The sequence below is a fragment of the Strix uralensis genome, chromosome 12, assembly GCF_047716275.1.
Source record: "Strix uralensis isolate ZFMK-TIS-50842 chromosome 12, bStrUra1, whole genome shotgun sequence".
Lineage (NCBI taxonomy): Eukaryota > Metazoa > Chordata > Aves > Strigiformes > Strigidae > Strix > Strix uralensis.
The window spans coordinates 4,986,211-5,106,178 of record NC_133983.1 but is presented as its reverse complement, the minus strand read 5'-3'; the positions used below and the strand labels follow the sequence as shown (position 1 = coordinate 5,106,178).

Genomic DNA, 119,968 nt, shown 5'->3' with positions numbered 1-119,968 from the left:
GGTTTGCACAAGACCTAGTGATTTCCTATTTGCAATTATCATTTCAATTAGACAATCACAAAATTATTTTGAGGAATTATTCCAGAAATTATTATTCAGGGAGCACATCATAAACGGTAATTTCCATTCCTGATAGGATATTATCCTAGGCAAGATGCTGTTTCAGAAATAGATGTAAAATTCCTACAAAGTCTAAATTCTTTGCCAAATCTTGGCTGATCAAGCAGTACTGAGGGAAATGCCTTTGGGAATGGTACAGTAGATTTAGCCCTTAAAATCTGTATCTCATCTCAGTGATATTAGTGCTACTGAAAAGATTTTTTTATCTCCCTTGCAGTTTTGTTACAGGGTCTTTTACTTAACAGGCCCAAGGATTCCACAGATAAGGTATGAAAGCGTTCCAAACTCAACAGCTCTGGCCTTTGGTCAGCAACACGCACCTGCTGAGAGAGAAGAGGAGCAGCGATCACGCAGTGATCTCCTCCTCGCCCTGCCCAGGGGAACGGGGGCACTTTGGGATTAGCCTGGTCATTAGAGTGCACGCCCTGACCGATCACCTGCACCAGTTTTTTATCTGTCAATAGAGCAGAAAGGGCTGGCTACAGCGCCAGTAGCTGAATGCAAAGTAATTATATCTGAGTTTCACTAAAAATAGCTCAAGCAGTTTGGAAGCTGTTCCACATGTTTTCTAGTATGATTACCCAGTATATAATTAGCATATACCAGCACTAGTAATAATCCATGGATTGACTGCGTATACTTTACTGTCAATTCAGATGCAAATGGGCTGAAGGCTGATTCACTGGGTTTGCTGGGACAGGGAGGAGAGGATATGCAGTCAGGCCAGGGCGTTCCCAGCTGAGCAGGGTTAACCCTGGGCACTCACACCGACCCCCGGGGCTGTTGTACTGCAGGGCACACACTCCATTCCAGGCAGCGTGGAAACAGCACCACTACCCTGCAGAACGCTCTTTTGTAATTTCAGGTAATCGGAGAGAAGGAATGGCTTGTGAAAGTCAGTTCCTTTAGAAGAGTAATCAGAAGTTTCTGTTCAGTTAGGACCCGAACCCAAACGAAGTGCTGTCAGAAAAATCAAGGTCTTAATTCTCTTATTGCAGCTAGTATTTCCTTACAATATTCCACAGCATCACTTGTGCTATCTGCTTCCCTCTGCTTGTTTTTCCAGACTGCCAGCCCTCTCCCTGCCATCTCTCCCAGCCTAACTCAAAATACCACTGTATGCTCTGAACCCAGTGCTTACTCCACTGTAGTGAAAGTTGAGATCTCTTCCAGATGGTGTGTCCCCTCCCTTTTTTTTCCCCCCTTAGCTTTAATGAATTTACAAGAATAATATTCAGAAACTAGCCCCTGCTATAGCGATTAAAGTGTTAAGGTATGTGAGCATACTCAGTCCAACATGGAAAAGAAAAAGGTTTTCTAATGTATTTAAATTCATGCATAGTTTTGCATACAGACTTCTCTGGTAATGGCAGTTAACACTGAACTTTATTCTGCATACTAAAAAGGTTAAGTTGATCAGTCATTCTTAACACACAAAAAGCATTGTCATTTGCTGAGATTCTCTAAGAAATGAATTATTTTACAATAACCTACTGTTACCTTTGTTAACAGTAACATCTGCTACATGTAAAAGAGAACAGAAGGGAAAAAAGTAACCAGACTTTAAGATAAAGAAGCAATAAAAATAGTACTTGCTTTGCAAAGCCTTGTATGTACCATGAATTTTGTTTTAGAGAAGATTGTTCTGCTAGCAAAGTCACGCTATACAAGTTCTCCAAGCTGTTTCTGCAAATTTAGAGTGAAGTTTTTGTTGGATTATTATTATCATCTTTAAATATTGCCTGGAGACTGAAAAAAACCCACAACTTATCCCTTCCTTACTGTCATTGTTGTGACATCTGCTGGCAAGAGCTGGAAGAGTGTTTGTAGCCTGTGCTTGTGCCCATTACAAGGGCTCTCCCTCCAGAAAAGAGTCATCTCTCATTTGACACCTTTATTCATAAAAACACCTGGTTACTGGTGCAATTGATGTATATCACAGAGAAATGCATACAGTCATAGATACAAAAACCCTTCAATAGCTCCTGCCTAAATAAGACAAACAGAAGTCACATCAAGCTGACGGTGCACAGCTTAGTCTGTTAGCAACCTAGGTTAACTTCTGTGCACATTGAATAATTTAGTCCTGGCCTCTTAATACACTGCAGAAAGAGTTAAACCTTCCATAAAGAAACACTTGGAACAGCTCTCAGAAACCCAATCACATATATTCGGTGATAATGAAATGCAAGCATTTATGAGAATAATAAAACTGGGCGGGGCAAATAAGCAACAAACAAAACAATCTTAGAGTCACTGTTTTTTTTCAGCAAGGCCATGTTTTGGTGCAAGATCATTCATTAACCAACCCAATCTTGTTAAAAGTCATTTTTGTGACATCTAGAAAACACACATATATATTTTTCTCAAATCAGCGATTTGATGCCCAGGGGCCTCAGCCCTTGCAGATTTATTTCAAAAGACAATGTTGCCATTCAACTTTTCTTACAGAAAGATTCACCACGACAAAGCAAATAAAAGAGACCAATGTATCGATGATAAATACTTCTCCATGTAGGAGCTGTGTTATCCATAAAGATAAAAGGAAACGAATGAAAGCATGAAAAGTTGGGTCTGGAAGAAATCAAAAAGGTGTACAGCACGGAAAATTCCTGAAGGCTGGACAGACTGATTCTCTAGGGAAGAGGGTGGGGAGCATGGGCTAAAGGGCCTGAAAGTGATATAGGCAAGACAGTCTGAAAATAATAAAGAGCAGTTCTGATCAGAGAGGTCCTTCCCCTCGCACCAAGATCAATGCCAACAACATATTGCAAATAACTGACAGTGAGTATTTGAACCCCAGACGCTGTTTGTTGGGTGTTTGCTTTTGGGGTTTTTTCTACCAGTGTAATAATCAGACTCCACTATTGTTTCTAGTATCAGTGCAGTTCCAGCTGCTCATGCACTCATACTCTCCTATCCACCCCACCTCTAGTGTATGAGAAAACCTACTTGTCAGTCTGTTCTTTTCTGTAGCTTTTGATTGTGTCAGAATTTTCAAAGAAAAGTGATGCACCTAAAAAGGGTTCAGACATGAAAATATTGCTTGGGAATGCAGGGTTGGACATTGAGTGATATCACATGAAATAAGTTGGAGGGAAAAGGGAGCAACTACTTTTAGAGGTTCCTGTGTCAGTGAGATGAGAAATGACTGATGACTTGGAAAGGTCCTACCTTTTATTCAAAGCAGAGAGGACAAGGAAGCGGACTGTTGAAAATCCTGACAGTTGGGAAGGCAAATGTTTATAGAAAACAGGTAGTGTTAAAAAACAATAAGCACCTCTACACCTCAACAGCTGTAGCATCTAGTACCAAACATACAATCTCTAAGCCAGACTTGTTAACATACTAGACATTCTGCGAGTAGCAAGAGTGAAGCCAGCAGAGCACTGGCTTTAAAGCTAACATCAGCTTTCAGGATTTTATCTGGCATCAAGCATTTTTTAGGACAAGGCATGACAGGTCAGGATTGCCTTTCTAAATTTAATAGAGCTTGGTATAAAAGGTGCAGTGGACTCTCTCTGCCAAGGCAGCATCAACACTGCAACAAAACATACACAGCACAGAATAGCTGAGCGTTCTCCTGGTTCTCTTACATGCACCATGAATTTTTTCCTCACTGTAATAATAGGATCTGTTTGTAAATATTCCATGAGCTCCCTGGTGTATCCACCAGCCAAGTCTTTCTTACAATGCGTTGGAAAAGGACAAGACAAACTTAGAAGTGAGTATGTCACTGTTTTCAAGTAGGAAATTCTGTGAGTATGACGTAAGAACAGATTTTTCCAGTCTTCTGTCATTTGAACATGTGCCTTCAAAGCTGCTGCACACCCTGCTCCAAAGAACTGGTTTTCTATGATTTAAGGAATTACGTTTTAGTTTTAAGGTCTGGCACTGCAAGAAATGCATCATAAAAAGGTGGAACCATTTACAAATCAGAAACAGTTTCAGTTCACAGCATATGTTCAGATTTCCAGTTGAACTGCCATTCATTCAAGAGGTACGCTGTGTGCGTTTCGTGCAGTGTCTCCCTGCCTACTGCCTGCTCATCACAAGTAACTGCCTGTTACTTGTAACAGTTCCTGTTGAGGTCTGTGCTGTGTGATTGTCTTAACTTCTTGTAGTAATTGTTCCTGTCTCTAGCTGCACTAGTTGGCACACTTACTGTTTTGCTGATACATGTATTTGCATAATTCCATGTTCCCACCACTTCTTCCCTTACCAGGAATAAAAGTTTGCTTATAAAATCTCCAAGAGAAAGCAAATATGAGAGGTCATGGATAACTTTATTCAAGTAACAGCAAATACCACCCTGTGACATTTGCCTGGCTGTAGCCACAGTAGCTGGATGAGGAGTACAAGTCATCAAGCCAATAGGACAAATAAGGCAATACTGAAACTGAATTAAGTGCTACTATGGGATTATTTTTTCTAAGGATATGAAAAAGAGAAGCTATGCCAAGAATGTCATCATTGCCATCTGACCTCACCACTGACAGAAGTTCTAATGGAAAAGTTGCACAAACAATGAAGGAAACAAGCAATCCAACACTGGCCAAACGTTGGACTGAATGACATCGTGGTTTGGAGAGACAGAGACAGACATACATTTTGTGGCTGTCAGCAGAGTTTCACTGAGTCTAAAATGCTGATTGTCTGAGCCTAAACCCTTTGGAACTAATCCAGCTGCTAAAATGACACTGGAGACCAATAAGGTTTCCTTAGCTAGAAAGAGGAATACAAAACATAACAGAAAAAGAAGAAGAAAAAAAAAAAAAAAGAAAAAAATATTTTGGTTACTGAGCAGGTCTGTCTCCAACTGCAGCCTTCCACTACTACAAAAGGTTAACCTCAACTCCTACTTCATAGCAGAAATTAGAAAAATCTTCCACAAAGTTCTTAGAAATACTTTTTAGGTGGCAGTTAAGCTGATAAAACATATCACTGCCTGAGCAGGGCATGTTCTAGTGTTTATGGTTCAACTTTTTTGTGTCTCCCTCCTGGATCCCCCCTGCAGCGACTGTGCCTTCAATGCTTTATATCACTTGCACATATATGACACTATGCTCAAGATTTTTTCTAACAGTACACGAACTCTAAGCAGTTCAAACAACATTCGAACTAACTGAGTAAAACAGAATTCCATCAGTTGTAACAGAAAAATCCCATCTGATTGGAAGGACACAGCCTAAAAACAGTACAGTACTGAGTGACATTAGATGCTTAAACAGTGACTAAGTCTTTCATAAACAAAGTACTGAAAATGAAAGTGGCAATTAAATTCTATATGTCCACTCAGCTTGTAAGATAGTTTTTAAGCTACATGGTGTTTCTTTCATCCAAAATACACTCGGGTAGCTTATGCACCGCTGAAGGCCATTTTGCAGACAGCAGAGATCTGCTGCAGATGGGCCTAAGCAAGCAGAATCAGAACTGGATATCATGCAACATAAAAAATGCTCAGTGGTGATGTTAAAAAAAAAAAAAAAAAAAAAATCACATTATGGAGATACGTGGAGCTCACTTGTTCAGCTGTTCTGGAAGCGTTTCTCAAGCTCTCAAATTTGTTTAAAACAAGCAAGAACCTTCAAATCTTCATTTGGTATTGCTGGCACTCTACTGAGTCAGAAAATACAATCAAAGTTTCTACTCTCGACAGCATACTGACTTTTTTAGGATTACATTCTTTTTAGAAGGCAAACTGCAGCTGCGGGGGCAGGAGCAGGGTTGCTACGACATTTAATCAACGTAGAGATCCCATCTTTATGCCTGCTGTTCTAATGCCCCCCCAAGAAAAGACAGGGGTAAGAAAAAAGTTCACAAACAATTAGACAGAACTCATCTTTTGGAGGAGTCTTCAGGACACTTCTCTGTCTCTTTTGTCTAGCAAATGAGGTGCGAGTGCTCAGGAAACACACACCTGAATCCAGCTTATACTTTGTGAGCTTCCCAAAGGCACAGACACTGGGCACAAGTGAGAAGCTAGCGGCACACCAGCTTTAGCTTTCTATTTGCAACTGAGAGGGAGGTTTAGGATCACATGTAATTTGAATTATTTCTCCCCATTGTACATTTTGAGTCACTTTATTCTCAGTACAACTCCCACAAAATAAGCATAAGCAAGCAGGAAGAGGAGGTGAAATCTCACAAGCAGAAAGGTCACTGAGGAAAACCGCTTTGGCCCACCTGCCCTGAACCAGAGCTGATCAGGAGGTTCACAACTTCTGTAGCATCCCTCTGTACCAAGCTCCTGTGAAGCCACTGCTGCTGCTGCTAATTAACTAAGGACTGGACTATCTTCTACCTTTTGCTGACCATAAAGAGCAACAGAAAATAGCCTTTCCCAGAAGACGCTAATGGAATGACAGCTAACCAAGATACAAGGTCTCCGACTGAAAGCAAAATCCGAATTTCTGGTATCACTGCTAACACGGCAGTCACATACACTTAATGACAGGGCTGAGGAGAACAAAGCAGAAGAGTTCAGTGGAGACTTGCTTTTAAAATGAGAAAGTGCTAGGAAGCCTACCAAGAGGAAAAAGTCGGAAATCTGCTACTCCTGAGTGGTGGGTAGCATCTGGTCTCTATTAAGAGCCAGTAAGAATCTGGCCGCTTTCCTGTACAGGCTGGTAGGGAGCACAGGGCCTCAGTGACACTGTGTTCTGCAAGCAAGGGGCAGGATCCTGCAAAGGGAGAGGAGAGAATTTAACACCTCACTGAGTCAAAAACTAAGCAGTTTAGTGAAAGAACTGATGCTTAATATGTGGAAACATTTACATTCATATGGAAGGTAAAACAGCCTTTATTCTAACTAAGAGGGTGGCCTGTCTCCTACTCAAGAAAAGAATAGGATCTGGAAGGGGGCCAGCAGGAGACATTAAACTGGTATGAATCCTCTAGAAGACCTGAAAGGGAATAAAGGCTGTAAAAGCTAAAGATGCCCCACCAAAAAGGAGGAAGACACAAAGGCTAAACCCTTAAGTAGCTCTTATCAGAAGGGGAAAGAGCAAAGCTCTTTATTGCACAAAAAGAGAGCTTTCTCACATAGTATAAATGCAACTAGACTAAACATGGGGCTGTCTGTTTATTTCTACTCCTATGTCTTTTATTAAAAAAACCAAACAAACAACAACAAACCTGCTTGCTCTGAGCATTATGATTAAACACAGTATTCACAATCTAAATCCCACTTAACTCATGCTAGTTAAAGTAATGTGGGTAACAGCAAGGCATTCCTTACCCTAACACGTGGTGACTCTATAAACCACGACTTCAGGACAATTGAGCAAGTGACCCTGCTACGCAATACTTCATCCACTCGACTGAAGTAGTTGCAGAATGAGTTCCCAATTCAAGAGGCATGGCTCAGGGAAGAGCCGACAGCCCATGTGCCAGAGGAGCAAAAATAACTTCTAGTAACTGTTGGCCATACTGGAGGCTCTCTGCTGGTTATTGGGTTAATCAGTTATTGGGTACATACCGGAACCCCAATGCTCATGGAGGGGCAGAACATCACAGCATCGAATAAGCTTTGGTAGAATGGATAAAGATGTCTTAGGATGTACTCATTTTCCAGTATCACTGTATCATAGACAATTTGTGCTATAATTTTGGTTTTAACCCACTTTCCTTTATGAGATATTTCAAATAAATAAATAAAAAAAAAAAAATCATGTTAGTCACCAAGGAGACAACCTCCACTCAGGTGGAATGCAGCAAGTGTTTAATATTAGGAAGTCGAGAAACTAAGAAATATCATAGCTAGAGGAAATACAGATGAGTTTCAAGTAGGTATTACATAATTATCTGAGTTTGTGCAGGCTACTAAGGTAAATGTTTTCTGAAGCAATCATTACTTGAATTCCATCAAGTTATTTTCCACTATGTCCCACAGAGATAATATAAAATCTCTGTTAAGTACTGCGATCCCCCGTTCCCAGAACTCAATATATGTTTTGGTTGAAATTTCAGGTCATGTGTAAGCATTTTAGAGCCTTATTGGTTATGATGTGCACCTTTTAGTCTCAGTATTTGCCAACATACCACATATTGATCATGAATTGTTCCATCACCGATCTTTCCCGCAACTCAAACTTTCAACCATTCACAGCTTTATCAGTGATATCCCTCCCTGCCCCCAGACAGATTCACCATTTAAAGTCAGTCCCAAACCAAAGAAAATTTGCGGTGCTAATGGAAGAATAATTGCTTCTTTCCCCCCTCCATGCCACTTAGTGAATCTATATCGGATTCCACTTGGGAGTAGAGAAGGACCAGTGATACAGATCCTCCCAGTTTAGGAGCCCTAATTCAAAAGCCAGGATTAGGCAGGTTCAGATGCTGCACTCAGCAGGTACCCCGCTCTCGCTGTACTCATGAAGGAAGCAAGCTGCTAAACAGCAAGTGTGTGGGGAGGGGGCAGGAGAGTGCTATTCAAGTGCTTATATTATCTGCAACATACATCTGCAATGGCAGTAATGCCTCCCGCCAGCTCTTCGGTTAGAGAGGGTCATCTCACTCCATTCTGTGGCTATTATTCCATATTTACAGTCCTCCTTTTCAGCTCCAAAACTCTGCTGTTACTGAAAGATACTCAGGTTCACCTAACACTTTATTTATGCCCCAACATCAAATCCACTTAAGTAACAGGTGGTGGCTGATGAACCCTAGAAAATTTTAACATGTGCTTCTCTTCTCAGTTTCATTAATTTAAAAGTAATCAATAATTTATATATAAACAATTAATTCAATGTCCCTCTCTTGTTCCTACAACAGTACAGAACCATCCAAACCACATGAAACAATTGCCTCAAACACCAGCCATGCTAAACAACTATTCAGAAAGTCTTCAGTCCTCCCCTGCCACAAAAGGCACTACCTAAAAGATGGTATTACACAACTGGTTGTTTCCACAAAACAAACGCACAGCTAAAGAAAAGGACACATGAAGGTGTATTTATGGAAAGCAACATTAAATCTTACATAACAGATTCCTGGTATCCTAAAATTTACCACAGTGCATGTCTCAAAAAAAATGGGGGTAAAAAAAAAAAATAAATTGCAGAACCAAACCCTCTACAGCCTTATTTGTCTAAAAGGTAATACAGAATTTTGCATGGAGAAATCTCTTTGTAAAAAAGAAGATACTTTGCCAAAGGGGCTGGATTCAGAGGCACAGCCAGGTAGGGTTGATGATTCAGTGAGAGCTTTCAGGAAGAGAAGCCATTCTGAAAGGAAAAAACTTGTCCTTCAGGAAGAGGGCTTCCTGCTATAGCAGGGTTAGGAGGAAATCTTTGCTCAACGTTGGGAACATTTAAATTATCTTCTCTAAAAAGTCTGCATAATTAAGGCAGGCCTTGGTTGGCCTTCCAGCAACTACTGTAGCCACTCCACTGGCTTCACACAGCTGGAGCGATGTTTACAACAGTTGAGGAGCGGAGCTCTTCTCAGAACATGGTGGGTGGGCTGGGAACAGTAGGCACAAAGTGTGCTCACACTGCACAGCGGCCAACTGTCTGTTCACCGCCAGCAACACCCTGCTCCCTGCTCTCAGCTCCGACTTCAAAGCCAAACCATGCACCTCCGTTTGTCAGGCACCCCTTGATACTTCCTATAAACATCTTCTCATCAGCATGTCCTCCCAGAAACATCCATTAAATTATTCTTACAGCAGTGCAGAAAGGATTATTTATAAAGCTCTGCATTAGCAATCTTTTAGGGAACGCTGTAGTAAGATAAATGCAAAGGCACTTTTTGAAAGGGAGGAATGCTTTCCCATCATGAAGCATTATCAAGAGAACATTATCTTCAATACTTTAATACATTTGAGGCAAAAGGCTATATGTGTGGTTTCACTATTGGTCTGAAATGGACTGCATTTACTGTACTCACCTAGAAAATAACGTTTTTTTAAAAAAGTTCTTTGTGCTTCTAAATGAAAGTCTGAACAACTATGTGGGGGGAGGGACAAGGAATAAAAAAAAAAATAAAAAATCACAAGTTACTAATCTTATTCACTGTTGAGATACTTGTAGAAAACAAAGATAATTTTAAACTAAAAGTTAACATCATGCTTCAAACGTACCCCAAACTAGATGGGCTCCTTTCACAAATGAAGCCTAGATTTAGGGAGTATCAGAGGAAACCTGGGCAGTGATGGCTGTTGCTTTGGACAGAATGCTGGCCCAGCCTCCTTGTGCAAGCCATTCAGAGAAAGGTTCAAGAAAGTCACACAACAGATAACTCTATATAAAAGTCTTGCTCTGCAGAGGTTACAAAGTGTCCACCATACAGAAGTGGGGTATATTCTAAAGAGGGAATACACAAAGAACAGGACAGAGAAATGGGAGACACTTAAATCTGAAACACAGTCTAGGCTGTGCCACAAAGGCGTTCTGGAAGCACAGTTTGAGGAGCTACTCACGAGCGTCAAAAGGCAGGACAAAAGCTTTCCTTTCTAATTTTATTATATCACCTGTGGTATAATTGCCACTTCCACTTTCATATTAAAAAAATCCCAAATCAACCTACCATGCTTTACTCCTTTTAGCACTGTAAAGCAACCACAGGGACAGGGAGTAGTTTGGATTATTTTCCACATTATTCATGATTATCTATTTGCAAACCTTGCCATTGGTGAAGAAGCAGTGAGGTTGAGTTTCAGATCTTAAGAGTATATTTGTCATTCACAAAAAACTTCTTGTAAATTTATCAGATTTGGAGTGATTGAAGGGTAGCAAGCATGAAACTTTATTATATAATTCTTAAAGCATATCAGCAGAACCCATTTAAGAGAAAAGAGAGGATAAGGGGTATTTTCTCAACATTGTATGTTCCAGTGAAGTAGACTGTCATGCTAGTTACCATTCTGCACAACACAGCTCCTCACTCACAAGACTATCTAAATGACATGGATCTGCAAAGCACTGTGTGTTACACCAATAAAGGTACTCAAAAACTAATTCCCTAGGTATCAGTGTTCCACTGTTGATGTGGGGGACTAAGGAAGGAGTGTTTTTAATAAGAAAACTCAAAAAATACCCTATGGTTTATGTGGGTAAAAAATAAAAATGAATTATAAACCACAGAATCTTATTTTTCCTGGGTACACTGAACAATAGAGAAAAACATTCAAGTGGGGGCAGGGAGGGCAGTGGTTTTGAGCATTCAGGAAAAAAATGCAAGTCCTCTTAAACAAAGAGCTTGTGGAGTTTCATTTTTAGTGGCATAGTCTGTTAAACGGCAACCATATTTTTCCTGTATACTTCACAAATTTTATATCTATAGTTAATATGAAACCAAATATTTCTGAAATCTGTAACAATACATAGGAATGAGAAGAATTTCTGAAGAGACGTGCTGTGCTTGCTAAATAGAATTCAAAAGTTACTCATTAAATCAGTAATAGCTTTTCTGAAGAATTTCTGACTCAAATGCCAGAGTTACAAATTCAAGGGTTCTAAGGTCCAAGGGTGTCTCCTTCATTAACAACTCCATAATTATACCTCAATGTTATGTGCTTTTGACAGTGACATCGATACAAATATTACATGTTCCCTCTTGCTAAATAAGCCTTGTTTAACAGGGACGAACACTCAGGTGCTGGCATAAGAAAAGCTGTTCCTTGGCTCTTCCTTCTGCTTTCAAATCCAATTTCCTATTCTATATCTAGAGGCTAAACCTTCATTATTGCTCAATGACAGACATGCAACGAACAAACTGCAATTGCATCCCGCTTGCCCCCGCTTTGGTTTATCTTAATCGTCTCAAAAAAAAAAAAAAAAAATCTAGAGTCCATCATTTTATAATCAGTTGTGACTGCAGCTCATGAGACTAGCAACATGAGCAGAATGACCTTTGTGCTGTTAACTGCTTCCTCACTTGTCCAGCTTTTTGACGTAACTATACTCAACATTGCTGAGGCTGCGTTGCATTCCAGAGCTACCCAGCTCAAAGCTGGTTTAGTTAAATCTACAACGTGTTTTGACTGATTTTTCTCCTCACCTCACTGCTCCATTTCTGGCTTATCCAGAATTACCCCAAGAACAGTCTGCCAGCAATCATGTCCTTTGCCTCCAGCTCAGCCCATCCTACCCACAGTATTGGCTAACACTGCAGACTGCCTCCTCAGCGTATTTCCAACCTGCTTTTCCTGTTCAAAACAGGTCAGAAAATCACACCACCTTCTAAATCCTTAGAAGAGCGATGTTAATCTCTATACCACTGGCCAACATAGCCCAGTCATTAAAAACACTCTGAAAGCCACAATATCCAAAACTAAACTTGCCCTGTAGTTGGAAAGTCTCCAGGCTCACTTCAGTTGCAAGTTACTACACTGCATCACCATCGTGCTATTTCCCCAGAGTGGCTATATTTAAAAAACAGCAATTAGATACAGAATTAGGGGGGGGCAAAACCAACCTAAACCCTCCATATTGCCTTCACTGCATTCACAATTTCCCTTGTTAGCACACTGACTCTCTCATCAGTGTTGAAGCCCATGGCATTATAACTTACTTTCTTTTCCAAACCAGCTCCAAAACTCTCCCTGCAACCTGAAAATTCATAATCCTTTTTCTGGGCACTTAGTTCTTACAAAGTAAGATCAGGTTACTCTAATAAAAACACTGACATGCTGTTACCTCTCAGCCACCAGTATCTTTTAGTGGAGCAAAAAGATTAATTTAGAGACAAGTAGAAGGCACATTTCATTGAAAACATGGAAGCCACCACCCTTATAAGCCTTTTCCTCCTCACAAGCAAGAGAAATGGTCTATTATTCACATAAGCCCTAACAGGTATAATTCCAAATTTTACTGCTTGTTTAGGAAATATTTACTTATGGCCTGTAGATCATCAGCTAACCTGTGCTCCTGATCCCATCAGGAATACAATTTACTTGACTTCTGGTAAGTCATTTTAGAAGGATTTAAGAGGTAAATACCTCACACAAAACATACAGCATTGTAAGTGATCTTACAATATACATGCAGCAGGCATAGATTACTTCAGTGCCAGTAAAAAATAAGCAAAATTAATGGTATTTTTAGGTTTCTGCATTGCTTTTCAAAGAAGGTAGTCCTGACATTTTCAAGGACATTTTAAATTAATATTCAATGTAGTTTGTGTGGATTTTCACAGTAAAATTCATGATTGCACAAGGACTGCATTGCATCAAACAAAAGAAAGACACACCTAATCCAATGGGAACCAGACCCACATTTGCAAAGCATGTTTAAATAAGAATTCGTTGGATTAAGTTGTAGGAACAAATGTTACACTCAGGATGAGACTAAAACTGTCCTTTCTTCACTTAACCTCTTATGTCCTGACTAGAGATGAGGAAGCACCTATTCCCTGCCTGCCTTTCTGCTGCCAGTTACACCACACCTTTACTCTTCTCCCACTGCAGGTCTCTGTGTATCTGCCATCCATAATGAAGGCAGTACACACCCGGACCTAGGAAGACCGATCCCTAACAGCAAAATAGTACAGAAAACATCAGGAGAAGATCTTACTCTTCCTGACAAGCCCACAAGTGCTAGCTTTCAATGCAGCAAAGAAAGCTAAATTTTACTGCTACTCCATTGCACACATCACAGAGATTTTTCCAAAGTTTTCCAGAGCTTCTGGAAGAAAATTCCTGTAAGTTCCCCCCTTCCCCAAATACCATCATATATTTCACTGTTCCTCCTCAGTTATTCTGATGTTATTTCCTTCCTCCTCTAGTCCTATTCTTGCAGATGGTGGTAAGAAGAAATATAACAATATCTCTTTCATTTTGCTCTTTCATACTTTTTAATATTATTCATTTAAAAGCACCCAGATTAAAGATTTTGAAGCTTTTTGCACATAAATACATATTTTTAAAGCTACATTTGCATGAATTTCAGATGTCCTAAGTTATTTTAAAAGGGACTATACACATACAAGTGACCCATGGCAGTAGCACATTAGCTTTTCCCCCACCAAGCAGAAAAATTAAGTGCTGATAACAGGTGATGATGATTAAAAACAAACAAACAGCAACAACAACAACAAACTTTCAAAAGTTACAATGCTGTAGCAGCCAAGCCAGAAGGTAGGGACCGGTACAAGAGATTGCTATAAACCAGAACAACTGCACGTTCATCAGGTCTGTTGTAAAAGCTGCTCTCCCCAAATAAAAGCAAGGCAACACGTTGTTCACATTTTTACTTACTGCTCAACAAGGGAAGAATGTCCTTAAAGGTCTACAAGCAGTAAAAGGCCCTGTTGAATGTTCCCAGGCTTTTGACACCAGGTGGGTTGCATTCTCATAAGTCTAAATTTTGTCTTTTATCGGTATTGGCTCAACCTTGCTAACTTTTCTCTAAACTCTCTCTTGTTTCTAACCTTTCCTTTGTACTTTCTGTTACCTCAACATTCTTAGGGCAGGATCAGAGGTCTGAGTAAAAGAGATATTCATTACACTTACAGGAAGAAGGAGAAGAAAAAAAGAAATGGAAAAAACCCCAGCATTTTAAAACTAGAACTTATAATGTCAAAGATTAAGGGTTTATATGCTTTCACTTAAAAACATACCTTGCAAATGAGCTTATTGGATTTTTCTTTTAATGAAACATGAGTTTCTTTCATAAACTCCTCACTTCAAGAGGTAATGATTTCTCCTTACAGTTCTATTGCTACTTTCACATTTTAAATGAGTTAAAAATATCTCATTTATTCTTGAACTGTGTGGGAAACATCATGACACTCAATAACAGGGAATGCTTCAAAGCAACAAAAATCTACAAAGACAACTCACGTGTTTGAAGGTTAAGGGTTGTGGGAGAGAGTGTTTGTTTGTTTAATTTTTTAAATAGCGGAAGTATGCTATAAAACTCCCCACCCCCCCAATCATTCCTAATTTCACAGAATTCTCTCTTGAACAAATGAGGCAGTTCCAAAATGTGGCAAGTGCTAGAGCAACACACGAGGATCTAATACCAAACATTAAAAATCCCTCCTCATTTTTATGATACTTCTTTCTATACTATGTACATTCTACAGTCTGAGTGATTAACATGCATGCGATCCTCTACAAAGAGAATTTCTGAAGACTATCAGATCATGGTGCTCAACATGACCAAAGGAAATGACCCGAGAGATGTGGGAAAGGCTGAAAATTGAAACAACCCTACATCATCAATTTGGTTTCTTCTTTAGAAGGGGAAATTAACACATACAGGGTGTTTCAGAACATCAGACTTGGGCATTAGATGGAGGGGCAAAGTAAATGTCAAGTCTGATTCTTCTCATGCTGAGCTCCAGCTCTCTCTGAGCCCAATGCAGAGTCTGCTCTGCAAAGGCAGCATCAGGAGGAGGGCAAGTACCAGAGTCCCTCCACATTTGGCCACTGCACCAAGATGCCCAGCAGCCGTGGATCTCAAGTAGGCTGGAAACAGGATTCAAACCAACAAGAGGAGCAACTTTGCTCTCTGCCAACAGTAGTTTACAACCCCCAGCAACAAGGAGCTGCACAAGCAGCTTGAGAAAGTCACCACCTCTTTGAGAGAAACCCTGCCAACATTGAGGCCATTATACCGCACAAGGAAACCAAGAACTAACCACAAGGCCAAGAGCAAGCAAATCAATCAGCAAAGCATAAACACCACACTCAGATCTACCAGCTGGGAGCAGAGAGCCATCGCAATCAAACACATGTTCAACTTAGGCTGCAATCAGGGTTTTTGCTACCAAATTTAATCAGTCATAAACCCTTAACTTTAAGAAAGAACAAATTTATACCAATAGCATAAAGCCAGAAGCCCAAAGAGCCATTTTGCTTTCATTTCTTGGTCCCTTAGTTTCTTAAGTTCTAACATAGTATGTTCACATTTGGTCACACTTAAAGCACTCCTTTTGTCCAACCATTTCCACTGGATTTCTGTTAGATACTTTAATGATTTCTTTTTGTAAAGCAGTTTTTAGAAGTTTATTTTTCCAACTAGAGTCATATACTACTGTAATTTTCACAATTTGAAATAAATTTGTACATTTCAAAGCAACCCTACCAAATATCAATGAATGCACCAGTCTACGTGAAAAACATTTAAAATAGAAAAACAAAAACGAAATAAAAAATAATTAAATCAAGTGTTTTATACGAAACATAATGACCTCCGATTTTAAGACTAACGGACACCAGGCTATTTACTGGCTTTTGTATGCAGAAGCTTCCACCGCAGTTGCTAACTGCGAAACTCCGAGGCCCCTAAGCGTTTGTATTTCAAGTAACTACTTGCAAACTCTGATCGAGAGGGGACATCTGCTGGTAGCAAAGATTAGTGTAGGCCGTGAACCCCACAGTTTAACAAAATTACAATACCAAATTAAAAATCCACTGATGCTCCTGACAAATCTAAAACCTCCTACTCCTGCCACTAAATAAAGGTTACTGAAAAAATGCAAAAAAAAAAAAAAAGCCCCAAACCCACACCGCAAAAGATATTCTCTCAATGACACAGCTAACATTAGACACAATTATAACAGTACTTTAGAATGTTTACAGAGGCATTCTATTTAAACTCTACCTTTTATTATCAGCAAGCACACAAAAAGCAACATCAAATAGCTAGATTTTTAAAAAAAATCATCAAGTACAGAAAGTAAAATGAAAAAGGAATAGAATAACACACCAGTATAAGAAATGGTAATTGGCAAATCTAGATTAACATGCCATCATCTTTATTTGAATATTTACATTTCCAACTGCACATCCAGCTAAATAATATAATGGCCCTCACCTGATTATATAAAAAGAAAAAAGGAAAAACAAAATCAGACTTCTGGTTTATTTTGGGTTAGCTTTTTAAAAAATCTACATAACAAGTAGATCTAAAAAGGCAAGATTTTAAATTGACTATAGGCAAACCTTGGCACATATCAGAAGAGATTTCTGCTTTAGAAAATTTCAGGTTATCTTTAGATGCAATCTGCTTTCAGAAGATACTGTAAGCGGTAGACTCATTCATTACCACAGACTTTTGTCAAATACAGATCTATACAAAACAGGATGCAACTGGTTAAACAGCAAGCCTGATGATTCATTTTAACTGACTGAAATGAAACAAGTATTATTTCAAAACTGAAGGTGTTGAAAGGCTTTTTTTCTTTTTAAAAAAATCAGGAATTGAGTTTCACTAACACAAGTTTGTTGGAAATGTCTTAGTTCACCTAAACAAGCAAAACTTTTAAGTCTGTCTACTGTGAGTCTGCTCTGCAGATGAAGAAATTCCAACACGAAACACCTGATCTAGAAGCACAGCTGCAACTATTAAAATAGAGAATGTCCATTTCAAACTCTCCAGTCTCACCTCATCTCAAACAAAAGTAGCAAGAATAAACTATCTTCTCTCTAAACTGGGGAGGAACACCTCATGGGATGGACCAACATATAAATACTAAGTAAAACTATCAGCATCAAGAGAATGGGATCCAGCACTATCAGAAGCATGAAACTAAGATGAAATACAAACAACGCTAATTCTGTTCTTCAATTAGATAATATGGCAATACAAGTGCAGGTAAGGCATTTTGCTGATTGTGAGCACAGAATAAGCTTATTTTTGAGAAACAAGTTTTGTGGGTGATGAAGGAACATGAGGATCCTCTCTTCAACAGAAGTCAAGTCACAGTTCTTTCCCAAACTTCACTTCTTTTTGATGAAAGAGTTAAAGCTTAACACTTTACTTATTTTCATATTCCATTAAACCACATGCACGTAAAGACAACAATCCCTTTGATAAGGCTTCCACAACACAGCATGGTCTAAAAATTCAACTGCAAGGAATAAATGCATACATTGAAGAGAAAATATTTAGGCCTTACCCCAAGTTCCCAGCCTTCTCCAGCGACATAAGCCATCATTCAAAGATGCGTGGTGCAAGTGTTTATATTCCATTTGTAAGAACACTTGGATTTGAAAGCCAGCTCATCAGCTATAAAGCCTCTGCTGCCAAACTGCAGGTAAGCAGCTCCAACCCTGACATTGCTTCTGGTGCATGCTGCTGCACGGGGTGGGGAAGATATAAACGTAAGCACAGCTTAATTTCCAGCAGTCACCTGCCGTACCTGAGGTCTCCAGCATCCAGAACACACCTGCCTCCCCACGGCCCCTCCACGGCCCTCAGAGCTGACCCTGCTCACAGCTGAGCCACATCAACCCGGGGCAGCCGGCCGGCCTCCGCCAGGCCCGAAGGAGGGATGAGTTACCGGGGATTTGTTCTGCAGCCCGCTGCAAGAAAACTTCAAACGCCAGCTGCAGAGGCAGCCTGGCTGTGCACATGGCTGGGGCAGCACTGCTGGTGCTCAGGGTCAGGGCCTGGGCCCTGGCGGAGGGAGGCCGGCGCGCCCTCTGACATGGACGGGCCGCCCTGGGCCAGGGCCACCTGCGGGGCCTCCCTCGGGCTCCTCTCTGCCCTCCCCCGCCTGGAGCCGACCCCCCCCCGCCTCCGGAAACCACCTGGCGCGGGCCCGCCTCACTTTTGCGGCGGCTGCAGGCCTCCTTCGCCGTCACCCCCGCGCTGGGGGCCCGGGCGAGCCGCGGCCGCCGGGAGGGGCCGGTCACCGCGGGCCCGGCCCGCTGAGGGAGCGACGGCCGGGGGCGGGGGGGGGGGGGGGGGGGGCAGCGCGAGCCGCGGAGGGGCCGCGCCAAGGCGAGGGGCCAGGGGGAGCCACCACTTTTGTAATTATTACTACTGCTGCGGCTTTTTTTTTTTTTTTTTTAATACTGTAGCAATATGCATTTAAGTGAGCTATTGCAGTGTTTATTTTCTCACTACTATTTTCTTTCATGGTTCTTTTAGGCAAGACCACAGTTTCCAATACAAGCAGGAAGTTCAGAGTGTCTCCAGGCCTGGCCTGCTGCCAGATGCCCACCTGGGGGGCTCTGGTCTATCCGCAACACTATTACTGCCCTTGCAGTCATTTTGCACAGATAACTTCTAAAAAATGTGTGCTAGTCACCCATCCCATGTGTTAGGTTTTATACACATGCAGACGCACGCTCTGAAACATCCACATTCAATTTCTAGAAGCAGTTTCCACCATCTCATGCTAAGCAGGGATTAAAACAGCAGTTGGTGACAGCTAGGCCTGTTTTTTGATAGCTAGCTAGATACAGACTTTGCACATAATCTCAGTTTATGATAGCATGGGACTGCACTTAAAAGTTAAACCCTGTTCATTGCTGACAAAGCCATAAAGGTGTTAAAAGAGTAAGAGGAATGTGTAAATCTAAAACATGTCTGATGGGCTTGAGGGGCTTCATTCCAGCCCTGGCTCAGCTTTCCCAAGCTGCCAAGAAAGAAGCAGAGCACATATAAACAACAGAAGGACCTGTAAAAAGACTAGATGCTTTTAGTAGGTTAGGCATCATTTTAGCTAACAGAAATCCACAAGTTCCATACAGACTATTTAGAGAAGAATGTTTCAACTGATTGTAAAGCCATAACCAAAAGGTGACCAGCTGGATGCTGGCAGAATGTAACCATGTAATAAATGGACTGGTAGCTACAGGGCATAGGTACTGTAGTGCTTAGGATAAACACTCCCCAAATTTTAAAAGGGAGAGGCATTCTCCTCAAAGGCACAATGTGAAAATTACAATGGTGCAGTCCTCCCTAGTATTCAAATTACTTTAAAAGATTTTTTTTTTTGGTAACTTCACCCAGACAAATCTTGGAAACAGATTAATGCAAACAGTCCCACTTTAAAATAATTAAAAAGCTTTCCCTCCAGTCCCACCTGATTGTAATAAAACTTCAGGTAGGAGGTTTTACTGATGAAATGGCATCTGGCAGGTGATGCTTCTGACTAGAGCAAAACAAACCTTACTATCTTAATATGATTCCTCCCTCCTCTCTCCTTTTTACTACAGAAAGATTGTCTTGCTTCATCATGAGATAAATGTAGCATTTTGCGTTGCACAGAAAAGCAAGTGACCCATTAGGTCAATTAAATCCAAACACGAACACAATTTCAAGTTCAATACTTCGCTTCCTCTGGCACCAGAATAAGAGAACTAAGCATGTGAACAGTCACATCACATTGCCTATAAAGTGTTCCACTACAAGAGAAATATGTATCACGCATATTTCTGGCTCACCAGCGCATAAAAAAAAAAAAAAAGAAAAATCACACCACTCACACAAGGCACATATGCATACCTAAGTCTAAGAGAAAAAGAAAAATGAGTAAAAGGTTATTTACCAGAGAATGATGCCCCATGAAAATACATTGAAACAAAGTTACTTTCAAAAGCCAATACACATCGTAAGCATCTCTTTTATTTGTTGTAATATAAAGAAGCATACATCATTCAGTTTAAGTACAACTCAAATTGTACACCAACAAAAAAAGATCAATTCAGACATCCATGAACATGTCACAAGAGGATTCATTACATTTTGCTCTGCTGGTATTGCACTTGGAATGGTTTTGAAGTAAGGCACAGTAAAAACAAAGTCATTAGTGCTTCTACAGCAGATGTCTTATTTTAAACACATGCTACATGACGTAAAAGTACTTCTTCTAGCTTATGTATATATACACACAGGGAAAAAGAAAAAAGCATGCACTAGAGGATTTAGATTTCAACATATCTTGTTTCATAATATACAAATAAAGTAGTTTAAAGATGTAAACAAATTGCATGCACATAAACTAGAGCAAAATCTTTAATACAGTATCTGAAAGCTATTATGCTTAAATAAAAAAATATAACTTATTAGTACTCAGGTTTATGTGCCATTTTTGTCCTGTAGAGATTAAAAGTTTGGGGCTGGGGGCAGGGAGTTATGGGTGGGCAGGGAGGATTTTTCCGGGTTTGCCAGTTTTATGTTTTTGCTTTACAAGTTGGCAGCAGTACGTTGGTAAGAAAGACAAATATGGCTTTTGCAAAACAATGTGTAATGAAAACATGAGAAAGCACAATTGCATTTGGGGTCCAGCATCCTGGTATTTTCCAGTCAAGAACAAACAACAACAACAAAAATCAATATGATCTATGCGCTTTGAACTGGGAAAGCTATGCATTCCAAACGACCTTTCTAAAGACATTTAAACTCTACAAAAACCAGACACTTTGTCAAGTGTAAACTCTTAAAACTAAACACAGAAGAATCTGAATGATTCAAGCTTCGCTTTCCACTTCAAATGCTACTGAACGGGTTTCTCCCATGGCTGCGACAGCTGAAGTGCTATTAGATTGTCTTCAGAATTAACTAGATGCCAGGGGCAGGTTTGCTTATTTTTTACACATGTACATTAGAAATTAAGTAAATTAACTGTATAATTTTTGGTTTCACTTTATCTTTGGCATAGGATACGCCATTTTTCAAATTAAATACAGGACATGTACCACTCTCTATTCCAACATGTTATATGCTGAAAAGGCACATTTGGTGCTGCCTGGATGGCAAGGGAAGACTTCTTATTTTGCAAAAGGCACGGTGTTTAGTGCGACATTCTTTCCCCATCCCCCAAAGAGTGTTTAGTTAGACCAGGTACAGTTCTACATAGCGGCTTCCCAGGAGCTGTCCGTTTTTCTCAGCCACTGCTTTCTTAGCTAGATCCAGGCTTGGAAAAGTCACCAATGCCTCTCCACTGGGCTGGCCACTAAAGTTGTAAAGCACGAGGATGGAATCTGCATGGAGCTGCAATGGTATGAGAAGACAAAAGAAAAAACCTATTAAGACCAGAGACCACACCTGGAAATGCAGCGTTTAATGCTGTGTATATGGTTCACTCCACTCCTGTGTCTGTGGTGAAAAGATTCTGGATGTGAGAATGGGAAGAAGGAGAAGGGACCAAATATTAGAAGAATTCAGCTTTTAGCTGGGCAAACAGCAGCAGCTCTTACTCTGCTGGTGTGCTGAGCAGAATGATGCAGACATAACTCCATGCAAAAGTTTTGCTAGAGAAGTAATTCAGATTAAAGGTTCATAAGACAGACTTAGATGTTAATAAAGGGTAAATGCAGCATGAAAGTCCAGGCATTCAGTGAATACTTCTTGTACTATGTGGACTACTGGCCAAGTGACAAAGACTATAAGGCATGTGAATATTCACACGCAAAGTTAAAAAAAAAAATTATAGAGCTGTATGAGAGTTCCATGTTGGGAGGATGAGCTGAACTTAACACAGGTATATAGTGCAAGAAAGATTGGTAAAACAAAGTAAAATCTGGTGCAGTCCAACTGAATTAAAGAAATGTTCAATTTTAACAAGGCTAAGTAACAAGCAGGATAGCAAATCAGATTATTTAGTCGTTGGAGTTGATTTACTTTGGAATGCATTTGCCTTTGTGAATTCTTAAAAGGCAGTTCCTAAAAGCTGAGTTCAAAGCAGATGTCTGCCTTATGGTACTCCAGCCATTTCTGATAACACGCTGGAAGTCCTTCCAAAGCTAAGTTTGGAAGCCCTATTTGTTGGGTAGGAATTAGTGAAGTTTCAAAACCAAAGGCTGAAGGATCAAAAGCTCAGCATACAAAAGTTAGTATGTTGAAGATATCAGTGCCAGACAAAACATACGGACTATGCCAGAAAAGCAACCAGTTTTACGAGCATTAACCCAATTCAAGTTAAGTTCATGTGACATAAGTCCTCATGAATTTATAAAAGGTTAAAATATTTAGGGGTTTCACTTTTTGTAGAATTTGTGCACCTGGTATACTGCAAGAAGTATCAGACTTCTCAAGTTATTACCAGTAGCAGTTTCTGACCAGCTTTACATCCAAACATATGAAAATACAGCAAGTACATGACAGATCTTCACTCAGCAGGCAGTAGAAGTACTCTTAAGATATAAGCAACACTACACTTTAGAAACTAAAAGCACGTATAAGACAGTACAGACTTCATATAATTTCTTTTCACAGAACTAAAGTTAGTCAAGAAATAGCATGCAGAAAGAAATTCAAAGACAAACAAAAAGCATCATGTCTGAAGCCCAGTTCATGTTTGGGAGTAATCTTGGTTTCTTTCAGAATAACACTGTGCTCAAAAATAAAGTTGTACACAGCTTGGGTTGAGCCATGAATCTGAGCTAAAAGATGGCCTGCTCTAAACCAGCTCTTTGCTGTTAATCCATATGAGATCAAGTCATTTACTATCAGTCCTGAATGTAAGTTTAATATTGCAACTCAGTCACCTGGAAACACAGGTGCACAGTTAGACCTCTGAGCACAGAGAAGAGCTTTAAAAGTAGTTTAAATTGGTGTAATACCAGTGTAAGGATATGGAAATTCATGTTATAAGAGTTACATAGAAAGTTAGCAGAGAAGTCTACACGTTCTGCAAGCAACATAATTTAAAGAGTTGAATAAAAACCTTCCATTTCATTGTAAGATACACTCATTTTAGGTTCTTTATACAGACAGAAATAGATTTTCTTGCTGTACATGTATTTTTTAAAATATAGATTCAAATCTGTCCAAGTCTTTTTTCCTGGATGTTTTATTCTAAAAACAGTGGTATCTGTATGATACTACTTTGGGCTGCTTAGAATTCAAGATGAGCTACACCATGAATTATTTTCTAGTCAGACTGCTTCCATCTCATACATAGTAGAACCCTATCGCTGATCTGGTTTTCCAGTTAATCTGGGTACAACAAGGGAGCCAAACAGATTGTCCAAGGTCACATAACTATGGAAATGCTCAGAGTAATAATGGTTGTTCTTCTGTACACCCCCAGCCCATGCAGCCTCTCTAGTCTATTTTCTCCCTAGCAGATCTAATAGTATCATGGGAAAATGACCAATTTGAAAACAACTGAGTTGATGGTGGTTGTGTGAAGGTAACTTTATCTATGGAGATAATTCTAACAAGGCACAGTATTTGATTGCCATTTTTTGTACTGAAAGATTTGTGTGGTTTTTTTTAAATGAGAAAAAGCCTTGTAAGTAATCAGTAGCATTTTGAATGAAATCCAGTATTATTGGGATATCATGAGCTCCACATAGGTCACAACAAAATTTCTTTAAGAATTATGTGTTAGTACCAAAAATGCAGGGAAGTTTACCATTAGCAAATTTAATCAGTTGCATTAGAAAGCCACTATACCAAAGAAACCGCTCCTAAAAAAGAGTAATAGTTCATATTGTAGTAGGGAGATCAAGAAACAGAGAAATTAGTCTCCAGACAGCTATATAATACAGGAAAGAGAAAGCCAGAAGTTTGGAGGGTTTTTGCACACACATTTGTTGCACTCTGTAGCCATATCAAGAAATAAATCTTCTACTGCTATGCTAAAAATAAAATATCAGACTGAAAGCTACACATGAGAAACAAGCACTATGAAACGCTTCTGGAAGTTTATCACACCATCTGAGCAGAACGAGGCAATCACACTACCTCCACCACTGCTATCCCATCAGCTACAGATCACAGTTGGCCTATTTCCTTAGGTTAGTTGATTTTTTTTTTTAATAGGGCAAAAGCAGAAAGATTAAAGCAAGGATCCCAACACAAGCTAAGAAGGGGAAAAGGCCATAAGCAAAATCATCTGTATCACCAAGCCCTTCTTTCCCTTCCCATTCACCACTGGAGACCCAGTTTCTGCCAGTCGCATCTTACCTTCTTCAGAAGTTACAAAGAGTTACAAACAGACCCACTCTTTCGGTGCTTGTAACACACTCCTTGCTTGATCGCTCAGCTGAATAAGGCCATTGTAGTCATCAGGTGCATACTACAGTACAAGTGTGATATATGATAATCAGCAAGAGAAGGAACAGTTCTGGTACAGCAAGCCACACAGATGATCATTTGCAACCGTAATTAAGAGCATCAGCTATAATAACTGGCAGGAGACAGTAAATTTGACAGATGCTATTTTTATGCAAGATAAAAAAAAAATACATCAACTGAATTACTGGTTGTAGAAACAGATTTCAAGTAAATGCATGTGGGAAATATTCTAAACTGTGTATTTGAACTGTTCCTTATCAAGGAAGGGAAATAGTTCAGACCATGAAGTGCTCCTTTTTTCCTTCTACTCATGAGACGGCAGCATCAGGTAACAAAACTCTGAAGATTGCATAATCATGCTTCCAGTAATGACTCTCACTAAGAAAGATGAGCATCCTCCAGCGTGCATACTGAAGTGGGGGATTAGAAGTGTAGGAATCTCATTCAGATCTTTTATACAGTCATGGAAATAAACTGCAGCTTCTCTAGGGTAGAGTGATAAACACTTTAGCTGCATATAATACTCGCATTATATAAACTACATCAGTGTAGTTAAAGAAATGCTATGTCCCAGCATGAATGCACTTAAAAGATAAAATAGCATTTATAAGTATAGTATATTCCCATATAGGAAAAAGAAATAAGCTACACAGTGTAACTGCATTACGATACATTTGTAGTAGAAGAACATGAAAATAAAAATAGTGACCGTACAAGTACAGTCACACCAATAAATTAAAACAAAAACCCCACATGTGAATCAGATCCAAGAACTATCTGGGATCCTGAATCTGAACAGCAATCATGCATGCTACTGGAGGGCCTGGTACAAATATGAAATCTATAAATCAGCACACAGATCTTGGGGAATATGCAACATTGTTTTGTATCTATCTCATAATCTTTCCAAATTACATATCCTGGAAAGGGACTGAGCATTCTTGCACATGCTACAAAGCCTACTGGAGCAGCTCCTGTAATCCAGAAGACAAAATGTTTAGCATAACCCAGGTTATAGAATATACTTTCAGTGGCAAGCAGAGTTTCCTGTCTCCCCCAAAATGTCTGTTTCACACTAATGTTTTAGAGGATTGCCAAATGCACACAAGGTAGACATACTATGCTGCCTTCCTTTGATATTTCTATAATATAAAAAGTCTCCTGCCAGCTTAGGGAGAAAAAGGTGTTCTATTTGGGCATACAGGACACATTGTATCCATCCAAAGTGAAGTTGAAAAGGAAAAAAACAACCATCACAGTACACACCTTCCACGGAAAACAATAACCAAGATCCCAGAGAACATAAAAGAAAAGAACCTCCCAGAATTTTTACTACTGAATTCTAGCCACCTTCACATCTAGACCCATGCCATTAAGTAAAAGACAAATATAAGAAGTATTTTCTAGATAGTCTCTGCCAGGGCAACCAGACCGTGCAAATATTAGATTTATCAGCTCCCAGACCTGCCCTTGAAACAAGTCTACAAAATATAAGTTTACTCTTTGGAAGGAATGTCTCAAGATAGTACATACTTTAGATTATCAGTAGATGTACAGTATGTCTCTTGTGGGGGACAGTGTTTAAAAGGTTACATTTGAAATGCATAAAAACTGCAGAAAACATGACAGTGGGAAAACTACCCTGTGCAGAAATGTCAAAGTTGTCAGAGCTTAGGCCTAGGCCTAAAGAAAGAAAGAATCGACATACCTAGCAATAGAAGCAACTTCTAATTACAAGAAAGATAAGTAAGAGACTGCAGTTAATTAAAACAGAAGTTGTGGAACAGTGAACTCTTCCGCGACTTACACATTTCAAAAAGTAGTACTGCAAACCAAGCTAGGAAATAAAGCGGGGGAATTCTTATTCCCTGTAAATGAAATGGAAACTACCCTAACTTGTCTGAGGAAGCACACGATCATGAATACTTCTGATTTTCTCTGCATTTCAGAAACCCATAAGAACAAAACAAAAACATCCAATCATGCAGGACAACCAGAGCAAAGGTAAGCCTATAAACTCATTGCTCAAAATGACAATACATTTTTACTAGCTTCACCTGCAATGCAGTAGGCCAAATTCTGCTTCCATTTATATTTGAAAAATACCACCTAGTAATTTAACCCCCCAGTATAACCAGCTGCAAGTTCACTGAGCTAGATTCTAGCAAGTTTGTTTCCTGTATAAATGTTATTGAGACCTGAGACAGTACGATAATACTGAGACAATATGAAACTTCACATTATATTTTCAAATACCTACACTTAACAAACAAATAACTAGTAAAAAGTTACCAAACACTGCAATAGTTCCGCTTAAATTTAAGTGAAATAAAATTAAAAGCAGACCACACTGTTAGTGCCTCCACTACCAGCCTCTTACCCCACTATCATCTCATTCCCACCCTTCCCTGAACTGAAACACAGCCTCTTTCCTCAGAGCTGCTGCCTTGTTCCCTCCTCCCTTTGAGCTCACAAATCTTGGGGGGTTGGACTTGCCTTCCAACCTAAAAGATTCTGTGATTCTTTCTCACCCAGGGCTTACTGGAATGATGCAATAGCAAATCTTGCTTTTTAAGCCATTACTTATCTATGAAACACAATCTCTATTAAAGTTTTTCTTCATCTCACCCTATTAATTTGGATACTCTCACATGCTCATAGGCGATGAACAGGGGAGTCCTATTTCCTAGAATGACTGAAGGAGAATGCAGGAAAGAATTCAGACAATAAAACAATTTCTCTTTTCCCCGTGAAGCAGCCATCATAAAGTCTAGCTTAGTCTATCTAGTAAGGAAGATCGCACAGAATACCATCATTAAATGAAGAGCTCCATTAGAAAAGTCAGCCTCAGACGTTAAGCACATGCTCTGCGGCTATACTGACTACTTCCAGTGATCAGAGGTGGGAGCTAGGATCAAGAAGAGTGGAAACTAAATATGGAAACTAGATATGGGATAAGGTTTGCATTTAGAACATAACCTAGGAGAAGGAAGCAAAACAGAACCTTTGCAAGTGGTTACTAAAGAAGATTCTGGGGTCTATGATTAGCTCTACAGCAGGCTGCAGGAGGGCAGGAAGAATATGCATATATATTGGGAAAAAAACCACAGCTGACTGGAACAGAGATTGCACTGAATAGTGAAGAATGGTGTTTTCTGTTCCCTACATTCTTCTCGTTATCTCCCCTGTGACAGTGGGGACTTCTGTCAATAATGGCAAAATGATGTTTCCTGAAGGACATGTTGCTTCTTTACAGAATCAGCAGTTTACCTTTCTAGGTATTAACATTTGAAATGGTAGAGATATTTCAACTCATGTATATTAAATAACTCTTATTATAATATTAAATAACATAATACAATAGATTATAAATGACAGACGTATATTAAATAACACTAATTCCTCTCTCCTAAAGGATATGACCATTTCTGACCAACAATTACCTCCAGACAGACTATCTGCTATGCTTATTACAGTGCAAAGTTTTTTAAGATAGGAATCAGAGACAGACTGGTTAATAGAGTTAACATACTACACTCTCTCCTTGTACATGTTTTTGTTTTTTGGTTTTTTTTTTTTCCTTCAAGCTATTTTATTTCTTTCAGAAATACCTGCTATGTTGAGGGGAATATGGGACTGTTCTTGTCCCCTCACAGACTGTGCACAGATTTAACCAGGTCACTAACCAGTGAGACATTGATTTCCATTTCATTTTTGCAGTTCCTACAGTGGACATTCAAAGATCAGTCTAAAAACAGCATATGCAAAGCAATCCAGAGGAAAAAAAAAAAATCCCTTACTAAAAGCAAAATTAAAATTGGAAAGTATATTTAGACATGCCCCAACTGGGGAAAAGAAAAAAAAGCAGGGGAAATGAAAGAAGAGAAAAACATCACAGGCAAAATGGCCACTTCATGATTGCAGCTCCAATTCTAGCCTAAACTACTCATAAACTCTACCACAGAACAGTTCCCGAAGGGAAGAAATCCAGCTCTCGGACTTTGGAAAAAAGTCTAGAAACAGTAAGTCTGGAACAAATCAGATTTGATGACTAGGTAACTACAACCTTCGGCACAAGAGTCCGGAGAAATACCCTAAACTGGCTTTGTCACTAAAGTCTATCAACTGTACCTGAAGAGTGCCGATACAAGCACTGGCAACCACCTGAATGCTCTGTGGAACAGATAGTGAAACATGTAATACCTGTTCTCAAAAACACAGTTTGAAGATGGTGCCACTTAGTCTCTTGCTTCAAGCATGGGAGGCAACAGACAGAAACAGTAACTACTAATTTACTAGACTCAGTCTCACAGATGCTTTCTCCACACAGGCAACATTTCCAGGTGGAAGATAAGTTTAGGAATAAAGCAAAACAAACAGCATACTCTATTCCAAGTGCATGGGGGTGAGCATATAATAATGTCTATATTGCCAGATTACTTTAAATACCAGTAAGTGGGAATTCTTCCTCTACCAGATCCTCTCTCCCTTCCCTAATCAGAAGGTGCTATGCCTAGAACAGGCACACAGATGAGGGGGTATCCCTCTCAGACTACAAAGTGTCAGATTTCAAAAGAAACCCATAGGAAATAGAGAATACTTCTTTGTTCAAGCATGCATTTCAGAGAAAAAACCTAATCCCTAAAAAGTCAGTAACAATGAAGCCCGCTGTCCTGATACAAGAGAGAAATGTTGTTAATGCCCTTGGAATTTAGCCATCCATCCACTTCCCCTCACTTCCTTACTACTGTTTTAAGCATAAGCCACCCTCCTCCCCCCCCAACAATGAGCCTTGAATTCTGGGTCTCTGAAGACTTGAAGGATTAATATACTGCAAAAGCTCTTTTCAGCTGCAGATAAAGGGCACCTAAGACCAGCACAGGTTTAAAGAATACTATTTGTTTTTATGTAGGAGAAGCTTAAGAGATGCACACAAAGAAGTTCCTACGTTTCCATCCTAGCTCTTTTCAGCAAATTCAGGAGGCTTTAAATAAAGCTCAGGTGGTAATCACAGCCCCTAAATCTTGGTTGTCTTCTAGTTTATTTTTTTACTAGTCCTCAATGAAACATACACCTAAATAGCAAGTCTGCTTTCCAAGAACTAATCCACACAGTCTTTTTCAGGCAGACATGAATTCACTTTACATTCATGCCAACCTCTAAGAAACTGGGCAGCTACTGCTAAATGCATGCTGATTCCTAAATAAGAAAACAGTTGTAAACTAGCTTTTGGTCAGCTAAAACCATAGGCACAGTTAAATTGCATCTACTTGTACATAAACCTAATTCTTACCAGAATACCAACTCTGTCAATGTTAGCAATAACCCTGCATTCTCATAAGCAGCAAAAAAAAAAAAAAAAAAAAAAGTGGTCATTATTTGGACACTAGAAATATTTCTCATTGATTCATTTAGTGGTTAAAGAGTGAAATCCGTAGAGGATTTAACCAGTAAATAATGAAATATACTTTTTAGTGAAAAATTTTGTTCTCGTATGCACAAACAACTTCATGTAACTCCATCACTCAACTACTAAATCTGTTCCTTGTTTACTTGATTTCTCTCACTGCTTCTACAACCTGTAGCGATGGCCTAAAGTAACACTCTGTCTGTTGCATGTAATTACTAGTTTTGCACCACTTCTTCCTCAAATATTCCCTATAGGATCTGAAATACTAATTATTTTTCTTAATTCTAGAAGGGTCTCTTCACAATCACATATTTTTCAAATTATAAGGAAAGTTTCCTGTAAACATCCATAGATCCCTTACTGCAACGTAATGCCCAAACACCTGCTTTAGCACCTGTCAGAGTAACTACTGTCATCCCCTTGTCCTATCTGAATTGTATGGTGGGGTCTTCTATTGTTATGGTTTTGGTTGTTTTGATTTTTGTTGTTCTTCTTGTTTTAAGTATCCTTTAGCTATGCATCCAGTATATGATTGGAGTCAAATCGATGGCCCTGTTACATTACAGTACAACTAAAAAGCAGTTGAACATGAATTACTGAATCAGAGAGTGCTAATATTAGTTCTTTGAAGATTACAGTACACTATACTATTACACAGAAAGGTGATGGGGAAAATTACCGTCTCCAAGATGTACTATCAAAATTCTTCACAGGTTTTTCAAGGTTGTTTAATGCAAGATACATTAAACACGTGCAAGCTGGAAAGAATTTTCAACAACAAGAAAGCAGAACTACAAGAAGCAGTCAAGCTACCAAACCACTAAACAAGAGGCTAGCGCTGATAAAATTAAATTAAAATTAAAAAGCTGATCTACAGATTTTTACATTATTTATTATCCGAAGCATGTACTGATGTTGAGACCAGCTTGTTGAAGCCCATGATAAGCAAAGTCTATCTCTTAAGAGGCAGGTCTGGTATGAAAGGTGCTTTCACTTAAGCAGCAACATGTGCATACATGCAATATACAGAGCCCATGAAGACTGAAGAAGAAAACAGAAGAGAGTAAAGCAACAACTAAAACTTTAAAACCTGTTCCTTTCAGACAAGGACATACAAAGACAAAAATCACCCTTCAATCTCAGCATCTCCGATCTGGTTCCCAGAATACCAACATTGAAGCCCATTGAATACCAACATCAAATAGTTATAGAGATTAAAACCATGCCCAAACCACTGACAATTATTAGGGGCTCACTTTATAAACGAGCAGAAGCATCGTGCAATAAATCCTTGGGCAGCGGCAGAAAATGAAAAAAAATAAAGTAGGAGAGAGGAAAGGGGAGGAAAAAAAGAAAAAAGATTAGTTATTGCTCCAGTGACATAATATTGTCCCAATACAGTAAGTTACCACCTCTTTTTTCCCCCTAAAGGAATGAGCAAGTATAAAACTAGCATTACCACATGTGGGATTCCAAGAACAACTCAAAATAATTCCTTGGCTCCTTTACAAGATATTGAACCCGATTTCATTGGACAACACCTTCTAAAGAAATCAAAGAGGTGACCAATTTAATAACAGTAACTAATGATGACAGGAGGTCGCAGAAAAAGAGCATACTTTTCACCTTGTGGCAAAATTTCTATTCATTTGAAACATTTAATTGTGCAATACAAACACTATGAACTGCTCTCCAAGGGTAGAAACAAGGAAAAGGGCAAATTCAGCACTAGACCCAAAGACCAGATTCACTAAACTGAAGATTTAGTGGAAGACAGAGCTACTAGATATTCTCACTGACCTGTTCCATGCACAGACAGGTTCAGGTCACAATGGTGCACTTACACTTCTAGCTGAATTTCAATTTAGAAAATAGGCTTCCTCACTTAAGGTTTTAATACACCCACCATTGATCCACCAAAACCCCCAATCGGGGGGGGGGGGGGGGGGGGGGGGGGGGGGGAGTCAAGTATCAATGGCTAAGTGACAGATGAATGATTACTACTGTTTATCTGGAAATCATAAAAGCCACAGGTAACTGAATTTGGTTTGAAGTCTGGAAATATCTGTTGAAAAAAAAGTCCTAAAATACAATGACATTTAGTTTCTTTTGAATGTTTGTCAAAATTCGTCACACTTTTAATAAGCTAACCTTCATATTTTTCCACTGACAAATGAAGTATGTGAAACATTCAAACATGAATGTAACATTTGAAAAGAAGCCACAACAGGTAGAGAGCACTGTATCTTCCAAATAATTAACACTTGGAACATAAGACATTTAAACATCCGTTCTCAGTCTACATTTGTTTACATAGCAGACATCTGGCTCTATAAAGCCCACTATCCTTTAAGAATCTTAAAGAAAAAAAAAAGAAAACATACCATGCCTGAATGTTCTGTATTAACTGCTGCTATGCATTAAAATCTGCATCTTACCCTTTAGCAATACCACTGCTATCCAACTGACATAATTTTGAAGGACAAACGTGCAAAAATTGTTTTCTTTTCACACATATCACTTGAAATAGTGGTTTGAGATCCACAAAGAGGATTTTAAGTCAGGACTTCCGAGTAGGACCAAAAGGGCAGACTTGGTATTTGTGTAAGTGCCGTTATCTGCAGAAACTAAATACTCACCAGAATATACCATATTCAATTCTCTTTCCTTTTAGCAAACATGTGATGAAAAACATGGATATAAATACAACATCCTCTGAGATTAAAGGCAGAAGACATGGAAAGACCCATTCCACGAATTCAAGTGCTGCTAGAAAAAAGCATTTGTACATGGTGCCATTTTTTAAAAAAATGTTCCTCAAGAAGATAAGTTTCTGTTTGCTCACTGATAAGAGCATTGAATCAGTACAGAAGTTACCTCTAACACGTTGAATATTTGTTATCAGTATAAAATAGTTTGGAAAATAGTTTTCCTTTAGGTTGCAATGTAATGCAGTTTCCATGAAGAATGTTCCTGCCTGTAACCGAAATAATTAGTCCTTGAAAGGGTGTCTGACGGAGGCATCTGTTTCTTTTCTTTTGCAAGCAAGTCTCTCCATTTGCAAGCAAGTCATCACACCTAGGTCACAGCCTTTTGTACTAGAAATTTGCTCTCAGCCAACTTTAACACTTAAGTCTTGAAGGTCAAACACTGACCCTACCTAGGGCTCCCACCAAAAAGCGGCCAGGACTGAAAGCCTTTGGCAGCCCTCACGCTTCTCTGGCGGCCCCTTCATAGCCCCATGTCAAACCCTAACCCTAGACACTAAATCACTGCATTCAAATTAGGATATGTTTATTATATGAGAAATTAGGCAAATTGTCTATTACACTTTGATCTGCCAGTTAAATATACAACATGGAGCTTGCACAGTGATCAGCAGTTTCCAAAAGTGCTCACTTGCTCAGTTTGATCCCCAGTGATCATTACTTGGAGGTCCAAATATAATATCAAGGAAAGGGACTGCATACTAACCTGGTACCCCTGGAAGAAACTGAGTATCTCCTTCATTCCTGTGCTGTACGGCAAGCCCTGCATACGGACTAATGCTCCAGGCTGGGGCAGAATCGGAGTGTGGGTGGCAGTGGCAGCAGCGGCTACAGCTCCTGGAGGAGCTGCAATATACCCCACCGTGGTAGGGGATACTGGAGGACTGAAAGAGAAAGAGGGGCAAAATTGTTATGAAAACCAGTAACTGGTTTTAGTACTCAGAATAGGCAGAGATGAAACTGAAAATTTAGATTTGAGAGTAAGCCCAAAAACCACAGAAAAGCAAGCGGCCCTGATGTAGACTGCTTTGTGGACCTTCTTCATCTCTTCAGCATCTGATAATTTATTTCTAAAGAAGGGCGGGAAAGGAAAATAACTAAACATTTGTAATTGAAGACATAAAGAGTGGCATTTGTTACTTTACAGGAGAGGAGAAAAACAGTAGCTGCAGATGAATTGTTCTAAGATTGTTAATAAAACCATAAAGAAAAAAAGGGGAGGGGTGGGATCGTAGTATGAAAAGCAGGGAAGGACCAAAATTTGGTACTTCTGAACCACAAAACAGTGAGTAAAGTAGCATCTCTGGTCAGGGCCTGGCTAGCAACTTACAAGATACTCAGGCTAGTAAGTGTCACAAGCCTAGGAACTATCAATGAACAAGCTATTTCTCATGGACCCAAGTATCAGTGAGCCATGTTGATACCATCTATGGGAAGGGAAAAGGTGGAGATCTTCTGGTTTGCTTACACACGTAAAGCGTCCTTTGGTCTCTCTGATATAGGAAATCAAACTTATTACACACTGATGATGAGTCTTTCAGTATGGAAAGTCTTGTAAGTACAAGAACAAACTAAGGGATGAGGGTAGAGGCATGTATTGACACAGCTCCTTACCTGGACAAGAAACAGAACTGCCTTGATGACATTGCCCCAGTGCCAAAAACACTGTTAAATATTAGACCAACATTACCATGAGATTCACACAGAACCTACAGCGAACCTACAGCAAAGCCAAACTTCATTACAAGGCCACAAAGAATCAGTTAAAATGGCTACTGCCTCTGCTGATGAACATCAAGTTCCCAGGATTATCTACACCAGAAGTACAAATTTAAGAGCTGTTCACAGGTGACCACACAGTTGCCTGCTCCACTGAGATGAAGTGTCAAAAGAAGCAGCTAAGCCTAGGGCTTACCTGGGATAGTAAGCTGTGTAATTCATATAAAGCTGAGCTGCCTGAGCTGGGTAGTAGGTGACAGTTGGAGGAGCAGCCGCAGAGGCCTGGGGAGTCCTGGTGGTTGGCAGGAGGGCTTGTGGCTGGTAAAGCGCTGCCTCTGCTGGGATCACAGCTGCTGTTTGGAAAGCAGCATAAGCTGGTGGAGAAAGACCTAAAAACGAACCGAGACACAGCAACAAAAAACAATCAGAATGGAGATCTCTGCTATAGGAAAGGAATTATTCATCCCAATGTGATTAATACCATCTGGGCATGATTAATGAAGACTTGTGCAAAGACTGCTCTCTAGCCTCTCCCCTGGAGACCCCTGCTACATCACCATGAATGACAACTGGGGATTTGAAATGAGCAATTCTTAACAGTTCACAACTCTTAGAGCTGAGCAGCCTTGTCCATATGTAAATGGAAAGTAGGGAACTTCAGAGTTATTCAAAGAAAGCATAAAGCCATGTGCATAGAGAAAGCAGGCGTGCACACCAACACACCCTTTGTTCTTTCTAACAGAAGTTGTACTCTGTGGGACAAATACCATAATATTAGCTACACATGGGCATCCACAACTGCTGACCATGAGTCTTCATGTATAAGCCTCCTGCAACTTCAAAAAGTGTTTTTAGGATATAGCAAATGGAAAAAAGAATACCCTACTAAATCACTAGTCTGATGCATTTTGATGAACAAATACCTGATTTGTATAGGAACATTAAGCTTGGCTTGGTGTGCAGTCAAATTGTTTTTATATACTATATTTGGCAGCTTTTTATTATTTTGCAATTACACATTGGTATCTGCTTTGTGATTTGATAGTGAGACTAATTAGAATGGTACAGTAAAGTTCCATTATAGTTCCACAATAAGGTTCATGGTAATCTTCAATAAAACAAATAAATAAAAAAATCCATCCAACTTCACCACTCTATGGTCTGTTATCATATCATCCCAGAGTTTTCCTTCAAATACAAGCCCATAGAGTACCTTCTCAATGCTCTAAGGCAAGATAGCAAGAGCACTCATTGGCAGCTAGAACACAGAATTTCTCCCCCTTTTAAAAATCCCTCTAATTCCAAGTAGGTTTCACTACAGGCAAGTCTACCGCAGAGCTCAGAAGAACAGTACACCCATAAAAAGCAAAGTGTGCAACAATTTCACTGGCAAGGCCTTGCTGCCCTCTACTCACCACCGAAAACACAATAAAAATGCCTCTGATCAGTCCCATTATTGCCCAAGGGGAACAATTCCAATCTCAGCATGTATACAGATGGATGATTATTGATCATGGCAAAACCCAAGTCAAAAGGTGAAAGGCCACAAAGCTTCAGCACCTACCACATATCAGCCTTTAGCAGCAGAGAGCAGAAGAATTGGAGACTTACATGGTAACTTACATGGCGGTGGGGATAAGCCACTACGATTTAAAGTGCCACCCATTAAAACAAAGTTCATCTCCTCTCCTGAACACTGGAATACTTCCACATAACGGTCCTTCATCATTTTTTTGTGACATTTTTGAGCCACCATAAAGGCTTTGTCAGCAGATTTCATTTGGATAAAAGCATCACCTGATGGTCGTCCCTAGGGGAGGGGGGGGAAATAATCAAATCAATCTGTTATTAAAACACCCAGAGCACAAGAAATGCAGAAAGTACTAAGATCAAATGTCTATTGAAACTCTGTATTGTTCTTCCTCATCTGGCACCAGTGACTAGTAATTCGACAACTATTTTTAGAAGCAGAAAGGCAAGACTCGTGTAACCAGCGCCCGGTTAACACAACACTACTTCCACTTTCTGTAGAAAGAAAGAGAGAATAATTTAGCATAGAAGCAAATTTTGGAGGCCTCTAATCCAAACACTGTTCAAAGCAGGGCTAATTTTCAAGTTACATCAGGCCACTCATGGCCTTTTCCACTTGAAATGTAGGTATGTCCAGGGGTGGAGATTCCACAGCATCTCTGGGAACCTGTCTGGGTGCTTAACTAATTTCTCATTGTGACTTTTTTTTTTTCTTTTCCTTTTCACCCAATTGGAATTTTCCTTGATGCAATTTATTAACACTGTCTCTTATTCTTTTGTTGTGAAGCTCTAGGAAGAGTCTGGCTTTGCCTTCCCTGTAACTACTTTTTAGGTAATAGTACAACAGTAAAAAGCTTCAGACATGCTTTAGTAAAGTCCATAGCTACATTAAAAATTGATTTCCAGGTCTGATTTTCTTCAACCTGACAGACATTGCTGTATGTATAAAATATTAAAAAAACTTTCTTAACAAAAAAGCAAGACAAATATAGTAGATCTCTTATTTGTTTTCTTCTCTCAGTAATTCTGTGGCTAATAGTTTAACACAAGACAACAGGGAAAAAATATCCCTATGATTATGTCATCAAAATATAGCCAAAACACAATTTTTAATTATCAACTTCCGTTAAAGCCTGAGAAGTCTCCAGTCAAGTTAGAAAACCTAATTTTTCCCACACACACTACTCAAACAACACAGCTACCATTGAGCAGAAACCCTGAAGCTGACAGAGCAGCTATGCCATCTAACATGAGACATTTCTATGTTGTGTGTTTCCAGCATGTGACTGCAACGCAAGGAACTATTTAAGACAGTCTCCAGGATAAAGCTATCATTAAAAGAAGAAGCTTCATCCTCCCCAGTCTTATGTACACATGTATAGAAACAAAAGCAAGTGTGTACGTAAAAGTGGAGGAGAAATGAAAAGAAGGAAGGAAGGGAAAGACAGGCAAACAGAACATAGCATCTTCTCAAGGTTATAGAAGGCCTAAAGCACAGCCAAGAACAGGTAAGCTACCCTGACTTCTAACCCTGTTCAATCACTGGACAGTTAGCCCTCCTGTGGAAAATGCTGCTACCTGTTGATTAAGGACCATGTGAACTCCATGGGGCTTGATATCAGCTGTGGCGTCTCCCATAAATTCCAGGATGTCATCAATGCCAGCAGTGTAAGGAAGACCTCTGAGCCGGACACAGTCACGTATGCTTCCCGTGGCAATGGTATATGGTGGGGGTATGACAGGAATGATGGGAGTTGGGAGAGTGGGAATAAGGGGTGTTGACATATATCGATTAAGTACCTGTTGGCAAAAAACCACACTGATAAGAGATTTACACATCATCTATTTGAGCACAAATCAATTCTCACAATACTATTTTCACACATTTAAATAAATCCACTTCCAACATCAGAGAAAAATACCTTCTTAAACCAAAGGATTGCAGATAGTTCCTGTTAGGCATTTGAGAGTTTCAAGCTCAGAAGGGGAAAGAGGAGGTATTACAAATTTAGTTTGCTAGACCCTAATAACAGACCTTTCTATTCTCGTTATAAAAAAGTTAAAAGCAGATTACAGTTCATTTTAGAATATCCCAAAAAGGAACTTTTGAAAACCACATTTGTGCTAATAAACCTACATTGTCACATACAGTTCTTACTTAAATTAGGGTAAATTAAAGACAGCCATTTTAAAAGAACTAAGACCTGAAATAACTAGTAAGTAAAAACACCAGCTCTAATTCCTTCATAAAACCTGATTGATTAAGTGAAGGTGTTTCTGTTTTAACCTGAGTGCTCATCTCCAAGTACAGATTTTCTGGAAGAAGAAAAAAACAAAACAAAAAAGGTAACAACTATAGGGGACCTTGATCTCAACGTTTTATTTTTTCTTGACTCCTTCTAAATGACAAAGGGAACGCAACTTGCTGTTGGGGCCTACTGCTGAAAAAACACATTTAACAATGATTATCAGAAACAAAGAAACACATTCCACTGAAAGAGGTACCAAAAGAGAGGTTACAAAGGTTTAGTTTTGTCAATAATGTTTCAACCTCTAGAGTTTGTTTCAACACATGCCTTTTTTTCAGGAATCTACTTGTAGCACCTTTCAGGTCAGAAATCTTCTCCCTCAGTTGGGTATAGAGTTTGTAATTACTTTGTATTAACACCAAGTAGATGAGAGCTGACTTTACTCAAACAAGGAGCCTGTAAGTCCCTAAAAAAATCATCTCTTGCTCAAGCAGCAAAAAAATTAGGGTGTCACCCTAGGCAGCTGTCATAGAGGAAGAAGGACGGACAAGTGCGTTTTATCTAGGTTTCCCTAACAAAAATGAAAGCAAAGACTTGGTCACTGTGACAGAGTGGTTTTGCTCTTAGAGGTCATAGCTTCATTCTCTCTAGGGAGCAGAACTAAGGGGGTGGGGGGGGGGGTGGGGAGGGGGGAATAAATCTCACCATGCCATTTCACTTAGTCTTCACAACTTATATATCAGATTCATGGCTCTTCTAATCACCATATCACAGTACTATGGGTAAATGGCAGGTCTACAAGTATGGATAGTCTTTCCCTTGCCCCATCCCTTCTATGTAGAAGACTTCTCCTGTCACATACATTGAAACAGTAACTGTATTAAGTTTTTATAGCCAGCAGTTATGCACAGACCAGATCAAATATTATAATGGTTCCTTTTGACATTATCAGTCTAGAAATATTTTGTGTCAGGCAGGAAAAAAAAAATGCAGTATGTGATGTTTTTCACAGGCTTGAGTTGCTAGTGTCAAAATTAAATGGTTTTACCAATTTAAGAAGATAATAGGAACTGGTGAAGGACAGGGAGAAAAAAGTGAAACATTATCTTAGGAAAACAGACATTTCATGTTGTTTCACCAAAAATCAGATACATCCTGGTAATTCTTACTTTCCAATAAAGCAGTTGTAGGAAAATCTGTTTTACTGCATCCAGACTTGGATTTAATGTTAGAAATTCTGTACATGGAGACCAGAATTTAAAGACAACACTGCAGATTTTCAAGAAACGTTACTACAATACTATCAATCTAGTGTATTTTTAAAATTATTTTTGCAATTTCATTAAGCCTTTAAGTAGAAAAAAACTATCCAATGATTTTTACTTTACAATCTGAGGGATGTTAAAAAAACCCCAAACAAACAGCCACAGTAAAAACCAAAAAACAATGCTGTGCAATTTTCCATGACAATCAGGAAGCACATAATGCCCTTTCTAGAACTTGACATCTTTGATATAATAGACTTTCATGGTTGTCTACAACATACTGTGTGCAAGTGTTAGAAGAAATGTTTTAACTGTTAAGTTTTGAGTCTCAGCCAATAGTTACAACCTGTTGGACTTCTGCTGCTGTGCTCCTGAAGAGTTCAATGTAACGTTTTCCAAGTATTTCTTTGTGCTTTTTAAGTGCATTCTGTGCATATTCTTCACAGGAAAATAACACAAATGCATCTCCTGTGGGCCTGCCATCTGGGTACTTGACAAAGAGAAGTCCCTCTTTCCCTCCTGTGACTGGGCACTCTGGCCCCAGGAAGCCCAAGACATCCTCCTGAGTAGCAGTGAATGGAAGGCCTCTCATCCGGATGATAACTTGATTCTCCTTAGATAAGAACTGGGCCACTTCATTGGAGGTGCCTGGTGGAAAGAAAACAACATATGGTCAGCCAACAACATACACTCATGCTGGTCAGTCAATTCCATGGGACACAGGAGCAACAAAGCATTAGGGATCAACACAGGAGGTAAGTAGCTAGCAACAAACCCGCAGAAGACCCAAAACACTACTAACTCCCAGTAATCCATTTTTAAGTTAAACTCCCTTACCCTGAAAGGGTTTCATGTTTTAATGAAATTGGAACAAAGATGAGATTAGCATGAACTTATAACAAGATACACAGATGCTTCCACTGCAACGGCTCATCTTCCTCCCAGACAACAATACCTGCCTGTGAACATCACAGCCCAAATGCTCATAGCTCAACTTCAACTACATGAAACCAGAACTTGAAGGGTCAAGTATTCTTGGAAGGCAAAACAGGAAAAGCTACTGTATTATCCATTTGTGTGCTCAGCCCAAAAAAAAAAAAAAAAAAAAACCCAACCAACTTAACTACAACTCTCCTATGAACTTCAGTAATTACACTGAACTCCAGCATCACTTACCTCCTGCAATTTTTAAGAATTCTTCCCCAGTTGCTTTGTAAACCTTACAGAGAAAAAAAGAAAGCCACATATGAAAATTACAATATTCAATTCTAGAACACACACACTCTTCCACATGTAAAAGAACTGTATGTGTCGGTACTTTGAGCAAAACAGAAGTGCAGTTTGTTCTCATTTAAAACTGTAGTCTAAAACATTCAGGTTGCTCTCCAAAGATTTGTTTCAAATCACTACATTTTACCTCAATGTATCTGCTACCCATGTGATGCTTATGTCTTTCCAGCGCGAGATCTCTTTGTTCAGAATTGACAAACCGAACTAATGCCTCCCCGTTTCTTCTTCCTTGAGCATTCAGACAAAGAGCCACGCCACCTCTGGAAGGTAAAACCAACAAAAATAAACTTAGTTTGAATCTTTAATCCATTTAATAAACAACTGTGTAAGAATACTAGAGAAATCAGACTTTAACCTAGTTTACAGACTGAAAAAGAAATTGCTACTATCCACAATTTAATTTCACTTTAATGTAACACAATTATACTGCAGAATCCACTTCAGCGACATCTTGGATCTCGTGCTGTCCACCGCTTTCTCAAGTTCTATGCAGATGTAAATTTGCAAGCCCTTCCTATCATCTCAGAGATGCAGATTTGAATTTCCTCATACCACTAAATAAAAAAAAAATTCTCAGTGTTGAGAATATGGAATATATATTAAGTGACAGGTATGCTAAATTAAACGCACTCTCTATATAAATACACACCAGTATACACAGAGGTGTACACACAGTCATATGAAAATTTCTTCTGAGCAGCTCTTAGAGGTTTCTCAATCTGGCCTGTTTACGAGGTATAGCAATACTGAAGAGTTGGCACAAAATTAAAGCTTCTATTATGCCTTGGATTCTGCCTTGATTAATGCAGTAGGAGTTTCTCCCTTTAGGTACTAGCAATAAAGGAACAGATGTTGGTTTTCAATTGCTAAGTCTCCTTTCTTCTTAACACACTTCAAAACTCTTTCTTGCACACCCAAGGCTGGTTTAGTTATCATGACCATGGGGTAGGAAGGGGCCTGGGTGGGGAAACACAGTAGAAATGAGGACTCTAGTGGGGGGTGTGTGGGATGTGTGTTGAACAACTATTTTAAAAACTTGCTATTAAAGACAAACTGATAAAGCAAGACAAATTCTTATTATCTTACTTAGCAATGTTGAGTCCTTTGAAAAATCGAGCAATATCTTGGTCCGAAGACTGCCATGGCAAACCTCTGGCACGTATTACTGTCTCACTGTCCACTGTTTCGGATTTACTACTGCTCAGAAAGAAAAAAAAAGTCAAAGTAAGCTTTAAATCTAGTTTTTCCATTACCTTACAAAAATGTCAGCTTGCAACTAATTTAACTTGTAAATTAGAAGTATATTTGCTGTTGAGGGTATTCTAATTCTGTTACTCATTTCAATAAAGAAAGGAAAAATAACTGCAATAATCCTTTTATATACATACACCACACCTAAAATGCACTATGTTGTCACTGCATAGCAGTTCCTTAAAAAAATTAGGAAGACAGTCTCAAAGTGAAGTAATAAGGATCTGGATTAATTTTATCTGAAAGATTTAACAATCCAACATAGATCATTACAAGACAGTCATAAATATGAATCCATATTACTTATGCTTAGGATGTTTCATTCTCCAGTTACTGCAATGTATTTGAAAACAAAGAACAATTCTGCTTCTTCTCTCCCTAAACCCAATACGCAATACAGCATATTAGGCCAATCTTCAGAAGCATCATGTAGTTCAGCTGCATATAGGGTGCACTTGCCATTACCCCTGTTGACTTAGGGAAAGTTCACAAATATTTCTTCACCACTGGGTAAGATAAGTCAGCCTCACTGCCATGCAAAACAGAAGCTAGAGAACAAAGAGCGTTTAACTTGCAGTGACTTTAAAGAGACAGACTAAAGTACAGCATTCGACATATGAGCTATAGTCTGCAACACTAGACTACTGAATACGTTGTTCCTGTTCTCAGGACACAACCTACTTTCACAGTCACCACAGGGAAATATTCACAAGCTTTCCTTGCTGCAGACAAGACACATCTTCGGTTGTAAACTACCCTGACAAGAGCACTTACCAAGGACCGGTTTCGTACTTGTATTTCACAGTTTCAGGCTCAGTAAATACGTGATCTGCAACAACAGGAAGTTTAAATATAACCAGGGTCAGAGATTACTTAAGAATGACAGTACCACTGCCAATTCTTACAGAAAAGATAGTTTTCAGCATTCTGTATTAATAGTTCACTTACTACAACTTTCAGAGAGCATGCTGAAAATGATAGCCACCATGGTTTTCACCTGCCACACACCAAAGTCCTCTTCTGTTTCATCTGTCCCTAAACCTAGATCTAAACAGGTGATTATAGAAAATAACAGACTCACACAATCATTTGTAATCAAGTCATAGGGCTTTCCTGATATTAACACCAAACTAGTAATCAAATTTACTGGTCTTAGCGGGGACACATGACCATTAGACATTTGTTACTCTGCTCATAAACTGGTTAATATTCACTTTAACGGTCAACAGTCTGAAAACTATTGATAGCTTACATCATTTCAGTGTTAACAGTTTTAAAAAAAAAAAAGCTGAATAAGTTCCTATCGCTTCAAACATAACTGAACTTTAACCACATTCAGCCGGGCCACAACAATCCTCCTAAAACTTAGATGTAGGGTGTTGGGTTTTTTGGGTTTTATTTTTTTGTTTTAAACTCAGTTCAGTCAGGATCATACAAGAGAACTATTACTATCTGCAAACAGTAGAAGCTTCCAGGCCAGCTGATGCTGAAAAGGCCCACTGATAGCTAAGCCTTTCCTTTAAGATCAAGTATCAATGCAAGTGATTATTTTCTTTAGTGGATTTACTAAATGTGGTTTACAACTCAGTGTTAAGACTCATTGAAAAAAAAAAAAAAAATTACAAGCAGTGCCACTACCCCCAACACACACTTAGGCAAACATTCCTTCTATTTTACCTGTAAGTTTTTAAAACCACATCTTAGTCTTAGAAGACTAAAACCTGTAATGATCACAGAAATACAACCTAAGGAAGCATGATTGATTCTGGTATAAAAGCTGCAGCAAAAGGATACATTCTGCCATGGTCTTGATAGTCTGATCTTTCACGGCGGCTGAACTAGGGTAGCAAGTGTGAAATTCTTTGCGCAGATCATAAAAGGAATAGAAGCAGTCTGACAGCAGGAAGTTCTACAAGGAAAGCAAAAAGTTTGTTTTGTACAACACCATTCCTTTAAATTCTGATTAATATTTTTGGACTGAATGAGGCAGTCTCAAAAATCACATAGTTGCATGTCATCAGCTTGTCTATGATAGACCAGTTTAGTTCCTTTGTAACACAGTTCAAATTCCATAGCCTTACAGGATTAGACCTCTAGATGAGCAAACCCAAATAGCTTCTGAGAGGCAGACCTGTGCAAAACAGCTACAGAAGACTGCTGGGGAAGAAAATAAAATGAAAAAAAAAAAAAAAAATCTAGGTTTTGCTGTTTTATAAATACTCCCAATTAGGATACTATATTTTCGTTTTTGTGGCTACACTGAAAAGCAGTATTGTACCAAAACATGATAATAAAGTTTAAATAAATATTGTTATAGTGTACAAAATATCTTCAAGCAACTTAAAGACATCTGTTCATTACTGTTGTGCAGTGGATGAGAACTTTAATTATATAACATTATTAAACAAATGTTTAAGCAGTCCTTCATTCAGATATTAAGTTTTTTTTTTTTTCAAGAAGTAAAACAAATAATTCTGGTCTAATTCATTACTTTCTCTCTCATACTCTCCAACTGTCTTACTATATAAAAGTTTCACTTTGGTCTAGCCAAACAGTGCCCACTTTTGTAAATAAAGAATTAAGAAGAGTCACAAGGTAATGCTTCTTAGAACGGTAAGAATAGCAAGAGCTAAGGTCTGAGGCTTACTAATATTTAATGTGCAAGGAGAAATAAACTTTTACAAATTAAAAAGATTGAAGGAGAAAAAAAAGATTAAAAATTGCAGTATTAAGAGACTTAACACTTGATCAGATCCATTCCTTGATCTGGTATGGACAATTATTTCTTCCACAACGTGTTTGTTTTGGTTTAGTCCATTTGTTTCAAGAAGGAATACAAAGAACTACCCACCAAAAAAAAGTACTATCACATTTGAATGCTAAATATCATTCCTGTTTCCTTACTTGCTTCATTCCTACATAAACATGCGCGTTTCATAAAAAGCCACGGCGTTATGTTTTAATATAACACAAATGCCAAATGAATATTTGTAGAAACTCAGCACGAGCCAATACCCTTATATAGAGAAAAAAAATACAACTGATCAGTCAACTCCTTCCATGTCAGCAGCTCCCATTCCCGCAGGGTCCCTGCAGACCCTGCCAAGCAGGCTAACGCAAGAACCACCACCCTGCACAAAGGCAAGATTCTTCTCCCTTCGCAAGACAGCCTGCTCTAAGCCCTTGCAGGAACTTGGAGTGGAACTGCTGCTTCGTGTGGGAGTAGCAAATAAGCTGCAGCACTACTTTCCGCTGAATTAATGCTGATGGGGAACCACTGCCAGTCTCCAGAGCAAGTCACTGCCTGTGTGTTTACTCTCTACAGGACACTGACACATGGCTCCTACCAATTTCAGATCTTGGTAGAAACCCGTGGCTCCGCACAGAACCTGTGGTTTAACTCAAGCCTAAACAAAGCAACAGTTCTCCATCACTTCTGCTGAGGTTAGACCTGCACCTTTGCTTCCACTTCCTGAGACACAGAATTCAAAGTATTTGTATTGTTGCTATCTCTAGCCTGTCTTTCCTCATTTTACTCTTCATTATGCTCATCTGGGTATCCTCAAATACTGTAGCTGACTTCCAAGATCAAGCACCAAGAACTACTTCTCTGCTACTCAGGGCTGAGACAGGGAGGGCATTATCTTAAATATTCTTGGAACACTATAGTTCCCAAGGCTAGTTCCCAATTGTGTTGCTCATCTCAAACTCACATAAGCTATTTTCTTTGATGTCCTTAAAATACAGTACTGCCCTTCTGCATCAGATCTGATCTCATACCTTCTTAGATGTTTCTGGGTGGAGGACTTGTCGAATGAGTAACTGGCCATCACTGCAGAGTGTGTAAGAGCTCCGTCCAAGTACTTTCAAATCACTGGATACCAGCTGACTAAACTGAAAAATAAAGTTAAAAATTTCATTGTACTGACTGATACAGATAATTCCATAAAATGAGCACTTATTATTACAACACTTTTTTTTTCTTTTAAGAAGATAAAATAACTCAGCACTTATAATAGCTTTTGAAAAAACATGATGGAGAACAGACGTGGGCTCCTGATAAAGACAGGCAAATAAACTATATGCATTTGCAGAATAGAAAATAAGAACACAGCAGTATGGTAAAAAGAACAATTAGGATAATATGGCAGAATTATGAGTTTATATGAAAAGTCATGGTATTATAATGGTAATGTTCAAAATCTGAAGTAACTATAATAAAAGCTATGAAATATTTGGGGGGAAAAAAAAAACAACTTTCAAAATCAATCACAACACTGATTTTGCAATAGCCTTTCTTCACCTATGGCAACTTTGACTTCGGTTATGTCCTTAATGATTTTTTTTTTTTGAACCTCAAAAAGAAGAAAGCTACCCATTAGGATTTACTAATGTGTCGAAAGTTATACACTAAGAAAAACCAAACAAACTGTGGTCTAATACTTACAGAAGTGAAATTATAATCAAATTGGATTCAAGCCAATGGAAGTTCTTGGTAGAGATACAGTGTTACAAACACTAGATAAAACAAAATTATTCCTTACCTGTAGGATGGATAACCCCCAATAGGTTAATTCTCAAGAGGAAAGAGCTCTATTTGTCTTTGTCTTGTTCAATGTTATTTTCCATCCTTATACAACACTTTCTAGCCTTTTATTACTCCATACCAGTGTTAAATTCCTGGCTCATAATAATCAACTAATGTATTATAGTACCTACCTGTATCAAATCAGTAAATAGTAGCTTGTTAGCTACCTTTCAAGGGGACAAATATAATTATTCTGAGCTTCCCTCTTGATGCTACTCCCTCCCAGGAAAGCATCACCTCATAAACAAAGCAATAATTACCATCGTGATGGAGTAGCCACCCACTGCTCTCAGCAATACCTTACAAACCCAAAACAACCAACCCCCAAAAGCAAATTACAAGCTGACTTGAAACTCAGACAGTATCTTTATGCTGGCTTTTAACCTGTCTATGGGGGGAAAGGAGGGTTGCTTTGTTTTATCATCAACACATGTGACACTTTACATTAGTCACAGTCTCTGCTCAGGAAAGATGATGTCCTAATGATCTGCTCCCACAGCTACACAGTATTCACTGTGTGAACAAATGTTGCAGGATCTGCGTCCCAAAGGTAATGCTCCACAAGGGAGAAATCATGTCTTGAACATGATTTAGGAGCAGACATGATTACCAGGCTTTATTTCAAAGTAACTGCTCAAATCCGATTCTGGCCCTTTTCTAGGCTCGGACAGCTAACCAGTGTTCCACTACCAATTTGAGTTCAGAAATGCTGTAGTAGCGGCTACTACATATCAAGACAGAGAACTGACGGGCAGGCAGTTACATCAGCATCTTGTGTAAATTGCTTAATTTGCAGATATATACACAGATATAAATATATCTATAAAATGAAGTTATTTAATATCAAACAGAAGATATTTGAAACTTTAAGTGTGAAATATCCCCTTCAAAAAACCCTTTAAAATGCAATTCTTTGCACACTACCAAAACACACAAAACCAACAAACACACCACCCCTCCCCCCACACCACACCACCACCCTCCAAAAATAAAATAAAATAAAAAAATAAATCAAACAACCAACCCAAACTCTTGCAGATTTAGAAAGCCAGTTTCCTTCTGATTGCTAGTTCAGGTTGTGTTCCTACCACAAGCTGAAGTCTTGAAGAACCTGAGGCTATAAAGCAAGGCATTGTTTAAGGATGATTTAAAGTCAGAAAATTGAGATCTGAGAGTGCTCAAAATACCTCAGCTGATGTGTAAACACCAGAAAAAGAAGAAAATTCCAGAGGACTCAAAAGGAACCACTTCAGAAATGCAGTTCTAGGGACTGCCACAGTCACAGAGCAACAACAAATATTCTCACCACAATAACAGACATGAGAATTGCCTTCTTACTAAATGTAGTGCCTTATTGCTTTCTGTTTTACCTTCTGGGCAGAGTAAAGAGCGAATATGTGTAAAAAGGGATTGGAAATGGTGATAGGAACTAGCCTCCAGAAGGTGTACAGGGATTCTTGCCAAAAGGAAGCAGACTCTTACTGATAATAAAACACTCCCCAAACCTTCACCTTTGTACCCTGTGCTTCTGAAGATGCACAAGAACCCATATAAAGAGTGCAATTAGGGAGCTATTTTGATCAGATAGAAGAAGAAATCCAACACACACGATTTGAGGGAAGCAGCAAATGTACGCAGCCTCCTGCTTTACAAATAGAACATAAGAACTGTAGTTCAAGAAGTCTTCACCAAGTTAGAAAACAAAAGGAGAAAAATGTTTGGGCAAGAGAGGAAATGCTCAGGCCAAATGGTGTAAGTCAAGTTGGTAAAAATCAAGACAGTTGCACTGAAATATTCACATTTTTTTCAGATGGTGTTTCCCACACAATGTACAGCTGAAAAGACACATACACAACAAAGCTGTTTTCAGAGGCCCCTGGTGAGAAGACATCAAGAAGAGTGAAATATTGCATAAGGACACCAATAAGCCCAATACTCCAAGTGTACTGAGGTTTAAAGGTGGCATGAGAGGCTGCATTTATTTAGTTTTTATTTTTAACTAAGCCCAAGTATTTGCACTGCATATTTATTAAATGTCAGTGATAACATTCAACGTTTCAAACTCCTTTCCAATGGGACAATCGATATGTCAAAACAATTCTACTTTTCTTACTAGAGGCTAGCAACTTAAAGTGCCTTAGATAAAATGCCACAAGGTTGGCAGGCCTTGCTGAGTGCTTATTTAGAAACTTCTATTTTAAAACCAGCTTTTTTCAAACTTTGGGGTGTACTTCTCCAGAAGAGGGCAAAAGGAGTGTGGGAAGAATAGTCAGGAGACATAAGCAATCCTTCCTATCCAAAACAGCTCAGCTATCGCATAGGTTAACTGAGGAGAGGAATGGGATAGCAGAGCATGAATGGGAAGATTCACCTAGGAGAAGAGCATGAGGCAAAACAGCAAGCATAACCCTGCCACAGAGGAACAACAGATATTTGAGATTAGCCTGAATTGGCTTCTTTCATCTACATGAGATGTATCCAAATTCTGGAAAGGTTAAGTATGTGGTAAGCTGTGGACCAGCTCTCATTACTATAGATTACGCTGGACCCTTAAAAGTCTTTAGATACAGCAATAGATACAGCCTACCACATGTACCAAAATGAGTTAAAGCAACCAGTGCAGATGTGTTTATAAAGCCACACTGAAATATAAGGTAAGCAATTCAGCATTCCTGTGGAAAAGCCATCTTCAGCCTCCTTTTTCGCACTATGAATTTCAGGCAGCATTTCAAAAAACCACCTCGAACCACCTAAATGTAGCAAGCTAAGGACAAGTTAAGACCAGTGCCAGATTTACATCACTTTTTTTTTTTTGTCTCAGATGTCGAACAACCTGTCCACAACTCTGTCATTTTGTAAATTCCATCCACATCTCCTTCACTCCACTAATAAAAACCATCTCAGCTATTTACCTCCTGTCATTCATCTTCACGCTGCCCTCCATAGCACTCCCCCCGCTTCAGCATGCAAAGCTGCCCCACCTTAAGACTTCCTCCACCAAGCTCACACACCCTGTGTCTCCCCTGTTAATCTACTCATTTCATAGCAACAGAGTTATACAGAGTTAATTACCACTGTTTGCATCTTGCAACCAGCCCTCATTTTGACTGCAAGAACCACAGTGTATTGGCATCACCCTCCACCCTTTATTGCTTATTCCACCAGATCAGTCTCTTTAGTAGAGCTTTGATGAATCGTTCCATATTTAAAGGAATATGTTCAGTAATTCAATACTGAGGTAAAAAACTGAAGAAAAAGAGGAAGAATCAAACAAGCTGCTCCGTACATTTACCTCCATGAAACCTAAAACAGTTCTTACAGAAAAGGTGGTGAGAGGGAAGGACAGAGTTTGAGCACCAGTTTGAAAAACTGGCTAAACAGGATTTTGGTCATGTAGCCGAGAGTACAAAGAGAACGAAGAGACATGTTTCGCCAGCAGCAAAGCTGGATGAAAGCCAGCACAAGCCGCTGTGTTTGCTGCAAATGAATCCCAAGAGGCTGAAATGACACAGCCCCCTTCGTGTTGCCTTAACTAACTGAACAAAGCTGTGGATCTTAGAGAAACAAGAAGATTCCTCATTAAGCTCTTTCTATAGTTATGATGCATGATGCACTAAAATAAACCTTTGGCTATTTGGATATTCCCATTTCCCTAACTAAAAATAGCTCTCATCCTTGAGAAAGGCCACTGCATCTGCGCTGTATCTGTGCCTGGCATGGTAATGAAATACTGAGATAATTCAGTTGCAGAATGCATCCATACTGTCCACTGAACCATTTCTAAAACACCAAGATGCTCTGCGGGATTCTGTCTTTCATTCACCTCTGAGAAATAACAGAAAATTTGGCTGCTTCTTACTAATCAGACCTCCAGCAACTCCTAGTGTGTCTTCAAACTGGGATCCTTTCCTTTAGCAATGCCCAAAGTTTCTCTCTTTGGTGTCTTTTAGCCCTACTGACCCACCACAGTTAACAGCACCAGACGAGACACAAAACTATCCACAAAGCTTCAGAATTAAAAGGCACCCTTGCAATTTAGCCAGGTCTGGAATGTTATGCTAAAGTAGAACATAAAAATCCAGAAAGCAGTTGAGTTTGTAGTTCACACTTAAACAAGACATGCATCTATTCCCAAGTAGAAAGATGAGTTATTAGGTTTATCAATAGTCTTTGGACAAAGGATGGTCCTCACGGTGTTCAGATCTGGTTTCAAATCAGTGGTATTGACAGGCATGTTCCTAAATTGCCCAGAGATAACAATTCGGTGATTACACATAAATACATGATCAAGTTTCTGCCAAATTAGCATAACAAAAAGTGCTCATTTTGAGTTCTATGCCATCTTTAGACTGATATGAGAGGACAAATCGTACCTGGTCCAGTCAAAAATTAAGACACAAGACAGACGGATGATATTTGATCTGGGATAAAGCCTGTCAAAAGAATTTGAACAGGCTTAGAGTTCAAGAAAACAAAACAAAACAACATTTATTCAGGAGTCACATGTTTTGGTCATTATTGGTCATTAAGAAGAAAAGTTATTTCAGTTCACCTAGGCTCATATATTCCAATATATTCCCTCGAGTTTAAAGAGCTCATATTACTAATATGTAACTGTCCTAGAGAAAGTGAAAATATACTCCACAGATCCATAAAACACACTGTTTCAGATGAGAAAAGTTTTATCTGAGGCACATAAATGTGAACTGCTTAAACCTCTTTTGCTCAAACCTCAAAAATTAGCTACATGGGTTTTTCCATATTCATTTTAAGAAATCAAGAAATTTCCACTCTGACCAGCATGCATTTCCATGTGAAGCAGAAGCTAGAGATCTGTTTTAGATCTCTTTTGCAAATTATTTTACCTACATAAGAGACTTCCTCCAGTAATGAACTGTTCGAAAAAAGCTGGAGGGCAGCACAGAAACCATTACAGGCAGGCAGCTCTAATATACAGATATATGTATCTCTGTGTACACATGCATATGTTTATGTGTAGAATTATGTCTAGTGACAACAAATTATAATATTAAAAATCTCAGACATGAAAGTTCAGCTGATATGATGAATGTCTAACAATTCACTTTCTAAATTTACAAAATTATTTTGAAATTTCAATTCACTATATTTCTCAACATTTTAAGTCCTGAAATTTGTTACATTTTATTAGTATAATGAAGTTTGAGAACTACAGCTTGTAGTCTGGCAGATTATCAAATAGAATTTACCAAAACAAATGAATAATAATGTTAGATCTATACAGACTGTCACATATATAGCAGTGTTTTATGTTGCAGAAACAACCTAAGCAGCAACCACATAAAGCACTTCTTTTTCAGTCCAGTAATACCAGAGTTCACTCTCATGCATACTCACACTTCGCCATACGTGAACTGTCAATTGAAAGAGATGTTAAACTTTTCTAATTGCAGCTCTCCTAGCAATGAGATCATGTACTTCACATATTAACATCATATATACCACTTTGCAATGAGCATCACATGTGCTTTGACTAAAGCCATAATGCTTATAACCATGTATGATATCCAGTCTTGTGTTAAAAAAAAAAATCATAATTACTCATTAGATATTACTGTAATTTGCTATATTAGAGCTTTAGACTGTCTTTTAGGCCTTTGGTGTGGGTCATTCTTTGCTTGTAGCATAGAGCATATAACTATGACGTGTCTTCTTTGAGGTAAGAAAAGCATCTCCAAAAACGCGTCTCTGAAGATTCTCTACTCCAAGTTCTGCTCTAACAGGCAAAGATATCGCAGTTCTTGTCTCAAAGCCTGATTTTACAGAAAGTCCTCTACAATGTATTGCCAGAGAACACCCAAAACCAATTATATAGCTGCAGGTGTGGTTCCTGAAGGAAGATCTCCAGTGGTTGAACAGTGAAACAGGCTGTGCAGAGAAGCTGCAGCATCTCCATCCTTGGAGATATTCAAGATTCAACTGGACATGGTCCTTGGCAGCCTACTCTAGCTGACCCTGCTTTCAGGGGTTGGACTAGACAAGACCTATAGGTCTCTTCCAACCTCAGCTATTGTGTGATTCTCTGATCTCTTTGAACTCTGTTTTGCCTACTCTGCAGCTACACTAATGATCATTGATGCCACCCTAGTGTATACGTGTGGGGGTGTGTGCATGTTTGGGGAAGGACGGGTTGTCTGGGGTGGGGGGGGAAGTGAAGGAAATCAAGAGGTGAGATGCAGCCAAATTTGATTAACAGAACTTCTCTGCAACCAAAACATAAGCAAGATTGGAGCACCACTGAAAAACAAACATCCAGCATCCCTGAAGTCTCCCATAAGACTTAAAGGCTCTAATACAGCATGAGAAGTCTCAAGAGTAACAAGCCATGGGCTTGGTATACAAAGCTAAAACACACACAACACACCATGACATGCCAACTTTGGGAAATATTTTCACTTGGACTTTGTGCCTCAGACCCTACACCCATGAGGGTTTCACATTTATTTACAAGACTCTCCATGAGCAGTTTTCTGCTCCTTCACTCTTCAAACTCTGGTGATAATGTCAGCCTTATCCATGCAATGGAGGAATTTAAAGCATGTCAATACTACTGGGAGGTGCACAAACTGCATTTCAGCAGTATTTACAAGTATGATAACCCTTTATTGTTTCAGGTAACTTTTTAAACAGAGAATTCTATAATAAGCCCTTGCCTTTGTTCATCTGTTAACTGCTACTCCACATGGTTGATAATGGATACATGGTGGCCTAGTACTGAAATTGCTTCATGGAAAAAAAAAAAGAAGTCTAAGCCACAGTGCAGCCACAAGCTGCAGCTAACTTTTTTTCCCCTTCTAGCAAAATAGGAAAAATGACTGTATTTAGATAGTATTCAGACACAAACATGAAAAATAAATTGCCCCTTGGTTTTATTTCTTTGCAGGGGAAACTTGCAGAAGATGACAGAGGCAGCCCAGGTCCACTCACTAGAAATGTTCAAAAACAATATTGCCAGTCTGATTTCTCCTATCAAGAGGAAAGCAATTTTTTGCTCTACTGAACACTAATGCCTGAGATTATTTAGTGACTGAAGACTAGCCTGGACAAAAGCATGGTTTTCATTTCCAGCATGCCACAGACAATAAAACTGTGCTCAATATGACCAGTCAAGTTACATATCACCTTATGCCTCCTGAGGTACTATAAACTGTATTAAATAACTGAGTGATCAGTCACAATGGCCACCATAAATGGACTTGAGAGAGATATGTACATATTATCCAAAACCAGTCAAGAGTTTCCATCCAACTTTGGAATTTGCAAGTGTAAGAGCAGGTTTGCTCTCCTCCGTCTCAAGAAGATGCAGGATGTGGCACTGAGCTTGAAGCACTGCAGACTGTCTTCTCCTCAAGTATATTATGTTGCTTCTTATTACCTACTAACTTCACTGACATTTTGTATTCTTTCCTGAAGAGAGGTCCAACAACAGCAAACCAGGTACCACGCATACTGCTGCTTCTGCTGCTGTTCCAAAACAGTCATCTACACTGGGTGTCTGTATAGACATAAACTCATATTGTTGCCTTTCTCATAGAAAGAAATTAATTGTCCCATGGCATGAGCTAACAAAGGTTACAAAGTTAAGGTCTCAACTATCCTATGCTTGGGGTTCTGCCATAAAATTCCAAACATCACAAATCCTCAAAAGAATAGTTAAAGATTACAGATTTATATTTTAAAAGTTAAGATATCCACTTTTATCTTTTCCTTTGTTGGGAAGCTGAAGTTCCAGGAAGTAATATCACCCTGTTGTCATCCTCCTCATTGTCATCACACAGGCCACCATGGGTCCTCAAGTCAGGAAGGCCCACAGCTTACATATACCTCTTATAATGACTGCAAGAGTTCAAGGGAGAAAATCGGAATATATTCTTCAAGTTTGTCACATCCTTCCATTCACCAGAACATAGACAAGTACTTTAAAATTCATCATACACTTTCAGAATTACATAGGAGGACTGGAAACTTTAAGCTTAGGTGAGGGTAGCCTACAGCTAATTTCCTGCACAAAAATAGGTTTGTTTAGCATGGTTCAGCAACAGGTAGAATATGAAATACAGAAAGGGAGCAACAGTTGTCATGCTTTGTTTGTCCAGTGACAGTTTGTAAAGCACAGAAAACAGACCATTGTGACTCAGGACTGTGATAAACTGCCCTAAGGGTGAAACTTCCACATAATTTCTTTCTTTGGCTCATTTTAATTGGGCCTGGGTCTTTGTGTGACAAAGTAAACAATAGCTAACTAAAAGCTGTAATTCTTCCTAGGAAAGAACACAAAAACCTAACCTTCTGCCAAGACAAAGATGTGTCCAAGCCATGCCACTTGAGCATTTTATGACCATTTTTGATTAATTATTTCTTAGATGGAAGTTTGCAACACCAGATTATTTGCATGCTTTCCAGCTATGGTATCTACAGCATCTAATTCAGGTAATGCATTAAGCATAAAAGGCAAGACCATGGTTCAGGCCATCTAAATGTCACAGCAATCAGGTCACAGCTTTTATCTTCAAAAGCACTATCTGTTTTCATAAGAGAGTGTTGAAATATGCAGAGTACTCCACAAATAAGCTACTTGAAGTTAGCCTTGTGTAAGATAAAGCACCCCAGTCCAGCAACACAAGAATTTCAGTTTCTGGACTTACTACTATATTATGTGTCAGGAAACTGCTAAATAAGGAAACACTGAGATAAAGTAAGTTTTCACCTTTAAATTAACCTGTATGAAAGAGGCATTGAAGGTATGAAAGAGCTATCAGAAACAAACAAAATAACGCAAAAAAGATTCATATCTTACAGAACATCTTAGCATTTGTTAGCATAGATTATTCATGAGTCTGTCTTTAAGCAAAAGGAAACTCTGAATCTCAGTAAGGCAAAAAAATCCATACTCTGTCAACCTTTTACCTACATTTCAAACAGGATTACAATGGTGCCTCACACTCCTCACAGGCTGCTTGCTATCAGCTCAACTCACAGAGCAAGTCATTACAGCCTGAAAGACAAGGTTGAACATACTTTCCAAACTCTAGGTTTTAATTAATGCCGTGACTGCAATATTTCCTAAAGTCTTGATTTAAGCACAAGCTCTCTCTCAGTGTTCTATACCTCCCCCACTCCCACTTACCTCTGTTTCAAGGGCAAACTTTCATTAGCAATGTGATCTTTAGCACTGGCTCTATTGACTGTAATGCATGGTACTGCTCTATTTACTCAACACTACCTCATTGTTTGTAGTGCAGGCTTAACTAGTTGTAGGAGAATAGCCAATACCTGCAAAAATTAAAGCATTTTTTTCTATTTGGTTGTTTTTCAGGTTGTTTTTGTAGTAATATCTGGGGAAAGTAAAAAGGAGACATAAAAAGAAAGAAGACATACCTATTATCCACAATTCAGTTTCCTTCAAGATTCTCCCCTACTCCTGCCTCATCTCTAAACTTACACTGTAAGAATATCATAGGCATGGACTTTCCTGAATAACAGCCTTGAGATCCATGAAGTATCTTTCCTTATATAAGAATCCAAGTGATTCTTGCTAAAACCCTTACAAATATCGACAAAAAAGTCAAACTTTTATAAACTGGTTCTACTCCACTTCAGAAATGAGGAGTTTTCCCTTTCTTGTTCAACATGCTTTCACAAAAATATAAAGCAGAAGTTGAAGGAGATGCTTAAATCAGCTTGCCTTTAATCTCTTAAATTTTAAAGTCACAGATCAGGGAAGTAGACTCACACAACAGGAATTGTGATAAAATGAAAAATGAGAGTAAGAAATTATCTCTAACTTTTTAGCAGTTCACAACTGAGTAAGATCAGAATTTATACTTGGCCTTCCAAGGGGTTCAGACCTGCCCAATACAGAACAAGGACATCAATGGTGACATTATAACAGCAACATTATTTAGATGTTGCCTCCTCTTAAAGAACTACATCCTCTCTTTCAGGTAGCTTCTTGTTTCCAAAGTGAGCTCATTATGACTGAAAAGACTTGATCTGAGTTGTCTGGAATATGAAGCAATTCACAGAGCATCTTGTGATCAGTTCTCAGTCTGAGGTTTATAGGAAGAGGGGGTTGATTTATATTTTCTTTTGTTTCTTTAAGCATGCCACAAGCGCAGCAGGTTTCCTCTCCTGCACCTCATATTTACATGGTATCATTTCACATGCTTTACAATAAGCAAAAGTTCATCTTGTAACAGTTTAATTCTACTGTAAGAAATAACATTGGCTAATACACTCAAGTAATCAATCAAGAAAACCCCAAAACTCTGTCATAGCCATATTCTTGTGACTGCTATGTATTTTCCTGTTCTCCATCTCATGCATCCCCCTCCAATCCAATAGTTATTCGATTCAAGAGGTTTGATGTGTTTCTCTTCAGCTGCAAAGGACTCCTAAATTAATTTTCAGCTATGCAGCTACAGTAAGATCCACTTACAAAGCAAAACCTCCATAGTGGTTTTTGCACTTTGTTTTCCAAGTTGCATACTATAGCTCTACTTTACTCTTACTGAAATTCACTGCAACAGAATTACTTATCAGGAAAGTAATTCTGCCATAATTTCTGTAAAAACGTTTAGTTTCACACACTGCCAACAACTACACGATTCATTATAATGTTAAAGAACATGCTTAAATTTCTCTAGAATTAGAGCCAAAGAATGAAAACACCACTAATTAAATTTTGATTTCAATTCAGTAAGAACGATAACACAATTCAGAGACTGCCCTAGAGCTCTAGTAATAGAACCTTTTCTTTTAAGCTAACGTGTGTCCAAAACCATCACAGGAGCCAAGTTTTTGTGAATGAGAATACAACTGTATCTTAATTTTAAGTTTCTTTCCAATATTTTAGCGCTAACACAATATCGATTTCTCAATAGCTTTTGTCCCTCTCTGCCCACCACAGCTCTACAAAGAAAGGTAGCAGGGGGAAAGAGAAACAAAAATATTTTTAAAATGGAAGTTTGGGAGAAGTGGCAGGGTTTTGTCACTCATCACAAGTGGCAAGCATTTAAATTTCAATTCCCAATACCTTTTGCATAATATTTATCTTATAACTCACATCTACCTTCACAGCACGTGGATTTAATGAGGGAGGGACGAGTAAAGCACCTGTTTATAAACAAAGCAAGAATACAGGCTATTGTACAGAAGTATACTGGAGTAAGTTGTGAACAGTTTAAAGAACTTCAACACATTTATCAGAGCAGAGCACTAAAAAACAGTTCACAGAGCAAACATGACTTCTGATACAGTACCTTCTCAGGACACACACATGAAGTTGCCTTCAGAGGATCAACATCTTCCTCCTTTATTGAAATAAGGTTGTAACTAACAAAATGATCATGGAGGAAAGCAACAACATGGTATCTCTGCAGTTTTTACACAAAGCAGCGACTATTATGAAGAAAAAAAAAGCTTTTCCAGAGCAGACAGGAGATGAGAGATGTGAACATGAGGAAGATGAGGAATTATGTTTATGTTTCTAAATAAGAGGCATAAAAGTTCCAATTTTAACCACAAAAATTATAAAACAGGGCTGACATTATGTTGCTATAAAAAATAAATAAATAAATCTCCAATCAGCATTTTTAGTTTTGGCCACAACACTGCTTTGCTAGCAATATCAATTCCAGCATCTATGCGTCACTCTTAAACCTAAGTGTTCAGCAAAGAAGCGCTGCAACACGTTGACAGAGATGTTGCCCTCGTTTGGCAGCACTTAGCTACCCCAAGACCTTCAGCATAACTTAAGGGTGTTTTTTTAAAAAAAGCAAAAAAAATTTCCAAGTAAACCAACACGCAGATGCAAGAACTGTGCAACCCTTTCAAAAGCTGTGACAAGAACCAGGAAAAGCACTATTAGAGGAAGGGGGAAACAGTGGAGGTTTGCAGATAATCCAGAGTACCCACACGAAGTTTTCTAAGTAGAAGCACTGCATGTATACTTATTGTCAAAATGGTAGAATACAAGTCCTTTTTTCCTCATTTGTTATTCCTCAATCACTTTTGAAAACCCTGAAAAAAGTTCATTAACACATTTCCAGTGACTTTTTCAGTAGCTACTTAGAACAAGTTAAGAGGAAAGAAGTTCAAAGTCTTTGAGGATCATGTAAACAGGCAATCTTTGTATTAAAAGGCTTCTACCCTGTGTTTTACTGTCTTCCAATGACTTTTAAAAAAAGCTGCAAGTACAATATCAAGAGAAATTCAAGTATTCAGATATACTATTATAGCTGCAAGAACATCCAAATGTGCTAGTGACACAATTTTCAAACACTACACAACATCACACTGTGTGAAGACAGGAGTTTCAAGCCATTCCGAACAGGTCATAGTAAAGTTTATTTTTCTATATATGTTAATCCACCCAGACTTGGTAAGAGATTTAATACTACCATTTCACTTCACCAGAATAAGCAGCAGCATCTGCTGTCATGAAAAGTTTACTTAGGCTCATCATCAAACCACTGGGCCAAATTATTCACTCCTAATGAATATTGGCACTTCTAATTTTAAGAGAAAAAGGTAGCTCAGCTAGCCAAGACTACCACATTTTTATGCTTGCAAAGAATATGCAGCTTTAGACAAATTCCTTTATCTAATTCTCTGCTTATTCTGAAGTGAAATGCACCTAAATATAGGAACAAAGCAAGGTTTAAGAGAATACTCGAGGAATTCAGATGAAAGTATTACAGCCTTCAGAGAAACCTAACAGAACATAAATGCTGCCAATAACAAATGCATTCACATGATCTACATATGTATATTCATGTATATGTATATATATTATATACACAACAGAGGAACTGTTTCTGCTAATTTCTCAGGTTTTGAGAGAACAGATTTGAGTGTTTCAATAATAACGTAATGGGAGCTGGGTAGCACAGAGGATTTGTAAAGGGAAAAAGTAGTTTAGCTATACCATCAGTGATTGAATTACAACTAGGGTTCTGAAACAAGAGTTAGCCATCCATTTTCACTGCTAAATAAAAAAAATTCCAAGCAATAACAGCCTGCAGCTACCCCACAATAAACACTGATAATATTCCAGTATTAGGTATCAAACATAACCAACGCTCATCTAAGTTTACCAATAGAGATAGAGAGCTATTAGATACTAATATATAGTAAGAACTCCTACATGCACATAGTACACTCAGCCCTCCTGAAAAAGCAGGAGTTTATCACTTACCTGCCCTGACAACCTGAAGGCCACCTTGTGTCTGTCAGGAAATCCTCATCACTCACTGCTGACACCAAACCAAGGCCACAGTTTCACAATACAAACTGTTTGGTGGCCAATCTGTCTTAAAACATTTCTCTCCTTTCACCTGCACTGCTTGTCCATGCCTTAGTTTTTCTGAGGGCAGCCGAGACACCACCTAATCTGCCACACTGTACATCAGACAGGACTGCTTCAAACCAGAACTGGTTTTAACTCAGAACAGTGCCCCGCTCCAGTTTAATATGCAGCCCTGAAAACTTTTGTATTGGCAGAACGCAGGTGAGGGAGGTCCATGTAGCAGCACCTACCTAAGTAAAAGGTGCCACTAAAAAGTTTTCATCAACTGCATCTTGAGAACACAATGCAGGGGCAGAAATACCTTAAGCTGGTATCACCACCAAACATGTTGGATCATGAAAATACAACCAAAGGGTGTAGTTTCATGGGACGTGAGCTTGGACAGCAAAGCAGCTTAGAAGTTCCCACCCTACCTGCTCACTTCAGTGATTCTGTTTACAGCACAGCTTCACAAAGAGTTTTACTGACACAACAAAAAGATGGCAAAGTACAGTGCAGGGGCAAGAAAGAAGCTGGCTACACTGCTGAAGCCAAATCTTGTGAAACTACACCCTAAATATTTGTTGTAGAGAGAACAGCCTGCTCAGTAGCACTTGCCAAAGGTTTGCCAAACACCTGCTCCAAAACTTCAGAACTCAGACCCAGCAAATATTCTAAAATACAGACTCTGTCAGGAGTTTTATTGAGGTGATGCAGTCACAAATTAATCTGAAGTAGGAAGACCAACCATGAGACTCAAAAAATCCCAAACAACCCAACCTCGAAAAAACACCCTGCGTTTTCAGGCTTTTTTCTGAAGTCTGAAGGTTCAGAGGTGTATTTAAAAAAAATATTCAAAAAAAATCATTTATCCAAAATGAAGGTGTGACAGCTGGCAAGTGAGCCAAGAAAACTTTCTGCTAGCACTTTGTGAAGAAGAAGCTGCAGAACAAGTTTCTCTTAAAAAAAAGAAAAAAAGTTGTAACCGGTTTATCAGGTTAGAGGAATTCACTGGTTCTTCTGCCTCTCCCCCCCCATCCCATTTGTTTCCAAATGCTCATCTAACCAGCTTGTTTCTTGCTGAATTTGTTGATATGTGAGAAAATAAACTGCAGCTCAGCTAGATGATCAATAGGCATCCAAACATAATTTGGTGAACTGGTAATTTGCTATCACCTGATGAAGTGGCAACCCCTCAGTATTTTCAAGGTGTGCATCGTTTAGGAGAGTGGGGGAGAAAAGGCCCAGTTTCATCCTTCTATGTTTAAGAATATGAATCAAATCTATCACTGATGTATTGGATTCAATGTACAATGTGATGAAAGATCAGCAAGACTAGGACCATCTTTCATAAATGTCAATCTATAGATGAAATTTGGATGCTTTCAATAGGTCCAAAAGCAGACCCAGCTCTCACGAGAACCTCTTTTTATATATATTCAAAGTAAGATGGTAATTACAGCTAAATACTGCAGACAACTCTCCAAAATTATTAGCTCTTCTTAGACTTACCCTTTGTCAGGGAGACATGCAAATATTGCCTTGCAAAAGGAAAGTAACATGTCTTAAGGCAAGTCATGCTGATTCAGCCAAGTTTTCTGTATGGGAAGGATTAAGAAATCCACAACACTTTCAACTTAGTATTCGATCTTTAACTTAGAACCTCCATGGCTAGAATCAGAGAAGCACATGAAGATGTCAGCTTTTTGATGACAGAGTAATAGGGCTGAGAGAAAGGCAAAGTTCATTTTCATTTTGCTCTTTAAAAGCAAGCTTCCATGCCTGCAAAGTTTCAGAGAGCAACCTGAAAATAAGTTTCTCCCTTCAAAGCTTGGAAACTGGGAAATCATAAAGCTCCAGCAGTTATCTAGAAAAATATAACATGCTAAATAAGCCAGTCCTGTGATTTGAGGATCTGAACAATGAAACCTACCAAGAATGTTCCAGTAATGCAGGAAGAAACGTAGGATGCTATTCCCTTTAGTAAGTAGTGTAGGTAATGCATGTTTAGAGGCTTACATCACAGGCTCAAGACAGTTCCAAATACACACTTGAACAGGAGATCTCCTACTTAGTTAAAAAAAAAATCCTCACATTTTTCTACTTGATAGCATTCTGCAACTACAGCAACACATCTCAGTCAGCAGCTATAAGTTCACCATTATTGGTTCAACAACCGAGGTAAGTTATTAATACCATTTTGAACTAAATACATCAAGCAGACTGCTTCCAAAGGGCACATATTTTATGACTTCAAGTAACTATTTCCCTAATATTTGCACATTACCAGGATCTCCCCTCCCCACCCAAAACATAGTTATCAAAACACGGCACAACACCTATCAGAAGATATAGCTGGATCCCATAAATGCACTAGCATCTGTGGGATCAAATGCTTATTACCCTGGACAAGGACAGTATTTAAAAGCTTGCAGCAAAATGTATAGAACATACACTGCAGCGAACAGCTCAGTTATTTGGGGGCACCGTGCTTCAGTATTTCAACTTCGTAGAATTACACAGCAAAAATATATCAGTGGGGAACCCTATTTCAGAATATTTCTTAAGACAAACCCAAGTAGTAAGTTATGTGAGATGTAATGCTGTAAGAATATGAAGTAAAATTGACATGATGCATCATTTGTTGAAGTGCCTTGTTGCAAGCAGAGTAAAGACTTAACCACAGATGACATGTTTTTGGTAGACCGTATCATTGCTGGAAAATGAACTAAATAGTAACAGAAGGAGGCTTTCTGTGGTCAGTGGAAAAACTCCAGTCCCACAGTAGCTGATTTACTACCAGTTACGAATCATAGAATCAGAATCACAGAATGGTTGAGGTTGGGAGAGACCTCTGAGGCACAGATAAAAATTACAATGGATTTGTGCTTAGTGATTCTCACTTCCCTCTACCTGTAGAGACTGGGAACCCAAGGCAAAAGCCAGAAGCAGGCACTGAAACATTCATTTACATGATTGAGATGTGTGCTAAAGTGAGCAATTTTCAGCTGCATCATCAAATTTTCTACCACAATCCAAGCAGGGTGTGGAAATCTTATTTCATATACTCTATAATATTATCTCAAATCAAGGTACAAATCTACTTCCTTTTCCTCCTCCTTTTCAAATAACCACTTCACCCACCTGTGCTTTTGCTAATCTAAACACTTCACCAAGAAAAAAAAAGAATCTGTATGTGTGGACAAATACCTGACTCATCTTTAAAATACATGAAGCAATCAAAATATTTAATGGACTCATCTTCAAAAATATAGAAAAGGATCTATTATAAAAGAATATGGAATTTTGCTTTTTGCCACCATTGCAAGTGGGAGGATGAATTAATTCTCTCCCAAATCCCACAGAGTCAGTACACATGGAGGGCAAGGGAGACAAGTTTAGGTAAAGTGTGTTCCAGAAAACTTATGACGGAACTGGCCACATCACAACTCGCATCCAACAATTAACAGCAAAATCATTATTTAGTTGCATAAATACGCCAATGAAAAAGGAAAAAAATTTGTTGTTTTTCAAGAGTCTCTACCCACCTACATACTAAGGTAGTATTTCCTTTTATTTGCTAAAGCAGACCCACCTACAGTGCAATTTACGGCAATAAGATACAATCTCTCATAAAGTATTGAGTATAATTAAAGTGTGTCTGTTATAAAGGTAAACAGAGTGTACTAGGCTAAGCTGTTCCAGATGTCTTTAGTGCAAGATCTGGGACAAGATCAAACCTGCAGCTGCACATTTTCTCAGGGGTTATTCTGAAGCTTTAAAAAAAAAAAAAAAAATAGGAAAAAAAAAAATCACCTCTTGCTCTTGGACTCTAGCAAAACTAGTGCAAGTAAAATAAAAGCCATCTGCAGTAATGCTGACAGATTTTAAGACATAAAAGTTACACATTTCTATTTTCAAACATACTCCAGAGAGAAGTGTTAACCATTCAGTATCAAAGAGGGTTAGGACCTAGCCTGCCAAGTTATCTGTGTCACCAGAAGTTACAGCAACATGAACCTGTTCTACTGCCTAAGCAAGTTTCTTGCTGAAACACACCTACGAATGATTCAGACAAGGTGTGGAAAGCCAGTTTCATATGTTACTCAAAAACGCACTATTGTATTTTTCCATTCAAGCACATTTTATATATAGAAAAGGCAGTGAAAGCAAGAAAACTTTCAGGAACTGCATATGTATACATTACTTGCATTAAAATTTTTTAGGGAACTTAGGGCCTCTTGAACCACAAGGATCATACAAATTTACAGATTTACCATCTTATTGTGACATTTAAGTGAGCCAAAGAGTAAAATACATAAATTGTAGGAAAAACCTAATCACTCTATAATCCACTAAACTAATTAAGCTCATCTGGAAAAGTGATACACAAGCACAGTTGATGTTTTATGAAAGTATAGTTTTGAAGATTTCAAGTAACTTTAATAACACATGAGAAAAGGTCAAGTTTTTTAATACACATTATAACAGTGAACCTGTAGGTTAAAACATACCACCTGAATTTTGAAAGTTTGATTAGCACTGCTAAATTAAGTAGTGCTCTTATAGATCTACTCTTTCAAGGCTTGAGTAAGAGAAATTTGGAATGAAAGTAGACTCGTCAAAATAATCAGAAGCCCGATCTTCCAGGGACTAGAGCATCAGCTCAAATACTCTGGTATTATAGATAACGCTTTCAAAATTATGGGGTTCCTGTTTCAACTGGTTCAGGTCTCTTTTGGATTCGCTTTAAAATAAGCACAAAAACTTGCTAGTCATTTCAAAGTGAAAGGCAAAATTAAAGTCAATGTCTTTTATCAAATCAATGGAATCTTGTCCCCAGGCTTCACCCCGAATAGCCCCTGCTCCCAAGAGCAGCACCTCACCTGTTGAAGAACCCGGTCCAGTGGTTCAGCTTTGCCCAATCCCTCTGGTGTTAAGCCACTCACTTCGCGACACTGGTCACTTAAGTCCAAGTTGTCTGCTTTCACCAGGGATTTGTGTAGTGTCCCTACCTAAAAACGTTTAAGAAATTATGGGCAAAAGTGAGGAGCAATCTAATTAGCCCTTTTTAACAATGCATTCAGACTGGAGAAAAATCAGAAAGGTGCAGTATCACGTTCCCGATAACGATCGCAATGAGATAAAGCATTTGTCGATTTCACAAATCGAAACCTTTCGCCTCGGTTTCTCTCCCTCCCACCCAGGAGAGCCACGCTCTCTGCTTCCGTGGATCGGAGCCGGTTTTCATGTGACGCCTTTTGCAGTTAGCACCGACTTTTGCGGAGTTGTGAATTGCAAAGGGCAGATCACGTAATATTAAGGCAGTTTCCTGAATCTATTAATGAAATTGATAGTCATGTTTTATCAAAGCCCTTCATCGCTAGGGGTTCTTGTTTAGGTTACAGCTTTTGGAAAAAAAAAAAAAATAGAGCATATTTCCAGATCAGTCTAAAAAATTAAAGGCAAACAATATTCTCTTAAAGGTTAGCCAAACATTGCTTTGTGGAAAAAAAAAAAAAAAAGTCTCCCTCAGCAGGCCGCAAAGGGTCCAACGGTTACCCTGAGCCAGCTCCCAGGAAAGCACGCCCGCCTGGAGCCTACTGAGGGCAGCTTTTTGTTTTAAAGCTTCAAAAGTCCGTAGAGATCTTCGACTTTGAAGCTGCAAATGTTTTTGGGGGGGACGGGGCAGGGGGGTGGAAGCGGCCAAGCTTTATTTAAAAGTTCCTTCTTCGCTTAAAACGGTACAAAAAGGACCGTCTTGAGCTCCTGCCCCGGGGAGCGCCTGAGCCCCGGGCACGGCGGCCCCGCTCCCTCCCCTCGGTGCATTTGTGAAATGAACAAACGGCTCCGGGGAGGCGGCGAGCGGCAAGGCCAGCCTGCTCGCCCTGCGCCCGGGGAACGCGCCCTCGGACCGGGTGTCGAAGCCATACCTTCTTGCTGTGTAGATCCACAACTTGCCACACCAAGAGAATTAGTTCCCTCTCATCCGAACCCAGTTTAGCCCCATATGCACCAGCTGTTGCCCCAAACAACACCACCAAAGAGTCACTGTGCGAAGCCGTCATGACCACAGGGGGAAACAACTACAATCAAAAGCAGAGGTCAAAAAAAAAGAGAGAAAAAAAAAAAAAAGAAAAAAAAAGACACACACAAAAAAAGAACAAAAAAATCCCACAAGGCTCACCCCCTACCTCCAAGTGATCAAAGGGGAAAGGAGCGAACAAGGAGTCACAATATCAAGAGGAGAGAAAGAGCTATTTATGAGGTAGGGTGTTTGAGACAAAAAAAAATGGAGAAAGCTTGCATCTCTACCTGTTCCCGGTGATCTCCTTCTTCCCGGGGCTGATTGGGAGGCGAAATTAGCAAGCTGTGGGTTTCTTTCCCTCTGACATCATGGCAGAAGCCCAGCCTGGGCTTAGGCTTTTTTTTTTTTTCGCTTTTTTTTTTTTTTTTTTTCCTTCCCCCTTCCCCTTCCCCTCTCCTGAGTTACCTGCCCTTGGTGCAGCTCATGTGACTCTAGTCAATCTCCCAGAGGGACAAGGCCATTGGGCCCTTGGAAAAGGTGTAGGAGGGACGGAGGGAGAATCAACGCCTGGCTGATCTGGCCTGATTGGTTTTTGAGGGAGATCAGAGGAAAACTCCCTTTCTCTCGCTTTAATTCTGCCTGCAGGAAGTGCCTCTACCTGCTTTCAGTTTTGCGGGATCCCGGCCGGCGCTGGGCGCGGGCAATGCACGCTCCGGCTCCGCGCCCGCGCGCCCGGCCGCGGCCCGTCGCATGGGAGGGATATGGGAGTCTGTGCATTCACACCGGGGCCCTTTTCCTTTTTTTGGAAATCGGAAGAATATACACGGACACTTGCTAAAACACAATCTACGACTTAGCTTTGAAATGTACAAAATTAAAGGCTTCACCTGCTTCTAATTAATTGTCTTTTGTGCAGGTTGCTGGGTATGTATTGAGCTACCAATGCCAACGTCCATGTCTAATCAAAGTATAGTATTACACAGGAATGTTTAGGGGATATTACAGGCAGAAAGTACATTGTGTTTTAGGCCCTATCCTGCATATGGTTTGCAAAGGTGGGTCCTAGTAAAACAAGTTTTGTTTTTGAGAAAGGGTGTATCTGGGATGGTTTGCAAAATAGATGCATAAAGCCCTGTATTTTCTACCCTATAAGTGCTCAGTAAAGAGCTATCTCCTGGGCATTAACTGCAGTCCAAGATCGGCAGTTTTTCTCTATACCTCTTTTCTGTTTCACAGGTGAGATTCTGCAATGGGAAAACACCCCCTAGTTTAGCTACCATAAAAATACTCTAAGCATTTCTGCCTGATGGGAGCAGCAGCAATATTTGTAGCATCGGGGGCTGAGACAATTTTTGGAGCCATTGTCAAACTCAGATTTATTTTAAAGCAGAAATGAAAATCAAAAAGCCTCTAAACTGTTTTGACCATGTTATTATTTTTCCTGTTGCCACCACTGATGAGTCACTACTAATTTTTAAAGGCCAAATGCTGTAAGTTAGACTAATAATTTTTCTTTTGCTTAATTAAATCTTCAGTTTGTACTTCAATATTAGTGTTGTGTTGAAATAACAGTTTTCACTGAATGAAAAATGGTGCAGGTATTTAGCTACTGATGTCTATCACAGGAAAATGCAGAGCTGGACATTTAACTGTGAATATCTGATGGGTTTAAATATTAACATCACATTTTCTCTTCTTCTTTTAACATGCTAATTTTATAATTGGTTAATTAAAGCAGTTATTATGGACCTCCTTTGGCAAATACCGATTCACATACTAACACAATCACCAAGACTATTTCCATTTATTTCAATGAAAGTAAACTGCAGCTCAAGAATGCTGTCTCATGAATTCTCTTAGAATTAATGTATTGCAAGTATTCACCCGGCAGAGGCCAGGCAGAGAACTTTGCAGTGCACAGGTGTATCTCACTGAACATTACAAGACAGTTTTAAATCCCTCTCAGCTGTTGTCTCCGCTGCCCACATGTGCAGCTGCCCGAAAAGCAGTCCTGAAGATAGATCCTTGTTACAGAAAGGGCAAATCCCCAGACACTCAGAGATGAAAACTTCAATCTGTAACATATATATATTCACATATTCAAAATGTTTTCATTAGTATGTTTTCTGGCATTGCTGCATTAATGCAACAGCTATATTTTCCTCTGTCAATACATATCTAGAAGTCCTTGGTAGAATAAAAACCCATTCATATTCCTTTGGGTTAGTTATATCCTTTGGGTATAGTGGTAATGAAGCAGCATAACAGCCTGTTTGTCATGTATGGGATGATTCTTATCCCTTAAATCTGTAATAAGAACCGTAAAAATACATTGACTTCAAGTGTGAGAACTGTTCGTCTTATCCCAACCTATTCCTCCCCTCCCAAATACACATATATCACAGGGGTGTTTGGGGGGAGGCAGTGTCTGCACACATAAATGTAAACACAGATTTTACATGTAGCTGCGTTCACAGAAGAAAAGTACCAGTCTGCTACAATTTAGTTGCCTTCATGAGGGTGCTATTTCATAGCCCTAATATGTAACTACTTCATACAAAATGAGATTATAATTAGCAGATTTTTATAGAAGATCATACACATTATATGTTCTTGGCCAGCTTGACATATATGCTCACAGGCGTCGGTGAATTGGCACAGAGAATGCCAATACATATGTAATTTCCTTTTAGGATCTAATGTGAAAGAAAAAATTCACTTATAGCAGCATGTCAAATTAAAGAAGTCCTACTCATATCAGTGCCAAAGACCCTCAAAAACTTATTTGAAATCTACACATGGTATCAAAGGCTAGTGAGCCCAAAAGCTTGTATGTTTTTCACAATCATATCAGCTAATCTAATAAAATATACTATCTCTTCCTAGGAAACCCATCTGGTTTCTACTCTTAGACTATCTTGACTCATTTAATTCTACTGTTACTAACTTATCTAAACTATTCTAGCTAAATGGACTTCAAACATATTCTAAAATGTTTAAAAGAAAAATTTAAATAAACGCTGGCCTTCCTGGGATTTCAGACATTTTCAAGTACCAGATTATGCAACTGGTTTTCCCATTCACCTCACTCACCTTCTATCCACAACCCTCCACCTCTCTGCACGCAACCCTTAATTATACCAGTCTCTGCAATGTTATTGATCTAAAAAATTTAAAGGAATGACATCGCATGTCTCCACAGAACAGCAACAGGATCCACTTCCTGAAACATGTGGGACAAGCCCTTGTACACTGAGCATTACCAAAGTTAATTTGTAACCAACATCTTGCTGAAATAAAGAGTTACCGCTCACCTTTAGCTTTAATCCTGGCAGGCATATTTATAGAGGTTCTTGTTTGTAGGCTCCATACAAGGATAATGTCTCATAAATGTAACTGGGTGGAGAATAAAAGTTTTAAAGATGGACATTCATTGTTATGCAAGTTCAGCATTGTGATTATTTTGTTTGTTTCTTTTTAATCAAACAAAACTGTAAAATAGAACAGTTTTACAGTTAGATCACATGAGAACGCTGAAGAAGCTCATTAAATGCATTGTGCTTGCAATGGACAAATCTGTAGTGACAATTTCATTCTTACTATACACACTATACAGTTTCATGAATCAAGACAAACAAATACAAAAAAGAATAGAAAAGAAACCCCCACCACCCCTTTTACCTTTACTACATTATTATTAAAAACCCTCGTGGACTGAATGTCCTGATCACTGAAGTCCTTTTGTTATAGCCTAATAAAAGGAGTATGAAACTTGGAGACATGAGATCTGGAGTAATATCCTGGCCACATTCAGATCGACAGCAATACTTCAGTTACCTTTCAAGGAAGCTAAAAGTCAATCTTCTGTTCCAAATTTGTATGATATTGAGAAGTTATTTGTCTTCCTTATGAATATTTTACTTATCAGTTAAAAGGAAGACAGTGATGATGATGTTTAACCTTGTTTGAAATGTCCTGAGAAAAGTGAACTAATTTTGAAGTTGGGTCTAACTTCAAAATTGGCCATCCTGGTGGGGCATGGACTAAATGATCTCCAGAGGTCTCTTCTAGTCAAAATTATTCTGTGGTTCTGAGAAACAGATTCTAAATTAAATAAGTATGGAGCCTTGGTGTTTACCTGCACAACAGGGAGTAGTAAATTCTCTCTGTGCCTCAGCATCTCCAAACTGAACCTGCACAGGAGATAAAAGATCTGTAAGTGATCTGTAAGTAAATGTGAAAAGACATTTAGATTTCATACCCATTCAGTCCTTGGCTCCTGGATGGGATTATAAGCAACTGTAGCAATATTTTCTGAAGGAGGAGCTTACTGTAATCCTGAAACATAAACCCCTATGTAAAGAATTTTCTGGCATCCTTTCTTTAACAGCAAAGGAGTGGGAAAGGGCATGGGAACAACTGCTTAACAGTGTTCTTTGATTGCTGTCCAGATGTTTGGAGAGATCTGATTTTTTGGTCTGTCAGGTAGGTCTGTCATGATTACAATACAGTGTAGAAGCCTGGAAATCATTTCCATTGGGATATTCACAAAAGCTCAGCAATATGCAAAAGTGCTTCAGAAAGGTGGTTTCCAGTGGATTGTTACCCTGCAGATACTAGCCCCATCAAGCCATACTGAAAGCATTCACTTAGAATCTTCTATCAGTTGGAATTTAATTTATATTGACTCAAAGATAAATTAAAGCATCAAATTGGTGACTAGGCAAGATAAATAAAAATTAAACTACTGTCCGATTATTTTACATAGCTTCTCTCCTTTATGGGATCACAGTCAGTCCAGTGTCTTAATCCTACAAAGGTAGGTGTGTGCTGTTTAGCCAAATTTCTCCAGATTACAGGTATCAGACTTTTGAAGATCTAAGCATTTACTTTTCTATCAAATTTATGGACAGATCAAACATGCATGCATAGTAGTGTCTTTCATCAATATTATTATAGCTTTACATTAAAGTTAACAGTTTACAACAAATACACAGTGAATTTAGATTTTTCTCTCATCAGAAATAATGCTTTCCTTCAAATAATTTACTTCACAGTTTTCTGGAATTAGAATAATTGAAATGTTAGCTGGCAGGGACTCTGGAAGTCCTCTTGTCCAACCTTGTGCCCACAGCTGGACTGCTGCCAACACTAGATTGAACCAGCCAATGCTTTGTCTAGCTGTGTCTTGAAAACATCCATGGATGACCTGTTCCAATGCTGCACTACATTGCTGATGAGAAACTTTCTCCTAGTGGCCAATCTGATCTCAGTGCTAAATTTTTAAATAATTCACTGCAACTAGTTGAGACAGGATCTTTAAGCTGTGGTAAATCAGACAAGCCATGTGATACAATTTCTGTTACCTAATGAGATGAATATGCAAGTACTTCCTGAACGTTTCAATCTACCTTACCTGTGATTGAAAATTCACTTTGTGTGAAGCTTTATTGCCCCTAGAATCTGCCTAAATAAATTTTCATGGCAATTGGTCACTTTTTTACTAGTCTCAGGTATAATATGAAAATGGAAATTCAATGGAAAATACTATTTCTGTGGCAGGTTTTTAAGCAAATTGATGTTGAGCCTTAGGTTAAAACACTTCTATTACTCACCTATCCTCTTTGTCCATTGAAAGGATACCACAGTTTACAAGTCTGTGAGTGTAACTGCATAGCCAACAGTAAAAAATCTGCTTTTTAATGATGAGGTTTAATATAATGAGTTGTTTGTTACGTCAGCTATAAAAGAAAAAACCCCACTACCACCATCCTTGATACCACTGCCACCACACTTCAGCGAAAAGAGTAAATACATAAATTGGTAACACCATTCACTGCAATAGCTAAACAACAAAATGCTGGCTTTCATACATTACTAATTAAATGCAATTAAATAGAATCGTCTTATTAATCTATAAACAATAAAATTTAAAATCCCTTCACATGTTTAAAGTTCAACAGGATAAACCTTACATCCTCTTGTGAAAAGATCAAGTGATTAACTCTTCATAACAGAAAATGAGAATGACCTGATGTCTAGATGAAGCATTTAGTTTGGACCACTTTATACTTTATATTTAGCAGACAAACTCAGAGACTTCCAGTCATAGGAACAGCAAGACAGGAAACCCAGTAGTCCTTCAACTTTTTACAAAATAATTTTTGTATTCACTCCTTCAATGAATTGATGATATTCAGCCCACCATATTCCCACACATAAATGCATTCACCCTGTAGTTCTAGAAGGTTCTCAGAAGTTCACTGAAACACAAAATCACTGATGTTTCAAAGTGAGACAGCAAAAGCCATCTGGAACTTTGGATATCCAACTCCAGTCACCTTGCATACAAACATAAAAACCAATTAGACAACATAAGAAATGTAAATGTCACTACTTACATCAAAAGATCTGCATGTTATATACTACTCTCACTTACTGAGAGTTGATAATCAATTCTGCGGTATAGCAGTGATGAAAGAACTGATCATCAAGTGAATACAAAAGACTGTATAATGGATGTCCAAATTGCTCATTGAAAAACAACTGTATGAATGACACAATTAATGACGAATTTATGCAAGTTACATTTTCTCTAGCTTTACTGACAACCGGCTGATACTGGCCTCATGAGAGTATCTTGGCAGAAATTACTAAGCGCTGGCTTTTTATTCATCTTGTACCACAAGCTCTCAGCTGACTTAAAAACCCTGATAAAAAATGAGGGTGTGTTCCTATAATATTTAATTCCCATTTGATTTAGCTGCCCTGATATTTAACCTGTTTCTTCATTATAATTTAATTAAACTTACTCCACATACAGATATGCTAATACACATCTTTTTCTCACCACAGTATAAACAGAAGTAAAATATAAATGCAAAACTTACGCAAAACGTAACCACCCATTGAAGTACTTAAGCTTTAAAAACATTTCATCGAAGTATTTTGTATAATAAACTGATGAATGCAATTATGTGCATATAAAATAGATGATAGGAGACCTATCATTCAATGGTTTCTTGTTCTTTCATCTTGATTATGTTTATTTTGCTCCACTTCTACCACAAATCATTACATACTTAGGATCTGACAGGGGGATTTCAAACATTCTTCATGTCCTATTCTATCCAATTACAAGGATGGAACAATTTCCGCAAAGAATCAGGCTTCTGATACAACTTTTGTATCTTTGTTTTTACAGTCTTTGTCTTGAAAGTACATAGTCTTTAAAAAGTCTTGTCTGACTCATTACTACCAGACTCTAGCAGAATTAATATGCCAATTTCTAGGAAGATTAGATGACTTTATTTTCTACTCTACCATTTCTAACTTGATAATGCAACTACAGTTTTTGCAAAGATATCTCATTTTTTCTACAGCATCTCTAGATGCAATTGCTTGCACGGAAGACTCTAGTTTACACTGAACTGTATTATATAGTTACAGCTATGTCAGTAGAGTCATCAGATTCTCACTCAAATAAAATTCCTTGCTTCCATTCAACAAATCCTCTCTTCACTTTAACCTCTGACCATGGTTGAGCAAATTTCCTTCTTCCTTTGGCCTGATGATGGATTTTATATGCTGTGGAATATGCAGTGGAAGTAAGATAGAAGTAGTGTCTTTACTGATACATCTGGCTGATACTGGAGAGTGATATGAATTCTTGAGAAGAAACACTCTCAGAGACACATATTGCACAGTCAGTAAATGTATTCAAGTAAAAAAAAAAAAACAAACCAAAAATAGCAAAAAAAGAGACAGCTCTACGTAGATTCTTCCCTTTGGCATACTGCAGAAATTTTAAATTTAAGATGACATATGATGCAATTCAGTGCATTTTATCACTTAATAGCCACAGAATTGCTTTCTAAACACAGATAATAACTAAGCACATGGCAAGCAGGTGCAATGAATTCTGCCCTTTCCCTTCCCAATAAATAGGAGTTGTGATAAGGTACCATGACAGAACTGTTTTATAAGTGCCAGTACTGCCACACCTCCTTTCCACAACCTTCTGCTAATGTGGCACACCCTTGTTTGACAGGAAATGTCACCTCGTGTTCAGTCATTCCTTGTTTTTTTCAAGTAATTATTTCAGTCATATTGTGACACAGTTAACATACATTCAGATTTTGCCTTTTCTACACTGAAATATAGGGTGGTGAGGAAAAGAGCCCCGGGGCATACACAAGAGAAAGTTGCCTGGCACATCCTGGGAGTGGCTACACAGTGACTAGAACGAATGTACTGATAACAAAGTAGATGTCTAGGACATAACTAACTTTCAGCCACTCCTTTCCATTCTCTAGTGCTTTGCTTTGTGTGAGCAGGGAGGCGGAGGAGTCCGATCTTCTACATTATTTTTCAGATAGATTAAATCCTAGTATGCACTACAAACAAACATACCCCCACTGATGACATGGGAATAGTTAGGAGTTGGTTGGGCCTGCCACATATGACAAACTGTGCTTTTAAGCTGTAGGTTTCATAATAAAATATGTTTGACATAAATCTAAATTTCAGGCATACCTTGTTGAGCCAGCCTTAGCTATTCTTTCTCATGCCACCCTTGGCTCATTGTCCTGTCTGATTCTTCAGCACTACTATTTGTGGGGCTACCCTGTGAATCAGCTTTGAAATACTGATCCAGTTTCAGAAAGCTGGATCTGATTCAGTTAAAACCAAACAGAATGCCATCACCACCTCATTTTGGTAGAATATTCCTTAAGATGGATCCATTCCCTCACTTGGTTCAGAGATTGGTCCCACAAACAGTTATCCTGGCAAAAACAAGACAGTGACTCATGGGAATAGGAAAACAACAGGGGCACTGCTGCTTTATAGTGTCCTGAATCCATGGCTCTAGGGCACATCAAGCTTTTCTATGGCCAGTTACTACTGCACACCTGCAGCTGTCACCAAAGGCAGCCAGACTGGCTATCACTGTTACAGATGAGTCATGTTGGGTAGAATTTTACACCTACTTTGTACAGACTGTGTCTTCAGATCTCTAGATTACTTTCTATCTATGCAGGAATCCCTGTCTGAGGGTGTATCTACAGCAGGAAAAAAGAGTACTTTTGCTGTGTAGATTCCTGAGGAACAGAACACTGTCTATAAATTAAATTCTTGGTAGCCAGATGAAAGTACCAGCAATCTGCTTTGCCTTGTGCAAGAGTTGAACTTGTGCTGGTCAACTTCTGGTAAGAGCACATAGTTTCCCTTGGGGAAGACAAGCAAAAGGACTCAGTAACAAAGGGTGGAGAGTTTTTTTGGTATTAGGGGTTCTGCTCTGTACCTCTCAGTGTAAGATGAGCCCTTCTGTACCGGGTGATGAGATTTTTAATAAATTATACAGGCTTTTCCTCTTATTTAACATTATGTTTGTGATAAAATAATGTGTAAATTTAACCTCTTTTTCCTCACATCTTGCAAAAAGGACTTTAAAAACATTCTTTTGCATTGGTAATGAAAGCACAAGACAATCTATCCAACCCTTGTGAACCTGTTGGGTGTAGGGGAACAAGGTGGAGCCCACCACCTTCAATCAAAGATTAGCTCCTTTAATCAAAGAGATGTGAACAGCTTGTATTCTCAACTTTTGATTTCCACAAAGCTTGTTTGTTTTACTTAAGGCTAGTTTACTACGCCCCTGTTACCATGGAATTGCTAGGGAGCTAAGCCACACCTTTATGAACATACTTAGCACTTCCTGCACAGTGCAGCCTTAAGAGCAGTCTCCTATACTCCAGAGAGATAATTGGAGGTAAAAAAGCATAAACAGCTACATCTTAAGATCTTGGCTGGCTGGCAAAGCCAGTGCACATCACCTGTCTTTCTTCTCTTGTTAAATAGTTCACACAAGGTTTTGAGGAAGTATTTACCGTGAGATGTGTTTTTCAAAAGTATTCAATACTTAGGATACTGGTAATATGTTTCCTACCCTTTCATCGGTTTGCGTCCAGCTGTTCCATTGGTGGCTGCTTTGTGACTAGAAGAAAATGAATTGGTGGGTTCCTCTCAAATCCCTCTGGGCTGATATATATGCTGTATTAGAGTAATGGTAGGCTGACTGGCAGTTCCAGCAGACAGGATAAGTGTTCATTATATGTAAACAACCCTCCCAGTGCTCTGAGGCAGCATCGTGGTATAATTTCTAGATCACTTGCATCCTCCTTTTTCTGGTTCATCTGTAATTTAAATTATTATATAAAAATATGTCAGTCCTGTCGATGCTCAGTACTTATATAAATCTCAGGAAGTTGTGTTTGTTGGTTTTGGGTTTTTTTTTAACCATAGTATACTTAAAGAAACAATTTTTAAATACACACATTCAGTACTATAAAAAAAAAAATCCAAGCACAGAACTCACTGCTGAAACTTAAGCTGCCTAAAAATGCCTAAAGCACGCCGAAGATTCATATTAGAAACCTTCTTACTGATGAATCATTCCTGTAGTTTCACAGGTTTCCCCCTTTACCCTTGCCTCTGATTCAGGATATAAAACCATCTTTTGTTTTATTGCCACTGCACACTGCAAATGGGACTTCAGGTTACCACTAAGTATTTCTTACAGTTTTTGTGATGTTACAAATTATAGTAGCTTCTAAGGCTTGGGTGGATAGTAACAATGATTAATAAGATACAGTTACTAGCACAACAGTAAGGTGGAGTAGGTGTGAGTAATTGTATTCTGTGGGAACTTAATCAGAATCCTCCAGCTCATGGGCATGAAAGTATTTTGTAATCACAACAATTAAAAGAAAAGACGGAAAATCAACAGCATTTTAATGCAAATTTCCTTCAGAATTTTTTTAAAGAGGAAAATATTTACAGGCAGACAACTATAGAAAATTAAAAATTGGGAATCAGTTACTTTATTGTCATCTGTGCTTTTTTAAGAATGAAACCTGCAGTACACATTAGGATGACGTAGGCTCAAATGCAATGGGAAAGGATTCATACTTTAAGAATTACAATTTGATTGCACAGGCCTAAAAGCAGTAGAGGAGACGGACAATGTATTTAAGGATGCATCTTCATCTTTTGAAAAGAACAGCAGTCTCCATAATAGTCACAATATACTATTGGGGGGTGGGGGGAGAATGAGGTTGTGAGCATATACCTAATGAAACAAAAGAGGTGGGTGTAAAATAACAGCCAGTTTAATTTATTTGCACAGTTTATCTATAGTAGCAACCAAAGCCCCAATATGCAAACAGTCTGGACAACTGGGGTGGAGGAATGTATGCTACAGCTCTGCAAAGATTTACTGGGATTAGTTGCCTTTCTCAAGACTAGGCTCAAAGGGATTTACAAAACCACTATATACATACACTCAGAGTCAGAGAGTAACTTCTTCATTGTTGTATGAACAATATGCTGCATCAGATTGACTTGTTTTTTCTCTCATGTAGAAGAGAAAACATCTCTTTGTTAGAAGAATCCTAAGGGACTGGTAATATGTGGGTTAAACCGTCAGGATTATACGGTCTCAGCTGAAAAAAAAAATCTGTATGACCACTGACAAGAAGTGTTAAGCCTGTTTCAGGAAAAGGGATAATTAAGCCAACAGTTCTGCAAGTCAGGCCCACATTTCCTGGTTCTTGGGCAACAAATACTCATTGTCAAGTACTGCTATTTAATATAAAATTTGCTCTTCTGTCTTTGTTTGTCTTTCCACAATACAATCAAGGTTAGATGACAAAAAACATTTGTCACATTTCAGCAGGGAACTTGGCTTGGCATTGGACATGATGGTTTGCACAATGGTTGAGGAATACCGAAGCAAACGATGTCTACTGGAATGCTCTCAAACTTACAAAGCCTCAGTGGCTGCCTTCATTTTTAATGTGAAATAAAAACTTCAGCATGTATCAAGAAAGATTAGTATGGGGGTGAAACATTGAGAAGGTCACCAAAATACATGATTCCGTATTATAGACAAATATGAATGTATATCTATATGCACATATACATAGATCCTTTGTTATATATTCATTTTCATTCCTCACCTTTCTGCTCCCTCAGAGTTTTCAAGTCTGGGCCAAAGGCAGACACTTGATCTACTCCCTTTTAGCATTTCTGGCTTCCTCAATCTTCCTCTAGTTTATATTTTTCTATACTTTCTCTCAAGCATCTGAAAATGCAGAATATTAGCCAAGTATATAGCATCACAGAATGATCAAATGTCTGTAGAGATCACAAGTTTCCCACAATAGTATTACAAGTATAAATTGAATACATATTTAAGACATCATTCATGACATACAGTCATTACTGTCTCCTCCTTCCCCCCAATGAAAGGAAGTGACACTTCAAAGAAAAGCTGCCTTAATAGAGTGAAATTCACACCTGTTATAATGCCATTATACACTTACTATTTTTACATTTGATTTGAATGTGACTCTCTCACTTTTCTACCAGCAGTACAGAGGACCCTTTTTTAGAATGACTGCCTAGGAGAGACATGCTCCTTCCACATAAATGCTGCTTTGATACCTTTCCTCCACACCTCCCAGCAATGCCTTCATGTTCAAGCAGCTTCACTGTGAAGTTACTATACCTACGCAACTGTTGCTCCTTGCATAGCTCTTAATAATTGCCTTCCATCTGGATTATGCTGTTGTCATGTACTCTGCATAAGGTTGCACCTTAAAAACCTAATAAAATGAAGTTCATGTCAGTACAGCAAGGACTACTTCTGAACTGCTTGACACAAAGCAATTTTTTTTTCATATGTTGGTTATGAAGTACTTCATAATGTTGGTTACAAGTCCTACATAGAAAGGGTATTTAATCTCTTATATTTTTTTCTTATTACTCCTTCCTCTCTGTACACACATGCCAACACATGGCCACAGTTGCAGTCCATGTGCCTCAATTTGATATCCTTGATATAACAAAAGGCATGACTGACAGAATTCTCTGTCAGGATTCAGAAACTCAGGATATCTGCTCCTATTTGGAAACAGCAAGAAATTATATTTTAGCCTCTATTCAAAATACATCTGATTGACAGGGCCTTTGGAAGGGGGTGAGGGTACACTTCCATTGATTAAGAACATAGAAAAGAACTCTGTGTCTATCGCAAGTCAACTCCAATGGCAGGCTTTAGTCCAAAGCTGGATCATTACTGAATTTTTCCCAGGCCATGCAAAGATCCCAAATTCACATTCCTGCAAAAGATCTCATATTTCTTACCATTTGCGCAGTTTCTCAAGAAGTTTCATTGTGACATGACAGATGTCAGTTGTGAAGGCAGCATTCAGCACAGAGCTAACTTGTTGCATTCAAGTTCAACTATTGCTTCCTGCTAAGCAGACTCAATAGAAGGCAGCAGATAAAAGACTCTAGAGGGCCTTATAAAAATTCATTTACTACTCCTGAATAGTACATGGGTGAATTCCTGTTGAAAGTTAAAGCAGGAAAGGAAAAGCTTTATTGCCATTACTTTTATATAAATTAGTTATATTATACTTCCTGGACTCTGGACCCATTCTGAATAAAGAATGCATTGCTACTGTCATGCTTGATGTACACTGCTCCTCTGCACTATTTAGATGCATTTTATTCCACCACGGTAAGATGTGCAGTGAATGCAGGTTTTAAGGTTATTTGTAATACTTGCCTTCATTTTCATTTTGAAAATTCCAAAACTGTGTCCTTTGCCCATGGCTAAAGGGTACAATTATATTAATGGAACATAACTGTCATTTAATCTCTGCAAGACCACACACTGGCTTAGGCATGCAGTGAAGTATGCTCTAAAAAGCTGAAATTAGTGTGGGAGGCCTTTAAGTAGACATAATATCATGATGCGTTTGTGTTTGGCCATGAAACTATGAACCTCTTATAAGAAATGCTCTGGAAGTCAGCAGTGGCACAGTATCCCACACCAGTGCTCTGCAGTTACTGTCTTACCCTCAAATGAAATGGTAAGTGCTATCAGCTGAACCAACACCTCATCATGGATTTTCTCCTATGGACTCATTCAGATAATAATCCATACTAATTTGTATGTTGTTCAGGAAATAGTAGAAGAACGTAACATTAAGCTGTACCTAGACTTATGGTTGGACACTGTGCTGGACAAGGACCATTCAGATTTGCAAAGTCAGTCTTAAATGACTAACTCCACATGAAGAGATTCTTGCTTTTGTTTGTTTTACGAAGCATTATAGAAGAAATCTCTGCTCAACAGTTGCACAACGCCTTTTGCCTCCTCCTTCTCTTTGTTTCCTTCAACTTAATTCCAATAATTCTCCTTAATGTCTTGGGAAAACGACAGTCAAATTCTAGCCAATGATTAGGCTTTTCCCCCAGGTTTGTGTGTTCTCTGGACCAATTTGAATTTTTTTACCCTGAAGAAGAGTATCAAAACAAGTAGATGTATCTAAAAAATATAGGAGGCATGTTCAAACAGTAATAAGTCTCACACTTCATATGCACTACAAAGAAAACCACAGGATAATAGACACCTCCAATTTTAAATATAAAATATGTATGTTTATATACATATAATAATGACATGTGGGAATCAGATACAAGACTTTCATAATATAGAGGTGATAGACAGAAGCCTTGAAGAGTCCATGGATATTTTTCCCCTTTCCCCTTTTTAAACAGGCATTTTTTCTTTACAGCCCACCCAGAATTAGGTCAACTTTGAAAATGTTCTTAGGCAGTGCCATACAGCCAAGGTAAGAGGACACACATACTGCTGTTGTACTTGCACTGCTGTACAGTTTGTCTCGGTGAGGCAGGAGGAGGAAAGGAGTATTTCAACTTGTTAGAATAGAAAGAAAATCTGAGTCTTTTGTCTTGAATTGTGGCTCTGAAAAACTGGGTAAAATTTGCAGTCCATAGGAACATTCAGCAGTAGCAGTGTTTGTTATTAGAAACACTACATCACCTATGTTAAATGGTAAATGTCCATTTGTTTGCTCAGTTTAGGTTTCATCATCACTACATTAACCCTTTCAGCTGAATAATATGGCATCCTCTGCTTGAACATTTTCTACTATGTAGATCAGGGTAGTCAAACTATGATCCAGAAGGCAAACGTAATTCACAACTTAATTCAGCTCTCATGTGGCCTACAGCCAATAATTTCTCATATTTTGTGTGAATTGTAACTAGTTAACACAGAAGTATGTACTAATAGTTGGCCTGCCAAAAGCATTTCAAAGATGTATTCAGCCTCAGAGTACAGAAAAAGTTTCCAGACCTGGAATAGATAAAGTTCACTTTGTGAACAGTTTTGTCAGCTGAAAACAATAATACATCCCATTTACTTGTCAAAGCTTCTACAGCAGAAAGTGCAGTCTTCTTGTCTACTGTCAGAAAAGGCAGGTACATGCTATCTAATTTCCTTCAAAGACATCTGCTTCAGTTTAAACAGACAAAGGCATTTTATGACATTTGGGATGTTTTTATCCATAGAGTACTAGGGAGCATTCATACGATCCTTTTTGCTGCCAGAAGTGCTCAGTAGTTCTGCTGCTCAGAACCGTTCCAGATGATAGGAACAAAAAAAAACAGGTTACGGGTGATAGCATATTCAACAGTCTCAGCAGCATTGCTAAGAGAATGCTGGACTAGAGTTTAAGAAATTGATGAAATCATAGTAAAGTGATACATTGCTCTGACACTTTTCATCTTAGTGGGCATGTTAAGATTACTACAAAATTGGCTGAGGCTATTTAAGTATGTATATTTTGTTTCATTGCATCATATTACCAAGGGTAATGTTTAAAACTTTAATATAGAGATGATACCCAAGTCTAAAACTTTGTCTGAACAGTTGTCAGAGAACAGGCTCACATGACCACCTGCAAATTTGAATAGAATTCTGAACTTAAACTCTGTTCAGAAAAATCTTTAATTTGACAGATGCCTTTTCAAGCAAAACTTCTGACCACAGTTTCTGAAGTTAAATACTACAGCTAAGCTGGTTTGACAGCTTGCCACTGCCAGAAGTGGGAGGTCCTTCTAGATTCCCCACTCTTCTCTTTCCCAGCTTCATGTATCCCATCTCTTCATACCTGCTGTGGTTGTGGTCAGACTCCAGTTGAGCCAATGCAATTTGTTAATTCACCAGTAAAACACCTTTTAGTCACCAGGCTAACTTTGTTCTACAGAGGCTGTTACTGCCAGAGCCTACACAAATAGAGGAGCATACAGTCAGGAGTGAGAGTAAAGAATCTTCCCCTTTCAACAAACCATAAGACTGGTCAAAGCCATGATGCAATATCCCTCTCATTACTTACAAACTATAAAAAGCAGATTTTGGTTTTGTAACCAGGAGTTTAAAAGTTGTTTGGGCAAGTAAATTTTGGGGGGAATTTTCAGAAGCCTTACCTCCCTAACTGTTCTTCAGCTAAATTAAGTTACTGTTCCACAACTTTTTTCTTTTGGGGGATTCGTTAGGGCTAGAAATGCTGTTTTAACTACAAGCTGCTTTAGCAAGTACTGCTTCAAAGAAGAATGATTATGATATTATGCCTTTATAGGGTCCTTCAAACAAATATAATGTTAGTATGGGAGGTGACATAAGAACAGACATCCTTAAGGTGTCATAACTAAAATCTTATGGCGTATATCCTAATCAGTATAGTACAGACCATATCGATCTAAAGACTTCACAGTTATTTAGTTCAGATACACGTACAGAAGGAGACAAAGCAATAAAGTGAGATGAAACAGAAAGCAGCTGAACTCTTCCTTAGTTAATGAGTCATGCACTCATAGCTACTTAGTAGTATTTTGAAATATTCACAGCAACTGTTTCCACCTCTGGATCTTTCAAATTACTTTTGGAATTTTACATTTTCAAATCTTTTTAGAGTGCTAGCTAAAGCTAAGGAAAAAGAATAGTACAGTACTATCCTTAAACTTTTTATACCATTGATGTATAAGATAGAAACTCATCTTGGATAAGAATGTCAGTGTTTCCCAGAATATCACAAAAACCTGATGGTATGAAGGACAGATCTTCTCAACATACAGATGCACGGGCATATGTATTTTGAGAGTTCTCTTTAGGTAGTTCCGAACATGCATCTACAGCAGTATGCACAGACATACCCTTTTGATAGCTGCTTTCTTTAAGTATAATTTTAGTCTACTATGAAGTGATTCAGGTTTTCAAGAAGGGACTCCAATCTGATGGCTGGAATAGTCATTTTAGAAACATCCTGTCCCTATTTGTTAACCAGCTTTGCTCATGAATAAATACCATGCAGACAGCTTTCTTCCTCCCCATCCCACCTTTTAATAACAAAAGCAGCCTCAGGCCATCGAGCCTACCCCATCACCTGTTAATCTCCAGGAAAGAGCTTCTTTCTCAATTGTTGTTGCTTAACTAATGCAACATTTAACACCCCAGATGAATCAGCACTGAGCTACTAGTAAGCTTCTGACTCTACTGTCCCTTCAGCTCCACAACACTAAATTTACTGATGAAAGTGTCAGGACTCAGATGACCTCCATTTTGGGAGGTCATTTGAGAGCCCACATTTGCCTCTGCTATTTTCTTACCTCTTCCTTGGAATCTGTCTCTAGATTCTGGTAAATGCAATTCATTTCTATGATGTAGTTCATTCTGATTATCAGAACTCATGACATCTATGTATTTTTTGTTCTTAGTTGGAAAGGTCCAAAATAATGTTTTTGAAGTTTAGGGATTCAGGGTTTAGTACAATACCTACAGTAATTCCCTGTATGACTTTATTAAACATCAAAATAAAGTATTCTGTTGGTAGAGCCACTGAAGAGACAGCAGTTCCAGTGAACAGAAAACAATTTCTCTTTCTCATCTGAGCTTAACAACAAACTCCAGTGAATGATGGAAACAGGGACAGAAAGATCAACAGATTTGTTACGAACCCTTTGCTCAACAACATGCATATGTATTTATATACACACACACATATATATGTTAAAAATGTATATTATATAAATATATATACACACATTTTTTTCTCCAAGCAGTTACTGAGAAGGATGGCCAAGGATGAAATCACTTGATGTTTTTGTTAGAGTTCCAACTTGTTCCTGTCCATACTGGTTTTGTTTTTCCCTCAATTTCATTGAGCAGAATGGCCTATGTGCAATAGAAATAGCATCAGTCAGCAAGATCTTGTCTTCAACTGTTAGTGCTTATAACCAGCAAATAAAATGACCCAGATATCAGAAATATCTTTTTTTTTTTTTTAAATTTTATTTTTATTTTTTTAAATTTAACCTCTATTCTTGTAACTCTTCACTATCCCAGCCAGGAAGAACATGTTGTCTTTTAGGCAATTGCTCTAGTCGCACACATGATCTCATCCACTCTCTTCAAGGGCTGAGGCTGTGGGCTGCGTTTATTGAGCAGCCTCTAGTGGTTCACCATAGGAGCTACCCTAGGCTATAACTTCATGCGCTGCTGCAGTTGCAGCAGGTACCTGCTCGTACCTTGCACAGTGCCGTCAGGATGTTCTTGACCACATGCTGACCTATGAACAAGGATGAAGAAAGACAGTAGAAAGATAATAAGCCAGTAACATTGACCTCTGTGCCGTAAAAGTTGATTTGATCCCAAAACATTTACATTCTGGTAATGGCTTACAAGGAATGCAAAAAAAACAAAGCAAAGAAAGCAGAAATAGCCACAGTGTTTGATTTGTCTTAAGTGCAGTGTGTGAGGGGAAGAAAAAAAACTTCTGATACTGATATTTATCTTTGACCTTAGGTATTGATTCTTCAAGGATGCTACAAATTTACTATACTAAATAGATGCAAGATTTCCAAGATATATACTAATGTGAAAGTCGTCTAGGAATTCCTATTCCATTCACTACAACAACACTCTACCAAATACAGCAATTGCTCACAGGAAAACTAGTGCACTATGCAAGTCTATTTAGCTGTTTTTTCATTTTAGTCAGAAGAGCTAGGTATTGAAGATGCCAGTGTCACAAGACTTGCTAGACTACCTTTTGAAATCTTCAGGAGACATTAGGTGAAAAGATGGTGGCTTAAGGTATGCCTTGAAGATCAAAACTGAGCTTACTGCTTGGAATGATAAGCCCCAGTTGCTTACTTTCTACTTACACACGATTAGAAGTTCATTTGTGGATACTGTGTCAGAAGTAGTCCGTGAAACAGTATCTGACCCACTTAAGGTGGGCAACACAGTGTGGTAGATAATGAAATTGCAAGGGTAGTAACGGACCTCTCAGTCATCCACATTCAACGACTGGATAGTAAATTAGTCCTGTTGCTATTCTTTTACATATTCATCTGCACTGGAGTGGCTGATGCTTCCCTGAAGGAAGAATATTGCATATGGGAGCAGGATGAGGCAGCACATAGGAAAGCAGCCACTGAAAGAAATCCCATGCTGCCAATCAGAATATTTAATACTGCTTCTTAGTGCAAAATCTGCAGCACTGAGCTATTCACACAGTAACCCTTCCTCCCCTATAGAACATCCCTGGCCCACAGAGAACATTGTACCACAAAGAAGATCAAAACAAAGTACGTGGATTTCACAGATGTTGAATTTTTGTAAATAAACTGTAAAGGGTAGCAAGTATAGAGAAGATAGAATCAGACTCTTGGAGGATGAGTAAAAGGACAGAGGCATGTGCTGCAGAAAAGGACATTCTGATGATGTATTAGGAGATGTATTTTTCACCATGAGGTGGCCAAATGTCCAAACATGGACCCAGAGAGGTTGTGAAATCTCTATGTTGGAGATATTCATATCTTTATTGGACAAGCCCTGTGTAACCTGATTGTAGCACAGACCTCCAGAGGTCCCTCCCAACCTATATCATTCTTTAATTTTTTGATTAGTAAAATCCATAAGAATGATTATATGCAATAACCTCTGAAGAGTGCCACTCAACTAACATTTAATTCAAAGAGAAATTAACATGCATATTTATTTTCCTGAAATATCTTTTCTTCCAAAATATAACAGAACTGTAATCTGGTATAATCTGGATTAGGAATGAAACTGAAACTTGTATTTACAAGGTTCAGAATAAAAAAAAATCTGCAGATGTTCAATTGGTGCTGTTTTCTCATGAGGTAGGAGATTACCAGAATTCATCACCTGGCTCCAGTTGTACCAGTGTAACTGGTTTACCCAGTATTTCTGTTTTTAGTTCGTACGTAGCACTGCTCAGGATAATTTTTTAGGAGCTCTCAGAGGTCAAGGGTAACAATCAATCTGATTATTTCCAGCAGGATGAAATTACTTGATCATGTTGTCATATGAGAATAAAATTTGTTGAGGAAAGTTGAAGATGACTTCTCCATTTTGTGGTGAAAACATCGGATTATTTTATTATCTTCTCTTCTGTGAGGGACCCAGGAAAATTTCAGGCTGTCTTGAAGAACTTCTGACACAGGCACTCAGACACTGAAATAAATAATATGCCATAAAAAAAGTTAAAATGACAGCTTCATATGGATGAGCTTTCAATGAGAGTAACGTATCTTTTAGTTTCCTAAACTTTAGGCTTCCTCTTCTAGAGGTGTCATTGAAGCATCAAGATACAGTGAATCAAAACCAGTCACTGACCTTGCTTGTAATTGAGGCCAACCTTGGAAGCACAAAGTCAATAACTTTTTCACTTTGGGGAACCTTTTATAAATCTTGGCTATTGTTTACATGTTTGGAATGTACAAACAAAAGGAAAAAAAAGTTTTTTGGACTGAGAAGGTGAAGAGGGGGACATCATTAAATATGTCAGCTGCTTCAGACCCAAAGTTGGTTCTTATGATGAGATCAGTAAAATTCTTATTATGTTTCTGTATGTCAGACATGGCCTGAAGCACCAATACTCTCTATGTCATAGAAAGCAATCCTCAGACTCTCTAAACCTCTTGCTACTATAAAAAACCTGCTACTATAAATGTGTTACTATGTCATATTCACACTGTGCAATTCTGAGCAAGCTGTATGGGGGGAATATATTTTATGTGAGAGTCTTCACCTAAAGTTTCCCTGAACCCACAATGAAATTACAGAAGGGATTAATACAAACTCCCCTTATCTGACTAGGAAAGGAAACAAAGAAGACAACCTGCATATACCCCAGGTACTGGTGCAGGGATCACTCAATTTACCTTCCAGCTTCCTAAACCAGAACTGCATTGTAACTACTTTTACCTTTCTTCCTGTCTTACTCCCCTCTTTTCTTACAAAGGATAGTAAGACCCCTTTACCTTTTCCTTTGCTGGCCTAAGGACGGAGCAATTTCCTGTACTGGTGGGAGGGCAATAAGCCCTCTGGGTATCCAGACAGGTGATGTGCAGTAATCAGAGATGAGGCAATTCAATAGGAAGGCATTGCTGCTCTCTGCATTGGTAACAGCACTCTCCAAACTTGACAGTCATCCATCTCAGCTAATCTCTAGGTTTTAATAGAGCTGTATAGGAAAAAAGCTTCCAGGTGTCCAGATTCTCTGGACAACACTAGTAAGTACAGAAGATTCTCAATCTGAAGTACTCATCTACATATCTTTTTTGAGTATAATAAGATCAGTGTAATCAAGTGTGATATTTGGTCCTTTGTTATGGGTAAGAACTGAATTACTTTGTAATTACCCTTGTGGCCTTCCTGTTGATGGTTTAGAACCCTGAATCCTGATAGAGCAGCTGTGTGTACACATAGACAGGCCTTCTGTTATGTTAATTGGAATTACATTTACTTATTTGGTCCTGATCTTCTTCTGATACTGAGTCTTTGATGTAAAAATAAAGAAACTCTTTCTTCTCAGAGTATTATCCAGTATAACTGAGTGTAATATAGACTACTTCTCAAAATTCCCTGTAACCTAGTATGTATGTTCATCCACACTTCAACAGAGTTGGAACCCCTACTGTACTTATCTTACATTTTGCCTTTTTTCCTGGTTAATCTCTCAACTAATGGTTCATCACACCCAAAAAACGCTGTCCTCCAAATTTTGGTTCTGACATGACTATTGGTTTCCCTTTTTTTTTTTTTTTCCTAACTTAGTGTCAGAAAATTCAAAGCTGAAAATTCATTACTCATAGAAAACCATAAAAATTAAAAAGGGACTCTTCCAACCATTGGAACTCTCCCCAAGTTCTTATATTACCATTTTTCTCCCTAAAACCTTATGTTGCACATAATGAGTTTTACATTTAAACATATGGTAAGACTGGAAATCTGGAACACAGAGAGGGTTCTCTCAACTCTGAGGTCTTTCCTCAGCTGCCTCCCTCTGGTTTGGTGAGTTTTCCAAACTCACTAAAAAGGGCAGTTGTCACAATACATTCTGGAAAGCTGATAAAGCAATTAAGATTCAACCTCTGTTATTGGTCATGTGCCCTTAAGAATCAGTCATAAACGAGCAGGAAGATATAATAGGAAAAAATCCTTTAACCATTAAAATTTAAGAGCTGTCAAGAAATCTCAGTTTCATTTCCTCTGCCACTTAACTCTTACATGGAACCTCAGGTAGAGCAGTAAACATCTGTGCCTTGGTCTTCTCCATCTGAAAACCAGGTTTTGTTTTCTTTCACTAGGACCAGTTTTGTAAGCATGAATAGTAGCTCAGAGAAATGCTCTGAAAGTGGCATCTTGTGTGTAATATTGAAAAAAATGAAAAGCCTTTCATTAGCCATCTCCAGTTTAACAGAGAAACTCTTCTAGCAATGAAAAATCTTTATTAGAAATCAACAATCAAAATGGAACTTCCTATTACTGAAAAATTCCTGCTTAGGATAATAAAATATTTTTTATTCATAAAAGCATTACTCACTGGGTAGCAGCAATGTGAGCTAGCCTACAACTCTCCATGGATTTGGTTCAGCCAGTAAAGGCAAGCATAATATTCTGTTTCTGTGCACAAATACCCGATACCTGCTGCAAATCTGCTGTGCAAGATGACTGGCTAATGGTATGCTGACAGTGTCACAGGAGTTAGACACACAGGATCAAACATGACAAGTTTGTCAGGAAGGTACTAATCAGAAAATGCTCAGATCCAACACACATTACAAGCTTTTTCCAAGTGACTGCAAGAATATGAAGGAATTGAAAACAAGAAGGAAAGGACATAAAACACCTTGAAAATGCTGTGCTATTCTTAACACACACTGCTAGAATTCAGGGACACTGAAAATAATTATTTTCTATTCCTTCACCTAGGACTGCAGCTTTCCTTATGAACATCATATTACAGGGAGGCAGCTACATAGACTGCTGGATGAAGGAGAGAGCAGCTCGACAAAAATCCAGAGGCAAAGCGTGAACTGGGATTAGACCCTCATACGACAGCAAACACTGATCATCAGTCAGAGTGGATCAAAGGGAGCTGTGGCAAAACTCCTTTAATTTTACCTAGTACATTCCATGATCTTTGTTCTGTCCAAGGATTGTGGATTGCAATAGTTTTGTAACGCAACTGACATTTCCCATGAGCAGGCAAGCCCTCGGGTAGGGATAGAGAAGATTGAGCTGCCTAGATTTTATTTATTATCTCCTCCCCGGCTAGCCAGATAGTTCACTAGTCAAAACTTGTTGGAACTGACTTTTAGGTTTTGATGGTCAATCTCCTGCAAGTTAAGGTGTCTGCATATTAGCTGCTCTTTATTAGGCTTTTGTTGCCTTTCAGTGAATTTCTGTTATCTTCTCAAATTTGGAATACTGAATACTATCATACTACTAAATACTGAATATTATCATGTGAAATTATGTCTTACTAGCCTCTACTTCCATGCTGCTGTCTGTTCATAATCTCATGATCTCACCTTTCCATTGCTTTTCATTTCTACAGTCCAGACACAGGAAGTTTTACAAAGCAATTACAAGGCACACGCTGTTTACAGGATCTGCCTGTGCCACACTGAAATGTGGTCACGCTTGAAGTGTAAGTCAGCTGCCTGAAGGGAGGGAACCAGCAACACAGACATCTTAACATAGAAAGTGGAGAAAACCTTGTCTAATTGAAATTAGAGGGGAGAATTTAGGTAGGAAATGTAATTATCATACTGGAATTTGGCAACAACACTTGGATTGACATTCTTCTTTCATAGGGAATCAGGGATTTTTGGAGACTGCAGGCAAGAAAAATCTTGGGTTTGCCTTTTTCCAAAAAGCTGCCACTTTAATCAGAAGGCTGATCCAATATTGTCAGAAAGACTTCTTTCCACAAACTAAAATTTACATCCAAAATTTAGAGAAAAACAAAGCAATTGAGGTTTTTTTCATTAAAATACAGATTGGAAAAAATAAGTATGTAATTCTATCAAAGCCATTGCTCAAAAATCTACAAGCCTTCTATTGTTTATTTTTTACTTTGATTTTACATAAAGCTAAAGTAGTTTAGAGCAGTTCCTTCTACAAAAATGTTTTAGTAGCAAATTAATTTTCACTCAGATTCTTTTAAAAAGCTTATAAGAATTTATTTGCTTTAACAGAGGTCAACACTTAAAGTTGAAGAAATTTATATATTTCTTGTCTATTACAAGAAAAGAGCCACCGACTGTTCCCTGAGTGTCACTTTCTGCAACACCTGGACAGCTCCTGAAAGTTCCCTTTCCACTTACAGATTGCTTTATGACTGAAAACTGCTTTAATACCAATCACTGAAACTTTTGTTGCTCCAGAAAACTACTGTAGTATAAAAAGATGACTTGGAGATTTACAGTAAGAATGGCCAAGTCAGTGATGAAAACGTGGGAAAATCTGACTCAGTTGACTCTGACAGGGTCTGATAAGAGCAAATATAACCCCCAAATCAGGTAGTGAAAAGTTGTGGTTGATGAGGAGAGGATGTGTACAGCAGGGGATGGGAGGGATGGAGCTACCACTATGCTGACAGAGATCATCCTGGTCATCTTAAATTGCTGTGGAACTGGACCCTGACCGAGTACAGCCCAGGCTACCTGAGAGACCTGGACCCTGACCCAGGGTAAATAATCACCTTGGGAAGACAGGGATCTCAAGTAGTGTCTTAGAAAAAACTGTCATACACTTTATACAGCACAGTTAATAACATACAAAGGATATTCAGCATATGAAAGACTGAATATATATTAATAATATAAAAATATGATTATCAAATTAATTATAAGGGCCTTTTAATTGTTGCTGCTGTTTATGTTTACATGCATAAACTTGGTGCTCTAACTTTTTGTTATATTAACTTGGAAATTTAATATATAGTACTTCAGGTTTACACAGAAATTTTGGTTTCTGAAACTTACAAAACCATGATGTCTAATTATTTTGTGATGATAAAAATGAATATGACTCAACTTTTACCATCAGTTTTTTATACTGAAGATCAAGAAAACAGTGAGTCAGGCAGCAGGGCTTTGGGCTTTACATTCTGTTCTGCATTGCTAAGGGATGTATGGATCCCTATAAATGACTGAAAGAATCAGAATCTTGTCTTTTAGTGCCATATGTAAAATGCCATTATTTGCTTAGGAAAAAATATCAGTTATGTAGAGAACATTTTTATTTGGGAATTTTCTTTGCTTTGAACATCCCACTAATAGTACTACATCAGTGTGACAATGAATGAAACTCAGCACCATCGCAGCATCAGGATTATCTGTCTAGTTTTCTCTTCTAAACTGAGATAAAAATATCACTTACAAGCTCTGACCATTCAAATATCCTTATGTTACCATCTTTATACCTGCTATCAAATCTATTGTGACCCACATACTTTTTAATGTGAGTATGCAGAACTGGCGTTATTTTCTAATCAAAATACTTTAGGCGTGTTTCTTTCCTATGCCCATGTCACAGATGAGACACGTGAAGCAAACTGAATTACCAGAAGACAACTAAATAGTCAGAGGGATGTATGAGCTTAGGATGCTGATGAAAATACTGTTCCTAGGTACATAACTCATTTCTGCTGCATAGAGGTTCAGCTGCCTACGGATCAGCCCCTGACCTACCATAGTTTCAGAACACCTTGCTACAAACTGCAGTCTAGGAGGTGACCTGGGAGTGGCTTTGCAGTTCTTGACTCACAAAGAAGCTAAGCCTGATGTGCATCCTGCCTCCATGTTCTTTGTAAAGGTTCAGCACAGTTGCTTATGAAACAGCTGTGAAGTTTATGAAGTAGCTGTACTGCTGCAATTTACAGTCCAACACACTGAAGATAAATATCACAGACTTTGGTGTTCTTTAACATGGCAGGCTGTAAAATATAGAAAAATATGTCCAAAAATATGCAAAAATTCAGCTACTGCTGTGTGAATGGCTGCAGCACCCCTGAAAACCAGCATGTTGGAGAGTATGGGTGTGAACAACTGCAATCATCCAAAGCAAAGTGCCTGCTGGTGAATCTGAGCTGTCAGTCATCCTCTGAGTAGAGACAGTAGCAGATACACAGATCTGGAGATCTCGTGAACCAGCTGAAGGTAGGCTGGACCAGATCATTAAACCAAGTCCTGAATCAAAGCTAAGATGAGAACTAAGTAATTTTCTTCTCATTTTATGCCCATATGCACTAGTTCACATGTAAAAACTAGTGATCATCACAGTGAAAATGGAAAGCTTAATAATTCCTCTGGTGACCTGAAACTTTAAACTCTCAAAAGTGCTAATCATTTTCTTCAGTCTGGTTAGGATTCTGACAAAAGATTTTTCAGCTGATTCTCTTAATTTGCATCCTAAACTGACACAGAGGGAAGAGCCAGCTTCATCACTAGCCTGGCTAAAACTACTGTTGAAGCAAGCTCTTCCCAGCAGCAATTACTTGCTGCAACAGACATGTTTTTACTTACAACCTAAGACCCACCAACCCTGCCCCAAGGGCAGAACAGCTTCCCCACCTGTCAGCATGCAAATATGTTTGGTATGTTCAGTCACATTCACTGAAAGTTTTTGATCCCACTAACAAAAAGATGAAGGTTTCTTGTTACTTTGAGACACATCTTCAAGAAATCAAAACAGTGGACCAAAGAGATACTCTAGAACTGGGAAACCAAATTTGCAAGATTTTATACTTCTATAAAGGATACAGGGAACTCCTAAAAAAAAAAAAATCTTTTTTGAGTTTCTGAAACCCAGTGCAGCCTCAGGCTGTTAATTCAGTCTCATCCAAAATGCAAAATTGCTTTCGGGTGACACAAGCTTCAAAAGTATTATTTATGCGAAGTTAAAGAATCTTTCTGTTGTCATTGCTTTGTTCGTCTTATTTCTTGATATCCCAGGCTGGTAGGCTGGGATATTCTCACAAGGTAGGAACTGCTAGGAAAGTCTGCCATCCAAGATCTGGGAAATGAAGTGATTAATTATCTGGACTCTCATGAAATTGTGGGATGCAAATGGGATCATGCAACAGAAAATTGTTCAATAGTTTTTTCTACAGAGTGGCGTTACCAAGGTTTTGCATCCTTCCAATTTGGGCAATGCAAGAGTTCACCCACCAGAACTGTGTGGTCTGGAACGGCAAACAAATGAGCTTGTGTCCCTTTTTTTTTTTTTTGTTTAGCAATGTTAAATTTCCCTTTTAATTTTTTTTTTTTTTTAATTTGCCATTTACTCCCAGTAAAACTGCATGTCATCTCCATTCTTCTCCCCTTCCTCCCCAGTAAAGATGAGGGGTACAGCAGTGGGGTAAGATAATGCACTCTGTGACTGCAACCACTAGCATTGTTCTTACTAGAATGTAGCAATCCTGCCCCCCAGCTACTGCAAGGCTTGGTTAGTATATACATGTAGCCTTCACTATCAAAAGAATACAGTGTAACTTAGCTTTATCATACACATTTTTGATCCTACCCTGGAGACCTAAATAAGAAAGTTATTTAAGAGGTGTAAATTACATTCTTAAAGGCTGAATCTGTCTACAGGGGAAATAAAATATAATCTGTAATAGTTCAGGCTAGATTTAACTTCCACATCTTTTAAGCTCCATCTCTCTGCTGATGCTGAAAATCAAAGGGCCAGTTCAGACAGATTTTTTTTTTCAGCAAGAACATTTAAGGATAAGCAATATCTATGAAAAATTTTTAGCAACACAAACCAGATTGTAATCTACTTCCTATTTTAAGACTGACGGACAAGTTTCCAACTAGAGAAACTTTCTCATAGCAATGATTTGTTCTTACGCCTCCTGCCTTTCAAACCTGTGAACTGTTATTTGTGATGACGATGAAGCACTTGCTTAAATTTGTGAATGGAATAGATACAATTTTGAAGGTCACTGAAAAGAAATAAGATGTAGAACTACACCTGAAAAGGTGTACTGTCTGTCTGCAATTATACCAAGAAAACAGACAGAATGTATCTGTAAGAAAATCAGGCAAGTAGTGTCCCAGTTCTGCTTCTTTTACTATAATTACCTGACTGATCATCTTGATGTCAATTTACCAGTTACATTTATGACTGACCATTCTTGAAATATTTGCTGCTTTCTAGTGGCTTCCATTGAAATAATAAAGCACATTCCCACACTGAAAAAATGTGAAAACAAAAATTTACTTTTCATATGCTTGAAGGAAGGGACTGTCTTGATATTCTGTGTTTTCTGTAGCAAAGTCTGTTTAAAGAGTTCCCTGCCCCCATTCTGGGGTTTGGTACAACAGTTCATACAACTGCTGCATGATGAAACATATCAAGTAACTGATCTGTGTTAAAAATAACCCTTTTTCTTAGGATATTAAGGGTTAAGATTACCCTAAGAATAAGGGTTATTTTTAACACAGATAATTTCCCTGATCTACTTAACCATGTAGGCTCACAAATAGTTGTACTATCACCACCAAGGACCATGCATGAGGATAGAGGTACAGGGTGAACAAACTTTGTAAGCTGTCTTTGTCACGGGGAGAAAAAACTGCATCCATGGTCCAAATTCCTGATTTCTTAAACATTTCTGCGGACTGACTGTGAACAATCAGCTCTTGCTTTGGCAGTAACCAGAACACTACCAAAACTAATCAGAATGTGTGCAAAACAAATTTATACACTAGTCATACACATGTTATGTTTTAAATTCTTTCAAAAACACTGTTAAAATCAGTCAGAGGTTCTGTTAACATCTTTCTGTTTTGCCCCCACCTCATCCTTACATTTACAGGCCTCAATCAGGCTGGTCCTCCACAGTTGTTTTCACTTGTCATCCCAATATTTCCAGCTAGATGCCAGTTTTTGCTGCTTGTTTATTTATTTAAGCCAAAACCTGCCTTTCACGCTAGCCCTTAAACCTAGAAAATCCTGCTCAAAATAATTAGTATTCAATTTAAAATCCAGTCTCAAGACATCTTTTTACTTTGATGCTTACAGTAAACTTCCAGTTAACAGTGGAGAGGAAGATCATGTGCAGGGAATTTTGATATTAGAAACACTGTTTACTTCCAGCTTCAGGAAGTCTACTAAGTATGCAAATACTAGACTTGTTGCTCTGTGCTGTTTCTTATTTCTTCCATTAAATTAGTTTGCTACAGCTATTGCAATATACTAAATGAAATAAATACCTGTGCATTTTATTAAGAACATGAGACAGAAAGCTGACTATTGCTGTATCTTTTCTGTTTGATACTGTGGTTGTATTAAGTAATATCCATGTGCCAGGAACAAAGTTGCCTTATTTACATTTATACTCACAGTAGTGCTTTGCACAATGCACCTTTTTCTTTCTTTTTTTTTTTTTTTAAACCGGATTTTAGCTAAATTTAGAAGCAAAGTTGTTCTTTCCTTAAAGCTGTTAGTGAGATATAGTAATAGTAAATTTTACTTTTATCTGCCTTACTTTGGGAAAGGAGTTGAATGCCAAAACCAGCTCTTACTTCAATCCATATCCCAAGGGAAAAATTCAGTCATCTGTAAAACAGGGAAGGAAATGGAATAGACCAAACTCTACCAGATCAGCTAAGCTTCACCATAATAAAATTATCTGATTCTATGTTATACTGTACAAGAAAGAAAACCACTAATCCCTGAATTTTATAAGCAGAAACTCAGTTTATTCCCGATTTCTAATATAGTTTCTGTGCACACACATACACACACACACTGGAAATGGGCTGCTCCTCATCCTGTGAATGTATGCCATTTTTGCATATTTTCAGGGGAATCTATAGACCTGCAGAGTCTAGCACATTAGCAAATTAGAACTCTTCTGAATGTTAATAGATCAAAACAATCCTTTTAGCACTACTATGCTAACGATTATACCTAGAAGAGGAGTAATAATAAGAACAAAAGATATATTGTTAATACAAATGATGGAGTGGGAAGAATTATAAACAAAAGTCACACACTGAAAGAAAACATCAAAATAAGTATTGAGTTGTCCTGGTTTCAGCTGGGATAGAGCTAATTTTTCTTCTTAGTAGCTAGAATAGTGCTGTGTTTTGGATTCAGTATTTGTTCAACGAAAAATAAAATTAAAAAAAAAAGCCCCACACCTGGAGATGTAAACAAAAGGAGTACTGAGAGGAGAAAATGTCACCAGAAAGATGAGAGAGATGCCAAATAGAAAAGATTAACAATGGAAAAAAGTCATTAAGGGCCATAGAGTATTTTCCAGCTTGCTCTGGAAGTTGGATTTGGAATAAGGAAGATGAAGGTGGGGTATTTATACCACATGAAGCCCAACCTTTAGTTTAAGAAGATAAATTGGGAAGTAAGCACTTTATTTTTTAATGTAGTTGATAGACGAGTAAGATCTTCCTCTAAATTGCTTCAGGAGCTACTTACTTCTTTCTACAGGTTAAAGGAGTCCAGAGGGTGACAAGTGGCTGAGTCAAATTAACAGTTCTTGGGGAGGGCATCCAGTTCTGTCCCTCCTTTCCAGCTTCATTTTCTCTACTACCACATCTTTCTTGTGTTGCCTCTGGAGTTTATCTGATTGATCTCAAGGTCAGGCAACAAAACCCACTAACCTGGCAAAAATGTACACCTTTGGAAGGTGGGCAAGGGCAACTTTTTGCTGTTTTATCAGGTTGAACAACCTGCAGTCAGATGAGTCCCAGAGGTGGCTCAAGGTAAGCAGTGGGATCACGTAGCCAAGAGCAGAGAAGGTTACAGGACAAGGGTGGAGGGAAGAGAGAAGTCCTTTTTGGCAGCATCAAACTTTTAATTTAATTTAAGACAATTTATATGTTCAGATTCTCACGTCTTTTCTATTCATGTTAATCGAATCATGCCCCCAAAAGTTTGAGTAAAGTAGAATTAGCAATATCCTCAACTGCCAGTCTCTCCATTCCTATTTTGCTCCACAGCACTGCTTTTTTATTATAGTACTTGAAGTAGTATGCGCTCTCAAGAGGAAGATTTGCACACTTGTGTTTTTTATTACAAGTATCATTATGCCTGTTGGGTTTTATTTTCATCCTCAAAACCTTACATTATGCAAATAGATCAGAATCTGCATTTTCAAATTTTCATTTCTCAGTGGTTTTCACCATTTTCTTGTTTATAGAGACTTTGGTTATACATTAAAAATTTCCCTGCTTCGTTGATATACCTTATATATACTTTGATATAGCTTAATCAGGAAGGCTTTGTATGGTATTCAGACTAAATTTAGCCAATTTAATACTAATTTTTTTCTCTTTCTACTATCCTGACTGATTCTTATAAAATGAAGTTTGAGCAAAAGGTGAAACAAGGATTCTACTGCCTATAGGTACAGATATACAAACAAGCTACTACAGGGCATGCTGTGAACATGCAGCATATCACATGCTCTGCAGAAGCTGTCTGCAATCTGTTCTTTCTCTAGTTTATTATGTTCTGTTACTACACAAAAGCAGACTTTATGACATTTTGTTAGCCAACAGGAACTTGTGTACAATGTATACATATTCAGGCTAGGTGACCGTGCTGGTCCCCTCTTTCTTAACACACAAAATTATTTCCTTCTGCAAGTTACAACTTTTAAATATCTTTAGATAGTAGATGCATCTCATATTTCAAACATATATGCACATAGCAATAGACTACATATGTGAAGAAACTCTTGTAGATATCAGAAATATAATCAGGCAGAGTAAAATACATCTTAGGAAATTCTTCCAAAAGATAAAATCCTTGGAACTAGCTTTCTGTTTAGGAAGATTTTAATACTTTGGTTCCTCTGAAAATCTAAACATTCAGCACATACTTAATTTTAAGCTTGGGAGTGGTCATTTTAAAGTCAATGAGAGTAAATAATGCACACAACAGTTATGCAGGAACAAACTCCTTGAACAATTAGGGATTTTCCTTGCTTTTATAACATACATATTTGATTGACTTATAACTTTAATAAAAACAATTTATTTATCCTGTGAAAAAACATGGCACTCCATGTATGCAATCTTTCCCTACATACAACAGTGTATGTGCATGCATAAAGATGTGTGCACACAAACTGTTATTGTACACCCGTTGGTTCCTTGTGTTGATTAAGCAAAAGGTAAAGTGATGATTCATTAGCTCATTAAATCTTTTCTGAATATGTAACATCTTCTCCATATTCTAGTGAATATGTGAATATTGTAGGTTATAAAAGAAATAAATGCCAGAGGCAATGAGAGAGGTGTGTTACATAAAACTGAAAGCTAAGTGAAAGTCCTGTGTGTCATCTGCAGCATCCGCCCAGTTCAACATACGGAGCAACAGGGTGAAAAATGGAGAGCTGTGAAGGCATGAATAATACCTCAGCAAAACTAGGTTCCCATTGGACTGTTTTTTCTAAGTGCGATGATTCATAATGGGCAGTCCGACTTGGAGACAACGTTTAGACTCCTGAAGAAAGCTGTCCATGATAAATACCTGAAACTATGGTAATACCTGAGATAAATACATTGTACACTGAGAAGGAAATCCATTTTAGATGGATGTATAAGAGAAGTGGCCTTCACCTTCTTTGGTTTCCCTGAAGTATAAGTTGTCCAAAATTAAACTCATTTACAAAAATCTGTCCTGTACTATTGTGCTCATTACATCTAAATGGAAAATACAGAACCAATTTGAAACATAATTTTAGAGGTCTGATGTTAAAAAAACAAATAATGACACAGTATACCAGAAAATATACTTTCAGAAAGTAAAAATCAGGGACAATACAACAGAGGTCTTAAATATATTATTTTTTTTAAAAATAAAGCTTGTATTATCAGTGAAAAATGCTAGGCTTTAGAGTGCACTTCTAATTTCTAATTTGTTACAAGTCTGAGTCTACAATGGTTTTGTTGATTCTAGTTTAAAACTAGAATAAGAACCACTCCTCCTGTGGGCTTCTAAGGCATCTTAAGGTAGCCTCTGGGCTCATTTCTAAAAGGAGGGATTAAATGTGATGGACATAAACAACTATTTATGTATGAACTTCTCCATAAATGTAAGAAGTAATAACCTGGGATTCCAGTCTGACCTCTGAGACATGTTGAAATCAAATACCTAAAGAGTAGGTGCTCACTCTGGAGACTGTTATTTTTCAGTTTCTGAAAAAAATCTTTTTTTTTTTTTCATATAAAAATTGCTGTTCGAGATTGCTTTGAGACTATACATTCCTTGCTGTTGTTTAAAACTTCTTTAGAGACTTTTGCAATCAAAAGTTAAAACTTCTACTTTAATCAAGATGTGAGAAGCTTTTTCTGTAAAGGCAATTATTTATATACTTAATATATACTTTATATATGTAACTGTTCATTCTAACTATACTCTGAGAAAATGTTAAATTTGAATGTATTATTTTAATGTAACTTTCTCTGTTATTATTTCTCTCTTATTCTCAATCCAGGAAGCCATTTGCAAAATCCTACTAAGTTTAATTCCATACTAGTTTAAGAAGTCTACCTTCCTGAAATACCAATTCTATAAAAAGCCAGCAAAGTCTTTTAATAATAAAATTTTTGAAGTATTTTGCCTCCCTGTGCTGTATGTTGATAATTTTGTTAGACTTATACTTAACTGTGGCAATATATTACTCCACTTTTCTCAGTCTTACCCTGACACCTCTTGTGTAGCCTTGAGTACCTCCCTTCACCTTTCATTTTCCTACCTGTAAACTGGAAGTAATAATAGCATGGACTAGTATCACAAATAGCACAGCCTCTGTCAGTCGTGCAGAGGGCTTTTCCTTGCATGCAGGTCATCAAGGCAACATCTGTAATCCATTCTGACCTTTGGTTTGCATTTTGAGGCATGATGGAATTTCTATGGAAATGTTTTCTATTAAATACAAAACTAAACTCTTTGTCCCAAATCGTTAACCATCTAAAGTTTCTAGGAATGTGAATTCTACTCAGAAAAAACACAAACAGAAATCTTCTGAGATACATGTAATGTTGGGGCATTAAAAGGAGTGCCCTCCTGACCCCCAGCTTATACCCTGAGGCAGTAGATAGGGTTACTTCGTATCATTGCCTTAGCTTGTATAACTGGTCATAAAATTAAAGTGGTTTAAAATTCCTGCAACACTACTTATTTCCATGAATGCCTGCAGCCCTGGTTTCCATAGGCCAGTTACAAATTTAGTAGAGAAATATTTCTTTACTTTCGCTGCCTTTCTTACTATGGCATCCCCCTATTTTCTTGTTGATTGAATGGAGTCCCCTCAACTCTGTTAATCACTGCAAAGAGGCTATTTTCCACTTCCTGAGCCTCTTTTTATACAGGTTAAAATCCTTCTTCCTTACAGAAATTTTTATGTTGTATTGGTTTATTTGCTACCATGTAATCATTAATTACACGTCCAGAGTTAGTGTTTAAACAACAGATTTTAGAGATAGATAATTAACTGTTCAAAGCAGTTCATGATGTTATAGAAAAAGAGGTAAATCCGTAGGTTTTCCTGCCATTGGATTTTCTAGTAATTACTATTCCTTTAATACAGCTCTTTGAAGAATAAACTATATTAATAAAAATATGGGAAATTGCTAGCTTAAGAGGCTAATCTTTATTTTCTGATTCAGACAAATCAACCCGGGTTTCCTTTTTTTTTTGTGTCCACTTTACAGAAAAATACTGATCTGAGTCATGTTTCCACATCACAGTTACAGCCTATCCCAGGGATCAGACATCCCATCATACTTGTCCTTAAACAGGAATGATGGTGAGCTACTTTGCATGTGGAAAGGGGAAGAAGTAGAAAGAAACGGAAGTGGTTTTGGCTAAGTTGAAAAGTAAGCCTGTATTTACACTTAGCCTGAAAGTATGAAACTTCATTTCCCACGCTTATCAATGTCACAACCTGTGTTTAATTTTGCCTGTACATGTAGAAAACTAGAGGGGATTTCCCTGGCATACAAAAAGTAATGGCAAGGTGGACATTTGGGGGTGTATCTATTCTATATCTGTCTCACTATGCCACCTTGACATGCTGAAAAAGAGCTAGAAATGAGTACACCTGAAATCAAACTCACCACTGCAGAGCTGGGAGGTCTGGCACAGCGTGGAGCCACATGGGCAGCTCCCCGGCCTGGGGTAGCAGGATCCCACCTCCTTCAGAAATGCTGTTCCCAAGCTGTAAACATTTAGAAACTAAGCAAGTATAATAGCAGCTGAAGCACAGAAAGGGTGTTATCTCCCCTAATGTAAGGAGGAATTTCTGTGAGGAAAGTGTAAACCAGGCCGTGCTGTCAGGTCCACTCGGGCTAGAGGCCTGCTCACCTCCTGCAGTTCCCTCACCTATTGGTAAAAAAGGCAGGAAAATGCTCTGTGGGTTCTTAAACAGTTTCATTCCCTTTGACGTAGCTTAATACTTGTGAATAACACCAGTAATTTAAAACATTAAAATAACATCACTACCTCTCTCTGAAACTATCAGTGTGCCTAAAACTATTTATGTGTGTAAAATTATATAGCAACAAGGAAACAAGTATTTTATAGCTAATGCAATACGAATTTGATGCTTAGGAAATGCATCATTATGTTTTTAAACACATACCAAGCATTTTTTCTGTTTGCTATTGTGCTTAGGATGCTAAATATTTAACTTTATTCAACCAATGGCATTCACCTAAATGAAATTAAAGATCATATCACATGGCCAATCCAACAATTACACTGGGCTATTTAATCGTCTGGTTAACTCCAGTCAAAGTTCAGTGATCCAAAGCAGGTGAAATTCTCAGTGCAGTTTGTGATACCATCTTTGTGATCAGAACAGTGTATGCTTTCTTAGCTCCTTTGCTCATAGAATTTCCATGTGGTGAAAAGTTAAGACTTAATTTTCTATATCTCAGAGGAAGCAAAATATCTACCTGTGTTTCAAACACAGAGAAACTGTGATAAGACTTGAAGGCTTAAGAAAAGAAAAAGGGTTAGATGTAATTAAAAGACTCTGAAGTTCTTACAATAAAATTCTTCCTAAGATGTAATACTTAATTTACAAGGAACATAAGTATCAGTGAAAAAGAGGCAACCTTGAAAATTTAAAAAGCAAAAACAACATAATTTTTTCGTTGAGGCTCCCCCTCTTTATACAAAGTTGCCCAACTGAAGCCACTACATAAAATGGCAATGAGGCTTGTGGGTATTATGCCATGAATAATTTGCATTATTCTGTTCTTGTTCTTTGGCGTTTCCGTTGCTGCTGAGAATCTATCAGGCCCCTGAGTGCACTAATAACCCTTAATAACCCTGATTAGCTCCACCTGAGGTCCCCACTCCACAGACACTACCTGTAGGTCCTGGAGTTCATATAAACTCAGGCCTGAACCACCAGCCCTTATGTGAGCTATGTTGTTGGGGTGCCTGTTTTGATTTCTGCCACAGCTGTGATCAGTCATGTACCTTGTTGATCCAGGCCTTGACCTACAGACTGATTTCCTGGCTTGACCTTGGCCCTGACTAACTGCTGTGGTCCTGCTTAGTGATCACTGGGCTGTATCTGATGCTGGTGACTCTTAATGGACCGTATCCTGACCCTGACATACAGGTTGACTTCCTGGCCTGACTCTTGGACCAGCCCTGTCTGCATAACAACAGGAGCCCTGAGTGAACTCACAGAGAAAGAAAATTTAGTCATCACAGAGCAAAGTAAGGTGTATAGTGTAAAAAGGCTGTTTTTTAGTGTAATAGACAATGTAAGTCTTAGGGTAGAAGGGATATTTAAGGGAAGACAGGGAGCACACTGTAATTCATGAGCTCTTCTTCCTAGAAGTACTTACAAAAAGTTCTTCAGCAAAATCAGCTTTCTTCTGATTCTGATCTTTTTAAAAGCAGGATTAATCAATTAGTGTAATGCTATTCAATGTGACAAATGTAAGAGGATTAAGCAAAGCCTTGTTCATAGACAGACTCTAAAAGCATTGCATGCAGAAATTGCATGTAATAAACATTGCAACGGAGTAAAAAGGGAATTAAATCTCTTTGACTCTGTTTTCTGCTTTACTCTTAACACTTCTCCTTTTTTCTTAAAGGCAAAGGTTTTGCGATTTTCTTACCGTGGACATCTTTAAGACTTTAAAAACTGTTCCCAATTTTATCACAATGAAGTCAAGACCTTTTGGAACTTTTTGAGAGCACCTCAAAACTACCAAGAGCCTAGAAATAAATACTATCCCCTGAGATGAGACATGAGCTACTCAAGTTCAAGAGTCAGGGTCTAGCTCAACATGCTTATTGATGGTTTTGTTGGGGGGGCAGGGGTGAAAGTAATTTTCAGCATAGACTTTTCACAAACTGGCATGAGGTAATTATATTGCCAAAAATTCTCAGCCTGACTAATTTATGCAATGTTTTAAATAACGTGGGCTTGGGTTCCTGAAGGGTAAGAAAAGAACCAACTAGAACACTCTGAAATGGATAGAACTTGGATGCTTAATATACTGTTGTGGTTTTTTGTGAACCTTCTGTGACCTGAACCTTAAAATATGGTTCGCAACTGAAACAATGAACAAAGTACCTCACCAGTAGTTTCAGTGACTTTGAGTATTATAATTGGGCCTAACCTTTAAAAATGGAATAGCCACATGGTGGCAGGAGAGAACAAGGCATGTAAAAAGATTGCTATGCTAACTGCTTCCTTCAGTTTTAACTACATAATGCTCTCTTTCACAGCATAGCTGAAGGTTCATTTTATATCTAATGGACGCAAACATAATTAATTAGTTACTATGTTTAAAAAAAGTCCATAACTTCTAAGCTTCTGATCCTACTCACCAAGTTCAATAGGGAATTATACAGTGAATGTTAATATTACAGTAACTGTTGAAGTTATGAGGTACAGTTAGGATATAGACTCTGCAACATGTTTTTAATTGTTTACACTGCCACATCTTACTGTACTATAAGGTGCCAATGACTAGAAGCGATCTTCACATAGCTAATTGTCGCTTTTATGGTGACAGTACCAGGTTAATGACAGGCCATAAATGATGCTTCAAATTCATAAATCTCTGAAAATTAAATATTTAGCCTTCATTTTTTATGTAATGTGCTACATCATGAAAAGGTCTGCTATACAAAAGCAAAAAGTCGGAATTTTCGCTTTAAGATCTACCAAGAGCAGTCCAAAATACTAATCCTCTGATTTAAGACCATCCGGACATACGCTTCACTTATTAAGAATAAGTAGATTCTGCAGTTGTAGCAGGTGTATAATCTTCCTAACTTAAGAGCTGTGACTGTTTAGCCTGTACTGGAAGACTTTATAGCATCCTTTCCATTAATTCCATCACTTAAATCACTGACTTCACACATTCCATAAAAATAGTTTTCATCTGATCTGAACCTTTTTCCCAACTCAAATGCATCTAGTTTAAAATGTTGAATCCTTACTAAGAACCACCAGCACGACTTTTAAAATTATTAATTTAAGGGGAAAGAAGACAGGAGGGAATCAAATAGTATATGATTCCATTATCTCCATACCTATCAGTGCAAGAATTTTCTTAGTTCTGTAAACAGTGTTGTAAAGTCTCTGAACTCCTAGTGGTCATCCTCATAGCCCTGGTCACACCCAACTCTTAATGCTAACAGGAGCAACATAAGCTACTCACTCTTTCAGAGGACAGTTAAGTCTCTCTAAACTGTGTTTTATTGGATTTTTTTCTTTAACCTATTAACAACCAATGGAGATCTAGCCGAGTTTTCTAATAAAAAACTCTTTTTAGTGATTAACTGATCTGATAAGAAAGCATTTACAAAAACCTGAAACTGCCTTGCAACAGAATAGTTCTCACTTCCCTCTCTGTTCTCTTTGTATACTCAGCTTTCATAGCTGAACTTCCCAATTTCATTCTAAGGCCATATTCTTCTTAATAATCTTAACTGGTTTATTTCTCACTTGCTTTTCTACTCGAATCAAATATAATTTTTTTCCTTTCTCTTCCCTTTTTGCTATACATGCAGAAAAGGGGCTAATACAAGAGTTGTAACATATAAAACCAGATAAAAATGTCACCATTGTTAATATTTGCTAATTCTGCATCTTCTAAACTATTTATTATGGATCAGACTCTTGCTTGAATGTGAAAGAATTTGCATGCCTGTGTAGTCTCTGTTATCTGTTAGCTTCCAGGTTCTTTTACTCCTTTCACCCGAGTCCTGCATGCAAATCTTTCTTTTAGTCCTGCTGATAGTAATCCTAAGAGTTCCATAACTGCAGTCTTAACTGTCTTTAAAATGTCTCTTAACTTTTGCTCTACCTTCTCCTACACAATGTTCTGCTGATTTTTTTAATTAAAAAAAAAAAATCTTTAGTATAATGCAGTTGCCCTGTTTCTGTTATTTCCCTTGTGTTACCTCTTAAATTACGAGCTGCCTCTAAATATCCACAAAGTTTCACTGTTTTAATCCAGACTTCTGTAATAACTATTTTACCATGATGCTTACAGAAAACTTTAGAAGTCAGCAGGCAACAAAAGGTGTAAGACTGATACTTTTTCTTTGTGTTGTTTTTTATCCTTCTTGTATATTGGCTGTGCATGGACTAAAAATACTTCAGGCTCTCCTTCAATCTATTAATACAGCATGAATTCACTTTATGCAGCATGATCCTACTATAGTAAATGAGAAAAATTCCTGATGTATACCCATGGAACATTCACAGCAAGTTTTAGGCTGTGTAAGACCTTAATATAGAAGATTATTAATTTTTACAAACACAAGAAATTCAAACCACCTGGTCACCTCCTAGTACTCAGTGTTCTAAGCAGTGTTGCATTGATTCCACACAATGTTCCCTGTACTTCAGTGTAATCTGAGGTGATTTGACTCAGGTGACTGAAGTGGCCCTCTCTTAGCTCAGCCTTCTTCCTTTGCTGTGTCATGAGAAATAGCTGGACACTGAAACCACAGAGACAGACTTCATAAACAAGACAGAAAAGTTAGGAAGTAAGAAAAATAAGAGGAACTAAAATGAGATGAAACCTCATTTTCCTCAGAAGGGTCTGAGTGTCTCAAGAGTTACTAGTAAGACTGCTTTCATCTCCAAGTCACTGCTTTGAACTAGCTTGAACGATCAAGAAAAGTCTTTGCTTTTTATCAATCTTCCGGTATAATCTACAAGATGGATATGTAATGTAGTCAGCAAGAAGCATGAAGTAACACTATCATAAGCTGCAGCATCTTGGACCAAATCTATGCTAGGTCTTAGGTTTGGCTGGGACTCAGTACTTTAGGAGACAAGATATCCACTGTCTATTGTCTGAATGGGCCTATTGGAATCCCTGTAGTTTTGTGATAGAGCATGTTAGTGTTGAAGAAGTGGTAAATCTCCCTACATTGATACGCTTGATGGATACCTGTTAAAGGAAGAATCAGTCAACCATGTCATCAGCTTATACTTCTACACTGACTCTTACACACCCAGTTACATCATGGTTGTGTTGCCAAAACTCAGTGGTTTTTTATCTGCGCATACTACGTTTTCAAGAATTAACTCTATTTGCTCTGTAGAAAAGTAAAATTAGTTAAGGTTGCTGTTTTAGCATCTTTTACAACTCCTCAAACAGCCTTCAAAAGAAACATAGTTCTCAAAAATGACTGACTACTGGAGGCAGCTGTCCAAGGCGAGTAATATGAATGCAAAAGGACGGTTCTAGTTCCTTCATGGACTGTATGTTTTACAGGTACTTTAGTACTGAAGTTGTGAGTAAAAAGCAGTGGAGAAAATGTGTGAACTGAATATTGACGCAGAAAATTCATGCTATCTACTGTCAAAGCACAGAAGTAGAATATAGCTAATGGGCTGCTTTTTGGTCTGTTGACCATAAGAAACATTCTTGTTGTTTAGTTAACTTAGTTAAGGTCTCTATACTAAGGACTGTAATTTCAGTGGAAAAGCAGCACCTGGTAGTAAATGATTCTGAATCCTCAGAGTAACAGCTTTCAATTCAAAACTGCCTTAACTAATCATTTCATTAATCCCTAGAATGTATTTACTGATCTGTGGATGTTACTAGTTCCCTTTTTAAGATTCCTGGATGCCTGAGCAGCAAAGTTCACTTGTCCGTGAGTGACAGGATAAAAAGAAAAGAAAAATGGTCTGACTCACTGTTTCTTACGCATTGATTTAAAAACCCCAAACAAACAAAACCCAAATACCACTGCAGTAGGCAGTATTGCAGAGAGTATATATGTGGCAACGGATCCCTTTATAGTCTGTCCTGGGTTAGGCATAGCTGAGCATAAGGCACTTAACATGAAGTCAATGCTCCCAAAATGCTTGTTGAATAGCAAATGGCACAAAAAAAGACTGCTTCATTCATGAGATAGATGATACATACAGAGAGATGGTTAAGGGTTTAAGCCAGTTCTTAATAAGAAGATTGATTATAGCTAGGTGTAGAGCACAGACTGATAGAAAGGAAAATTCCGGTCAGGTAGCTTGTACTGAAGTCTGTCTGGGTCTTTTCCCAACCTGCAAGTTGTGAAATGCTTGGCTCCTTGTGGCCTAGAACTCTAGTTCAATTGCAGTGCTCATGTGCTTATTATCTCCTCATCTGTTCTGTGTTGTTGTTGAATAGTGAGTGACTCCTATCTCGAGAACAGATTGGGAAATACAGCTTCACTTTTTTATGCAGTAGATAACTGAAGTTGCTGCTTTTATTGTGAGATAATGCTACATTGCTATATTGAATATACTAATAGCAATTAAAGAGCCATTAGTGGGGTGAAAAAAGAGTGGTAGGTGGATGGGGTAAAGTCTAAGGGATTTCATCTGCTGCTTACTCTTTGCTGCAAACAAGGTCTTGCTGAAGTTTTATTTACTTTAATTTCAGTGAAGGAATTCTATTGATGGAAAGCCCTCTGTGGTGTGGACTTTTCTCCTATTGAGTAGAAAAAATGACTTTTTCATAACAAGCAGAAATACATATGCAAGGTTTAGAGAAATATTCTTCCATTAACAGGTAAGGATTTTACTTCCCCAGGTTTATTTCCATTTACAAGCTAAATTAATACAACTCAAATACCCTTGATTGTTACATAATCAGATTTTGAAAATTTAAGTTCTAGTTAATATTTGTAATTTCTTTGTAAGGATGAGTAACATAGCTATTTAGCAGCTGTCCAGAGCAATGTACAGGGACTTACAATAAGTTTCATAGTAATCAGCAGTTATCTTGATCTTGTTACAGCTTATTGACTTAAAAATAAGCAAGAGCAAGCACAAAAAATGTTCGGCATAATTGAAATTTAAAAAACTTCAAAAGCAAACACTCGATGCCATGCAGTTTTTCCACACTTTCACAAAACTAAAGTAAGGTCCTTTCAAGCGCTAAATTTATTGGTTTCTTATGGCAAAGTCCACTCTATACTACAAAAGAAGAAAAAATAATGCTTTATTTACAAGGTGAAGTTCTTATGATATTAGACACTTTGTACTGCTACCATAATTTTCTTACCCATAAAAAATAGTATCAAGGATCTCTCCTTCCCTACCACCAGAGCCTGATCCAGTTCCTCCATAATTTAATAGGCATCTTGGAAGATTAACGGAATCAAACGTTTTGAGGATAGTCATAGCATGTGTATTTAATATATCAATAGTTTAATTGCCACTGAAGTGTGCAATGTATTTGACATCAAATATAGCATTAAGTCTGTAATAATGTTTGCCATACAACACAAAATTCTCGTACCTCCTGTTTTTTTCTGGAGGCATGTCACACTTCACATTTTATTTGTTAAAACCTATTAACACAAGACAGTTCAGTAAATGAGCTTGCCTGTGTAACCAACCCTTATTACTTTCAAACCTAAATAAAGCAATGAATAAACATAACTTTATATTTTTAATCTACCCAAAAGAGTTTTGTGTGTTGTTAATATACTTTAAAACCATTTCCTGTATCAAAAATTTAACTATGCTCTCTTAAAACTTTAGATTATGTAAGGACTTTTGAGCATCTAACATTTTTTTCTGAAGGAAAACTTAGTTTTAAACTTTCAAAGCTTCTGTTTTCCACACATAGTCATTTTCTGTTTTCTGCACACAGATTTTCTAGAAATGACAAATAATTATAATGGAAAGTTAAAATTCTGTGTTCCTTACACTTTGAGCTTCTAGCCACCTTGGTGAGATTCTCAGCACCAGTGAAATAGTGCTGATTTCATGATGTGGATAGTAACTCAGGAACTGAACTAGGTTGTCAATGTCAATTCTTTTGTAACACGCAAAACAAAAACAAAAAACATTTACCTGTCTCTAGCTTTACCTGGACTGCTTAATAAATGAAACTGAGAGCATGAGGAGAAAGAACTACTGAAGGAATGACACAGAATCACATTATTCACTAAGTCTATGTTCTTTGTTAGAGATTTTCCGTGTTTAGTAAAGTATCTTCTTGTTTGGTTACAACCAAACTTTTTTTCTTGTCTTCCTCTGTTACAGTCTGACTCATCTGTTCAAACAGCTTCGATATCTTGGCAAATCTCAGGTGATTCTGAAATCTTCGTGCAGCAAAAGCATAAAGTAGAGGGTTAATACAGCTACTGATGAATACAAGTGCTCCAGAGATGTACACTCCTCTGCTTACAATTTCATCCAATGCCAAAGACATTTCCTCGTTAGAGAGTTCTATCTGAATTGAAATAATATCTAGGATGTTAAAGAGATGATGAGGGAACCAGCACAAAATGAATGCCACCACAATGCTGGCGATGAGCCGTTCCGATCGCTGCTTAGATTGGTAACTCATTCTGCTTATTCTTCTCGCAACACACATGTAACAAGTGCAAATAATTAAAAAAGGGATTACAAAACCTGCAAGAGTCTCCAGCAAAAGATACGACACTTTCTGTCTATTAGAAGAGTAGTTGCGACATGTGCATAGTAGTCCGCCGTTCATTTCTTCTGTCTCTTGAAATGGAATGACAGAAATGCCAAAAGTAATAGACAGGAACCAAATGAGGAACATGACCAAAGAAATCTTTTCTTTTGTTTTGTATCTTTGAATTGTGAAAGGGTAAAACACAGCCATTAACCGCTCCAAGCTCAGTGCTGTAATTAGAAATATACTAGCATACATGCTGCAGTAAATAATGAAAACCAGTATTTTGCAGAAGATTACTCCAAAAACCCATGAGTCAGCGAAAGAGTAAATCCAAATTGGTAAGGTAATCAGTACAAGGACATCTGCAATGGCCAGGTTCAGGATCAGCAGGACTGAAGGAGATACTTGTTTCATTTTGGTACAAACAGTCCAGATGACGATGCAATTTCCAGGGGTCCCGATAATAAATGACAAGCTCAGTATTATGCAGACTACTGACCTCACAATATTCCATGTTGAGTGGATGCTGCTTTCCTCAGTTTGACTCATACTGGAAATTTTTCAGTTGTTCTTGGCTGCCAATATCCTCAGTGCTTTGCACTCTGCTTTTATTTGAAGATGACTACTCTAGAGAAAGTTCTCTAACCGATATTCTGTAGACTAGTACGTCATATCTGCTCACATCCTAAAGCTCTCTTTTACAAACATCTGACCACATATGGCAGTTCCTGTTGTTTAGGAAGACAGTGTGCATTTCTGCATACAAAGCAAAAATAAAAATACAGTGCAGCACCTGACTTTGCTTTTAGTTATACAGACGTATATACTTCAGCAGCTTTTAAAGCATGTCGGTGGTCTTTCAAAAGTGTCCCTATTCAAAGAAGCTTGCTACTTTGTTAAAGTTACTGATCTAATGAACAGCTATGAGGAGAAAGAAACCCTCTTTATGCTTTTCTACTCTTGCTTGTATGAATAACTCAACATTTTATTTTATATAAGCCAAAAAAAAGAAGGGTGGCAGATAAACCACAAATGTGCATTAGGTATTTGACATGAAATTCCATTCCAAAGCATAAAAATTTATGCTTATTGCTTTCATGTCATCTTTTTTAATTCAGCAGAAAACAGTCAATCATGCTTTAGAAATACACTGGCATAATGGAAATCAACATTTGTCCTATAGTGAGACTGTACTGATACAATAAAGCAGGTGGGAGTTGTATTTCTAACGCTCTGGGAAATTACAGTCCTTTAGCCAAACAATAAGCATCAGAATAATCTGAATATAGGGTTATAGGAGGAAATGCTCAGTGCCAGACAGAAAATACATTATTACATTGTACTCCTGCTGCACCAGCAGCTTTATCTCCTAGGAAACTTGGTAGTCAGTGCAGTATTCAAATCCTGTGTGAATCCTAAATTCTTCAGTGTCTGGCCAAAGAATATGAAAATATTTTGTTATCCTGATGTCGAAACATCTTTTGAAGTTCATTTCTAAAAAGTTAAAGGAGGAACTAAAACAGCAGCACGAACAGAAATGTTCAAGAGTCACAGAAGTGAAACTGGAAGGGTATTTTCCATAAAAAAGATGCACAAAAAAAGGAGTTACACATAGCGCTCTCTCTTAAATTTAAGACTGTGATACAGATTATTTCCCTAAGTGTTGAGGTAAATTTTACAAACCAGGTAAATGTAGTGCATAATATTACGTTGAAAAGTATCTTTCATCATGGAGAAAGGATGGCAACACCATCTCCCCCAAATCAGCTTAGCTGTTTTTGATCTCATAAGAGTATAATGAGATCAAAAGCAAATCCAGAATAACTCCACTGAAGCCAAGTATTATATCTTCAAAATACTATTTGTGTAATAAAGATTTTAATTTGGATTTAATCTGATACATGATTCTAGTTCCTTTTATTTTTAACTACACTTAAGACAGATTGGGTAGGGGAAAAACACAAACCAGTTGTTTGTATTCTAAAGGGAATTTTTGAAAACCACTTGTGAAAATCAACTAATGAAAGGAAGTGCTGGGCAATGTCTCTTCTTCTAATGAAATCACCTTTATACACATCTTTATTTCTCCAGAAGTAACTTTGGAAGGGCTCTTTAATAATTTATTGCCAGTGGCATATCTAGATTGAACTAAGTTGCAGGTTTTTATTGGAGGGCGGGAAATCAAAGAGAGAGGCCCAGTACCTCTTGTCACCCAATGCCACAGGTACAGGCAGGTTCTTTTAGGTAAAGTCTGAATCTAGATTATGATTATTGCATCACACTGATTATTAAGAATTTGAAGTGATCTGCAGAGGGCCCATGTGACCAAAAGCCTAGGTAACTACAGACTCTAAATAATAAGAAAGCTATACCGATTACTAGAAATTCTGCTTAACTGAAAGCTATGATAATTGCTAAAAATTCTGTGTAACAATAAGCTATGCTGACTGCTAGAAATTGTAGATTACAATAAGCTATGCTGATAATTAAAATTTTTATGTCATAATAAAGCTCTAATTGTAACTACAACCTTGTGGCCAGTCTTCATTCTACCAAGGATCCCTAAAAAAACCCGTATGTTCCTGTAGCACTGGGTGACACCTCTGTAAGATTTTCCTCTTTAAAACTTTACTTTTGGTGGCAAAGAGCAGTTGCCTGTACAACTATTGGTATCAGCATTAGCATAGTTCTGATCCAGTGGTGTATGGATCTGGTTGAACTTCTGAAGTGTCTTTCCCTACATTTTTCAGAAACATGTTTCTCCACTTCAAAGTTTACTTGCCAGATGGCCTCTGCCTCTGGCTTTATCTTTCATTTAAACAAGAAAACAAATTAATCTTAGAAATGCAGCAACAGTCTGGGATTTCTGTTTCAAAAAAGATCCCAGACAGGTGTTGAAATGCTAAGACTTCCTTGAGTAAGACTCTGAAGACAGGCTATTAGACTTAATATTACAGACATTGGAGTTAACATTAGCTAGGGAGCATGTTTCTGAAGAGCTCTGTGTGACTGCTGGATTACTGTGAAAACTTCAGATTGTTAGTTGTCTTTAATATTCTCTAATAGTAACTGTTATTTGTCAAATTTACACTAGTACACGAACTTTATGGGAAATTTAACAAATATCCCCATTAACAAGGGGAGCAGTGTAGTACGTTCAATAACATGCTAAACACAACAGTGGCTAAATAACTCAGTATCTTACTCATTCTAATGACCAGTTGTGGGTGGGGCTTTTAATGTAGAACATGCAGTTGGACTTCTGACCACATACGCTCTGGTCTAATTCTATTAACAGCAGTGAAATTAGGCTGCATTTCTGTGGGTTTTTTTTTTAAAAAAAATCTAAATCTGTGAAGTTTTTTGTGTGTATGTAGTGCAACAATTCAGTCATTAACACAGGAAACTTTGTTACCTTTAGATTGACAAATAATTTCCAAGCTCAAGAAGTTTATGCTACTGCTAAGAAACATTTTGAATAGAATTTGCTTTGGCTTGAATATTAGGGGAGTGTTTCATTCACCCTTTGCATTATTTATTTTTCTTTGTATGCATGCACGAGCTTCCCTCTGGTGGATGATCTCTTAATTTACCACTGAGCATTTTCAGACAGCTGTGTTAAGACCACAAAATAAATTATAATTGATATTTCCAGCTTTTCATATTTATTCTGAGAATCAGAATTTCACCTCAAGATGCTGAGAGCCTTTGGGCTTACAGCCTCTGCTCAAAGTGCTTCCATCCCCCCACACTGTAAGAGCATGCCTGTAACAATTTACAGAGTAGCTGATGCATGGGAAATCCGTATCGTGTAACTTGTATGAATAGCTGTACCAAAAAAGACTTAAAATCCTCTCTAATTTTTGTCTTCAGAAGGATCCCCTGGATGTCTGTCTACTAAGTGATTGTAGAATAATGATCACCAAGTATCATATATCTGCTGAGATGCTGGAAACTGATGTTAGTAACCTTGTGTGCCTGCTGATGCTGAAGGGAGGAAGTTCCTAGTCTAAACCCCTTAGTCCTTCAGCCATGGCAACAAGGTAGTATTTGCAGGATTGGTATAGCTGTTTTACAACAAACTCAGTCCAATGGCACTATTAACAACAGTGTGAAAGTGGCACACTTTGCCTTGGTCAGAGAATTATGGACTAGTTCATAGCTGATCTAAATGTTGCTTTCTGGATTACAGAAGGGTCTCCTATATCAATGGGATCTCGCGGTGGTGTGCAGCAGCTAATCATGTCTCTGCTCTGCAACTACTGCAGAGGGAAGTGCAGTGTAGGAATAGACATATACCAGACATTTCTAAGCTCTTGCAAACACTGTTTGTGACAGCAGCCCATGAGGTAGCAAGTACAAATGAGAACACTCTCAGTGCTTCTTTATCACCAGAGAAAACAACTTAGTGAAGAGCTATGCTGGGATGAGTTCCAGAATGTAATAAAAGATGTGTACCTTGCACTATAAATAGAAAGTTTGAAATACTCTGTGCTGTGTGCATTGTTGTTAATCAGTCTTCTAATAATATCACAAAATTCTATCCCTTACCCAGCTCAGTAGCAAATAACGATAGTTTTATAGGACTGGTCAGAGAAAAGATTTCCTGTTTTGTTATGTTCAGGGAAAACTGCTTTAGAACTTGTGACAGGAGGAGTGCTTACAAGGCACCTGTTGTACGTGCATCAATACGTGTTGGTACCTTTCTTACCCTAACAGAATGATCACAGACAATCAGAACATGTTTTCAGCAGTTGTGAAATTATTTAAGTATATGGTGAAATATTTTCCTTGTACAGACAGGTTCATGAGAGTAGAGGTGCTAATTAAGATAGTGGAGGACTATAATTCTGACTATAAACAGGAATATGAGTAACAATTACGCAGAGATTATGGAAAAACTTTAAAATATCTTTTCTCAACATTATTATGTATGTATATAGTTTTAATTTCCTGTTATTCATAGTACAAGCTTTCAAACAATAAATGTATAGTTTTGTTACAATTTAAGGTGAGACTTTGGTCTGTTCTAAACCAGTTATCACTAAGTTGCTGTTTGTATGTACACAAACTGTTGCTAGCCAGAATCCTTATCTACACAAGCATATCTGGCACCACAATTGCTACTGAGTAAATCAAATACATTGTTTACATACTCTTCCTTTTGAGTAATTAATTACTGATGACAAACACTGCTTCGATGATTTGCTGCCAAATGTTACTTGTTTTTTCTTTATTCTTTAGCTAAACCTACTGCCATTCCTACCTCGTTTGCGGGGATTGCATGTAAATATTTTATTACTATAGGATCAATGTCTCTTTTCGTTATTCAGCAGTGTAATGAAAGAAAGTCTTGAGCAGCGCATCTCTTAGTGAAGGACCTGTGATTAAAAAACCCCAAACACATACTTTGTTGTGCACGTGCTGCAGCGACAGATGGTAACTGTTGTTTTGCACGTAAACCAGGCATACACTATTTCTTACAGCGTACTCTTACGTAAAAGGATCTGTCCATGTAGTTACGTATTTGCAACACAGGGTGGCCCTGGCGAACCACCGGTTGGTTTTCCAGCTAAGACTGCAGGCCACAGAGGCCCAGCCTTTCTCTGGTGCACAGCGTTCAAGGCTGAGACCCATAGAACTGATTCTTTTGTGTAAGAAGGTTAGATGATTGTGACTTAGATTTCAATATTGTTTCTACTTTATTGATAACTTTATAGATAAAAAACACAACGACTTTTCTGTCTTGCGGATCATGTTATTTTCTAAATACTCCTATTTCCAGCTCTCTTAGTTCTGTTTTGCTGTATGTCCATTCCTAATGTTACATTCTGCTGTAATTAATACAATAAGGGCAGCTCCCTCCACTACAAAAATAACTTGGAAGCTGATTTAAATTTTTATGCCTCTGAAGTAACAAAGTTCAGAAAGTTTGGTAATGATATTAGCAATTGTTCCTTCACTGTTGTTTCCATTAGTGTGTTCTTGTAGTCTCTTTGAAAAGCAGATCAAATTGTGATCTCTCATGTTGTGAAACAACCCTGCCCAGCAGATTTGAGCAGCTTCCAAGTCTTATTTAATTCCTTTAATGCACGAGCATTGAGACACTAGCTTGGGCCCTAGTGTGACATGAAGTCTTGGTTTTGTGGCCTTACATCAGGAGGCTGGTTAACTGTGCTGAAAGTAGAAAGATTGTACTAATTTTATGAGGAATACAAGGATTTTTTCCTGCTCTATAGCAGCCACCATAGGTGTGTTAGCTAAAGAAACTTGCAGAGGAACACTGAGCCCTCAGTCACTTAGTAATTAGCATACCTGGTACATTGTTCTGCATGGCTAGAGAAACTAGCACGTTGTACCATGCTGCTCTTCAGAATTATCTTCTCCAAGCATTCTTAATCTGAAATAAAAAGTAGTCAGGATTAATTCTGAGATGCCACACACAGCTAGAGTAACAGCTATTTACTAAACACACACACATAAGATATTGGGTGGAAAAACTGTAAGATATGCAATCTTCAGGCACAGATAATTTTCTATCATCCTGAAATTTGACGTATTGCTTCTGTAGAATTTTTATTTAATATTAGAAATGGCTGTGAATAATGATAACTTCTCCATTAAATGAAGCAAGTGTTTTCACTGGCAGAAAATGCTAGAACCAGTTTCTTAGTTAAAAATCTAATTACCTACGGATTTTAATAGAATGTAAGGCTAATAGACTCTAAAGTCATCTGATCTCATATTATTCTTGTATTTGACTCTTGAGCCTAGTAATATGATCTGGGTTTAGGCGTTCTTATGTTCTAGTGTTGAGTCAGACCAAAAAATCCTTTTAGCCTAGTATCTTGCCTCTGATGGCAGCCAAAACCAGGTGCCTAGGGAAGAATGTAAGAACAAGCCACATGTGACTATACTTGCCCTACATGTTCTTTGGCTTTTATCCAATTACAGCTGAGGAGTTTCCTGAGCCAGGTATGGTTTCTGTGTGTTTAATAAAGCTTTGTGGACATTTACTCTGTAGACTTCCTACATCTACCCATGAACCCAGGTAAACTTTCAGCTTTGATACATGCTGTGTGAAGAACCACCTCCCTTTGTTTGTTTGCTGGTCTCCTGTTAGCTTCATCTGGCTCCCCCCAGTTCATACGTCGGAAGAAACAGTGAAGAGTTGATCTCTGTTCATCCTTTCCATAGTCCTTATTTGATTAAACCCTACATGTCAGTCACTTATTTCCAGACTGAAGAGTTCTTGCATGCATGATCAATTCCTATGTAGAAACCGTTCCACACTTTTCATCATCCCTGTTGCCTTCTCTCTTCATTCAGTTCTTTTACATCCTCTCTGAGACAGAGGAACAGACTAGTTCTGAAGTTCAAGAGTTCAAATAAACCGCAGTGTGCTGCAGAGGGAGAATGAAAGAAACCAAGGTACATGGACGTCTAAAATCCCTATTCTCAAGTCCATTTCACACTGCTACAGTGTAAAAAGGAGAATAGCTTGGCTGTCTATACTCAAACTACTGTCAAAAATGTCCTTATTTTTTTTTTAAATTGGGGATTAGTTTAGTTTACATTCAAACTACAAAAATAATAATTAGCTTTTTTTTTTTTTTTTTTTTACTCAATGCCAGTCTGTGCTCTAGCATTTAGAAGACTTTGTTCCAAAGGTCACTGTGTCATTCTTCCTTCATTTACTCCAGATGCTCCACGATCATAGAAATCCTCATGTGATGCAATTACCTTGAATTACCTTGTAATCCTTAAACCATAGGTTGTCCTCTGTCTGGTAGAGCTTTGTATCTCTGTTTGCTCTGTGTCCTATTCTGTGCTTAAACCATTAAAAGTCAAGTATGATTTAAATATGTCATTATTTGGTAGTGTATGAAAGACAGTTTTAATTGTGTACATTATTTTTTCTTGGCAGATTTGTGTCTTGTTATGCCTGTCTGCGTGGGAAGCATTTAGTCCTCAATGGCATTGAACGGTATCTCTTTAATATCCGTTTGTTCCCCACACAGCAAAAATGTGACTACTTTTTCCATGATTGCTGTCTTCCTGTCTTTTGAGTTGCTACATATTACCCAAGTTGTGGGGTATCTGACCATGATATTACTGAAACTATTGCTATAGCTCTGCTGCCTTGGTTCCCCCCACATTACCTGGATGTACTTCATGTTGGCATAGCAAAATGTTTGCTATGTGCAGTATACCCTGATCCAGAGTGCCCGTGTTTGGCACATTTTGAGGTCTGTTACTGAGTGAAAAACGGACTACATAGTAGGGAAACATGGCTAGGGCTCTTGCTAGACACTGCTGCTGAGTATCAGTTGATTAAATTATTAGGGGTCATCCTGCCTGACAAATCACGGATCCAGTCACAAACTGTATCCAACTTCTAGTTCTCTGACTCAGGTTTTAAACAATGTTAGGCTGCATTTATAGTTTAGGTGGTTTGCTAAGTTATTGTTTATCATCATGTAATATTACCTTCTATACAAGGTTATACAGATATCAAGAAGACAACTCTAAAGCATCTAAAACCAGAATTTAAACAGACATTTAAGCAGAACTTAAATTTTGAAAATTGTTAGCCTATGTTATCTGAGAACAGTAATCTGTAAGCACAACAGAAAAAATCAATACTGTCTAGCAGCTTGCCAAAATGAGGAAATATCCAACAAAATCAAGCCAGATAGAGGCTTTGAGACAAATGCTTTCTCCAGCTAATCAAGGCATCTTTGCAGCCCACAAACACAGCAAAACTGTATTCACAAGTTATGTTAGGATGAGGTCCAAGTAGAAGAGTTGAAATTGTCTCATAATGGTATATCCTTTAACAGGAAATCATGAGACCAATTTATCTACCACATGAAAGCTCATGTATTTCTTGCTTTCAGCAGAGAATTTTTGTGTCACATGATAGCAGTATGCCTTTTCCACCACTTCTTCAGCTTGTAATCTGAGCAGCTTCACTTCCAGCTGCCAAACACGAATGATTTTCAGCATACCACGAAGAAACTCTTAAGAGTGTTATTCTAGTGACATATTGACAATGTAGCATGGTAGCAATATTTAAAGTATCTCAAGCTGTTTATAGCATGTTAATTTAACAAAAAAGTTGTTCCATTAAATCCATTTTCTCACAGGCAGTCCTTGGCAAGCTTCCCCTTTCTAACAAGTGCACAAATGTCTCTGAAGTATCATTTTGCCATTCAAAACACGGGAGGTTAGTTCACTGTCGCCTGTTCAAAATGCCCTTCAGTCAGTGATAATCCCAGAAGTGGGTTAAACCAAATGGTGGAATTTTATTTGAATTGACATTTGATATTCTCCTTGTATTATTTGCCCAGTAGAACTATCAGATTAACTGTCCTGATCTAAGTTTGAGTATAGCTATGATTTGAACAAAAGGATCAGAATAATGACCTTCAAAAGTCCCTTCCAACCTTCATTTTCCTATAATTATATTTTTGCACTGGCATGTTTGACACAGCCTGCCACAATGCTACTCATGATGCTGCTGATTAAACCATTTTCCCATGATTAA

General features: G+C 38.2%; 2 protein-coding genes and 1 long non-coding RNA gene across 4 annotated transcripts; all 3 read right to left on the bottom strand.

The window, feature by feature from the left end:
- Positions 1 to 20,409: 20,409 nt before the first annotated feature.
- Positions 20,410 to 66,965, bottom strand: ESRP2 (epithelial splicing regulatory protein 2). 2 transcript variants are annotated; one of them, XM_074881916.1, is made up of 17 exons: positions 66,543 to 66,965; positions 66,161 to 66,313; positions 65,114 to 65,242; positions 46,093 to 46,206; positions 44,107 to 44,221; positions 43,261 to 43,359; positions 43,087 to 43,141; positions 42,148 to 42,258; positions 41,189 to 41,321; positions 40,948 to 40,990; positions 40,118 to 40,419; positions 37,836 to 38,057; positions 36,339 to 36,537; positions 34,924 to 35,116; positions 33,715 to 33,892; positions 24,720 to 24,831; positions 21,633 to 21,797 (listed from the first exon to the last, which is right to left on the bottom strand). In XM_074881916.1, exons 2-16 carry the CDS (start codon positions 66,293 to 66,295, stop codon positions 24,742 to 24,744), a joined length of 2,118 nt encoding a protein of 705 aa, XP_074738017.1. In that variant the 5' UTR covers positions 66,296 to 66,313; positions 66,543 to 66,965; the 3' UTR covers positions 21,633 to 21,797; positions 24,720 to 24,741. The 2 variants fall into 2 exon arrangements, with proteins under 2 accessions (XP_074738018.1, XP_074738017.1); XM_074881917.1 differs by lacking the exon at positions 24,720 to 24,831 and having other exon boundaries at positions 20,410 to 21,797; positions 66,161 to 66,965.
- A 17,509-nt stretch (positions 66,966 to 84,474) lies between these two features.
- LOC141948908 (uncharacterized) lies at positions 84,475 to 101,796 on the bottom strand. Its single transcript, XR_012630590.1, has 3 exons — positions 101,617 to 101,796; positions 86,514 to 86,677; positions 84,475 to 84,761 (listed from the first exon to the last, which is right to left on the bottom strand). It is a non-coding gene; the product is annotated as an uncharacterized LOC141948908 (long non-coding RNA).
- A 6,751-nt stretch (positions 101,797 to 108,547) lies between these two features.
- Positions 108,548 to 111,016, bottom strand: LOC141948702 (leukotriene B4 receptor 1-like). The gene has a single exon (XM_074881481.1). It carries the CDS (start codon positions 110,965 to 110,967, stop codon positions 109,957 to 109,959), a length of 1,011 nt encoding a protein of 336 aa, XP_074737582.1. The 5' UTR covers positions 110,968 to 111,016; the 3' UTR covers positions 108,548 to 109,956.
- Positions 111,017 to 119,968: the final 8,952 nt, after the last annotated feature.

Bases quoted from the DNA above. Each gene is read 5' to 3' on its own strand.
- ESRP2 (XM_074881917.1), bottom strand. From the start codon at position 66,295: ATGACGGCTTCGCACAGTGACTCTTTGGTGGTGTTGTTTGGGGCAACA. The intron at 46,207-65,113 runs GTGAGGTGCTGC...TTTATTTTTCAG, and splicing joins TGGACCGGGTTCTTCAACAG to TTTAGTCAGCTGGTATCCAG. The intron at 38,058-40,117 runs GTTGTAACTATT...TTTTGCCAACAG, and splicing joins CAGCAGCAGAAGTCCAACAG to GTACTTAATCGATATATGTC.
- LOC141948702 (XM_074881481.1), bottom strand. From the start codon at position 110,967: ATGAGTCAAACTGAGGAAAGCAGCATCCACTCAACATGGAATATTGTG.